This window comes from Canis aureus, chromosome 19 (assembly GCF_053574225.1).
Source record: "Canis aureus isolate CA01 chromosome 19, VMU_Caureus_v.1.0, whole genome shotgun sequence".
Taxonomy (NCBI): Eukaryota; Metazoa; Chordata; class Mammalia; order Carnivora; family Canidae; genus Canis; species Canis aureus.
Window position 1 is genome coordinate 1,577,939 of NC_135629.1, and position 122,605 is coordinate 1,700,543.

Below are 122,605 nucleotides of genomic sequence, written 5' to 3' on the forward strand. Positions count from 1 at the left end.
TGGCGTAAATAAGGAAATTCTGGTTGCACCGGCCTACATAACAAATACCCTAAAACTTAGTGACTTAAAACAATGACAACATTTATTTTGCTTACAAATCTTCAATTTGACTAGGCCTCAGTGGGGATAGGACACTTCTGCTCTGCTTGGCATCAGCTAGAGTGATTCAAAATCTGGGAGCTGAAATGATCCAAAAGATTGCTCATCATATTTCTGGGAATTGATGCAAATTCTCAGGTGGAGTCTTAGCTGGGGTTACCAGCCAGGACACCCACACCTGGCGTCTCCACGTGGCGAGGACTTCTCACCACACAGACACTGTTTCCAGGGCTAAGAGTCCTGAGAGGGCCAGGAAGAAACTCTTTCATCTTTTTTGATGGAACCTGGAAAGTCCTACAATCTTGCTTCTGCCACATTGTACTTGTCAAAGCAGTTGCAAAGATCCCTGGGGGCTCGAGGGGATAAGAAATAGTCTGTATCCTGATAGACAGTTGCCAGTGGGACTAGAAATATTGCTCTGACTATTTGGGAGAAATACTGTCACAAGGGGCTACAAAATGCCTTTGACATCCCAGAAGAAAAAAATCATCCCTACCTAGAATTCTGTACCCAGCAAAACCATCAATCAGGTGAATGTCTGGAAATGCAGTTCTCAAAAGTTTACATCCTGTGACTTTCTCTCAGAGAGCTACTAGGGAAAGCTCCACCAAAACAGGAAAGTAGAGCAAAGAAGCAGAAGCTGCCGCTTGCATGGATTCAGTACAAGGAGGAGGAGAAGGGAATTCTAAGACAACAACTGTACAGAAGCCTGGTGAAAGCAAGAGAGTGGATAGTTCCAGGAGGGATGTCTCTGGGAAACCATACACGTTTATGGCACTGATGGAGTATCCTTGTGTTTGTCCGTTAGAAAATGATCTTTCGAGTGGTTGTAAGGATTTGTGATCATGACATATAGAATGGAACAGATGACAGAAAGATCAATTGAATAAAATAGAGCCTGGAAACAGGCTTGTGTGTAAACAGATACTGTTACAGCCATGCTAACTGTGCAGATCAGATCGGCAAAACTTTAAAAACCTGATAATACAGAGTGTTGGCAAGGAAACAGATCAAAGGGAACTTCAATTCCCTGTTCATGGGGTATAAATTGGTGCAATCACTTTGGAAAACAATTTGGCATTACCCAGGAAAACAGAACAAATGCACAGCTTCTGACCCAGTAATTCTACTCCCCAGTGTGTACCCAAGAAAAACTCTGATATCTGTGCATCAGGAGACATGTACAAAATTGGTTTTAGGAGCATTGTTTGTAAAAGAAAAACACTGGACACAGCCCAATGTCAACAACAATAAAATAGATTAATTGCATTATATTCTTACAATGAAATGCTCCATATGACCATGAAAATGAACGGGCCACATGCACATGAGCTGAGGTAGATCAATCTCCCAATGCTGAGCAAAAAAGAACTCCTCAAAGAAGAAGGGTAAGTGTATCATTTCTTTTCTTTTTTTTTTTTTTTTTTTTTAGATCTTTATTTATTTATTCATGAGAGACACAGAGAGAGAGAGGCAGAGACACAGGCAGAGGAAGAAGCAGGCTCCCTGCAGGAAGCCCCACGTGGGACTCAATCCCAGGACTCCTGGATCACACGTGGGCCAAAGGCAGGCACTTAACCGCTGAGCCACCCAGGCGTCTCTGTATCCATTTCTATGTTCACCACCAGGTGAGATTAAACACGCTGTTGTCTAAGGACTCACATGTGGATGACAAAACGAAACAAACCAGGTGAAGCATATTGCAGAAGTCAGGATGAGGACCCCCAGGGATTTCTAAGAGGCTGGAAAAGTTCTAGTTCTTAGCCTGGATATTTGTTCTTTTAAAAAATAAAATAAAATTATTCTTGGGACACCTGGTGGCTCAGTCTGTTAGGCATCTCTGACTCTTGGTTTCTGCTCAGGTCATGATCTTGCGGTCTTGGAATCAGCCCACATCAGGCTCTTCACTCAGCAGGAAGTCTGCTTGAGATCCCCCCCTGCCCCTCCACTGCTCCCACCCCTGCTTTCTCTCTCAAAATATATACATCTTAAAAAATAAATAAAATTATTCTTGAACTTTACATTTTATACATTCTTCTGTATGATTTCTATATTTCATAATTTAAAAAATGGATAAAACTAAGAAGGTGGAAAACAGAGTGCTTAATTTCAGAGAGAATAGCAAACATTGTACAGGGAAGGGTCAAAAGGGAGCAACACCAATGTAGTCATAATAGGACAAGGAAACATGGGTTCTCGGGCAGCCCGGGTGGCTCAGCGGTTTAGCGCCGCCTTCAGCCCAGGGCGTGATCCTGGAGACCCAGGATGGAGTCCCACATGGGGCTCCCTGCATGGAGCCTGCTTCTCCCTCTGCCTGTGTCTCTGCCTCTCTCTCTCTGTGTGTATGTCTTTCATGAATAAATAAATAAAATCTTTTTTAAAAAGCACAAACATTAAAAAAAAAATGAAACATGGTTCTCAATCCCTGAGTCAACCACACTGGGAAGCTGATGCACAGAACCCAGGGTTGCATAGGGTGTTCAATCTTCACCTCCCATTCAATCAGACTGAGGTTTAAACATTATTTACAAACATGGAGAAATATATCAGAAGAAACAGCCAGAAGAGTTGAGAAGAGGGGAGGGGTGCCATGGGGCAGAGAAGTGCTGGCTTTTATCATACGGCTTGAATAAATGTCCATTAATATTTAATAAGTAGTTGCTGGGGAAGGTTGCAGTTAAGTCCTTGAGAAACGCAAATTGAAATGATACTTGAGATTTTTCTCCCCAACAAATTGGCAAAAGGAGAAAGAGTGATAATCTTGGCACTGGTAAATGTGAAGTAGCTAGGACTTTCCTACAGCACCACGTGAGTGGAAGTGCATTGGCACCCACGGTGTACTGTGCATTTGTCTATTTTTTCAGTGTTTTGAAGCACCTATGATCCATGGTTGGTTTTGGAGGTGATTCATACTAAGTTTTATTACTATTGGTTTCAGGGGTGCTCTGATGAGTCAGAAGACAGGAGTTTGGGATTAGGAATAGGGTTTGCCCTAAAGGGCCCCAGCAGAGTTGGTGTGAAGACTCCTTGGGTTAGTGTTGGGTGGGTGGGCGGGGCTCAGTTTCAAAATGTGAGCCTGAAACTGGATCTGAAATAAATCAAGGTTCTGATGGAGCTAAGGCTCGGATGAATGGCACTGGGTTGGGGTTTGCTAGGATACAGGTTTCCCACTAGGTCTGAAATCAGGTAGCTTAGGATGTAAGTGTGCTTGCACGTGGGCAAGAGGAACTGCTAGGCTTCGAGACACCCTGCCCCACACCCCGGCCAGCTTCCGCCCCCCTGCCAGCATCCCCACCCCCAGCACACACCCCCTTTCTGCAGCAATTCCAGGCTGGAGTCTTTGGATTCCCGCTGCAGCCCAGAAGGGGTGGCTGCATCTGCAAGCAGGACTCCCAGCCCAGCCCCACTGCACCGGGGACAGCTGGACACGGGCCTCAGGCGGGCGAGCCAAGGTCGTGGTGGCACTGTTTGCGCGGTCCCGCTTGACGTGAGCCCTCAGGGCAGCGTCTCCTCAGCTTGTTTACAAGCCTGCGTCACCCGGGAACCTTTCACCACTACCTAGGACAAAAGGTTCCTCTTTTGTAAGTCCCCTTTGGGCAGGAAGGGCATTCACCAAGTCTCGGGATGCAAAGTGGTACAGGGCGCCATCCTGTGGTAGAGGCGGACAGCGTGCACCACCCATCTGCCCGTCTCTACCTGCCTACAATCTACCCACCATACCCATCATCTATCCATCCACCTATCCATCCTCCCATTTGTCCACCTCTCTACTTGTCCACCCACCCATTGCATCTCCACCCATCAATTCACCACCCACCCACCCACCCAACTACATATGTATAACATATGCTCAGGAGCCATGCACACACTCTCTCCATCCACCCACCCACCCACTCATTCATCTCCAAGAATTTTCATTCATTCATGTAAATATTTATTTTTCCATTCATATCCATTCACCATCCACTACCCATTGACATTTGACAAAATGTTCATGGAATACCTTCTGTGTGCTAAGTACTATGCAAAGTACTGGGGCCAAGGGGTCACAGGACACTGTTCTTGTCCCCGTGGACCTCCAGGACAGCAGAAGAGATACACTCACAGAGGCCCTTGTGAAAATAGCCATTGGAGTACAGGGCACTGTGAGAATGTATCAGCCCAGACTTTGGGGGCCCAAATGTCTGGGATGAACAAATGACCCCTAGGCTGAGGTTTATAGAATAGCCAGGGATAAGCCAGATGAAGAGGACTCAGAAGCCAGAGGCTAGTGCCTATGGCACAGGATTCCATGGAAGCCGAGGCCTAGAGGCCAAGTGGGCTCTGAACAGAGGGGGTGGAAGATACCTTGGCATATGTGCAACATGTGGAGATCTCCCCATGCATTCACTATGCTCCTCAGTACCAGATGGTTGGGGTATCAACACATCGTCCATTCAAATCCCCCCATCTCCTTGCTGACACAACTGATGGGGCCCAGGCATGTGCCCTCTTCCTCTTCTGCCCCAGGACTGGAGTCTCCCACAGAGTTCCCACTTTCCATGCTAGGACTGGTTTAGGGATGTGTGAAAAGTCCTTTTTGCTCAGGAGATATGACAAGTGTTTTGAGGGGCTTCTCATTGTGTGGGATGATATCGCCTTCTTATTTAAGTCATTTTCTCATGGAGCTTTCTGTTTCTTGAAGCAAAATGCAACCTAAATGATGTCAGGAACTATTATTGAGAATCTCCTTATCCTTGGCTCCTGAAGCTAAATGACGCTCTCCTGTGGGGCACAGTCCAGGAAGTAACTAACACTCTGCTGCCTCAAATCTCCTGATCCCAAAAGAAAGAATGTCCTCCCCAACCTTAGCAGCACCCCCCTCACTCCTACCCCACCTCCTCAGCACCATGGTCCCTCCATCTTGTCCTCTTTCTCCTCTCCCTCCCTCTCTCTCAATCTTGCTTCCTCTGTGACCTCAAGCCTAGTCTGGTCTCAGCTCCTCTTCCTGGGTGACCACAATCCCCAAGACTGCCTGGGACCCGCACCTCACCCCACCCCACTCCAAACCTGTGATGACCAGGCAGTGGAGCACAACCTTTGATCCAGAATGATACCGTTGCAGCTTTCCCAGCCAATGCACAGAATCTCCCTAGCTTTGGGGGAGCCTAGGTGGTTCAGGTTGTTAAGCATCTCCCTTCGGCTCAGGTCATGATCCCAGGGTCCTGGGATACAGCCCCACACTGGGGCCCCTGCTCAGCCGGGAGTCTGCTTACCCCTCTCCGTCTACTACTCTCTCTCTCCCTCTCTGTCAAATAAATAAATAAAAATTTTTAAAAAAGAATCTCCCTAGCTTTAGCCATCTGACTCTGAGCTGTGGCACTGGGTCTGCCTCTGATGATCTAGGCTCCAGCAGAGCAGCAGGGAAGAACCTGGTCAGATCCCCTAGTTCCACTGTGGGTCAATGCCAGCCCTGCCCTCAAAAGGCAAGACAGGGCCTCAGCCAAGACCCTTGTGTCTCCTCCCTCCTTACCCATCAGATCATGCCCAGCACTTCCTGAAACTACTCTCACCCAGACCACTGAGAGTCTCCTATTTGATAAATCCAATGAGAACTTTTCAATCTCTTAGCCACTTGAGAGCATTTCTTTTTCTTCTTTTTAACATGTTTCTAGAGATATTCACATACCAAAGAATTCACCCACTTAAAATGCATTTAGTATATTGACAGAGTTGTGCAACTACCACCATAATATAATTGTAGACATTTTCATCTCCCACAAGAAAAAAACCTGTTCCCATTAGCAGTCACTGCCAGCTTCCCCCAACACCGTTCCTCCCCGAGCCCCTGGCAACCCCCATGGACTTTCCATCTCTGTGGTTTGCCTATTCAAGACATTGCAAATGGAATAAAACAGTATGTGGCTGTTTGGGATTGTCTCTCTGCACTTAGCATAATGTTTTCAAGGCTGGATGTTATAGGATTTATCAGTACTGTGTTTCTTTGTATTGCCAAATAATATTCCATATGAGTGTACCATATTTTGTTGATCCATTCATCAGTTGATGAAAATCCAGGTTGTTTTTCTTGGCCGTTATGAAGAATACTGCTACGAATATTCACGTATGAGTTTTCGTATGGACATGTTTTCATTTTGCTTGGGTCTATCCCTAGGAGTGGAATTGCTAGGTCATGTAGTAAGTCTAACGTAATTCTTTGAGGAGTTGCCAGGCTGTGATCTAAAGCAGCTGCACCATTTATATTCTCACCAGCAATGCATGAGGGCTCCAATTTCTCCACATCCTCACCAACACTTGTCATTATCCATCTTTTTGAGTAGAGCTATCGTAGTGGGTGTGAAATAATATCTTACCTTGGGTTTGATCTGCATTTTCCTGATGACTAGGTGTGCTGAACATCTTTTCATGTGCTTATTGGGTATCTGCTATCTTCTTTGGAGAACTATCTATCGAGATCTTTTGCCCATTTTTAAATGGGATTACTTGAGATACTTATGTATCTGAGATACTTATGTATCTCATTACATATTTGTGATACAAGTCTTTTATCAGATATATGCTTTGCAAACGTTCTCTCCCATTCTTTCCATTTTCTTGATGGTACCATTTACAGCACAAAAGTTTTTAACTTCGATGAAGTCCAATCTATCTCTTTTTTTCTTCTGTCACTTGTGCTTTTGGTGTCAGAGCTAAGGAAGAGCCCCCTAACTCAAGGTCACAAAGATTTACTCCCGTGTTTTTTCCTAAGAATTTTAGTACTTACATTTAGGTCTCTGGTTCCATTTAAGTTAATTTTGGTATGGGATGAGGTGGAGCCCAACCTCACTCTTTTGCATGTGGAAATCCAATTGTTCTAGCACCACTTGTTGAAAGGCCATCCCCCGACCCCTGCCCCTGCCTCATCAACGAATTGTCCTGGGACCCACTCTTTAAACTCTCTGTTCCTTTGACTTTCTGAAGAACACTTGCCTGGTTTTCTTCCCACTTTGGGTCCCCGCTTTCCCTTTCTCCTGCAGGGGGACTCTTCTTCCCCCTGGCTGTAGTGTCTTTGCGCTGACAGAGAGCCCCTCTCCTTGGCTCTCCACACCTACTCCAGGGATGTCCTGCAGGCACCCCGCAGCCATCTGCAACTCACCCTGTTCTCCCCATTGCCCCTACTCTGCATGTCAGTGCAGATCCTCTGGGAAGGAAATGCCCAGACAGAAATAGAGGTATAAGAGATCTTGGGAGAGAGGCCTGCTTGGATAAAGGGCAAGGGGAGCAGAGTCAGTGGAGAGAGCCTCATGCCCTGAGTCATGTCTGAGTCTGGGAAGAGAGCAAAGAAAGGAAGGGAAGTGGGGTCGGCAGAGCCCAGGCTGCAGCTCTGAGAAAGTCTTGTCCAGGCTGACAGGAAGCTCTGGTGCAAAGCTCACCCATTGGAGGAATCCTGCACGAGGCCAAAATGGCCTCTAAGGCTCCCACAGTGCTCGGGCAGGCACTGGCTGGGGGACCAGGGGGTGGTGGCCTGGGGAAAGCATGGGCCTCAGTATAAGCTGTGCTTCATCCCAGATGTGGAGCAGCTGGAACCTGTCAGTCAGCTAAATTCCTAGAAACTTTTCTCTGGAAAGGAGACCTGAGCACACACCCCTCCATCCCCATTTTCATCTCAGCCAACTTGTTCAGGCTGCCTGAGTCCAGTTACCTCTCCCACCCCCACAGCCAGCCTCTGACCTTGCATCCCACATGTAGCCTGATTCAGCCACTCTCTCCAGCCTAACTGCCTCCACCTTTATATAAGTCAACATCATCTCATGCTTGGAAACAACTTCCTAGGACCTCTTCCCAAACTATCTTCTCCATGAAGCTAAAGATGGAACAAAATAGCAAACCTGATGGTGGCTTTTCTTCTTCTTGCTCCCTGAGCAGGGATGGGAGATCCCCATCACCTCTGTGACCTGGCAGACACCTGCCTACCTTTTTCTGGCACCTCTCTCTGCCCCTCCCCACTGCCTTTGTCAACACACATCTGACACCCCAGCCTCACAAGGCTGCTTGTGCTCCCTGAACTCAAACTCGGTCTCCCTTGCTCCTCAAGTTCCCTCACTCGTGGCCCTATCTGCCTGTTTAGATGCTATGCATCCTTTAATCTGGTCCCAATGATGTCACATTCCTAAGGTGCCTTCCCTGAATGCTCAAGCCAACTGGATCTTAACTTGGGCTTCAAGACCTTCCTTATCATCCCACTTAGCACTGTAGTCAAATGTGGATACCAAAAGTCACTCTTGTTTTCTCTCCAGAAGCCCATGAAATCATCTGTCCATCTGAGCTGATGGGAAAGCAGTCTGATGACCGTGACATAAAAACCATGCCAGGCCAGGGCAGTAGGGTAGAAGGGGTCCCCAAAAGGGAAGTGGCATGGTGCTTCAGACTCCCTGCCAGGACTTGGCAGCTTCCCCTGATACCCAGCAGATGGAGATACTGCGGACCACAGCCTGAACTGGGGCTACAGCCATGGGCAGTGGGCAAAGTGGAAGCAGCACCGTGGTCAGTAATGCCCGTGGGAAGCTCTGACACATTGTGAGGTAGGGAAGACATGGCTTGGTCTCCTTCCACATCTTGCAACATCAGAGGCTGAAGGAAGAAACAAAAGGAAATCCAGATGCAAGGTACCCAGGCTAGTAAGGTATCTTACCAGTAAGGTGTCTACTCAGTCCTGGTTGGGAAGTCACTGAAATCCTGCCATGTCTCCACCTGCTGCAGGTTTATTCCCTTCTGCTCCACAGGAAGCCTCCAGACATCCAAGAGGTATCAGTGGCTGTGCTGCATGCTGTCCAGAGCCGTTGGCTGTGGTGGGTGGCACCACACCTGGGAAAGAGGCTCTAAAGTCAACTTGAGGTCTTTGGTCCCAGGCATCAAGCCCCCCAAGGTAGACAAGCGCAGGTGGGGCTTGGACAGGACGCTGCCCGGCTAAGCAACCAGCAGAGTATGGCCCCAGCCCCCACCCCCATGACCTGGCCCTCCTCAGCCAGCCAAGGAGCACCGCCTCTTTCCAGACCAGTGGGAGGAGCACACGGTGACCTCTCACAGCCTGGACCAGGGAGTCAGACTGCCTGGGTTTGAGTCCAGTTCTGCACTTATGGGCTGTGTAGTCTCGGGCAAATGGCTTCACATGTCCCACCTTCAGCTTCCTCACAGAGACCACAGCCACCTGGCGGGGATGCCCTGTGTGCAGACAGGACCAGGACTGCAGATGCACCTTCTTAGCCAGACATAGCCCTCAGATCCTACTGTAATATTGGGATATAGGCCAACCAGGTGCCAGGTTCTGTGCTAACCACACAACATCCTCCCACGTCATTAGTTTCATTCCTACTTTTTGGATAGGGAAACTGAGGCCCAGAGCACTAAGTAACTTGCCCAAAGCCACTGAGCCAGTGAGCAACTGAGCCAGGATCTGGAGCCCACCAGGACTGATGTCATAGCCCATCGTCTTGGCCACCGTGCTCTCTTGCCTCTGTCTAATGGCTTCAGTCCAGAAAATGAAAGCCGTTGAAGGCTTTCAGGGAGAGGGAATTTAATGCAGGGAATTGGTTACATACACGATGGAAGCAAATAGATGCCAAAATGGGAATAGAGAGGCCACTAGAAATGAGCAAGAGCAGGCCCCAGGCTCAGGAGGGAGGTGGTGTTTTGGGACCTGGGACCTGGGACCTGGGACCCAGGGCTCCTGACCGATGCTAAAACCACAACAGGCCTGCCCAAGGCAGCCGCAGCCTGAGGAACCACAGAGAGCAGAGGGAGGGGACAAATGCCCTGGCTCCCCCACATCTTCTGCCCTCCACTCTCCTACCCACCAGACCTGCCCAGCCCCCATGGACACAAAATGTCTGGGGATGGATCTAGAGGAGGCAGGCTGTGTCCTCACAAAGAGATGCTTCCCAGGAAGACAACCCCTGACCTGATCTTGAGAAATGAGTAGGAATTTGCTGGCAGAATAAAGGACAACTCCCCAGAAAGGGAAAAGGTAGGGGGGGAAGCATAGAGTTGGTGATGCTGGGACAAGCTGAGACTTGGTGCCATGGAGAACAGACACAGCTGCTTGTCCTGCTGGTAGGCCACCTGCACCTATAAACACCTCTTGGGTTGGGAGACCCCCCTTTTAGGAGCCCCCACCTCCCACCATAGAAGCTTTCTCTCCCGGTCTCCCTTTCAGCCAGGGTGGAGGCAGGGACTCTTGGGTTCTGCCTATGAGACAGAAGGTGCTGGCAGGTGACCCAGGTTCTGACAGACACCCACAACCACACCCTGAATCAAAGCCATTGTATCTCCACCAGGACACACCTGCAGCCTGCTCTGGCCTCTGCCCCTGGCCATAGCATCTCCTGGCCTGGTTTCCTGTCCCCCCACAGGATCCAGGAGCCACCCATCCCTGCCTTCCCTTTTCTCCTTCAACCCGTTTTTGTTTTTGTTTTTTTTAAGATTCTATTTATTTATTCTTGAGAGACAAAGAGAGAGAGGCAGAGACACAGGCAGAGGGAGAGGCAGGCTCCCTATGGGGAGCCCGATGTGGGACTCGATCCCAGGACCCTGGGATCATGACCTGAGCCAAAGGCAGATCTGGGACAGGGGGATCAAGACCGATGCTCAACCACTGAGCCACCCAGGCGTCCCTCCTTTAACCTGTTCTAACCGATGTCTGTTGGCTGTTACCAAGAACCCTGACTGGTACACTCCTTTGAGGAAGGGAAGTATGAAATCAGGAATACAGTTTCTCCCTTAAGAGGATCCTCAGCTTTTCCCCTAAATACTTTATTACAAAAATTTTCAAACTTGAATATACAGAAATACGGAGAGTTTTGTAATGAACACTCATGTACCCACCACCTGGATTCTTTTATTTTTAAAGATTTATTTACTTATTCATGAGAGAGAGAGAGAGAGAGAGAGAGAGAGGCAGAGACACAGGCAGAGGGAGAAGCAGGCTCCATGCAGGGAGCCCGACGTGGGACCCGATCCCAGGACTCCAGGATCATGCCCTGGGCCAAAGGCAGGCACTAAACTGCTGCGCCACCCAGGGATCCCCCACCACCTGGATTCTATAACTAACACACATCTATCCGTCTTCATCGCCCATCCATCCATCTATGTGTGTCTCCATCAATCCATCACATTTTTTAGATCAGCTTTTAATCTACAAATTGTGTCAATAGTTAGGGTTTATTTTTAAGAATTTATTTATTTATTTGTTTGTTTATTTATTTATTTATTTGAAAGAGAGAGCACAAGTTGAGGGAGAGAGAGAAGCAGACTCGCTGCCGAGCAGAGAGCCTGACGTGGGGCTCGATCCCAGGACCCAAAGATCATGGCCAGAGCCAAAGGCAGACACCCAACTGACTGAGCCACCGAGACACCCTATAGTTAGATTTTTAGGCTAAAATTATAAGTTTAAAAAGACCACATTTTCTAGACAGTTCTCTAATCTTCTAAATAACCAAGCCAAAGCAAAAACAGGAGCACACACATTAAGTAGAGAATGTGTCTTTACTGTGAAGTACACCTTTGAGCAGAGTCGCGCCCCCGAAGCGTGCAGGACCCATATTATGAAGCACACCTTTGGAGTTCTTGGGCTTTTTCAAGGTGTATGCACCATTTCTTTATATAATTCTATAGAATTATAAAACAATTCCTGGTGAGAGTCAGCATGTGTCTGGTTAAGAACAAAGATAAAACTCCACTGCCTGTGAACCCTGTCTCTGGGACTCCCTAGTTCTGCTGGGCAGGTTTCCTAACCTCCGGGTGATGCGATCTCCCTGCTGACAGCAGGTGTAACAACAGGACCTACTTCACCGCGGTCTGCATTAAATGGGCACAGAGAACAGGGCCAGGCCCTCAGAAACCTTCTGCAAAGGTTCACAGATGACTCATGATAGTTCATAGCCGTTCCTGTTATCACAATGAATTGATCGTATGCTCAGTAGCTTTTCCCTCTTTGGGTCACCTATTCCCAAGAGTCCTAAGTCTCATCAGAACACCTATTTGAGATAAACCATTTGGAAACTGCTGTCCTACCTCAGTCACTAATTAATAAAGTGCCTCGGGCGCTTGCTGAGAGCTGACTCCAGCAGGGCAGGGGCTAAATCATTTAGGACTTTTTTAAAATTATTTTTTTTTATTGGAGTTTGATTTGCCAACATATAGCAATAACACCCAGTACTTTAAATGACAGTGTAAGGAGCCTCTGTCCTGGAGCGGCTAAAGGGAAACCACTTATCTGTTCAGGTACAGTAGCCGCTGTAACAAGTAGTCCCCTCCACATGCATGTGGGCGCACACACACACTCACACACAAATCACCTATATGGCTTAACCTAGTAAAATCTCCTTCCTGCTTGTGCAAAGCCCGCTGTAGATACTGTCCACCATCATTGTCCTCCAGTGGTGATTCGGGGACCCCCACCACTCCTTCCATGGAAGGGAGCCCTTCCACATTCCGCGGCCCGGGTCTCCTTGCCCACTACACCTGCCTTGGGCAGAGCTGGGGGCTGCTGGGGGCCTCATCTGCACCTTACAGGCTTGCAGGCTGCTCCAGAGCAGAGTAGGGCTAGAGAGACAGGCCCTGACTGTGCCCCCAGCTCCGAGCTGCCTTTGTCAACCTGCAAATTCCCTAGACGTGTGGGACCATGCGGAGACCACCGTGAGCACTCAAGGAGGGGCTCTCCCGTCCTGGAGGACGGGGGACCTGAGCTGAGGAGGCAGAGGGCACACCCTAGAGCCCGTGGCCACCTCAGCTGATGGGTGATCCGGCCCTTTATCGCCCCGTCGTCCTCCCCATCTGCTGCTAGGCCCCGCCATTCCGTGTCTTACCCTAAGAGTCATTCACCCTCTGAGTAGTGATCCTCAAGCCTTGGCCAGCATCGTCTTCCCCGAGGCCGGCACCGCGCACCCCGCACCCCCCACCCCATCGGCTTTCGGCTCCAGGGGGTGCAGAACAGCGGCCCTCCTAGCGTCGGCGTTGTCGGCTGCTGCTGGCCCCAGGAGCAGCCCCTCGGGCAGGGGAGGGGTTTGTGTGTGCCCCCCCACCCCGGCAGAAAGGACAGTCGGTGCCTGCAGCACCTGCATCCCCAGGTGCACGCGGAAGAAACGAAGCGGGGAACGGAAGGAAGAGAGCAGGGGGTGCGGAGGAAGGAGGGCGGAGGAGAAGCCTCCCGCCCCAGGCCGCCCCGGGCGCGTCCCGCAGACCCTGGCGCTCTGACCGCGGGGCCCGGGCTCTCAGCGCCGGGACCGCCCGCCCGCCCCCCTCCGCTCCCCCGGGCGGCCGGGACCCCGGGGCTTTGTGACGTCAGCGCCCGGGCGGCCGGGGAGGTTGGTTGCCTTGGCGACGTAAACCGAAGGCCGGGAGCCCAGAGCCGGGAGCTGCGGCGGCGCGGAGGCTTCGGAGCTGGCCCGGGCGCGCGGGGCCGGTGAGTGCGTGGGACTGGGGGCGCGGGACGGGGGCGTGCGGGGCGGGGGCGCGCGGAGGAGGGGCGGGGGCGCGCGGAGGAGGGGCGGGGGGCGCGCGGAGGAGGGGCGGGGGCGCGCGGAGGACGGGCGGGGGCGCGCGGAGGACGGGCGGGGGCGCGCGGAGGAGGGGCGGGGGGCGCGCGGAGGAGGGGCGGGGCGCGCGGAGGAGGGGCGGGGGCGCGAGGAGGAGGGGCGGGGGACGCGCGGAGGAGGGGCGGGGGCGCGCGGAGGAGGGGCGGGGCGCGCGGAGGAGGGGCGGGGGCGCGCGGAGGAGGGGCGGGGGCGCGCGGAGGAGGGGCGGGGCGCGCGGAGGAGGGGCGGGGGCGCGCGGAGGAGGGGCGGGGCGCGCGGAGGAGGGGCGGGGGCGCGCGGAGGAGGGGCGGGGGCGCGCGGAGGAGGGGCGGGGGACGCGCGGAGGACGGGCGGGGGCGCGCGGAGGAGGGGCGGGGGCGCGCGGAGGAGGGGCGGGGGACGCGCGGAGGAGGGGCGGGGCGCGCGGAGGAGGGGCGGGGGCGCGCGGAGGAGGGGCGGGGCGCGCGGAGGAGGGGCGGGGGCGCGCGGAGGAGGGGCGGGGGACGCGCGGAGGACGGGCGGGGGCGCGCGGAGGAGGGGCGGGGGCGCGCGGAGGAGGGGCGGGGGCGCGCGGAGGAGCGGGGGACGCGCGGAGGAGGGGCGGGGCGCGCGAAGGAGGGGCGGGGGCGCGCGGAGGAGGGGCGGGGGACGCGCGGAGGAGGAGCGAGGGACGCGCGGAGGAGGGGCGGGGGCGCGCGGAGGAGGGGCGGGGCGCGCGGAGGAGGGGCGGGGGCGCGCGGAGGAGGGGCGGGGGCGCGCGGAGGAGGGGCGGGGGCGCGCGGAGGAGCGGGGGACGCGCGGAGGAGGGGCGGGGCGCGCGAAGGAGGGGCGGGGGCGCGCGGAGGAGGGGCGGGGGACGCGCGGAGGAGGAGCGAGGGACGCGCGGAGGAGGGGCGGGGGCGCGCGGAGGAGGGGCGGGGCGCGCGGAGGAGGGGCGGGGGCGCGCGGAGGAGGGGCGGGGGCGCGCGGAGGAGGGGCGGGGCGCGCGGAGGAGGGGCGGGGGCGCGCGGAGGAGGGGCGGGGGCGCGCGGAGGAGGGGCGGGGGCGCGCGGAGGAGGGGCGGGGGACGCGCGGAGGACGGGCGGGGGCGCGCGGAGGAGGGGCGGGGGCGCGCGGAGGAGGAGCGAGGGACGCGCGGAGGAGGGGCGGGGGCGCGCGGAGGAGGGGCGGGGGCGCGCGGAGGAGGAGCGGGGGACGCGCGGAGGAGGGGCGGGGGGCGCGGAGGACGGGCGGGGGCGCGAGGAGGAGGGGCGGGGACGCGCGGAGGAGGGGCGGGGGGCGCGGAGGAGGGGCGGGGCTCGCGGAGTAGGGGCGGGGACGCGCGGAGGAGGGGCGGGGGCGCGCGGAGGACGGGCGGGGGGCTCGCGGAGGAGGGGCGGGGCTCGCGGAGGAGGGGCGGGGGACGCGCGGAGGAGGGGCGGGGGGCGCGGAGGACGGGCGGGGGCGCGCGGACGACGGGCGGGGGACGCGCGGAGGAGGGGCGGGGGACGCGCGGAGGAGGGGCGGGGGCGCGCGGAGGACGGGCGGGGGGCTCGCGGAGGAGGGGCGGGGCTCGCGGAGGAGGGGCGGTGGACGCGCGGAGGAGGGGCGGGGGGCGCGCGGAGGAGGGGCGGGGCTCGCGGAGGAGGGGCGGTGGACGCGCGGAGGAGGGGCGGTGGACGCGCGGAGGAGGGGCGGGGGGCTCGCGGAGGAGGGGCGGGGCTAGCGGAGGAGGGGCGGTGGACGCGCGGAGGAGGGGCGGTGGAAGCGCGGAGGAGGGGCGGGGGGCGCGCGGAGGAGGGGCGGGGGCGCGCGGAGGAGGGGCGGGGGCGCGCGGAGGAGGGGCGGGGGCGCGCGGAGGACGGGCGGGGGCGCGAGGAGGAGGGGCGGGGGGCGCGCGGAGGAGGGGCGGGGGCGCGCGGAGGAGGGGCGGGGCTCGCGGAGGAGGGGCGGGGGACGCGCGGAGGACGGGCGGGGGCGCGCGGAGGACGGGCGGGGGCGCGAGGAGGAGGGGCGGGGGCGCGCGGAGGAGGGGCGCGCCCCGGGCACCCCGCAGGGCCTCTCTGCAGGCTTCCTCCCTCGGTGCTAGACGAGCGTCAGCACAGATGTAGCTCCCAGCCGCCCGCTCCAACCTGCCCTCCGCAGACCCGGCGCCCGTCGCGCAGCCCCGCCGACGCGGCCCGATTGCGCTCGGCCGCCCGAGTGCTAGCGGAATGGTGCTGGAAGGGCTCAGGCTTTGGAGCCAAGGAATTTCGGGCTGGAATCCCGGCTATGGCCCTTGCTTGCTGTGTAACTTTGGACACCTCGCCGCACCTCCGCTTTACTTCCCCCTCTGCACAATGAAAGATTCATTCAGTGAATAGTTAAGAAGCCGCAAGGCCACGCCAGGCGCTTGGATGAGTGCGTTGGCTACCAATGAGAAAAGACCCCTGTTCTCTTGGAGCTTACATTCGAGGGGTCGTACGCAATGCACCGATTTTTTTAAGTGATGAATCAGATACTGGTAATTGCAGAGAAGAAAGTAAAGAGGTCATATGGAGGGGTGGGGAGAAGGAAACCAGTTTGGATGGAGTGGCAAGAGAGGGTGTCTCTGAAGTGGTGACATGAGCTCAGAACTGAAGGGAAAGGACCTTCCTCCACAGCAGGTGTGGGTGAACAATTTTTGGCTTAGGAGATGTTATATGCAAAGGCCCTGAGGCAGACCAAGGCTGGCATGTTCTAGAAACAGAAAGATTAGTCAGGGCAGCTAGATCTACGTCAAGGAGGGAAGAGAGGATAGGCAGGGAGCTATAGGTGTTGGTCACCTGGTGAACCCTCAGTAAAAGACAACTGTTCTCAGCCACCCAGGGGAAAGGGGAGCTTAGGGCCTGGGGATCATCTGGCTCAAGCATTGTGTCACTCCTCAGGTTGGAATCGCCTTTAGCCAAAACCAAGTTTTGCAACAAGCCTTTATTCCTCTGCCCAGATGTCCAAGATAGTACCTACCATGGTCTCCAAGGACATGATTTACAACAGTAAGTATGGGGCTGGCATGGACTCAGAGGCAAAGACGGGCTCGGGAGCCTGGGACAATGACATCCAGACTTAATTGAGAGCTAAGGTGATTCAAAACCAGGCCATGAGGCGGAAATCATAGATGTGCCAGTTCTCTGGAAACTCCATGTTCTATTTCCTAGGGCTGCTGTAACAAAGTGCCACCACTTTGTTGACTTTAACAACAGAGATTTGTGGTCTCACAGTTTTGGGAGCTGAAGTCCAAGACATGGGTGTCGTTGGCATTGATGTTGATTCCTCCTGAGGGCTAGAGGAAGTGTCTGTTCTAAGCTCTCTCCTAGGAAATTTCTGGTGGTTTGCTAGCCATCCTTGGTGCTCCTTGGATTAGAGACGTGTCCTCCCTAGCTCTGCCTTCATCATCACATGGCATTCTGCCTGTGTGCATGCCTGTTGCCCATTTCCCCTTTTTATTAAGGCCGGGAGTCATATACGATGAAGTGCCCACGCTATACTCCAACATGACTTCATCTAAGTTATGTCTGCAGTGACCCTATTTCTTAACAGGGTCACCTTGTGAGGTGCTGGAAGTTAGGCTTTCAAGTATTCAAAAACGATAATTGGGTGGGTAGGGAACGCAGTTCACCCCAAAGCAGGCTCTGTGGAAGTGGGTCGCTTTCATCCTCTCTGCAGCTGTGGTCACTGGGCCGAGCCCAGAGGTAGTACCAGGTGGCCCCAGGCCCTTATGGGAGATGCCCTGCCTCCTCTGAACTCACACATCTGCTGCCAAGTGCTCCTGCTGGGAGGCATGGAGGGAAGCTACGGGCGGGGGAGGGGGGCGGAGGGGGGGGAACCTCTGGGGGCCCCTGGGGCTGAGGTGGGCAGAATGGGCAATGCTTCCTGCTGTCACCTGGCTCTTAACTGCTTTCGTCTTTTTTTTTTTCTTTTTTTTTTTTAGAATTCAGAGACCAACCTCTAAGGGCCAGTGGGTTCTCTCTATTTATTTATTTATTTAGTTAGTTAGTTAGTTAGTTAGTTATTCATGAGACACACAGAGAGAGGCAGAGACACAGGCAGAGGGAAAAGCAGGCTCCCTGCCAGGAGCCCCATGCATTACTCGATTCCCAGGACCCCGGGGTCACGCCCTGAGCACAAGGCACGTGCTGAACCACTGAGTCCCCAGGGCTCCCCCTGTCTTCAGCTTTTAATTCAATTTAACTTTGAATTAGGTAAAGGATTCCCATGGTTCAAAATTCAAACGTCTTCAAAGCCCCTTCTTTTGTGTGTGTTTTTTTTAAAGATTTATTTATTTATTTATGATAGAGATAGACACAGAGAGAGAGAGAGAGGCAGAGACACAGGAGGAGGGAGAAGCAGGCTCCGTGCTGGGAGCCCGATGTGGGAATCGATCCAGGGACTCCAGGCTCACGCCCTGGGCCAAAGGCAAGCGCTAAACCACTGAGCCACCCAGGGATCCCCAAAGCCCCTTCTTTTGAAAGGCGCCACCTGTCCCCAGATAGCCAGCACCCCCTCCTTGGAGATGGCCAGTGGCACTTGTCTCTCATCTCCTTCTACACCTGCTCCACGCACATGCTCTGTGCACACAGGCAAATACATACAGATTCGTTAGGTACAGTTTGTTCTTTTCTCACACAAACAGTCATAAGAAACAGGCTTCCTGTGCCTTGTTTCTTGCACTAACCCCATAACATTGTGGAGACTCTTCCTTATCAATACACCAAGAGTTCCCTTAGACTTCTGGTGTTGCGAGCAGAACAGTGATCCCATAATGTGAGTGTACCTTGATTTATTTAACCAATCCATATTAATGGGCATTTAGCTCATTTCAAAATGTGTTGTTTGTCATCACCTTTGCAGTTGTGTGCTCAGTCACTCTGCTCCAGAGCAAATTGAAAAATGAAGGAAGGCTGAAATGGAATTACCAAAAAAAAAAAAAAAAAGATAGCTTTGAAATGTTTGCAGATAACAAGTTTATTTTTTTTATTTTTTATTTATTTATTTTTTTTAGATAACAAGTTTAGACACACACATATACACACACAGCAATGCAACATAATTTCACTGTCTCAAGACTGCTGAAGGCCTTCTAGACTCTATTGCTTCATCCTGCAGTACCAAGAGGGTAGTTACATGGGGTGTACCCTGTAGCCCTGGAGAATGGGTATATCACTTCCCTTGGCAGTGACATGCAAACAGAGGGTATTCCCTGCCACGCCGAAGCTAAGTGCCAGGGTGTGGGTTGAGGGTCTCTGCACTTGGGAGGAAACCAGGCCAGGCAGGCACGGCCAAGTGGACAGACCCACAGCAAGCGCAGGCCAGGCCAGCCAGGGGCACCTCGTCAGGCAGGCAGGTGAAGTCACCCTGGATGAGGGTGTATCAGCCAGGAGCTCAGACTGGGAGCTTTGTTGAGCCTGACATCCTGGGTTCAGTTGCAGAAGCTGGGTACTACGGTAGGGGCCAGAAAGACTCTGAGCCCTTTGAGAGAAAGAGGGGCTTAGGGACTCTGGGCCCTGAGCCCAGGCCAGGTACAGAGAGGGTTTCTGGACCCCATCCAAGAACACCCCCACTGAGGTTTGGAGCACTGGAGTCTGACATACTCATTGGAGCACAGCACTTCTGTGAGTCTCAGCTGCCTCATCTGTGAAATGGGAGCAATCCTCAGGCTCTGTGAGCTGTAAGGAGAGACACAGGTTGAGGGCTCAGTTCCGTGATACTGCTATCATTAGTGTCTCCACTCCCACTATTATGACACCCACCATCCCACCTCTACAGCCTCGGCTAGCCTCCCAGTATGTGAAGTCTGAGCCGGAAGGAGATGCTCAGAGTCCACATGGAGGGGTGGTTAAGGGGTCAGGATGAAAGACTTAGCTGCAATTGGACATCAGAGAAGTGAGCTCTGGGTTTGTTCTTCATTCACAAATCCTTATTAAGTGCCAGCTGGATGCAGGCATGTGTTCTAAGCACTGGGGATTCAGGGGCAAATAAAACCCTCCCCCTTGTGAGACTTACATCATGACGAGGGAGACAGACATTGCAAAGCAAACAGCCAGTCTCTACTTACAACAGCCAAGAAGCAGTAGAAAGGAAACCTACTGGAAGCTTTGGGCAGGGAGTATAGGGTATAGAAATGGGAGAGGTAGTCAGGGAAGGCCTCTCAGAGGAGGTGACATTTGAAACCTATCAGTAACAATCCCGAAGGATGGAAGAGGGGGAAGGGCATTCTAGGCAGGGGGGTGGGCCAGCAAAGGCTGAGGCTGGTATAAGCTTGCAGTGTTAGAGGAAGAGACAGAGGCCAGTCTGAACAACTTGGGTAGGGCCATACAGACCATGGGGAGGACTGTCCAGTTCTGTTAAGATGCTGAGAGGGGTTGCACAGTTTCTGGGTTTTATGACTTCGATCAGTAAGGATACCATGGTCTGTGACACAGGCAGAGGGGCTGGTTCACCATAGCCTCCCTAGGGACCCCAGGCAAGGCCTTACCCCCAGTGCATAGGGTAGAGGACACATGATAGAGACCTGGCCAGGCAGAGGAGCCAGTGAAAGCCCAGACTAGACCCAAGGCTCCCTAGTCAGGGCTTGTGGGGCAACGTCTGCAGGACCATGCAGACAGTTGGAGAGAAAAGCAATAGACAGCTCCCCTTCCGAGCTGTCGATTCCTGCCACTCCTGCCACTCCACTGCCCATGTTCCCTGGCCCAGCCAGGTCACTACACTCCCCTCAGCGTCTTGGCCCTGCTGTCCCTCTGCCCAGAGTGCTCTCCCCCTAGGTCTCCCCATGGCTCCCTCCTCCACCTCCTTTAAGCATTTATTCACATGTCACCTTCTGCTTTATTGTTCTTGCTATCACCTTCCACCTCCCACCTGCATCCCCGTTCCTTGTTTCTCTCTCCCCAGTAGAATGTAAGGTCCGCCCAGGCAGAGGTGTTTGTCCTGCGTGTTGCTGTCTCCCCAGAGCCTGGCACATAACAGGTCCCCAGTAAAATTCTGTTAGCTGAAAGCTTTCCCCTGAAGTTCAGGAATAAGCCAGGATGTCTGTTTTCACTGCTATTCAATACTGTGGGCTGGAAGTTCTAGCCAGAGCATTTATTTATTTTTAAAAGATTTTATTTTTAAGTAATCTCTGTGTCCAGCCAACATGGGGCTCAAACTTAGAACTCTTCTGACCAAGCCAGCCAGATGCCCCGTAGCCAGGGCATTTAGACAAGGAAAAGAAATAAAAGGCATCCTTAGGACGCCTGGGTGGCTCAGTGGTTGAGCGTCTCTGCCTTTGGCTCAGGTCGTGATCCCCCGGAGTCCTGGGACCGAGTCCTGGGATAGAGCCTGCTTCTCCCTCTGCCTGCGTCTCTGTCTCTCCCTCTGTGTCTCTTGTGAATAAATAAATAAAATCTTAAAAACAAAAGGTAGGAAGGAAGGAAGGAAGGAAGGAAGGAAGGAAGGAAGGAAGGAAGGAAAGGAGGAAGGAAGGAAAGGAGGAAGGAAAGGCATCCAAATGGAAAGGAGGAAGTGAAACTATCTCATTCACAGATGACAGGATCCGACATAGAAAAAAATCCCCAGGAGCCCACAAGAAAGCCTCTAGTGCTCATGAATGAGTTCTCCCAGGTTGCGGGGTGCAAGATCAAAGTGCCAATGTCAGCTGTGTTTCCACACCCCAACATGGAAATTAAGAAGCAATTCCATTTACAATGGCATCTGAAAGAACGGGAGACCCACGTATGAGGGGACGTCATGGGAGATACTCATTAGGGTAGGAGCGATCCGGGAATCAGCCTCTCCAGCAAAACAGCTGCTGAGCTGGCAGGAACTGTTGGAATCCAAAATGGGAACTCTGGAGCCTAGAACACATGCAGTTTCCAGGCAGAACTTGGGGGGAGGCTGGGAGACTTAAGCCAGTTGTGGCATCCTGTGGAGCAGCCTCCAGCCTGGCAACAACAAGAGGGCAGCCCGCCTTCCTGGCGTGGCTTGCTGGTGCCACGGTGGATGATAAGGAGCTCTTCCGCCCAAACCCACTGTGTGTTTGGTGGCTGAGAAGCCAGGACTGAGGCTGGCCATTCTGTTCGTTCACCACCAGGAGCTCGAGTGACTTCCCTGCCAGTCTGTCCATAGGGACCTATCTCTAAAGAGACAGGACCTTCCCTCTCAGGCTTTCGGGACACAGACATTTAAAGAAATCTTTAACAAAAGATTAATATCCAGAATATATAGGGAATTCCTAAAACTCAACAACAACAGCCACAACCAAGAACCCCACTAAAAAATGGGCAAAGGAGTTGATAGACGTTTCTGTAAAGAAGATCTTCCAAAGAGCCAATGAGTCCAGGACATGGTGCTCACTATCATCAGTCATTAGGAAAATGAGCTATCACCTCACACCAGTAGGAAAGCTATGAAAAAAGAAACCCAAAGTAAAGGGTTTCTTTCTTTCTGTCCCTACGTATTTCTTTCTTTCTTTCCCGACTTTCTCAGTTGGGAAACTGGAATCCCCATGCACTGCTGGGGGGAATGTAAATAGGTGCACAGCTGTGGAGAATGGTAAGGTGCTCCCTCAAAGAAGTACAGCTAGAATTACATGATCCAGCCATCCATGTCTGGGTACATTCGCAAAATTATTGGAACCCCAACACTGTCTTATTTGTGTTTGTCACAAGTCTCCAATGTAGGCTCTGCTGCAGCACAAGTAAACATTGGCCAGCAGACACCAATGTGATGATCTCCCTTGGTCCCCCCTGCCCCACCCCCACCAGCTCGCGGAAAGGCCTCAACACCAGCCCAGACACTGCTCTAAAGACTCCTCTGCCCCCCGCCCCCACACTTCCCCCGCAGAGACCCAGCTGCCATTTTGACATCACCAATCTGGTGCTGGGAGCTGGGGATGGACAGGCATGGTTCCTGAGGTTTGAAAATGTGGATTTCACTTTTTCCTAGATAATTCTCTTGAGGCAAGGGGGGAAAAAGCAAAAATAAACGGTTGGGACTACATCGAGATTAAAAGTTTCCGCACAGCCAAGGAAATAGTCAACAAAAGTAAAGGCAACCTATGGAATGGGAGAGCATATTTGCAAATGGCATATCTCATAAAGGGTTAGTATCCATAGTATATAAAGAACTGGTAAAACTTAACACCCCAAAACCAAATAATCCAATTTAAAAATGGGCAGAAGACATGAACAGATATTTCTCCAAAAAAGATATGCAGATGACCAACAGACGTGAAAAGATGCTCGGATGGCCCTTGGCCTTGGCCAGGGCTGAGCTCGCCCAGAGCAGGTGTTCCCTGAGAGGCAGGGCGAGCCCAGACGTCTTCTGTGACCTCACCTCCGAAGTAACGTGCTGTCACTTCACAGTTGGCCGCACCAACCAAGCAGGATCCAGGGCTGGGGGCAGTGCTGATGGCTGAGTTCCGGAGCCCAAGGACCCTGGGGCCATTTCCGGCAAGGGCGCCACTACCCTGTAAACACAGGTCGGGTTTGTGAATCGTGTTGGAAGATGTCCTGCCCCGGGGGCACCTGCGGGGCTCAGTCCAGTGGAGTCGACTCTTAATTTCGGCTCAGGGTTCGGGGCCACATCTCTCCTCGGCCTCCTCAGACAGGGTGTGCGCAGGGCTCCTGCTGTTAAGAGCACCAGTTGGCCTCCTTGCTTCCCCTCGGATCAGTCCTCCTGTGGACCCTCTGTGTCCTGCGGGTCCCAGGGTGGCCCCTCCTGAGCACCGTGCACCTTCGTCCCCAGGCAGCCCGTGAGGGCGGCCCGGGGCCAGGCTGCGCTGCCAGCGGCTTCCTCGGGCTGCCCTGGCCACCCTCCGTCTCCATCCACAGGGCCCGTTCCATCTGCTGGCTGGGGATACATTTCCGTCCTCACTCTGCCAATTCCCAGGCCTTCATCCGCAGTGGCCTCTTCAGAGGCCCCGTTTGGCGTGTCCCACGGGCCCCTGAACCCAGGCCTCTTGCTCCATCCAAGCCCCTGCCTCCCTTCTCTGGCACCTCAGCAGACGGCACTGGTACCCAGGTGTTCGTACCTAACAGGTGGGGTTCTCCCCATGCTCCCTTCTCCCAGAGCTCACATCCCATCAGGCACCTAGCCCCTGGGCTCTCCGGAAAAGCACTGCATCCACCCTTCCTCCAGCCCCCGCTCCCACCCTTGTCTAAGCACCAGCCCTCTCCTGTGGGCAGCGGGGAGGACAGGCTTGCCAGGGTGTAGGGGAGGTGCCCGTAAGTCCCAGAGTGAAGGCTGAGATGGTGGAGACCGGGGGCCCACGGTGGGGCCCATCCCTCTCTCACGCAGGTGGAGAGCAGAGAAGTGGCTCCCCTGGCTGCTGCAGTGGGAGCAGGTCAGCAGGTGGCTTCCCTGGAGCTGCAGGAAGCAGCGGGCAGGAGGATCTTTGTGTGCCCTGAGCCTGCACCTCTGCTCCCATGGCTGGGGGGATGGGGTGCTAAAATTTTACCACTTTTTATGAGGACACTGCACCCAGCTCACCTCCCCCTGTTTCTCCCAGAGAATTTTTCTACAAGGAGGCTTACATTTTTAAGACTTTTTAATTTAAAATTTGCAAGAAAGAAACAGGATATTTTTTTTTTAAGAAACAGGAATTTTTAAAATGTATTTAACCTTCATACGCAGAATTCCTTTCTAAGCAAGACACAACTCCAAAGCATTTCACTAAAGCAAAGATGAGGATGTCCTGTAAGGAAAATACATGACAGACAATCCGAAGGGAGCTGTCATCTGAGCTGGAGCAAATATATCTTCGCAGCTCTGACAAAAGAGCTAGCGTCCTCTAATAAAGGTTCTCCAGATCATTTAAGAACTAGGACATGCCAGGCAGAGAAAAATGCTCCCGGGATACTGACAGATTGAAGTGAGGGGATAATTAACATCTGCAAAGCCATAATAGTTTCCGTAATGAAGACAAATTATGAAGTGCAAATTAAAACTGAGATGCATTTATCACCTATCAGACTGACAAAATTCCAGGTGTGTGGGAAACAGTGCAACTCAACGCAGTGATAGACAGTAACCATCGACCAGTTTGGAAATCGCATTGGGCTGGAAATAGCCTCAGGACCCACCAGGGGAACCTGGCTAAGGAGCAGCGACACTTGTATATAGGCATATAGGTCTTTTTTTTTTTTTAAAAAAAAAAAAAACTTTTAAAAAAATTGTGGTCACCTATATGTACATAACAAAATGTACTCTTTTGAGCATCTTCAAATATACAGCTCAGTGGTGTGGGAAGTACATTCACCTTGGTGTGCAACTGTCCCCACCGTCCATCTCCAGAACTTTTTCACCTCATAAAAGTGAAACTCTGTCTCCATTAAATACTCCCCATCCCCTTCCCCAGTGCCTGGTGCCCACCATCCTACGTTCTGTGGGTAGGAATTTACGGACTCCAGGGCCTCATAGAAGTTGTCCTTTTGTAAAGAAGATGTGGTTTATATATACAATGGAATATTCATTCCTCAGCCATGAGAAACGACAAATACCCACCATTTGCTTCAACGTGGATGGAACTGGAGGGTATTATGCTGAGTGAAATAAGTCAAGCGGAGAAGGACAAACATTATATGGTCTCATTCATTTGGGGAATATAAAAAATAGTGAAAGGGAATAGAAGGGAAGGGAGAAGAAATGTGCGGGAAATATCAGGGAGGGAGACAGAACATGAGAGACTCCTAACTCTGGGAAACGAACTAGGGGTGGTGGAAGGGGAGGAGGGCGGGGGATGGGGGTGAATGGGTGACGGGCACTGAGGGAGCCACTTGATGGGATGAGCACTGGGTGTTGTTCTATATGTTGGCAAATGGAACACCAATAAAAACTAAATTTATAAAAATAAAAAAAAATTTTTTTAAATTTTTAAAAAGAAGTTGTCCTTTTGTGACTGGCTGATTTCCCTGAGCACCATGTCCTGGATGTTTGTCCATATTGTAGCGTGAAAGCAGATGTGTTTTTCAGTGAAAAGCAAAGGGGCATCTGAGAATGTGCATGCATAATCCCTCCAGGCAGGTGAATAAAGATCCATTTGGTAGTGAAGGCTTCAGGTGAGGACTGCTCATCCTATCAACATGTCATATCAGTGTTCATCATAACACATTAAACAACATCGTTAAAAATCTCTGCTGTATATGTGCTTTGCTTTCTCAATTAAGAAAAAAGCTGGGGACGCCTGGGAGGCTCAGTGGTTGGGCGTCTGCCTTCGGCTCAGGGCGTGATCTTGGAGTCCTGGGATGGAGTCCTGCATCGGGCGCCCTGCATGGAGCCTTCTTCTCCCTCTGCCTGTGTCTCTGCCTCTCTCTCTCTGTGTCTCTCATGAATAAATACAATCTTTTTTTTTTTTTTTTTAAGGCTGAATTTTATTAGAATTTGGGTTTGGTTTGGGTTTGGGTCTATTTAAATATCTATGGTATCTTCTGATCTTTATGATGTGATTAGTTAAATGTTGCTACCTGGAAATTGAACCACAGAGTCACTAAAATGGAAAGTACTGACTGAGCAAGCAGCCTGTGCTCCTGAATGCTCTGCAGGTCTCCCTTCTCCCTACCACCTCCCCTCTCCTTCCATTACATATGCAGCTTGATCTGCAGGCACCTGAGTTTCCAGCCTAGGCCCTTGACCTTCCCTGCCCGCCACGGGACAGCTCCCCTCCTCACTCTCCCCACACCTGGTCACCCAGCTGCTCAGGGGCCACCCCTAAGCATCCTACCCCCCACCTTTCAAGCCCTGCCTAGCCTTCATCACCCCAGGCCTCCTCCTCCAAGCTGGTCCAAATGGACCGGCTTCTTGAACTCCCCACCAGAGCACATCCCAGGCTCTCCAGCAGCCCCCACCCTCCACAGCTGCATAGACTGTAATTTCCAAGTTACAATAATTTCTGGGTTAGGGTAGGAGGAAGTATCAGGCCAAATGCTTCCTTCTGTGTGGGTATCAGTTGAAGGACAAGGAAATGGGTGTTTCTCTGGATCTTCTGTTGCAGTCTTGAGGGAAGCCCTGGGAGGCTCACAGCAAAAGTATGGGCAGTGCCACAAGACAGAGGGCTTGGGTCTGTGACCTTCCTATAAGACAGACTTGCGTTCTTTTTTTTTTTTTCTTAAGATTTTATTTACCTATTTGAGAGAGAGCAGAGCAAGAGAGAGCACAAGCTGGGAGGAGGGGCAGAGAGAGAGGGAGAAGCAGGCTCCCTGAGCAGGGAGCCTGATGTGGGGTCCCATCCCAGGACCCCAAGATTATGACCTGAGCTGAAGGTAGACGCTTAACCCACTGAGCCACCCAGGTGCCCTTCCTGCACTCTTCTTAAGGAGCAAATGGAAGGATGCAAAAGGGAAGGCACAAAATATGTCCCGTGTGCCAGGCACATGTACAGGTGGGCCCTTTTCTTGCACGGTTATCACAACTTGCCCAGCAAAGTCAGCATGATGGTCTTAGATTTGTAAACAAGCTCAGAGAAGCTGAGTGACTTGCCAGGGCCACTCAACAGGCAGGCAAGGATGCTGGAGCCAGGGCCTCTCCCCAGCCTCATGCTATGCTCACAGCTTCACTTTTCTCTCTCCTCAGATAACAGCCTAGAGTCCACAGAAAACAGTTCTTCTTCAATCACTGAAGAAGAAAAAAAGGAGAAACATGGGAAAAAAGGTAAACATAGCCCTCAAGCTGGGAGCTGAAGTCTAAGTTGGTGGGAGTCAAACATCTCCCCTGGTCAACATAGTCTCCAGGGCCAGTGGCAAAAGGAAATGCTTCCATTTGCATTAAGAATTGGGTTACTGAAAAAAAAAAAAAAAGAGTTGGGTTACTGAGACCTGAAATAATAGTACATAAACAAAGTAGGATTCATTTTTCCTCTAGTAATGGTAAATACAGGAGGCAGTCCAGAGGTCCATGAGGCTCTATGAAAAGCAGTTCTAAGAAATCAGATGACCAGGTCCCAAGTCTTTCTGCTCCGCCAATTTTAGCTTTAGGGTTCTCAACTGCAAAGTGATCATGTGATCACAAAATGGCTGCTGCGGCTCCAGCCATCACATCTGATTTCAGACAGGGAGAAGAGGTGAAGGGAAGAGCAAAACTGCCCACCCCTCAGCCAACTCAGCCATCCCTGGAAAAAGAGTCTTCCCAGAGGCCCTGCCTGACAATTTCTGCCTACATTCCATTGTCTAGAAATTTGTCGTGTGGCCATCAGTATCTGTAAGAGAGGCTGAGAAGTATAGCTTTTCAACAAGGCACAGGGCTGCCACCTGTTAAGAGGAAGAAGGGTGGGCAGCTAGCTGCTTGTATTGCTTCCTCTGTGCCCCTGCACTGCTGTTCCACCTCTTGGCTCTCCCCCCTGCCCCCAGGCTTGCAGGCCAGTCTAATCCTCCTACAGAGGGGTGCAGATGTGAGTGTGTTCCTGACCTGCATCTCCCAGGCTGAGCTCCCACCCCTCAAGCCCCCACCCCCTTTTCCTCTTTCGGTTAACGTTGACAGTCCAAACCTGCCCAGAAACAGAGACTAAGACAAAGTGAACTCAGATGCCCATCACTAGACTGGACAGTAGAGAGGATTTGCCCACATTTGTTGCATGTATCCTTTTGCTTTTTTTCTTTTCTTGTCTTGCCATAATTTTTATTTTAATTTTTAAAATTAAAATTTTTTATTCTAGTATAGTTAACATCCAGTGTTATGTAAGTCTCAGGTGTACAATACAGAGATGCAACACTTCCCACATCACCGGGTGCTCATCCTGATAGGTGTCTTCCTTAATCCCCACCACCTGTTACACTCGTCTCCCCCCCTCCACCTCCGCTCATAATCATCAGTTTGTTCTTCATAATGAAGAGCCTGTTTCTTGGTTTGCCTCTTTTTTCCCCTTTGTTCATCTGTTTAGTTTCTTAAATTCCACTTGTGAGTGAGATCATATGGCATTTATCTTTCTCTACTGACTGATTTTGTTTAGCATAATACCCGCTAGGTGTCCTTATTCTTATCCATTTATCTATCAACGCACAGTTGGGTTGCTTCCATATTTTGCCAGAATATTTTAAAGTAAAATTCAGGGGTGTCATTTCATTGTTTTATCCCTCAATATGCATTTTTAAAAAATAGGGATGTCTCCCTGCAGGGCCACAAGGAAATTTCCCAAGTATCTCAGAAACGTCTTCCTATAGAAGGTTCATTCTAATCAGAAATCAAATGAAATCAGATGGTCTTCACTATCTTTAAATCTAGCAGAGCCCCTCCCCAACATCCTTTCATTTTCTGACTTACTGAGGAATAGTGTTACCTTCTGGACATTCTGTAGAATGTCCCCTGTTCTGATGTGTCTGTTTGCTTCCTGGTTATTGTCATTTATTGAAACTGTTTCTTGGGTCCTCATATTTCCTTTAATTGGACATCACCCTACATGCTTGACATTCTATTTTGTCTGCAAGAATCCTTCCCACCATATAAAAAATAGTGAAAGGGAATAAAACGGAAAGGAGAAAAAATGAGTGGGAAATATCAGAAAGGGAGACAGAACATGAAAGACTCCTAACTCTGGGAAACGAACTAGGGGTGGTAGAAAGGGAGGTGGGCGGGGGGTGGGGGTGACTGGGTGACAGGCACTGAGGGGGGCACTTGACGGGATGAGCACTGGGTGTTATTCTATGTGTTGGCAAATTGAACACCAATAAAAAATAAATTTATAAAAAAATAAAATAATAAAATAAAATAAAATAAAATAAAATTGGAGGGTGGAGTAGGATATCTAAAGCCCTTACACTTCTAAACTCTAAAAAAAAAAAAAAGAAGAATCCTTCCCACCACCTTTCACAAGCAGCCCATACATCCAGCTGCCTTGATGTGGCCATGTCATGCTCAGTGGGTTCAGATTCCCACCAGCCTTTCACCTAACAGCTTCCTCTACCCATGGATGCCTGTGTCTGAACTGACCCCTACATTAGGGGTTGAGGGATCTGGATTTTGGTTTGGTTTCTTCACTAAGGTATAATTCACATAAGGTGATTTCACACGTCTTAGGTGTACAGTTTGATAAGTCTCAATAAATGTATACAACTTTTAGCTTCCACCCCATTCACCGTCTAGAACACGTCTATCTGCCCAAAAATTCCCTTACCCCCAGAGACAGCACTGTCCTGCTATCACCAAAAAATCACTTCAAAAATTTTTTTAAAAATTTTGTTTATTTGTGAGAGAATGAACGAGAGAGAGAGAGAGAGAGCACGAGCAGGGGGGAGGGGCAGAAGGAGAAGCAGACTCCCCTCTGGGAAGGGAGCTCACCATGGGGCTCGATCCCAGGACCCCGGGATCATGACCTGAGCTGAAAGCAGACGCTTCACCCACTGAGCCACCCAGGCGTCCCACCAAAAAATCACTTCATGATTTTTCTTTTGTTCTCAAACCTCTCATATAAATAGGGTCACATTCTGTGCTCTTGGGGTCCTGGCTGCTTTCACTCAACATCGCATCTGTAAATACCAGGCACAGGAGTCCCTTCTTTGTTGTTTGTGTGTTCTATTGTGTGCATATGTAGACAGTGTATTATTCTTTCTGGAATTGAATATTTGGGTTGTTTCTGGTTTTTCGATATTACAAATATCCTCCAATGAACATTCTTGTGCATGCCATTTAGGGAAAGAAGCACTCCTTTCTCCTGGGTATATGTGAAAGAGTGGAATTGCCGATAGTGTGTCTACCCTGAGTAGATACCGCTGAGCAGTTTTCCAGAACAGTTGTACCAGCTGACAGGCCCACCAACAGCTATGAGTGCTCCAGATGCCTTATGTCCTCCCCAGCAGTTGGCACACTGTTGATGCTTTTACTAACCTGGCCCTTTGGATATGTATTAGCATCTCATATTCCCTGTGACCAATGAGGGTGATTACCTTTCCATATATAGTTCACTGGTGACTTTGTTATAAAGTGCCTGTCCCTGCCTCTGCTCACTATTCTATTGGGTTGTCCTTTTATTTTAATGACTTCTAGAAGCTCTTTACATATTCTGGAAACAAATCATTCACCAGTTCTAAGTGTGCAAATAGCTTCCCTCACTTGGGAGATTGCTTTTTCCTTTCTTGGGGGTGCCATTTAATACACAAGAGTTCCTAATTTTAGTGGAGTTCACTTTATCAATCATTTTCTTATGGTTGGAACTTTTTATGTCCTGTTTTAAAGTTCCTTGCTGACCCAAGTCATGAAGATACTGTATCTCATACAAGTTTTGTGTTTGGGATGCCTGAGTGGCTCAGTGGTTGAGCATCTGCCTTCAGCCCAGGGTATGATTCTGGGATCCCGGGATCGAGTCCCACATCAGGCTCCCTGCATGGAGCCTGCTTCTCCCTCTGCCTGTGTCTCTGCCTCTCTCTCTCTCTCTCTCTCTCTCTCTCTGTCTCTCATGAATAAATAAAAGTATAAAAAAATTTGTGTTCACTTTCTAATCAGACCTACAAATCATTTGTAGTCTAATCGTAACCATAATTTGTTTGTAGATTCTTTGGATTTTCTCATCTACAGTCACATCACCTTGAAAGGACATTATTTGCCTTTCCTTTCCAATCCTATACTTTTAATTTCTTTTTCTTGCCTACATACAACATTAAATAGAAGTACAAAGCCAAGTGTCCATGCCTTGTTCCTGACCTTGGGAAGAGGGGTGGGGGACCATGCAATATTTCCCCTCGAGGTTTCTCTATATAGATGCCTATATTCCTTTCCTGTGGCTGCTGTGCCACAGGCTCAGTGGCTTAAAGCAACACAAATATGCTATCCTACGATTGTGGAGGTCAGAAGTCTGACGTGAATCTTACAGCACTAGAAGCAAGGTATCCACAGCAAGGTGTCCACAAGCTGTGTTCCCTCCAGGAGCTCCAGGGGAGACTATGCTCCCTTGCCTTTCCCAGCTCATAGGCACCGCACACTCCACTCCTGGTCCCTTCCTTGTCTCCAAAGCCAGGAACACAGCATGCTCCAGTTTTCCATGCTGTCACTCCCACCTCTGCTTCTGTTGTCATGCCTACTCTTCTGCACACCTAGGCCCTCCTACCTCCATCTTAGAAGGACTCCTATCATTCCATCAGGCCCCTCTGTCTAGTCCAGGACTGTCTCCCATCTCGAGGTCCTTAACTTCATCCCATCTACCAAGTCCCCTTTACCATATAAAGGAAACTAGTCTTTTAGGGCTTGGGGTTTAGGGTGTGGACATCACTCAGCTCATCATACTTCCCCCTATCAGATTGGGGAGTCTCCTTCTTTTCCTAGGTTGCTAAGACTAGTTATTAAAATCAGGTTTGAATTGTATCAAATACTTTCACTACATCCCTTAAAAAGATCATATTATTTTCTCCCTCATCCTGGGACGCCTGAGTGGCTCAGTGGTTGAGCGTCTGCCTTTGGCTTAGGGTGTGATGCTAGGGTCCTGGGATCCAGTCCCACGTCGGGCTCCCCGCAGGGAGTCTGCTTCTCCCTCTGCCTGTGTCTCTGCCTCGCTCTCCGTGTCTCTCATGAATGACTAAGTAAAATTAAAAAAAATTTTCTCCCCATTCTGTTAATGGGGTATATTGCATCGATTGGTTTCTAAATGTTAAACCAGCTTTGCATCTCTGGAATGATCTGCTTCGATTGCTGCCACCTTCATTAACATGTTCCCATTCGGAAACATTGCCTACTCACCAGACTGCAAATGCAGTTTGCTTTCGGAAGCCAGTCTCCACATAGCTACTACAGTGTGGGCTGCTTACTTATGTCTTTCTGCCTCTCTTACTCGTCACCAGGAGTAACAGTAATTCCCACCTCGGGGTTGTTAGGAAGATTAAGTCAGGTGAAGTCCTTGGTCCAGCCACAATAGATGCTCAGTGCTTGCTAAGGATCATAATTAATCTTTTCGATGGGGACGTGGGACGGGCAGCCCATCATCTACAGGCCATGTGGGGCCATCAGGACTCTGACTCGTCCCTGCCTCTCTCACTCAAGCTCAGTGCTCATTATTCTGAATTTCAGGCAATGCCCCTGCCCAGAGTGGCCAGGCATGCACAGAGGGTGCAGGGAAGTGGGCTGAGGACGTGAGGGGGCAGCTCACTGTGGCAGTTCTGTGGGGGCCCCCACGCCCCCGTTTCTGCAACCAAAGCTGTCACTTCCTGCATACCTTCCTCCGGCAGGGCAGCCTGGCCTGGCCGGGCCACCCTCCCTCGTCCAGCACTCCCCAACAGCTCCCGCCTTGCCAGTCACCCCCTCTTGTCCAGAGCTGGGTGCAGTTTCTAAATTTATGTTACATCATTTCTGGGGGATGAGGTTGGCCTAGTTGGCAAGGCAAGCCTTGAGCCCATTGCACCATCTTCACCTGCCTCTCCAGCCTCCTGAGCAGACAGAGGCCCTTTGGCAGTATCTTCTGGAACCTCTGTGTCAGAATCAAAGTCGGTGTAAAAGAAAGTCATAATTAGGCATAGGATGAGAGTCCACGCTGCAAACCAAAGCCACACAAGCCCCGTCCCATCTCTGTCCCTCCTACCCGGCAGTCCCTGATGGCCCTGGGGGCCAGCACCACCCCTGTGACCTCTCTCTGTCTCGGACACCTCCTCCCACATGCTACCCTCTCCAGAAGCCAGGCTTCCCACATGCTTCCCACATGCTTCCTCTCCAGAGAGCCGACTGGAGGCCCTGCTGGCTTCCTCCTCTCTGCTGAGCCCAGGAGTAGATAATATTTCTTTATTCTTCTCACTCAAATACTAAAAATGTCTACTTTTTAAAATTATTTTATTGTTTTAAAGATTTATTTATTAATTTGAGACACAGAAAGAGAGAGAGGGAGAGAGCACAAGTAGGGGCAGAGGGAGAGGGAGAACCAGGCTCCCAGCTGAGCAGGGGCCCCGGAATCATGACCTGAGCCAAAGACAGATGCGTAACCGATGGAGCCACCCAGGCACCCCTAGAAGTGTCTATTTTGACAGGATTTAATTCTTAGAGAGAAGCTGAAAGACTAGCACGCAGAAGTTGTAGACTTGGAGCTTTCCCAACCCCTCCACACAGCGGGGGCAGGAGAAGCATCACGGGCAGGCACTGCCAGAGAGCACTGGCAGGAGCAGGCCCAGCCCTCTGGCCTCCGCCCTGGTTCCCTCTGATGGCCTGAGCAGAACGCAGTGGGCAAGCCAGCTGCTCTACTCTTGGTCATCAATCAGGATGATCTTGTGCAGAGGTATTTTGAGACTCTCAGTGTGTAACTTCAATCCTCTTCACAGCTCCCCTTTTCACGGGGGATGGTGTCAAACGGGGCAGACCTCCAGAAATGCAGGCCGGATAGGACTCTGAAGCTTGGAAATGCTCACAGCCGCTGCCCTCTGGCCTCCCTTCAGGAAATCAATTGCCAGGAGCCAGCCGGCAATGGCACCCGGGTATCCGGGGCAGTGCTGGGGCTGCTGTGGGTGTCCCTATCCAGGCCCGATTGGGTCATGCCTTCCTACAGCCTTTGATCACTGCGTACAGGGCTTGCAAAGAATTCGTAATTTTGCAGGCATTTACTGATGATGGTCTTTCTTAAAGATGTGAAATTATTAAAAATAGGTGTTGGAAAGCACTAGCAGAAAATACCCCTAGAATGTTACCAGCAGTTGTTTCAAAGTGGAGAAGTTATTTGGTTATCATACTCTTTTACTTCCAAGAATGGTTTGTTTTGTTTTGTTTTACAATGAACTCTGTTTCTTCTAAATCGAGGATGGGGGAGAAAGCATCCATATTTTAGCCCTTAGTCTGGTGGCTTCTGGGTCCTGTCCCTGCAGAGCTGAGATAGTACATCTTACCCACAGGGGTAGGGAGAGCAGCAGAATTGGAGTCCGTGGCACCGCCCCCCCATCTTCCAGATGCCTGCCCTGCCCCCAACCTGGGCCTCAGGTGCTGTGCCATCACTTCCCACAAATTCAGCCTCCCCCTGGGAGGCTCTTAGGGAACCCTGCAGACAAGGCCTGTTCACCCCGAGTGCTCACTGCCCACTGCCCTCTGCCCTCTGCAGGCAGGTGCCCCGGCCCTGGAGTTGGCCAGCCTCCTGCCAGCTGGCTCCATCACTCCCCCCATCCTGCTTCTCTCCTCTATGCAACAGGGGTTCCTGAGACTTTAAACAAGAGGGGACAGGGGGCCAGATGCCCGAGACATAGGTGAGGCTGTGTTCACCAGGTCTCTTTCAGATGCCAGGGACAGAAGCCCAAGTCCAACTAGGTTATACCAGACAGGTGAGTTCATGGAGCTGGAAGGTTGGACTTCAGGCACAGCTGGATCCAAGAGAATGTGCACCGCTTGCTCGTGCCTTCAAGGAAGCTCCTCGTGCTGTACTGGGAGGGCACCGGGGCTCCTGAGGCACAGGCCACCACTTGGAGGAGCTGGCTCATCTCTCCAATGACGTATCTCCCTCCCCAGTGTCCATGATTGTTCCTGACCGTTCAGCGAATCCTTTCCACATATCTGGAGATGTGGATTTCTTCTTGCTCAGAGATCAGGAGCGGAATAAGTCTCGCACAGTGAGTACCTAGGACTGAAGTCTGCCCGCAACTCTCCCCTCCCTCACACACGTGGAGCCAGACTGCCCTTCTCAGAAGAGTATTTCTTCAGGGTACTCTCTCACTCTAGAATAGTCAATAACTCACTATTTTTTTGTTAAGCATTTTATTTATTTAGAGTTCAAGCGGGCTGAGGGCAGAGGGAGAGAGAGAGAAAGAATCTCAAGCAGACCCCAAGTTGAGCACAGAGCCTGATGGGGGCTCGACCGCATGACCCCAAGATCATGACCTGAGCTAAAATCAAGAGCAGAACCCTTAACCGACTAAGCCACCCAAGTGCCCAATGGCTCACCATTTTTAAAAAATCAATTCAAAAGCCTGACTAGCTTTCCAGTCTCTGGCCTGTTGCACTGTCTTACAGGGTTCCTCGGTCTTGTTAGAGTGAGCTGTTTGAAGCCGCGGTACCTAGCTCTGTCACCAGGCTTTGCTTTTGCTGTCCCTTGTATGAGATGCCATCTGCTCCAGAGACTTTCCCTGTCCTTCAAGGCCCATCTCAGACCTCAGGGACCTTCCTACCTCCCCCAAGAGACCACCCCCAACTGCTCCAGCCTTGCATGATCCCCCTTGTTGGAGTTCTTGGAGGCCAAATACATACACAAACATGCACACATGCGCACACACGCACGGAGACACGCGTGCCCTTCAGCAGTACCTGGGAGTCCCACAGCCAGCCCCAACCCCCAGCCCATGCCTTGTCTGCACTCCAGCATAGTCTCCCTTCCCTCCCCATCCAAGGTCCCATTTGCCCATTCCCACTGCCTGTAGCATGGCTGGAGCAAGCAAGCATCACCACAGCCAGGCTTGGGAGGACACACCCGTGGGCATCTTCCCTGAGAAGCAGTCAGCATGGGCCATGTTTCCGGGACACGCTCTCCGGGGCACCGGCTTGGCAGTGTTTCAGGCTCCCTCCAGGGCTGACTCTGTCTGCCCTGACCCAGGGCTCAGTTTGGTGAGGTGGCTTCCACTGACACCCCAACAATGACCAAAGACACATAAGGACATGCATGTTCTCCAGCCACACCCCAGACCTCCTCATAGAAGCTCTGGGCGGCCACCAACAATGTGCTCCCTGCCCTCCAGCCACACTGTGTGCCCACTAGGGCACTCACGCAAAGCCATCCCTGGCAGTACACACTTCTCGGAGGCCTCCAAGTGGGGAACACAGCGGGCACATGCACAACTTTCCCTGATGTTGACTTAGAAACCTTTCTCTTTCTCCGGTGCACAACTGGATTTTCTTCTCCCAGCCTGGCCCTGCTTCCAGGTCGCCTCTACCTTCATAAATCCTCCAGTCTCGACACCCCTCCCCCTGCCCCAGCTGAGCCCCCAATCTCACATGGACCCCAAGCAGCTGCCCAGTTTCTTCTAAGCGCAGAGGTCTGCCATTGGGATTCTTTTTTTTTTTCTTTTTAATTTTTTATTGGTGTTCAATTTACTAACATACAGAATAACCCCCAGTGCCCGTCACCCATTCACTCCCACCCCCCGCCCTCCTCCCCTTCTACCACCCCTAGTTCGTTTCCCAGAGTTAGGAGTCTTTACGTTCTGTCTCCCTTTCTGATATTTCCCACACATTTCTTCTCCCTTCCCTTATATTCCCTTTCACTATTATTTATATTCCCCAAATGAATGAGAACATATAATGTTTGTCCTTCTCCGACTTACTTCACTCAGCATAATACCCTCCAGTTCCATCCACGTTGAAGCAAATGGTGGGTATTTGTCATTTCTAATGGCTGCCATTGGGATTCTAACAGGTGACATGTCACCACTTTGTTATTCTGCATGGACAGGCAAGCTAGTGGCCTCAGGCTGAATCCCTTCACAGATGAGGTTTCCCTGAACAGCCACCTTTAGGGGCTGAATGGGCTGTTCCACCTTGCAGGGCCCGCAGGGAATAGAAATGCCCTGGGGGGCGGGGGGACAAAGGAAGAGGACTTGTGAAGGCCTGCCTGACCCTGCAGGCTAGGATGCTGAGCCAGTGAGCCCTGCAGGGACTCCCAGGGCTTGGGCAGCAGGAGGGGCCGGGCACCCTGCAGCCAAAGACCTGGGGGAAGGAGAGCCCCCCCCCCCCCCATCCCAGGATCCTCCAAGTGAAGGCCTGGGAAGGGAAGCAGCCCTGAGACAGGCGGGAGGCAGGCAGGGTGGACAGGAGCTGCAGAGGGGCATAGCCCCCGCGCCCCGGAGCCCCCTTACCCCGGTGCACACTCACGGCTGAGCTTGCAGATCAAACTGCGGATTTCGGGTTTTCTTTTGGAAACTCAGAGAACCTGGACCCCGGAGTGTCAGGTCTAGCAAATCACAGCGAGAGACACCAAGTGTGAATTTCAGATATGGGAGGAATCATCCTAGTGACTTTGTCACTGCACTCACTTCCAAATGGGCACCTTGTCCTTCACCTGGCGACCCCTGCCTTCACCCCGCTCCCTGGAGGCGCTTTCTGCCCACCTCTCCCTCAGCCCGGGAGCTGTGCTCTGCTGCGGGCGCTCCCCTAGACACACAGCTCGCAGCCGCCTCCGAGCTCAGTGGGTGTGCATGGCCTGGTGCCCCCGCACCCCGACCAGGTGCGCACCTCCGCCCCCCCCTCCCCCCGCATGTGCGCATCCCCGCCGACCCGAGGGGCGCAGGCGGGGCGCAGGCTGGGGCGGAGGGCGCAGAAACCGACGTCGGCCCACGGCCACCAGGACCGCGAGCAGAAGACTGTCCAGCGGGTGCACCAAAAGATGACCTACTCCTCCAAGGTGTCGGCCAAGCACACCAGCCTGCGTCGCGAGCTGCAGCTGGAGGACCAGATGCAGGACAAGGAGGCGCGCGCCGAGGCGGAGCGGCTGCGTGCCTTCCAGGACAACACGGCGTGGAAGCTCTCCATGACCAAAGGTGCCCCCGCCATCGGGCCTTGCCTTCCGTGCGTGGGCAGTGCTTACAAATTGCTTGGAGAGGCAGGGCTACGATGCAGTGGGGACGAGGGGTGGGGTGGTCTTTCTGTGTACGACACTCCCCCACCCCACCCCCCGCCCCCGCCTGCACACAGCTCTATTCCAGACAGACTGCAGATCTGAAAGCCTTTGAATCCCAATACGCGTGCATTCGGAATGTTACCGTGCACGTGAATGCAGATTGCACACGAGTAAGATAGAGCTGCTTCCCTTGGTGGTAGTGTTGGTCTGGAACTGGGCCCTGCAGTTCAGATGGCAGCTTCAGCATCGAATGACCCCGCGGTCCTGGGCCAGCTCTGCACAGCAGGTTCCTCTCCTGGCCTAGGACAGTGCCAACCTGTGGGTTGTGGGATTCAACGTCTTTAGATGCTGCACATAGTGAGAAGGAAGTTGTGTGTGTGAGCTGTTGTTAATTTTATGACCCAGGAGGACATCTTAAGTACTGAATATTCTACGAGCCCAGATGATAAAGTCCCAGAACCCAACTGGACTGCCTGTGTACTGAATGTGAATGTTAAAGAGACCCCCAGCCTCCACCCCTGACCCAATGACTTGCTTTTTTGGGTGGGGAGCCCTAAGCTCACCCCCCTAAGCTCAAACCCCTAAGCTTTGTGTGCCCAGCTCTGCAGGAGGGAGAACAGCACTGCACATTGCTGCATTCTGTCTCCTAAGACCTGGGAGAGGCAGGTAGTGTCTGGATGGGGAAGACTGGACCCAAGGGGTTCAGGCACAATACATGTCCTTGTTCCAGATTTGATTTGCAGTGAGGAGCTGGGTCTCCTTGAGGGAAGGGCCTGCCCACAGGTGGCCCAGGGAGGCTGCAGCCAAGCTGGGTCTCTGCCAGGCTTCTAGACTTAAGACTCCCATGTCACATCAGGGTCTTTGGGAAAGGAGAGGGATTGAGAGACAACACAGAGAGCCACTTTCCTCAGCCCTTTCCTCGGTTCCCTGCCTCTCCAATGTCTGGGTGCATCTAGGCCTTCTTCCCCAGAAAGATGAGGGAGAAAGGCTCCCCTGGCCTTCAGCCCCAAATGTGTTGGCTCTCTGCTGGCTCTCCAGATGCCTGCCTTAATTTCCTCCCACCTGGCTTAAACCCTGGTGTCTAGACTTAGCTACTAACTAAATTGGATCCTGGGGGCTTAGAGCACCCCAAATAGAGATCATGCTGCCCCATGTTTGTCTCAACACCCTGATGCAGGTCCTGGCCTAATTAGGTCCAGCTGGGTGAAACGTTCAGCGCAGGGGTGTCCAGAGTCTCACTCCAGATGAGAAGAGTACTACAGCAAGAGAGGCTTGAGTTAGGCATAGGAAAGGACTTCCCACCTGGCCCAGTCTCCCACCATGCAGAGTGCAACACATAAACAGAGTCCCTGGGATGACTTGGGCCTCTCAGCAGAGCACCTGCCAGGAGCGGCATCCTAGCCCAGCTGAGGTCTCCCTCGCACTACCCCCGCCGCCCCCCACCTAGAGGCATCCTTCCCCTCTTTGCAGAAAAGAAGATGGAATCTGAGAACATGAGCAACTACATCAACCAGAAGCGACAGATGTTCCTCATCCAGGTAAGCCCAGCTGCAGGGCAGGGGATGGGGCCGTCCCTGCAAGGAGTCCGTCTCCCACGCTGCTGGCCCTCAGTACGCCCTGGACATGAAGCGGAATGAGATCCAGCGGCTGGAGATGCTGGCAACCAAGGAGGAGGCGGAGCTGGAGCGGGCCGAGAAGTCCCTGGAGAAGGACGCTGCCCTGTTCGACGAATTTCTCCGGGAGAACGACCGCAGCTCCGTGCAGGCCCTGAGAGCGTGAGCCAGTGCAGAGGGGCGGCCCGCGCCCCCGGCGCCCCCTGCACCCCCGGCCCCCGGTGCCCCCTCCCCGGGGCTGTGCACCTACGCCCCACCTGCCTGCACCTCGCAGCCCGCCCCACCCTTTACCCTGCCCACTGGCCCCTAGCAGCTCCTTGGCCCCCACCCCCCAGGGCAGTGTGCATGCCCTCCTTAACAGTCTGCGATTGGCTCCCGCCCCTACCCCCACCCCACCCTCAGGGCTGAGAAGGAGACCAAAGCAAAGATGGAGAAGATCCTTGAGATCCACGACCTGACCACCCAGATCATGAACATCAAAAGGCGAGCTCAGAGGGGAGCCTGGGGAGCTGGCTCTGCCACCATTTCCCCGCACACCTCTCCTATAGGCAAAAAAGGGCCCCTGCACTGCACAAACCTCACAGCCTCACCTCTCAAACCTAAATAGCTCAGGGACTCAGCTGCCCATTTTACAAATGAGGTGACAGAGGTCAAGAAAAGATTCAGTGACTTTCCCAGGCCACACCAGCGGGAGGCAGGGCTCACTTGGCAGAGTCCCCAGGGTAGCCGCCACTCCAAGGTCACAGAGGGCTGTAACTGGACATCTGGCCCCCACTGGTCCTCGGCAGGGTGGTGTCCTCTCCCCGGCACAACAGTGCTGCTGCCAGGCTTGACCAGGCTTCAGAGGTGGTCCCCTGTGGAGGGGGTCCCAGCAGGCAGAAGCTGACCTCACCACCCCCTCCCCGGGTCTAGTGAAATCTCCAAATTTGAAGACACTTTGCAGCGTTACAAGATCTACAAGGACTTCCTCTACAAGCTGTCGCCCAAAGAGTGGTTGGAAGAAAAGGAGAAGAAGCACCTAGCTCTCAAAAAGGCCAAGGAGGCCACCGAGCCCCCCAAAGAGAACCTCTTATTCTCCTCAGTTGGAGACAAAGGTAGCGGAAAAGAGAGAGAGGGTCCCTGGGTCCATCTAGACCCTGTGACCTGCTGGCGGTGGCCTTGGAGGTGTCCAGGCCCCAGGCCGGGGCCCCTTGGGGACCTCGCAAAGCCCCACCAGAGGCAGCAGCTGCCCCTTAAGGCCTTGTGGCTCTGCCCACACATTCACTCAAGCAAGATAGGGCCTGTGCTAACTCAGACCAAGGGGCTTCCCTCCTTCCCTCCCATGCTTGCTTTCTGAAGCTCAGGGAAAGAAGGTTGGGGGCATCTTGGGGAAGCCTCTGCCCTCAGGCAGTGTTGCTGAAGGCCTGACTCCGGTGGGAGCCATCTGGAATCCTCCTCTGCTTCCTGTAGGACCAGGGATCAAGAGCAAAGCAAGCTCCAGAGGTACGTGGCTGCCCCAAGCTGGAGGTGTCCCGCCCTGGGCTGGGGTGCATGGAAACCATTCCTCTGCTTCCTCCAGATGGGCAGGGCCCAAAGAAGCCCTGGAAGTTCCTGCAGGTGGCCCGGCTGGGGCGGATCCTGTCCAGTGCCATGAGCCTCCAGCATAGCCGCCAGCCCAGCGTGAGTAGCGGGCTGGACCCTAAAGGGTGAGTGGGCCTAGTGTAGGGTAAGAAAGTGGCTGGGCCCGGGGGGGGGGGGGCGGTGCTCCCTAGGGGCTCCAGGCCAGGGGTGCCCAGGATGAGTCCAGCCTATCCGGGAAGAGTGTGACCATGAGGAGGGGCTGTTCCCAACATGCAGAGTGTCTAGTCTGACTTAAGCACCAAATCAAGATGTTTTCTGAACAGTTTTATTTCTGTCCAATTTGATAAACTTATGCCTAGGGTGACCCACTTGGATGCTAATGGGACAGTCAAGTATATACAGGTGTGAGCAGAAGGGTACAGGCTCTGCCAGCCCTCGGTGCCCAAGGAGTGCTGGCCAATGAGGCCAGCGCTCCAGAGCTTTTCAAGAGAAGCCAGAGTCTGGATTTTTAATTTTTTTTTTTAAGATTTTATTTATTTATTCATGAGAGACAGAGAGAGAGGCAAAGACACAGGCAGAGGGAGAAGCAGGTTCCCTGTGGGGAGCTTGATGCGGGACTCGATCCCAGGATCACAGGGTCATGCCCTGAGCCGAAGGCAGACGCTCAATCACTGAGCCACCCAGGCATCCCCAGATCTGGATTTTTATTTATTTATTTATTTATTTTTTATTTTTTCAGATCTGGATTTTTTAAAAAAATTACCCAGATTTAGTGTGACTGACTTTCAAATCTTTTTTAAAAACATGAGAGGGACAAATAGAAACCCCAAACAGATCCGTGAGCCAATGAAAACCTGTCCCCATATAAAACTGCTCTTGCCTACAAGGCCAGAGCCAAACCCTCCACCTCCCCCTGCTGCTGGGTCACCCCCAGTTACTCCTCCTCCCTCACTGAAAATGTGTTTAGTTTTAGGGGTTTTCTAAGTAAGACATTCAGAAAAATCACAGCTATATAGAAAGATACAAGCTGAGAAGGCTCACCCTGTGCCTCCGCCCCCCAGCACCCGTGCACCTCCTTCCAGCCCCCTTCCACCCAGACTGTTGGGCCAGGAAGCCGCAGGTGGCACTGCAGTGGGAATTGTTATCTACTGCATATCCTTCCAGCCCTTTTTTTTTTTAAGATTTATTTACTTGATAGAGTGAGCACACGCGAGTAGGCGCAGGGGCAGAGGGAGAGGGAGAGAGAGAATCCTAAGCAGATTCCCTGCTAAGCCTGCGATCGTGACCGGAGAGGAAGTGACAAGGCCTGGGCGCCCCTTGGCGGCCATTTTTATGTTAACGGTTCCTTGAACCGTATGACGTTGCTTGCTGTTGGGCAGCTCAATAGAACGCTGGCATTTCCGCCCATTCAACCTAAGTACGAGCAAAGGTGCTTTTCTTACCCCATCCTCCCTTTCACTAGGGAGCTGGCCCTGTGCTGCTCGTTGTCTGTGCACAGCATAGGTGGGGGCACGTGTGGAGGCCGACTGTAGCCTCCCCCGGCCATCTAGCCCCTGGTCTCCCGTACAGTTGGGGCCTTATTCATGATGTGTGACTGTGGGGTGGGGGGGCTCGCATGGCTGTGAGGCGCTTGCCTTCATAGTGCCAGGGCCACTGCCAGGGTGCTTACCTGTCGAATGCAATCTGGAGCCCCCTTGGGCCAGAGTGGCAAAACTGGAGAGCCAAGGCAGGTGGCTGGCAGACTGGAGACCCAGGGAGGAAGAGTTGCTGCAACGTGAGTCTGAAGGCAGTGAGCTGGGACAATTCCCTGTTCTTTCTGGGAGGTCAGTCTTTTTCTCTTGGGGCCTTCAACTGATTGGACAAGGCCCACCATGAAGCGTCATCTGCTTTACTCAAAGTCCACTGATTTGCTCATCTCATCTGATAAGTATCTTCACCGAACCTTGTAGGATAATGTTGGACCTAGCCAAGTGAACAAAATCTACTGTCCCAGGGGGCACTGGGGCAGGGGTGGGTCTGCTGGTCTTGCAGAGTCGTTTCAATGTCTAACAGCTGTCAGTGATCCTGGATGCTCCAGCTGAAGGCCAGCCCTCCTCCTGGACAGGTCCCAACTCCAGTGACTCTTGCCTCTTAACCCCTACAGCACCCACTATGGGAACACCAGATGCCTCTTAAACACCTCCCAGATATCTCCCTGCCAGTCCCCAACACCCCCACACACAGCCACCAGTGTTCTCCAGCTGCAGCAAGTGACCACAAGACAGACTTCCTCCTGCCTCTTCCCCAGCCAGCCACCCCAAGCCCCAGTGCCACCTGGAGGGTGGTGAGAAAACCGGGGTACCAGCACCCAGGGGGAGCTGGCACCTCAGGTCAGAGCCTCCAGAGGCTGGGAAGTGTCTGACATGGTCAGTCTTCCTTTACTTTTTCCCTCTTATATTGATGCTATTGCCAGATAACAAAACGAACAAATCTTAAGGGAATCCTTGAATTTTCACACATGTAGGCACCTGTGTAATCACACCCAGACCCGGCCATAGAACATTCCCGGTGCCCAGAACTCCCTCAGGCCCTCCTTGGTCAGACCTCACCCAGGAAGTTGGCACTGTTTGGATCTGTTGCCCTGGGGCTCTTCCCTGTGCTGACGCTCGGTGCCGTGAGAAGGGCCCCAGCATGCTCTTGGCCGGCTTCTCCCGCTGCATGTCTGCGCGGTTGTGCGCAAAAGCTGGCTGGTGCTGCTTTCACACGCCGGCTCCCAAGAGGCCCCAGTCTGGGTCCTGTCTCCACGTGGCGAGTGGGGCCTTTGGAGCTGTTCCCCAGAGCTGCGTATTTTGGTTAAAGCTGCGGCATGCCCCCTGGACTTTTATGTGTGAGCACGAGCCCTCTGTGTGTTGGAAATGAGAGTGGGATTGCTGGGTGGAGGTGAGCAGCGGTTGTGCCCAGGCCTCCAAACAGACTCGTGCTCCGGCCAGCAGGCAGGAGAGCTCCAGTGGCCCCACGTCTCGCCTGGCAAGCTCAGACCCTGGGGTTGGGCTGTTGTAGGTCCCCTCAGTCTCTATTCTGGCGGCGGCGTTTGCAAATCGAGTGTCTTGGTAGAAAATGTGACGTTCAGTGAGACCAACACATCAGGAGATGATGTCATTGAAAAGATGGCCTTCACTCAGTTCCCATGAGGAGGGGGGCATTGGGAAGGCAAGAGGCTGGGTCTGGGGGCACAGGGAGCTGGGGAACAGGGGACAGAAGCCCCCTCTTGCAGTTTCTGCAGGAAAGAATGAGTGAGGCAGAGGACGTGGATTTAGGATTGGCGGGCTTGAAGGATTTCGGGGCTCTGGGACAGACGGGTGTCCTCAGGTATCTGGCAAATAGGGCAGGGGGCTAGTGGCTCTGGCTGTGAGAGCTTGGGATCTGAGCTCTGGACTGGTGGGTCTGCACTTGGAGGGTATGTCCTTTACTTTGTCTGGAATTGGCCAGCCCTGGCAGGGACGGTCTATCCAGTCCAGGGTCAGCTCAGCCCCATGGGTGAAAATGGAATATTCATAACAGAATATGGAAAAGAGAAGACAGGATTAATACTGGGTAGAGTGGTATTTCATTATGGTCTTCATGACATTTTCATGATGACAAATATGATGGCCACTCAGATCCTCCTTTGTAAAGTGTTCAATTTTTGTACATTTAAAAATATATAGATATTTCATTCAGGGTTTCTTTTTTTAAGATTTTATTTATTTATTCATGAGATATACAGAGAGAGAGAGAGAGAGAGAGGCAGAGACACAGGCAGAGGGAGAAGCAGGCTCCATTCAGGGAGCCTGACGTGGGATTCGATCCTGGGTCTCTAGGATCATGCCCTGGGCCGAAGGCGGTGCTAGATCACTGAGCCACCCGGGCTGCCCCAATTTTTGTACATTTTTATTGGACTATTGGTCTTTTTCTTCTGGGTTTCTATTAGTTCTTTATCTATCTGGATGCCACCTCTCCATGTAAGAGTATAGTATGAATATCTTTGCCCAGCCTGTGACTTGTCTTATTACTCTCTCATTGTGATCATTTTGAATCCAATTAGCCAATCTTTGCTTTGATGGTTGGTGCATTTTGTGCCCTCTTTAAGAAATCTTTTCCAATCCCAAAGTCACTGAAATAGTCTCCTGTGCTCTCTTCTGGAAGCTTTCTAGTCTGTCGGCTTAGATAAGGGTCGCAGTACCTGGGCTGCAAGAACAGTTGGTCCAGGCGCTCAGGAGCCTCCCCGCCACCCTCCTTCGCGGGTCTGTATCTTCTGCTCACCCCTTACGTGCACCATCCCCTGTCCTTCCTTCTCTCCAACGGCCTCTCCCGTGGTCTGTCACCCACCTGCTCCTGAGCTCCACGCCTCTGTGAGTGCATCCCCCCCCCCCCCCCTTGATGTTCTCATTCCACCGTGTCCCGAACTGATGCATCTTGGGCTGGGAGGGGGGGACCTGAGTGCTACCAGTTTCCAGGCTCACTTTCATCCTTGTGCATCATGTGGTGCCTTTTGGAGACCAGCCACCCCTGGGGGGCCGGGCACATGCCTTCGGTTAACCTTGATCCCTGCAAGCCTGGCCAGTGGGAACTGTTTCTTCCACTTCAGTGTTGAACAGAGGCTCCAAGAGGGTAGCTATGCATGCTTCCTCTGCCTGGATTGTCCTCAGCCTGGAGCTCCCGCCATCAAAGCCCCATGTTGGGCCCATCCCTTGGAAGAGAGGTCTATGGATCACACTATCCAGGTCTCTCCATCTGTTAGCCATGCAACCAGGGCCACTGAGTACAGTCGAGCAGGTGGCGGGCTGCACAAGGCATTCAGTTGAGAGGACAAGTGGGAGCTAAAGTCCAGCCTGCCCCCCAGACTACGTTCATCCAGAGGGCAGATTCTCAGGTGCCAATTAGGCCAGCAGTACCCTGCTGGTGACCTTGGGTGGGTGGCCAGTTCTCTAAGCTGCATGCTCATTTGCCAAATGGACATCAAGTGTTCAGTATGAGGCACCGGCCTGGTGAGTGCTTTGGTTGTTACTGTGACCCTTCCTCTGGGAAATCCTCCAGGGCTCCCCCTCTGGGCTCCCACAGAGCCCTGCACTTAGCACCTCTCCTGTGTCAGGTCAGGGCTGGAGTCAGGCAGTTCTCAGCCAGGTTCCTGGGGGCAGAGCCCAAATGCCTCTGGCTATGAGCCTGCCCCACCTGCTTCTCAGCTAGCAGAAGCTGCACATCCAGGGCCAGGGCCTGGGCTGAAGGAGGCCAGGAGGGGCGATGGAAGCAGGTTTGGAAGTCAGTGGCAGCCAGGTCCCATCCAGCGGGGGCTTCCAGGACCCCATACTGAGTGCAACCCTGAGGCCAGTGCAGGATGGTCCCCGCCCATGTAGGGTGCTCAGGATCAGTCGAGGTGGTTGCGGTATCAAAGGAGAGCTCTGAGTAGTCTGTCAAGGACAAGTGCCAAGGGCAAACCTAGATAGGGGAGGTGGGCAGGAAAGAAATGGTAGAAATAGAATGACAAATGGAGCCAGCAACTCTAGCAGTGGCAGCTGTGGATGCAAAGGTCCTGTGGTAGGGTCAGCCCCCAGAGAAACCTCAAGAGAGCTGGTAGGGCAGGAGCAGAGCAACTTCGAGGGTAGCAGAGGGAGGTGAGGGCACAGTAGGGGCCCTACAGGCTCCCGGGGAGGCTGAGTTTTATTCTAACTGAAATGCTATCAACTAATCGAATTTTGAAACTGTCCCCTGACTGCTGTACGACAGCTATGGGGAGGAAAGGGGAACTGGTGCCCTTGCCTGCTCAGCTGCTGGGACGGAGAGGAGGAGGGCACAAGGGGCAGGAAGGTACCCTGGTGATGCCAGGAGGCTTCAGCACCGGGGATGGGGTAAGACAACCAGCAGACCTCTGGCTCCCCTGCCTCCCCAGGCAGGGTAGCAGTGCCCTGACCCCACATCTCTCTGCAGGTCAAACTCCATCTCCACAGTGTACGAGGATCCAGACAGTGAAGGGGAGGTCAGTGGCCCCACTCTGGGTGGGGCTGCAGAAGCTCGTCCCCCCGCATTGCCCAGCCGGCCTGCACACATGGCTCTGGTTGCAGGAGCTGGAGCTGTACTTCACAGAGCCCCAGCAGCTCCTGGACGTCTTCATGAATCTAGAGGAGCAGAACCTCTCCCTCATCCAGAACACACAGGAGATGGAGGAGGCCCTGGATGATCTGAGCTTAACCCTGAAAAACACCCAGATCCGCATGTAGGTCTCCTGACAGGGCTGGCTGGGTGCGGGGAGGAGAGGGTTCCATCACTGGCTGTCATCCTGGGACCCCCGTAGCCACTGGGAACTGAGCTATGCAGCCACCCATCCTCCCATCCAAAGTTCTGCCCCTGCTCTAGCTTCAGCTTTCTGGAAAGCTCCACTGGAAGCCTGACTCTGGGGAGAAGGCATGTCATTTTGGGCAGGAGAGCTGGGGAGGAGGTGGGAAGAGGTCAGGTAGGTGGATCCACATGGGGCTAGTCCTCTCCCCACCCCAGAGCAGCCTGCAACCTGGGAGGTATCAAGGGGCTCCCACCCAGGTGCATTCTGCTGGGCCGTGTCAGACTGGGGCAATAGGTGAGGCTCATCAGGAGCAAGGAATCATCCCTTCACACCCAAAGAGTGAACTCCTATTCTGGGGCAAGCCCAGGGCTAGGCTCTCTAAGGACAAGCAAGGCCCTGCCTCGTGCAGCTGATTTTTGATGGAGGCAGACAGGGGTGACTTGTAGGTACTGACATGTGACAAAAGAAGAGAGACAGTGATAGGGAAGGCCATAGTGGAGGGCCAGGGCAGGCTTCTAGGGGAAAGCATCATTTGAACCAGGCACTTCCTGAGCAATGGGAAGCCACATATATCTGGTGGAAGAGGGTTCCAGGCAGAGAGAAAGCAAGTGCAAAGATGTAAGGTGGAAGCCATCCCAGGGCTTTGAGGCTCCATAGGGAGTCATATTCTTGAGTCTTGTTGGCCTGTGTCCTGCCATGGAGAATCTCCTGCCCAGAGTCTCTTTTGGGTGATATGAAACCACTAGCTCTCAGGCAAGATTGTGTCTCCTAGAAAGCTGAGAGTAGCAGAGACAGAGAAAGGGAGATGAGCTGGGGAAATGCAGGCAGCCTCCCAGATTCCAGAAACCTGGCCAGAGGACACACACGTACACACTTGCATTAGCAGAATCCTGGAGATGCACTCCAGTCACTGGTCTTTAGCCAGCTGAGCCATCCTTGAGCACCAACACTTTATTTCCAGGAGAGTCATGGCCTGTATGCATTAACTTCCGTGAACTCAACCACCCTATCTCAGCAAGAGATACACATATACTTTTAAAAATATATGCAGCAAGTAACCTGAATAGGTCTGTATTTATTAAGGAAATTGATTCAATAATTAATAACTTTCAAAAGAGAAAGCACCCGACCCAGATGGGGTTAGTAGCAAATTCTACTAAATATTTAAGGAAGAAATTTTACCAATCTCTACAGTGTCTTCCAGAAGATAGAGAGGGAATACTTTCTAACTCATTCTGTAAGACCAACACTAACCTAATTCCAAAACCAGGGAAAGACATTACAAGAAAAGTAAACTACAGGCCAGTATTTCTCATGAACATACATGTAAAAAATCTTCAACAAAATATTAGCAAATTGAATCGAACAATGTATAAAAGAATTGTACACTGTGTTCAGGTGGGATTTTTCCCAGATATGCAAGGCTGTTTCAGTGTTTGAAAACCAATTAAAGCACATCACTATATCAATAGATACAGAAAAAAAGCATTTGATAAAATCTAACACCGATTCATAATAAAAGCTCTCCGTTAACTAGGAATAGAGAACTTCCTGAACTTGGTAAAAGCTATCTACAAAAACCCTACCACTAACATCATGCTTAAAGCTTTCCCACTAGGATCAGGAACAAAGCAAGGATGTCTTCTCTCACCTCTCCTTTTCAGCATCTTACTGGGAGTCCTCACTAAGCCAATAAGACAAGAAAAGGAAATAAACATACAGGTTTCCTCAATATCAAAGTAGAACATTCCTATAAAACCTTTTGTAAACCAAAATGGTATAAAGCAAAGGAGCAAGTAGCATAAATTGATAAGGAAAATTTTCTCAGTGTTCCCAGACTCAAAAAATAACCTCTCTTAGGCTTTTCTGAAACCTTCGGACTCATCTTGCTAACATGCATAAAGAAGAGATAGAGCATTGATGTGCAAAGACACAGTGCAGAGCTCTAGAGCCTTGGTACTGAGATGCTGGGTGTAGTTCTTGGGGCAGGAGCTTGGCGGTGCCAGTCTTGTTGCTGGAGGCAGGTAAGTGAGGCCTCCATAATGGCTTACTGCACAGCAGACACTGAACACTATTTTCACCTTTTGCCTTTTTTCATAAACGTGAAAATCCTCTTCAGTTTTCTTTCAGTTAGTGAAAACATACCAATGTAGATCTTTCATAAAAGGAAAGTGGCCTAATAGGGAATTTAGAAAAGCAGGAATACCTGTATACAGATGGGGAAGAAAGAAATAACTTTTTTGTTGGCAGATGACAAGATCATCTTACAGAAAATCTCAGAGAATCAACAAAAAACTCCTGGATTAGTAAACCATTATAGCAAGGTTACAGAATACAGGGTTACAGTACAAAACTTCATTTCCTATGTGCCAGCAATGAACAAGTGGAATTTGGAATTGAAAACACAATACTATTTTCATTAGAACTCTCAAAAAAGAAATACTTACATATAAAACTAACAATGGGCACCTGGGTGGCTCAGCTGGTTGAGCATCCAAGTCTTGATTTCAGCCGAGGTCATGATCTCAGTGTCATGAGATCAAGCCCCGAGTTGGGCTCCACATTGAGCATGGAGCCTGCTTAAGATTCTTTCTCCCTCTCCTCCTGCCCCTCCCCCCACCTCATGCACACTCTCTCTCCCTCTAAAAAATAAAAAATAAAACTAACAATATATGTACAAGATTTATATGAGGAAAAATATAAAATTCTGATGATGGACCAAAGAGTTAGAGCTAGTTCATGTATATAGGTGAGAAGATTCAATATTGTCAGGATATCAGTTCCTCCCAACTTGATCTATAGATTTAATGCAATCCCAATCAGCATCCCAGAAAGTTATCTTGTGGATACCAACGAACTGATTCTAAAGTTTATACAGAGAGGCAAAAGACCCAGAAGAGCCAACATGTTGTTAAAGAACAACAAAGTTGGAGGATTTACACTATCCAACTTCAAGACTTATGATGAAGCCACAGTAATCAAGTGATGTGTTACTGGCAAATAAATCAGTGGAACAGAATAGAGAGCTCAGGAACAGACTCACACAAATACAGTCAACTGATCTCTGACAGAGGAGCAAAGTCTATGCAATAGAGCAAAGAGAGACTTTTCAACAAATGGTGCTGGGAGAACTGGACATCCACATGCAAAAAATGAATTTAGACACAGACTTTACACCTTTCATAAAAAACTAACTCAAAAGGGATCATAGACCGAAGTACAAAATGCAAAACCATAAAACTCCTGGAAGATAACGTAGGATGCCCTTGGGTCTGGTGAATTTTAGATGCAATCCCAAAGTGACAATCCATGAAGAAAGAATTGGTAAGCTAGACTCCATGAACATTAATGATTCTGCTTTATGAAAGGTAAGAGAATGACAAGACAAGTCACAGGCTGGAAGAAAATATTTGTGAAACACGTATCTGATAAAGAACCATTATCCAAAATATACAAAGAACTCTTAAATTTTAACCATAAAGGATGCCTGGGTGGCTCAGCGGTTGAGCATCTGTCTTCAGCTCAGGGTGTGACTCCAGGGTCCTGGGATCAAGTCCCACCTCGGGCTCCCTGCAGGGAGCCTGCTTCTCCTTCTGCCTGTGTCTCTGCCTCTCTTTCTGTGTGTCTGTCATGAATAAATAAATAAAATCTTCAAAAAAAAGTGAACAATCTGACTTAAAAGTGGGCCAAAGACCTGAACAGGGCCAAAGACACATCATCAAATAATATATACAGATGGCAAATAAACATATGAAAAGATGTTCAACATCAGATGTCATTAAGGAATTGCAGCTCAAAACTATACTACTATGTACACCTATTAGAATGGCCCAAATCCAAAAGATTGGATTGCCAGGGTTTGGGGGGAGGCAAGGTAAGTAGGTGGAGCGCAGAGGATATTTAGGGCAGTGAAATGACTCTGCATGATACCCCTAATGATGGAAACCTGTCATACAGGTCATACATTTGTCCAAACCTATGGAAGGAACAGCACTAAGTGTGGACCCTCATGGAAACTATGGACTTTGGGTGATAATTATGTGCTGCTGTAGGTTCACTGATTGTAACAAATATATGTTGATGGTGGAGGAGGGAGGTGGGAGGAGTGGATATGGGAATTCTCTGTACCTTCTCGATTTTGCTGTGAACCTAAAACTGCTGTTAAAGATGAAATCTCTATCCAAAAACCTATACAACAGCAAATGAGAAATCTATTCCAACACTGGAAGAAAGAGTGGCTGTATTGGAGACCACACAGACATACACACACACAAAGCCCAGAATTCTTCACAGCAAAGTTATTCATAATAGGGCAAGAACTAGAAACAGCCCACATGCTGGGGGCACCTGGGTGGCTCAGTTGGTTAAGTGTCTGATTCTTGATTTAGGCTCAGGTCATGTTCTCAGGGCTTTGAGGTTGAGCCCACATCAGGCTCTGTGCTCCTTGCAGAGTCTGCCTAAAATTTTCTTTCTCCCCCCCCCGCCCCTCCCTGTGCTCATCTTGTTTGCTCAGTCACTCTCTCTCTCTCTAAAACAAATAAAATCCCTAAAAAACAGCAACAAGGGGATCCCTGGGTGGCTCAGCGGTTTAGCGCCTGCCTTTGGCCCAGGGTGCGATCCTGGAGTCCCGGGATCGAGTCCCACGTCAGGCTCCCAGCATGGAGCCTGCTTCTCCCTCCTCCTGTGTAGGAGTTGAGCTCTCTCTATGTCTATCATAAATAAATAAATAAATCTTTAAAAAAAATAAACAGCAACAAAAAAAGAAAAATCCCATATGTCCACAGCAAGGGAGTGGACAAGCTGTGTGCATTAAATGTCTGTTGCTGCTATAACAAATGACTGCAGAGTGCCTTATTTTTTTTTTTTAAAGATTATTTATTTATTTATTTATTTATTCATAGAGACACAGAGAGAGAGAGAGAGAGAGGCAGAGACACAGGCAGAGGGAGAAGCAGGCACCATGCAGGGAGCCTGACGTGGGACTCAATCCAGGGTCTCCAGGATCACACCCTAGGCTGCAGCACCACCGGGGCTGCCCTGCAGAGTGCTGTAGAACAAATTTATTCCCTTATAGGTCTGGAGCCCAGAATTCCAAAATAGGTATCACTGGGCTGAAATCAAGGCATCAGCAGGGGGTCTTTCTGGAGAGATCTTTTTGTTACCTTGTCCAGCTTCCAGAGGCCACCATGGCCCCTCTATTTTCAAACCAGCAATGCCAGCTGAGTCTTTCTCACACCCTGTCACCCTTGACTCTCTTTCTTGCCTCCCTCTTCCATTTATAAGGACCCTTGTGATGACACTGGGCCCACCAGGCAATCCAGGATCATCTCCCCATCTCCAGGTCAGCTGGTTTGCAACCTTAAGTGCAGCTACCACCTTGGTCTCCCTTGCAAAGTAATATACTGTATCCACAGGGTCTTGAGATTAGGGTGTGGACTTGTAAGGAAGCCATTAAACACCATAGAAATCTACTCAGCAATAAAAAAAAAAAAAAGGAGAAAACTATTAACACAGGCAACAATGTGGCTGAACCCCACACACATTATGCTGAGGGAAAGAAGCCAGGCACCAAAGATGACCTACTATGTCATTCATTTGCAGTGCTAGAACCAGCCATATTGGTTATCAGTTGCGTAACAAATCATCCCAAAGCTTGGTGGCTTAATATAACACGTATTTATTATTTCACCCTTTCTGCGGATCAGGGATCTGGGCCCAGCTGGGCTGGCTCCTCTGCAGTGGGACCTTTCATGGATTGCTGTCCAGGTGGCAGGTGGGCTGTGGTCATCCCAAAACTGCACTTGAGGAAGGAGCCACTTCCAAGCTCATTCATGTGGCTGATTTGATTCCTTGCTGGCTGTAAGCCAGAGGCCACCCTCAGTCTCTTGCCACATGAGCTCTGATAATAGCAGCTTGTTCCTTCAAAGCATGCAAGCCAAAAAGCCAAGAGAATGAGTCTGCTAGCAAGACGGAGGTCATGGTCTCATGTACCCTAAGCGCAGAGGTGACACCCCATCCCACATTCCACTGGCTAGAAGCAAGCTGCTGGGCTCAGCCCACATTCCAGTAACACCTTTGAGGAAGCAGGTGTCTCCAGAGGCCACCTTAGAGGTTTGCTCATAAGGGAAAATGAATGGAGACATCAGCCCATTGGGTACCTGTGGCTGTGACAGGAGAGGGAGTTGATACAAAGGGGCATGAGGAAACTTTTGGGGTGATGAAAATGTTCTGTCCTGATAATGCTGGTCCTTACACAGGTGTGTAAATCTGTCAAATCTCATCAAATGTCACACAAAATGGATGTATTTTATTATAGGTAAATTAAATCTCAATATTTCCTGGCAAGTTGAGGACTTTTGAAGGCTGACTTTGTCACTTACTTCTCTACATTGACTGGGTGCATAAGGGTTGTAGGATGAGTCATGTCCTGCCTCCTTGGATGAGAGAACAGCATCATTCATTCTTGGCCAGGGAGGACTGGGGTGAGGTGCATGAGGTAGCCAGGGCACAACGTTTAGAGAGGTGCACGTGTGACCCCAAGGGTGAGCACTTCCTTGGATTTTGTGTGCTGCGTCCTAGCCTCATTCTCTGCCCACCTTGCTGTGATTTGAGATGCTCACTGCACAGTCCCTCCAGTGAGGGCCAAGGAAGCCCAGCCCAGGAAGATGGATCCCTGGATACAGAAGGGAGCACAAGGACCCCAGAACAGCCCAAGGGAAGCTGCAGAGCCCAAACACCAGCATTGGCTCAATACTTCCAGCAGCCAGAGGTGATGGGAGCCAGAAGAAAGAGCAGAGCTGCTCAAGTGAGATAAAGCCCAACCCAATCCCTCCCAGATTCTGACACATTGGCTAAAAGAACAGAAAAGAGAAATTAAGCCTAAGTCCGTTCCTGGAAACCATCCAAACCTTCCTCCAGGAAAACCCAGCCCAGCCAGTAAGTCGGAAAATGCACAGGAAGGAACACAGACACCCCCTCACCGCAATGAGCCAGAGGTGGAGATGAAGATCAGTCTTGCAGCAGCAGGGGCCCCCAGGGCAAAGCCCACCACATGCCAGCTGCAGAAGGCACATGCCAGTGCTGACCTCTGGCTGAGGTGAGATCTTGTGTGGGCTGAGTCTTGGCAGTCGTGTGATGCACCTGCAACTATGGCTGCCACTCAGACCTGAGTCCCCAAGGCTCAGGGGAAACCAGCCTGCACATCCGCCTCCAGCCCAGGCTCCATCTGGACACACCATCAAAATGGCACAACTCCTTTCAAATCCCTGGTATTAGACTTGCACTGACTTGAAGCACAAAGGACAAGTAAGCAGGAAAATGTCACCGGAAACATGAGAAAATACATTCATTAAGGGAGGAGTGTGAGAAATCCAAGTAAAAGTGGATCCTGAAGAATCAGGACAAACCTCTTAAATTCTCCCAGTAAGCTGCAGCCCTGCTGCCACAGAGCAGACTGGGTGCAGACCACCCATGGGCATCAAGGCCACAAGGAGGACTGGACACAGCCGGCAGTCGAGTAGGCAAGGGAGACAATGTTAAGCTGGGAACAGCTCCCAGAACTCTGAGGGAGAGGACAAGGAGATGAAGCGATAGGATCCCAGGGAGACCGTGGACAGGGGGCACATGGGAGGAATTCCAGGAGGTGGCCACACACGGAGGAGCAAAAGCCAGTGTAGTGATGGATGTACACTTCCCTGTGCTGAAACAAAGGCCAGGCCTGCGGGCAGGGAGCCCGTCCTGTGGGGCTTAAGAGTCAGCCAAAAAAGCCACGATCCCGAGGCAGATGAGGAAAACAAGCAAAAAGACAGGTACCCACAGGGCACCTGAGTGGCTCAGCCAGTTAAGCATCCAGCTCTTGATTTTGGCTCAGGTCATGGTATCAGTGTTGTGAGATCCAGCCCCGACTCTGGGCATGGAGCTTGCTTAAGATTCTCTCTCCCAATCTCTCTCCCCCTCTGCCCCTCCTCACTTAAAAAAAAAAAAAAAAAAAAAAAAAAAAAAAAAGCCAGGTACCCATAAAGGAACCAGAACTAAGCATGTGTCACCTGTTTCCTCCAGGAACCTAAATGCCAGCTGGGGTCTAGCAGAGCATCACTCTTGTATTTGAGGGTGAAAGGGGTCTCTATTTCATTTTCTTTCCTTTTTTGGTGTGATAAAAGGCACATAACATGAAATTTGCCATCTTAACCACTTGTGTTGGTTCAGTGGTACTAAGTACGTTGATGTTGCTGTGCCCCCATCCTCACTGTACAACGCCCCAGCTCTTCCTGTCTCGTAAAACTGAAGCTCTACCCTTGTTAACTAGGAGGTCTCCGTCCTCCTGCCCCTCGGTCCCTGCAAAGCCACTGTGCTTTCTGTCATAAAGGTTTTGACTACTCCAAATACCTCACTGAAGTGGGATCATACAATATTTGACTTTTAGTAGCTGGCTTCTTTCACTCAATGCCTTCAAGGTTCGTTCATGTGTGGTGGCATGTGTCAGAGTTTCCCTCCTTTCTACAGTTAGGTATATTCCATTTATGTCTTGACCACATCTTGTTCATCCATTCGTCCACCATGCACACTTGGGTTGCTTCCACACTGTAGCCCCTGTGAATACTGCTGCTGCAATCATGAGTACACAAATGCTTCTTCAAGACTCTGCTTTCAATTCCTCTGGGTATTATTTCCAAAAGTGTAATTGCTGGAGCACACGGTATTTCTGTTTTTAACTTTAGGATGCTATTGCAAGTGGAGTTGTTTGGATGCTATTGTAAATGGGACTGTTTTCATTTTTCCTTCCAGAGTGCTCATTATTAGTGTATAGAACGATAGCTGATTTTGCTGACTTTGTATCCTGCTACTTCGCTAAATTTATTTAATTCCAACAGCTTTGTGGTAGAGTCTTTAGGGTTTTCTACATAGAAGATTATATCATTTGCAAACAGATGATTTTACTTCTTCTTTCCCAACTTGGATGTCTTTTCTTTCTTTTCCTTACTTAATCACTCTGGTAGAACTTCCAGTACTATGTTGAATAGAAGTGGTGAATGCAAGCATCCTTACCATCCGATCTTAGAGGAAAATCTTTCTGTCTTTGGCCACTGAGTATGATGTTGCTGTGGGCTTTTCGTATATGGCTTTTATAATATGGAGGTAGTTTCCTCCCATCCCTATTTTGCTATTTTGTGTTTGTCAAATCCCTTTTCTGTATCAATTGAGATGATCATATGGTATTTCTCCTTTATTCGGTTAATGTGGTGTATTACCTTGATTGATAATACATCCTTGCATTCCAGAATAAGTCCCACTTGCTTCTAATCCTTCTAATATAAGTACAGTATAATCATTCTAATATTTGGCTGAATTCTGTGTGTTCACAGGTCTGTCACCTGTTTCCTCCAGAATCCTAAATGCCAGCCAGGATCTAGCAGAGCATGTGTTGACTTTTTTGCATGAATGTTCATCAGAGACGTTGGTCTGTAGTTTTTTTTTGTTTTTTTTTTATAAGTGTCTTTTGACTGGCTTTGGTATCATGGTTATGCTCTTCTCATAGAATGAATTAGGAGGTGTTCCCTCCTCTTTAATTTTTTTGGAAAAGTTTAAAAAGGATTGGTATTAGATTTTTGATTACTGATTCAATCTCCTTACTAGGTATAGATAGGACTATTCAGATTTTCTATTTCTACTTGGTGGCTTTTGTGTTTCTAGGAATTTGTCAATTGTCCAGTTTGGAGGCACACAGTTGTTGAAAGTACTCTCTCCTAATCCTTCTCATTTCTGTAGGATCAGTAGTGATGTTCCCACTTTCATTCTTATTTTAGTAACTTCAGTCTTCCTTTCCTTAGTCTATCAAGCTAAGGGTTTGTCAATTATATCGATCTTACTGAAAAACTGATTCTCTATTCTCTACTTTGTTTTTCTCCTCCAATTTTTGTAAAAATCCCTTCCTTTCATTAGCTAGTTTCAGGTTGAATTTCTTCTTTTTCTAGAAGTTCCTTAAGTTGTAAAGTCAGGTTGTTGGTTTGAGATCTTTCTCTTTCTTTATAGTCGTAAATTCTCCCCTAGCACTGTAAGTTTTGCTATGTGCCCTGTAAGTATTGCTCTGTTGTATTCTTCATCTATGTTTTTTTTAAAGATTTTATTTATTTATTCATGAGAAACACAGAAAGAGAGGCAGAGACACAGGCAGAGGGAGAAGCAGGCTCCATGCAGGGAGCCTGATGTGGGACTTGATCCTGGGTCTCCAGGATCACACCCTAGGCCGAAGGCAGGTGCTAAACTGCTGAGCTACCCAGGGATCCCTGTTTGTTGGTTTCTTTCTAATTTCCCTTATGATTTCTTCTTTGGTCCATTGGTTGCTGAAAAATATGTTCTTTAGTTTCTACAACTTTGTGAAATCTTCCAGTTTTGCTTTTGTTAACAATTCCTAACTTTGTCCAGTTGTTGGCAGAGAAGATACTTTGTATAATGCCTATCTTTTTAAAATCTATTGAAACTTAGTTTGAGGCCCTAATGTTTGGGACATCCTAAAAATGCCCCATCCACACTTGAGAGTGTATACCTCTGTTGTCGGGTAGAGTTTTCTGTGTATGCCTGTTACATCCAGATGGTGTATATGATGCTTCAGTCCTGTTTCCTTATCTCGTCTGCTTGTTCTTCTACTATTGCAAGGGGGATATTGAGGCCTCTGTCATTGTAGAATTAATTCTCTCTTCCATCTGTCAGTTTTTGCTTCGTATATTTTGGTATTCTGTTATTAGGTACATAAATGCTTATAATTATTATACTTTCTTATTGTATTGGATATTAATATATAATGTTCTTCTTTGTCTCCTGTAAATTTTTCTGTCTAATCCTAATATTGCTACCCTTGCTCTCTCTTCTGGTTTGCTATTTGCATGAATATCTTTCCCCATCCTTTCACTCTTGACCTGTTTGTGTCTTTGGATCTCAAGTGAGTCTCTTGTAGACAGCATACAGTTGAATCATGTGTTATCCATTCTGCCAGTCTCAGTCTTTTGATTGGAGAGTTTAGCCCTTCATAAAAAAAGAGAGAGAGAGAGAGAGAGTGAGAGAGAGAGCGCACTTAGCCCATTTATAGTAAAGTAATTAATAATATGGTGGGACTTCTGTCATTGTAATTTTGTTTTCTATATGCCTTATAGTTTTTGTTCCTCATGCCCTGCAATACTGTTTTCTTTGTGGTTAGTTGATTGTAGTGAAATGTTTGAATTCCTTTCTCTTTTCCTTTTGTGGATATTCTATAGCTATTTTCTTTGTGGTTACCACACTCAAATTTGAATCTATACCACCTTAACTTCAATAACATACAAAAACTCTGCTCCCTTACAGTTCCATCTTCATCCTTTTGTTGCTGATGTCACAAGCTCGTATTTCCATACATTGTGTGCTCTAAAACATTAAAAATTCTTTTAAGTGTATTAGTCTCTTAAATCATGTAGAAAACAGAGAGTACAGTTACAAAACCTACAGAGTTACACTTTTACTAGCTTTTCAAATTGCCCACATTATACCTTTATTGAGATTTTTAATGTCATATGGCTTTACTGTCTGATTTCCTTTCACTTCACTGCAGGACTCCCCTGAGTATTTCTCGGAGGGCAGGTCTAGTGGCAATGAACTCCTTCACATTTGTTCATTGGGGAGAGTCTTAGCTTCTCCCTTTTATTTTTTTTTTAAAGATTTTATTTATTTACTCATGAGAGACACACAGAGAGAGGCAGGCAGAGACACAGGCAGAGGGAGAAGCAGGCTCCATGCACGGAGCCTGACGTGGGACTTGATCCGGGGTCTCCAGGATCATGCCCTGGGCTGAAGGCAGACGCCCAACCACTAAGCCACCCAGGCGTCCCAGTCCCTCACATTTAAAGGACAGTTATGCCAGATATAGAATGCTTAGTTAAGTTTTTTCTCTGAGCACTTTGACTATGTCAGTCCACTATCTTCTGACCTCCAAAGTTTCTTTTAAAAAAATTTTAAGACCTTATTTATTTATTTATTTATTTATTTATTTATTCATTCATGAGAGAGAGACAGACAGACAGACAGAGGGAAGTAGAGACACAGGCAGAGGGAGAAGCAGGCTCCACACAGGGAGCCTGACGTGGGACTCAATCCCAGGTCTCCAGGATTGCGCCCTGGGCTGAAGGCAGTGCTAAATCTCTGAGCCACCAGGGCTGCCCCTGACCTCCAAAGTTTCTAAGGAAAAATCTGCTGATGATCTTCTTGAAGATCTTCTGTATACAATGATTTGCTCCTCTCTTGCAACTTTCAAACTTCTCAGCTTTGGCTTTTCATTATCCTGTGATAGTTTGATTATAATAATGTCTCAGTGTGGGGCTCTTTGGTTTCCTCTTACTTGGGAGTTTCTTGAGCTTCTTGGATGTTTATATTCATGTCTTTCATCAAATTTTCGAATTTTCATCCATTAGTCTTCAAATCTTTCTGCCCCCTTTTCTCTTCTTCTGGGACTCCCATGATACATGTATTTGTGCTCTTGATGATGTCCCACTAATTCCTTACGGTCTGTTTGCTTCCTTTTTTCAATGTTTTTCTTCCTGTTTCTCAGCCTTGATAGTTTCCAGTGTCCTATCTTCAAGATCACTGATTCCGTCTTCTCCCTACTCAGATAAGCCTTTGAATCCTAGAGAATTTTTCATTTTCCTACTCCATGTGTATTGTTTCCCTTTGAAACCTGTGGGCTGTCTCTGTCTTGAGAACCATCCTGTGGTATACACTTAGGTCTTTTCTGAGACTTTCCCTGGGCATGCATGGTCACTTTCTAATTTTTCCCATATATGCTGTTGTTTTGTATGTCTTTGGTCTTTAAAGTCTGGCTCTCCAAAGGGAAAAAAGCCAAAATGAAGGGAGGAAAAAGGACACTAGCCTTTTAAATCCCCTGGAAGTCAAGTGGGGCTAGGGGTGGCTTGAAACAATGAAGGGAAATGAAACAACAGCTGCCGGCCTATTTGTACCTCTGTGGTCGAAAGCACCAATCAGGGATCAGAGCAGAGATCCCCAACATTTGGACAAGGTCCTTTTTTGCCCACCCTAGCTCCAGTAGGCTGTGTCCTAGCTGCTCCAGAAAACCTGAACAGCTTGCCTGCCACATGGCTGGGAGTAGTGGCTAGGTAAGTGTTACTATGCTTAGGGCTGAAATGGCTCTAACCACCATTACTGTCCAAGACTTCCCATGAAGTTACAAGCTTTCAATAGGCTCTAGAGTTCCAAAATGGCTATATCAGATTCTGCAAGTGCAATCATTGTCTAGTGGGGAGACAGATTCATGGTGCTCCTACTCTGCTTTCTCCATTTCAAATTTGTTTGTTTGTTTTTGGGTTTTTTTGTTTGTTTGTTTGTTTTGTTTTGCTTTTTGTTTTTGTTTTTGGGTTTTTTTTTTTTGCTGCTATTTCTGCAGGAATGTGGTAACTCTTTTCTTTGCTTGGTCTTTATTCATATTTGGTGGTGTCTGCTTTTTTTGTTTTTCTTTTTTTAATACAAGTATACTAAGCTTTCTGACTATATATTCTTAGGTATTTATGAAGAGATCATCTTTCTTGTTAGCTTTCAAAAACTTGTTATAACTTCTGTAATTCATCCCAACAGCTCTAAGAAAATTTCATACATACAAATGTACAAAAGTAGAGAGAATAGTATCATGAATCCCCAGGATCCCATCACCAGCTTCAGTAGTGATCAACTCAAAGCCCATCTCCCTTTACCTAGACCCACCAACTTCTTCATCTCCCATAGTATTTCTTAGCAAATTCCAGGCATGTATCATTTCATCTGTAAATATTCCAGTAGATACCTCTAAAAAGATATGGACTCTATTATATAATCACAATACCATCATCACATTAAAAAAAACAGTAATCCTTAATATTAAATATCTATAATCCATAAATGGAGTTTCTAGACTTAGTCTGAATTAGAATCCAAATATATCATGCTCTGCAATTAGTTGCGTTGTTAAATTCCTTTCAATCTATAGGTTTCCTCTCTAACTTGTCCTCCTGCAGTCTGGCTGTTAAAGAAGCCAGGTCACTTCTCCAGTAATGAAGTGCTCCTTAGACTCCGTGTGCACTGGAATCCCTCCTAGAATCTGCATTTCTGACAAACATGCAGGTGATATGCATGGTAGTCTGAGGATCAATGCTGAGCAGTATGTCCCTTAGGTCTTTGCATTCCTGTAAATTGGTGAGATCTAGTTGAGGAGAAAAGATTGTGACCCAACAATTTTTATATCTAAAGAGAACTAGTAGGGAAAAGGTATCTTTTTATCCCAGTTACCCTGATAAGAAATAGAACAATGATGAAAACCCCTCCACCACCACTACCACATCCATATAGCAAAGGAGGGCAAAAGCAAAGTAGTACCGCGCCAGCTGTAGGATCACTTACCAGTTAAGGCACTGAAAGTGAAGGATTTAAAAAAAAAAAAAAAAAAAAAAAGGTTAAAACTGAATGCATCATGTATCCTTGGGGAGGACTACCACTCCTACAAGGGGCACTTTGGTTGGAGGAAAGTTGGTCCTGACACCCAGGACATGCTCTCTGCTGTTGTCCCAGGTGCATGAGGACCTGCATGAGCCCCCCAGCACCTGGGTGGGTGGGCTGTGTGTGTGCTGCTTGTGGGCTCTCTGGCCATCCACCTCTGGGCATGAGCCCAGGAGAGCTGGCCAGACCAGTTCACAAGTTTCTGGTCTCAGCCCTCAACCCCACAGCCAGGGGAGTGTGGCCTGGAGAGTTCCTGTGGTGGGGGTGCCCTGCACCCCTGTGCTGATGCACGTGATAGGCCATGGGACCCACAGTGGGCAAAGGAGCAGCTTAGGGTTGGGAAAATGGCAGTGGGTTCTATCAACAAATGGGGGAAGAGCCACAGAATCACCATGGGGGTGGCAGGGTCCCTCTGGGCCTCCCAGGCACTACTGGTGGACTGGCCAGATGCAGCTGCCCACACTGGGTGGTCCCACATCAGCCCTATGAGCAGAGATTCCTGCTTGGGAGACCCCAACATACATGGTCAGTGTCTGCCATGATTGTGGCAGATTTTTATTTAGTATTATTCTTTAAGTTTATTATTTCACTTAAAAATTGATTGTTGGAATTTTATTTCTAAATATATGCCCAAAGGTACTGGGTGGCTCGGTTGTTTAAGCATCTGCCTTCGGTTCAGGTCATGATCCCAGGGTCCTGGGATAGAGTCCTGCATCAGGCTTTCTGCTTAGTGGGGAGTCTGCTTCTTCCTCTCCCTTTGCCCCTCTCCATACTCATGCTCTCTGTCCCTCAAATAAAGTCTTAAAAAATTATATACACACACACACACACACGAGAACTGAAAACATGTCCTCACAGAAATCTGTCTATGAATGTTCATAGTAGAACATTCACAAGAGTCAAAAGGTAGGACCACTCAAATGTCCGTTTCGACAAAATGTGGTTCATCCACACAGGGGACTGTCACACAGTCCTAAAAAAGAATGGTTCTGACACATGTCATAGCATGGATGGACCCTGAACACATTCAGCTGAATGAAGGAGCCAGACACAAAGGCCACACTACTCATGGGGACTGGGTTCCTCTGGGTGAGGAAAATATTCTAAAATGAGATGATGGCAATGTTTGTGCAATTGTGTAAATATCCTGACCACTATTGAATTGTACATTTTTAAAAAGAATTTATTTTAGAAGAGTGCATGAGCAGGGGGAGGGGGAGGGGAGAGGCAGAGGGAGAGAATCTACAAGCAGACCCCTTGCTGCGTGTGGAGCCCAACATGGGGCTCAATCTCACAACCCTGAGATCATGACCTGAGCTGAAATCAAGAGTCCAGTGCTTAACAGACTGAGCCTCCCAGGCCCCCCTGAATTGTACATTTTAAGAGAATTTTATAGGTATGTGAATTAGACCTTAATAAAGCTGTTACTTACTTTTTTGTAGTGTTGATTGTTAGAGATCTTAAACTTTAGCTCCGTATGTCAGCAGCATCTCTGGCCCTGGGCACGCAGACGCCTGGTGGTCACGACCCCTCAAGCCCTCAGGACAGGGGCAGGGTAGTCAGGCTCAGACAGGTGAAGTGCCCAGAGCTGCGCTGAGTGGGCAGGGCCCTGCCGTTCCCCCATCCAGGGACAGGGAGGTCAGCCAGTTGAAGCACTGGGTCACCACGCTGATGATGTCCATCAACAAGGAGGAGGAGATGGCCGCCGAGCTGGAGCTCAAAGCCCGCGTCTTCCACTTCGGCGAGTACAAGGGTGCACAGGAGGTAGGCCCCCGGTCAGCAGCCAGCAGGCAGTGGGTGTGGAGGGTGTGCGGGTGACCACAGCCCAGGGCCCCATCCATTCAGGAGCACCTCTGGGGCAGCCCCGCCTCGCCACCTTCCAGGCTCTTAGACCTGGCCTTACACACTGGCTGGAAGAGGTCCTTGGTCCCCCAACCAGAGCCACTCTTGTGTATTTATGCCCCTGGGCTGTTCAGCTGACCAGCACATCTCCCTCCATTCCTGCCTTCTTTCATTCAACACAAGTGTCCAGAAGGTGACCCTGTCAGGAAGAAGGAGGCATGTCCCCAAGCCTGAAAGAGAATGCTGAGGGTTCAGAGGGCCAGGAATGTTCCAGGGAGTGGCACATCCCTCCTGACAATGCACCCGGGCTGGCACCATTGGCACAGTCCCAGCTTCCTAATTCACATTACTGTTGACTTTACCTACCGTGTGCCAGAACCAGGCACACAGGATGTCACAGCCAGCAGGCCGGGGCCTCCCACCTTCTGCCAGACAGACTCACTCCTGGTGGAGGGAGGCCGAGGAACAGGGGCAAGCCTCAGCGGCGGCTGGAACCCTGCTGCATCCAGCTGACAGTGGGGGACAAGGGCCGCTCTGGCCAGGAAAACTCCAAGCAACCAAGTTGTTTCTCCCACATTTCCTGAGTGTGCTGGGCAGGGCTCAGGCAACGCCGCCATGTCACGGCGAGGGCCCTGGGTGCAGCAGGCTGCAGAGTGGGGAGGACAGGGGTGCATGCAGCCCCTCTGCAGGCCCCCCTGCCTTGCAGGACAAGCTGCTGGAGAGTCTGAACCGCAAAGTGCTAGACGTGTACCACCACTGCATCGGTACCCAGCAGGAGTCCAACCTGGGCACCGTGCAGATGCTGACCATCATCGAGCAGCACCTGGATGAGCTCCTCGAAAACCTGGAGCGTGTACCGCAGATCAAGATTGAGCAGGCTGAGAAGGCCAAGGAGAAGGAGCGGCGCATGAGGTGAGAGCCCAGGCCCCGCCCCACCTGGTGTGGTCTACAGGGGTGCCTCTCATGGCAGAGAGGGCCCTGAGCAGGGAGATGCCCTCTACACCCCTGCTCCTGCTCCAGGCTGGCACTGAGGACAGAGGCCAGGTACAGACCTGTCTTCAAAGAGCTCCCAAACCAGGGGAGACAGCACCCTGGTGCTCCAGGCTGAGGCAAGGCCAGGGGGTCCTCCAGAGAGGGCACCAAACTTAGCCCCAGTTAGGGAAGCTCCTGTTCTGAAGTGGGAGATGATGGGGATCCAGGGAGCCCAGGAGCCAAAGTGAGGGTGTGGACAGCATGGCCTCACCCCAAGGCCAAGGGACAGCAATGGCCATTTTCCCTGCTGGATTGGAGAGGGACAGATTGGCATCGCCAGAGCCCAGGGGAGCAAAGCTGCAGATGCAAGCCAAAGCTGAGAAAGCCCAGTTTAGTGGCAGTGTCAGGCGGACACAGGCAGCATGGGGCCATCCTCCAAGGGAGGCCCAGGGAGTTCCTCACAGACCCACCAGCTCCTCTGACTGGGGGTGTGGGGGGGGGGTGTGCCCGTGAGGGGGTGCCCTCAACCACGCTCACCCACTCCTGCAGGGCCCTAACACATCTGCAAAAGGCCACTCGTCTCTCCCACAAGCACAGGGGCTCTTCCTCGGTGTCCCTCGTCCTGTACCCTGGTGGGAGCAGGCACTGGGCAAAGGTCTGATGACCAGATGCACACACAGGCTGACCAGTGACCAGGGGAGGGGACCAGGGAACGTGGGCCTCCAGGGCATATGAGCTGATGCTCCGGAGCCAGGAACCCGAAGAAACAGGAGCAGAAGCCAACCTGGCCTGGCAGGGAAAGGGGGGAAGTGGGGGCACTTTTCTCCAGAGGCAGGGCCATGGCCTGACTGCGGGCTGCACACAAGGAGCCAGGAAGGGGTCTGGGAGCCTCCCCAGGTGCCTCCAGTCCTCAATCCGTCTCGTGCTGTCATGGACACCCAGACTCCGGGAAGAGAAGGTCATGATGCAGAAGCAGCTGCAGGAGGAGCGGCTGCAGCGGGCCCAGGCCCGGGCCCAGGCTGAGATCAAGAGGAAGGTGGGCAGGGTGGCCCCAGGGAGTCGCTGCTGGGGAAGGGCCCTGCGACCAGGCACAGTGGGGCTAGGAGGGGCCGGGGGCCTGCGGCCAAGCCTGGCTCACCCCCTCTGCAGGCGCTACTGCTGAGGTGCTGGGGGCAAGGCAGGGCCCCCAGAGTAAGGCCAGGCTAGAGTGGGGTCTCTGGCTCCCCGGCCCCCACCAGCCCCTGTCCCATAGGGCTGCCCTCCACATCTCGGGCCCTGCCTCCCCTGCACGTCCTCCAGTGGGGCTACCTGCCCTATCCTGGTCAGCCACTGTACTGGCTGGTGCCCTCACGGCCCTACCCTGGTGCAGCCCTCGGCTCAGGAGCTGGCAGGAACAGCTCAGCCCCTCAGGGGCCCACCATACCACCAACGCTTGGGCCAGACCCCGCCCCTCCAGCTCATCACCCATACCCAGGGGGTCCCCAACCTGACTGCCCTGCCAGGAACTTCCTTTTGGCCCTGGAAGCAGGAGGCGCACTCCCCAGTGCAGGCCCAAGCCTGGATACAGCCCCCGGCCCCCAGCAGACACGAGGCCGAGGGGCTGCTCTCTGCATACAGCAGCACCCCACATGCCATCACGTGGGGACAACACACACTGTGGGGTCTCCCCGCAAGTCCCCCAAAGGAAGCGGGTTCCCTCTGTTTAGCCGGATACTTCCCCGTGTGCTTCCTGGTGTGCCCCTGCAACACTCACCCATCTTGGGGCCGGCAGCCCAGGAACAGGCTCTGGGGGTACTCAGGCCTGAGTAGTTTGAGGGCAGCTCCAGCCCTGAGCCTGCGGGCAGACTGCAGACGCCGGGACATCCCAGGCCCCACCGCCTGGGCCCACCAGCCTCCAGGCACGCTCAGGACACCAGCACCTGACGCCTCAGGGCCTAGGTGGCGCCTGCTGGGGGTTGTGGGGCCTGGGGCCGTGGGGTACCTGCTCACGGAGTCGGCTTGCCCTGCAGAGAGGCAGGAGACTGGTGTGTCGCTCCCGGCCCCCTGCTCTCAAAGCAAAGGAGGAGCCCGAGCACGTGCTGATGGACCAGAACAAGGAGGAACAGCTGCTGTTCTTCACCTAGCCACCAGCTGGCCCGCAGCAGCTGTCCCCGCGTCCACATGCCCCCCACCTGGCCTCCCTCGGTACGCTTCCTCATGCGTGTGAAATAAACTCCCCATCGTGGTAGTCTGATGCCCTGTTTAAGGAGGCAGGTTGGTTCCAACACCCGCACCCAGCCCTCTGATCCCTGGAGCCCAAGCCCCAGCTTGGGAGGAGGAGCTCAGCCTGGCCCGCACGTCTGAGACACACGGGCCAAGCCCACGCTGAGGTCTGATGTGCAAAGACCAGAAAAGGAGGCAGTAAGCTGGGTGGACGAGAGGGTTACACTATCGACAGAAGACGAAACACCATGTCAACACTACACACACACTCCAGTGAAGTAAGCCAAGCGACACCACTAGTACGTGACTATACAAAAACTTTTATTCGTTTGTACTAGAAGTTGGGCCCTTGGCCACCAAGGAACCCAGAGCCCAGAAAACTGCCAGTCAGCACCAATCACTCCATAGGGGGAGATGTCCCGGGGGAAGGTCTAGTGACACACTCCGAAGCGAGTGTTCCCATGGCCTGGCCCCACTCCCACCAGGACAATGGTGGCCACCAGCCCCCAAGGCCACCCTGGCAGGCAGGCTGGCTCTCAAGCAGGGAGAGGGCTGCTGGGTGACTGGGAGGCTGAGGGGCCAAGCGGACACAAAACCTTAGTCTGTGACATGGCACAGGGCTCTGCGGGTAAAGACTGTTTATAAATGGGGCCCGAGTTCCTGTGGGTAGAAAAGCACCCAAACAGACAGCACCTCAGAGCAGGATACAGGGAGGACTCACACCTGAGTGCTGGGGTCATTGTCAAAGGCTGACAACTCCAGACATGAAGAAACACAAAACAGGCAGAGTCTGGACAATTCCACGTCCAAGAACCAAACAGCTTCTCAAAAGACATGTGCCTTGATAGGCACAAGGTGGAAAACAGCACTTCTGAGTGACCCGCGGCCAGTCCTGCTAGCAAACAAATAAATATGTGCAAGGTTATCAGATCATCTCCTTTGCAAGACAGATTGTACTCTGGAAACAACGGGGATGCAGTCTATGCACACATGCACCATGACAAGCACACAGGCCACTGTCACCATCCTACATGTCAGCAGTAATCAGGCCACGACTTTAGAAACTGGACAAATTACTAAACATGAACACCCAAAAACAGAATTTAGAAGAATTTAGTGTTAACGCTACCATCCATCCCCGAATTATAAGGTCTAAGTCTGGTCTGTGAGGAGGCCTTGCTAACAGGGCCTCAGTGCACCCCACGTCACCCCACACGCCAGCTGTCCGCGGGCTCTGCCGACATGGGGATTCCAAGGTGGCTTCACGGTGACAACATGCCCGCTTCTGCCCTAGAGGGAGACAGAATCAGCCCAACTGCAAACACCACCCAGGGGGCTGGGAAACAGCTCTCAGAAAGGGAAAACTGTTTCCAGATCTCCCTCAGGCCAAACACTAAAACACAAGAAGCTGAAAGATCCCACTGGCTTTTACTACAAATACCTGGTACTTGACTAGGGACTCTGTACTCTACCCCAATCCTGCGTAAGTCTGTTTTTCTAACGCAGCAGGTGCTCCATGGTGCAGATGGAATGGGACAGGAGATATCCCTGCATGGCCGAGTATGGGAAAGCCATGTGCTCTGCCCTGAAGGCAGTCCCTTGCCTCAGCGAAGCACTTTGCTCGTATAAGGCAATTTCAACAAATACAGCCCCCAAATGGTTCCTGATACAACATAAGAAAAACATTTTTGAGAAATGTGCCCATAGGTTTCCAAGGAGCTCGGCTAGCCTTCTGAGCAGGAACCCTATGGGGACTGCACGACCACGTAATGGAGTCTCATGGGACATAGACCAGAGGTGTCACCCCCGGGGCAGAGGGCTGCCGTCACTGCAGGTCTCGCAGATTGATGGTGCTCCCTGCACACTGCACATCCTCGGGCCTGGCAGCCCCTCCAGCTGCAGGAAGCACCTCCTGAAAAACCAAGCAGAGTAGTGAGGGGCAGAGTAGGGGCTGGGGCGGCGCACAGCCACCTGCAGAAGGTGGCCCGGCAACCCCACACAACCAGCAGCATAACCTGCAAAGCCAGCCAGTAAGGCACCCCTTACTTTATCAAAAAGAACTTGCTTTCCCCTCATTTTAGCACATATTTCTTGAAGAAAGAAATTTTAGTGTAAACAGGCACTAAAGAAGACAAAATGAACTTAATACTACTATGTTACAGGTGTTCTGGGCAACGTGACTGTCCCAGGTTACTTTATGACCCTTTATGGCACCTCTCCCAGCTCCTAGCTGCCCGTGGGCAGCAATAGCGGCTGCACCACCACCCACCTACCCACCCCCTCCTCCTGCTACAACTCTCCCACTGCATTAGATCCAAGGCAAGGGTAAATATCTTTCGGCCAATTATTAGTACACTACCAGATTTAAGAATGATCTCATGAGTGGGAATACCACACAGAATGGAGTCAACACCTGTGAGGTCTTCTGAATACACATTCCCCAACTGCATTTGAAGGGACCACACTCCAGCTGTCTGGGAGCCCCACCAGCCCCCTCTGTGTACCAGCACTTCACTCAATATCTGTTTTAGACGTTAAAGAAAATGCTGAATAACTGCTGGGGATTTACCCCAAAGATACAGATGCAGTGAAACGCCAGGACACCTGCACCCCGATGTTTCTAGCAGCAATGTCCACAATAGCCAAACTGTGGAAGGAGCCTCGGTGTCCATCAAAAGATGATGGATAAAGAAGATGTGGTTTATGTATACAATGGAATATTCCTCAGCCATTAGAAATGACAAATACCATTTGCTTCAACGTGGATGGAACTGGAGGGTATTATGCTGAGTGAAATAAATCAATCGGAGAAGGACAAACATTATATGGTCTCATTCATTTGGGGAATATAAAAATAGTGAAAGGGAACAAAGGGGAAAGGAGAAAAAATGAATGGGAAATATCCAAAAGGGAGACAGAACATGAGAGACTCCTAACTCTGGGAAACAAACAAGGGGTGGTAGAAAGGGAGGAGGGCGGGGGGATGGGGTGACTGGGTGATGGGCACTGAGGGGGGCACTTGATGGGCTGAGCACTGGGTGTTATGTTGGCAAATTGAACACCAATAAAAAATAAATTAAAAAAAAAAAGAAAAATGCTGAATAGCCCAATTTGAATACAAGAAAAAATTACCACATGTATGGATTTTAGAAATAAGTAATCTAAGGCTGAATTATTAGAAATTTGATAAGCTACTTATTTTATTTTATTTATTTTATTTTATCTTATCTATTTTATTTATTTTATACTTATTTTATTTATTTTATTTTATTTATATCTTATTTATTTATTGCCAAATCTACATTACCCACTGCCGCCTACACTTGGTTCATCCACTTACTTAAGCAAACCTTCCTGGGTCTGTTTTCCCATAGGTTAAACTGTGGCTGATCTGGGAGCACCTGGCTGGCCAGTCGGTTAAGCATCCAACTCTTGGTTTGGGCTCAGGGTCGTGAGACTGAGCCCCATGTCAGGCTCCAAGCTCAGAACAAAGCCTTCTTGGGTTTCTCTGCCTTTTCCTCTGCCCCGTCCCCTCAAATAAATAAATCCCTTTTTTAAAAAAAAAACCCCCAAACTGGACAGCCTTTCTCCTAGGAGAAACTTGACTAGAATTTCTAAATATGAAATATTTAAAGAATATATTAAACTTGACCTTATTTACAAGTAGGGGCTACAATGGTGAGCAAACCTGAGCCTCAGTTTTATTGAGGCTTTATTCTCAGTCTTTCATTTCTTGGTCACTTACCTACGTCTTCTAGAAACCAGCAAGACATCCTGGCAACCAACCCAGTGAGTTTCCACTAGAGCCCTACCTCAGTGACAAGTCTCAGAAAGCCAGACGCTTCATGACAATCTTACTAACAAACCCAAAGAGTTGTTAACAAACCCAAAGAGTTGTAAGGCGTCCAAACCTGGAGGACGTAGATGGGCAAATCCACAGCATACAGGGGGTGGAAGGCAGAAGGCTGTGGGCTGAGGACCAACGGCGAGGCTGCTTCACTGGAGGGGTCATCCTAGGGAGGCAATGGCATGTCTCATTTACCAAGCACAGCACCATTCCTCACCTTGGCCTGAGGATTCCCGTTGCTCAGATACATATCCACCGGATCCCAGGAGAGGCCACAGCAGGCGCCAGCTGAGGCCTGAGGACCGAATAACTGAAATAGGGGGCTGGGGGCTGCTTGCCCCTCCTCCTGGTGCTCAGTCTCTCCCCTGTTTCCAGCCTGCAGCCCATCCCTCCTGCCATGTGGCTACTCCGCACTCCCAGGCCTTTCTCTGGAACTCCCCGATGCCCAGAACCTCCCGCCAGCCTAGGCCCTGATTTCCCTCCTGTGGGCTGTTCCTGAACACTGGCAGAGATTCCCATTGCCCTCCCTGCACGCCCCCCGGCTCACCAGCGGCTGCCCCACACTGCAAGAGAAGGCCCATCTCTGCCCCGATCCATAGTCAAGCTGGTCTCCCGAGAGGGGAGGCTCCTAGGCCCCTAATCAGGCAAGCAGGAAAAGTTACACCATCTAACATTTCAGTGTTCACGTGCAGGCCCAGCCCATGGTGGCCCACCGCCCAGCCACTCAAGCTGGTGCCACTGCCACCATCAGCATCGCCCAACCTTCTCCCAGCCTCACGAACCTCCTGTGCTGAGCATGACCACTCGTACTTCACAGACAATAAAACTGAGGCTCAGAGAACTTAGGTAACTTGCCCCAGACAATACTGGCTGGAAAGGGAAAGGTAGAGGATTAAAAGTGAGATTTCTCTGCCTCAAGGCTCACATCTTCAACTGGGTGTCTCAAACAGCGCTTCTCCCTTTCCAATGAGTGCCTTTGCTGCAATGGCACCAGCTTCCTTGAAGTCGCAGAGTCAGAGCCTCCGGTCTTGCCTTCCCCAGGTCTCACCTGCCAGCCGTGACCACGTTCAGAAGGGCTCTGCTGGTTCTCCCCCCGCCCCACAGCCCCCATCTGGGGAGAGCCCTGACCGGTCTACTGCTCTAATGCCCTGGCCCCACAGCAGGCAAGAAGAGACCTGTTTTCCTGCTCACCCTAAGCCTAAGCTTCCTAGGTCCCACTGCCACCACGTTAGCTTCTTGTTTTCTGTAAGAGCAAGGCTGTTCCCTGGCCCCGTCTCCCAAGCCCTCTCCGCCCCTCTTAGACTCTTCACAAGCGGCACAGTCCTATCTCCTCGACAAGCCTCTCCCAGAACTAGAGACCCCATGGATCTGGCCTTCTCCCCATTCGGAGCCAGCTCAGCCCTCAGAAGTCTCGGATACCTCTGTGCCTCCTCTAGCTGCCCCAGGGTGCAGAGAACACAGGCACTGCTCAGGGAAGAGGTGGCACGTGATCAGGGCAGGGCTCTTCTCTCCCCTAAACAGCCCCAATTTATTGTTCCTCTTCCAGTTCCTCCAAAATGAGACTGGAAACCAAGGTGTACCCATTGTGTCCAGTGGGTGTTCAGGGAGTGAGTGGCTGTCAGCTGCAGGTGCCCGTGGGGCCCCCGGCACAGTCCAAGAGGTGGCTGGCCTGCCTGTGAGGGGCTCATTTTGTAGGGAAGACAGGCGGGGAGCGGGGGAAAGCTGGTATCTTGAACACATAAAGGCTCCATCCTCGGCTGCACTGCGAGCCCTCCCCAGAGGGCAGCTACGAGTCGGCCTGAGGCCGGAGCAGGGCTGCACCTCCACTTCACAGCCCCAGCGGAGAGGTGTGGCACACAGACTTCATGGGCCGCAGACACGGGAGGTGTGGGGACAGTGAGGCGTCAGTTCTGGTGACCATGAGAGCTCAAACACCGCGGGACAGGATGGGAGGGAGGGAGCTGGGGTGACAGTCATCACCCAGGACTAGGGATGCTTTGAAGCAGGGTGGGGGCAGCTCCTGAGAGGGAGGAGCTCCAGAGGGGTAGAAACTCAGGAAACCAACCCGAAGACAGGCTTCCCCCAGTCCCACCCGGCCGGCAGCTTGGCAGCTTCCCGGCGACTGGCACCCCTTGGGCTCACTGGCTCTTACCTGCAGCAACTGGACCTGAACGCACTGCACACCGGCTGCTGGAGCTGGTCCTGGCACACCTCCACTGGGCACCACTAAGTTCCCGTACAACCAACCAGTTGGGCTTGTGTGGCAGTGAGCAGGACTAGCCATGCCACCTTTCATTTTCCTCTGAGCGGGACCTGAGGCTCCTACAATGAAACAAACCAACACATGCAGTGTGGGTGGCTGCTCAAGCCCTGCCCTAGCCGAGGCCACACTCTGGGGGCACAGCCTCCCCGTCATCACTGTGCACAGCCCTGCATACTCCAAACCAGTTCATAGAGAGTCATGGTGAAAAAAACCAAGATTTTGATTAGAAAACGTAGCAAACTCACACCCATGTCTTCTGGACACTCGGCAATCAGACCCGCGGTGTTCATTCCACGGGGGCAGAGGCCCCTCCTTACCCTGCAACCCCAAGAACAAGAGCTCCCCCAGACCATGGCGTGCAACTACCACACAGAGCCGCAGAGCCGCAGGTGCTCAATAAGCTGCCAAATCCTTCAGGCGTTTTCTGCCCAAGGTCCCTTTCAAGAGTCATCACTTCATTGAATGAATAAGAACATGCTTTTCAAAATAATTAAGTACAAAGAAGAAAGGAACAATCCGAGCACCCAGAAACGGTCAGCGCATGGTTTGTGAGCAGCAGGAAAGCCCAGACCAGTGGCCACTGACTCCACAGTCTGACCTGGGACAACAGCCTAAGCTCTGGCCTCCTTGTGAAATGGGAACAACACTCCTTACCTCAAAGTTCTGGGAGGATTAAGGAAATATGTGATACAAGTTCAGAACAGTGCCTGGGTCCTAGTAAGTGCCACGGAGTTTCAGGTGCGGTGACGGCTGTGTGCAGGCAGCCCAGGACAGGTGAACACGAATGACTTCATACAGTTTTACAGTGACCCTCACACAGGCTGATAATAATAAAAGCATTTAGTTTTTGTTGGATTTAATAAAATGAAAAGGAACAGGTGAAACTGAAGAATGTCCTGAACTTCCAGAAAACACATCTTCGTGAAAATTTCTCATGATTTTTCAGGACATTAACAGGGAAAAGAGGAAAAACATGAGAGGCTGTGTTCTTTGTGTAGGTCTCTGTACTCCAAGTTTCCATTTTATTATTCTTTTTTTATTTATTTATTTTTTCAAGTTTCCATTTTAAACAGGAACGGTCGACTCTGGCACACAGGATGCACCGCCTCCATTACGGCAAGTTCTCCTGTAGTCTCAGGGCCAGCACCGGCCTACAGGTCCGAGCTCTGCAGCTGCGCCATGTGCTACGGGGGCGCCCCACGCTGATGCCCGCCTGCTCCTGCCCATTGCCCCAGCAGGGTTTCCCACAAGCTCGGGACTGCTCCCACCCAGGGCTGTCTGCGGCCTCCGCACCCACGGGACAACCTGGCTGCCAGGAAACTCTGGGATCACTCTCCCTAAGCCTTGCACTTGACAGACACAGCTCTTGGCGGGGGGCCTGTTATTTCCTTCCTGGATGCTGAGGGATTCTTCACCTTGGTGGCAAGTCTCGGTTCTCAGGGAGCATGTGTGGCGCCCCCTTCACTGCAGGGAAACGCAGACCCAGCACAGCTGAGCACCTGCTTCCCCTTCCATCCGTCAGCGCCTGGGCCTCAGGGAATCCAGTCCCCTTGTGAGCACAGCTCTGGCCTCCTCCGTGCTCCTAACTGCCCTGTGGGCGGCCCAACCGCAGACCAGCACTGGCACCTGGGTGAGCCAGCAAGGTGCGGTGCTGGGGCCCGGGATCCGCTTGCTCTTCTCTAACAGCGAGAAACTCTACATCACTTCCTATTCTCCCTGAACCGCGTGTTACTCCTCTCAACTTCCGGAACGTGCCGTTAGGCTCTGAGGTCCTGCACCACCCGAGCGCGCATCACATGCACACACGCACATAGAGTTCGTTTGAAGACTTACTTATACTTTCTAGAGCTGAAATCTTCATCTGAAAAACCCAGTTACCACTGCAATTATTAGAGATGCAAATGCAACCAAAATAACAAAACCTATTAGAAACTCTGATAATGATGAAATATCAAAAGCAACATTGTACTATAAAAGCACTGAGAACTGTGACTTTTTCCAGGAGGCTCAGGCGGCTGCGTCTAAGTACTTCTCTCGAGGTACTTCTCGTTGCTAGCCTCAGACTTGGTCAGCACAACTTCTGCCAATTAAGAAACATTTTAAATAAAATACTCCTGTGCTTTAGATGTAATTTCATCACAATGACAGCACTCCGGTGCAGCTCGCGGGGATCTGTGCACGCAGCGCTGGCAGCAGCAGTCTGGACCATCAGGACACTGCTCCTGCCTCACAAAAGGTCCGATTTCACTTTTCAGTTCAAATAAACACCAAAGCATGGTTTAAGGGGTATTATGAAAACCACTGTGAAATCGCTTAAGGAAAGCATCAAGTAATGTAGCTCTTTTAAAATTTAAACTCAATTAATTAACATACAATGTATTATTGGTCAGAGGTCAGTGGTTTATCAGTCTCATACAACACCCAGTGCTCATCCCATCACCCAGTTACCCCATCCCCTACCCACTTCCCATCCAGTAGCCCTCAGTTTGTTTCCTATGATTAAGAGTCTCTTACAGTTTGTCTCCCTCTGATTTTGTCTTGATTTTTCCTATCTTTCCCTATGATCCTGTTTAGTTTCTTAAATTTCACATATGAGATCATAAGTTTCTCTGATTGACGTTATTTCGCTTAGCATAATATCCTCTAGTTCCATCCATGTTGTTGCAAATGGTAAGATTTCATTTTTTTAATGGGCTGAGTAGTATTCCAGTGTGTGTGTGTGTGTATGTGTGTGTGCGTGTGTGTGTGTGTGTGTATCCTCTATCCATTCATCTGTTCAGGGACATTCTGGCTCTTCCCATAGTTTGTCTACACTGGACATTGCTGGTATAAACACTGGGATGCAGGTATCCCATCATTACACTACATTTGTATCCTTTGCATAAATACCTAGTAGTAGTGTAATTGCTGGGTCACACAGTAGCTCTATTTTCAACTTTTTAAGGAACTTCCATACTGTCTTCCAGAGTGGCTGCACCAGTTCACATTCCCACCAACAGTGTAAGAGGGTTTCCCTTTCTCCACATCCTCTCCAACATTTGTGGTTTCCTGCCCTGTTAATTTTCCCCATTCTCACTGGTATAAGGTGGTATCTCACTGTGGTTTTGATTTGTATTTCCCTGATGCCAAGTAATGTGGAGCACTATGTGCCTGTAGGCCATTTTTACGTTCGTTAGAGAGATATCCATTCATGTCTTCTGCCCATTTCTTGATTGGATGATTTGTTCACTGGGTGTTGACTTTGAGAAGTTCTTTAGATTTTAGATACTAGCCCTTTATCTGATACGTCATTTGCAAATCTTGTCCCATTCTGTAGGTTGTCTTTTCATTGTGTCAACTGTTTCCTTTGCTGTACATAAGTTTTTTATCCTGATGGAGTCCCAATAGTTCATTTTTGCTTTCATTTCCCTTGCCTTTGGAGACGTGCCTAGTAAGAAGTTGCTGTGGCCAAGATCACAAAGGATGTTTCCTGCATTTTCCTCTAGGATTTTGGTGGATTCCTTTCTCACATTTAGGTCTTTCATCCATTTTGAGTCTATTTTTGTGCATGGTGTGAAAAAATGGTCCAGTTTTCCCAATACCATTTGTTGAGGAGACTGTCCTTTTTTTCCCCATTGGATAGTCTTCCCTGCTTCGTTGAAGATGAACTGACCATAGAGTTGAGGGCCCATTTCTGGGTTCTCTCTTCTATTCCATTGATCTATGTGTCTGTGTTTGTGCCAGTACCATATTGTCTCAAGGATCACAGCTTTGTAATACAGCTTGAAGTCAGGCATTATGATGCCCCCGGCTCTGGTTTTCTTTTTCAACATTTCTTTGGCTATTCGGGGGTCTTTTCTAATTCTATACAAATTTTAGGATTATTTTTCCAGCTCTGTGAAATAAGTTGATGGTATTTTGATAGGGATTGTACTGAATATATAGATTGCTCTAGGTAGTATAGACATTTTAACAATGTTTGTTCTTCCAATCCATGAGCATGGAACATTTTTCCATTTCTTCATGTTTTCCTCAATTTCTTTCTTGAGTGTTCTATAGTTTTCTGAGTATAGATCCTCTGCCTCTTTGGTTAAGTTTACTCTTAGGTATCTTATGGTCTGGGTACAACTGTAAATGGGATTGACTCCTTAATCCTTTCTTCAGTCTCATTGTTAGTGTATAGAAATGCCACTGATTTCTGTGCACTGATTTTATATCCTGCCATGTTGCTGAATTCCTGTATGTGTTCTAGCAATTTTGGGTTGGAGTCTTGGGTTTTCCATATAGAGTATCATGTCATCTGCAAAAAGTGAGAGTTTGACTTCTTTGCCAATTTGGATGCCTTTTTCTTTCTTTTTGTTGTCTGACTGCTGAGGCTAGGACTTCCAGTACTATGTTGAACAGCAGTGGTGACAGTGGACATGCCTGCCATGTTCCTGACCTTAGGGGAAAAGTTCTTAGTTTTTCCCCACTGAGAATGTTATTTCCTGGGGGCTTTTCGAAGATTGCTTTTATGATATTGAGGAATGTTCCCTGTATCCCTACACTGGAGAGTTCTAATCAAGAAAGTATGCTGTATTTTGTCAAATGCTTCTCCTGCATCTCTTGAGAGGATCATATGGTTCTTGTCCTTTCTTTAATGTGGTGTAACCACACTGATTTGCAGATGCTGAACCACTCTTGCTTCCCAGGAATAAAACCCACTTGGTTGTGATGAATAATCCTTTTAATGACTGTTGGATCTTATTTTGGTGAGAATTTTGGCATCTATGTTCATCAGGGATATAGGTCTGTAATTCTCCTTTTTGGTGGGGTCTTTTCTGGTTTAGGGATCAAGGTAATGCTGGCCTCATAGAAAAAGTCTAGAAGTTTTACTTCCATTTCTGTTTTTGGGAACACCTTCAGAAGAATATATATTAATTCTTCTTTAAATGTTTGGTAGAATTCCTCTGGGAAGCCATTTGGTCCTAGACTCTTCTTGTTTCTTGGGAAATTTTTGATGACTGCTTCAATTTTCTTCTTGGTTATGGGTCTATTCAGGTTTTCTATTTCTTCCTGTTTCAATTTTGGCAGTTTATACATCTCTAGGAATGCCTCCATTCCTTCCAGATTGCTAATCTGCTGGCATATAGTTGCTCATATGTTCTTAAAATTGTATTTCTTCGGTGTTGGTTGTGATCACTCCTCTTTCATCATGATTATATTTATTTGGGTCCTTTCTCTTTTCTTTTTGATAAGTCTGGCCACGAGTTTTATCAATTTAATTCTTTCAAAGAACCAGCTCTTAGTTTCGTTGCTGTGTTCTACTGTTCTTTTGGTTTCTACTTCATTGATTTCTGCTCTAATGTTTATTATTTCTCTTCTCCTGCTAGGCTTAGGCTTTATTTGCTGTTCTTTCTCCAGCTCTTTCAGGTATAGGGTAGGTTGCATATTTGCGACCTTTCTTGTTTCTTGGGAAAAGCTTGTATTGTTATACACTTCCCTCCTGAGCACCTCTGCTGCATTCTGTTCCATGGTTTCGAACAGTTGTGTTTTCATTTTCATTTGTTTCCATTAATTTTATTCTTCTTTAATTTCTTGGGTTGACCCATTCATTCTTTAGTATGATGCTTTTTAGTCCCCATGTATTTGAGTTCTTTCCAAATTTCCTCTTGTGATTGAATTCCAGTTTCAAAGCAGTTTCGAAGTCTGAAAATATGCAGGGAATGAGCCAATCTTTTGGTACCAGTTGAGACCTGATTTGTGACCCTATATGTAATCTATTCTGGAGAATGTTCAATGTGCACTCGAGAAGAATATGTATTCTGCTGTTTTAGGATGGAATGTTCTGAATAGATCTGTTAAGTCCATCTGGCCCAGTGTGTCATTCAAAGCTCTTGATTCTTTGTTGATCTTCTGCTTAGATTATTGTCCATTGCAGTGAATGGGGTATTAAAGTCTTCTACTATTACTGTGTTATTATTGATGTGTTTCTTTACTTTTGTTATTAATTGGCTTATATAATTGGCTGCTCCCATGTAAGGGACATAAATATTTAAATTTTTAGATCTTCTTGTTGGATAGACCCTTTAATGATGATATAGTGACCCTCCTTATCTCTTATTACACTCTTTGGTTTAAAAATCTAATTCATCTGATGTAAAGACTGCCACCTCAGCTTTCTTTTCATGTCCATTAGTAGGATAAATGCTTTCTACCCCCTCGCTTTATTATTTTTTAAAGATTTTATTTATTTGAAAGAGAGAGCAAGCACAGAAGCAGGGGGAGCAGTAGGCAGAGGGAGAGAAAGAAGCAGGCACCCCACTGAGCAAAGAGCCCAATGCGGGGCTCAAGCCCAGGACCCTGGGATCATGACCAGACCTGAAGACAGATGCTTAACACACTGAGCCACCCAAGTGCTCCCACCCCCTCACTTTAAATCTAGAGGTATCTTTGGGTCTAAAGTCTCTTACGAAAAAAATTAAATAAATAAAGTCTCTTACAGACAGCATTTACATACTGGGTCTTTTTTTAATCCAATCTGATACCCTGTGTTTTTTTCATTGGGGCATTTAGCCCATTTATATTCAGAGTAACTATTGAAAGATATGAATTTAGTGCCATCATATTACCTATAAGGTCACTGTTTCTGTATATCGTCTCTGTTCCTTTCTGGTCTATATTATTTTTGGGCTTTCTCTTCACTTAAAGGATCCCTTTCAATATTTCTTGTAGGGCTGGTTTGGCGATCACAAATACCTTTTGTTTCTGTTTGTCCTGGAAGCTTTTTCTCTCTCCTTCTATTCTGAATGAGAGCCTTGCTGGATAAAGTATTCTTGGCTGCATGTTCTTCTTATTTAGGACCTCGAATAATACCCTGCCAGTCCTGTCTGCCCTGCCAGGTCTCTGTGGAGAGATCTGCTGCCAATCTAATGTTTCTTTCCTTGTAGGCTATGGACCTCTTGCCCAGAGCTGCTTTCAGGATTTTCTCCTTGTCTCTGAGATTTGCAAGTTTCACTATTATATGTCAGGTGTTAACCTCTTTTTATTGACTTTGAGGGGGGTTTTCTGTGCCTCCTGGACTTGGATGCCTGTTTCCTTCCCCAGATTAGGGAAGTTCTCCACTATAATTTGCTCCAATATACCTTCTGCCTCCCTCTCTCTCTTTCCTCTTCTTCTGGGATTCCAATTATTCTAATATTGTTTTGCTTTATGGTATCAATTATCTCTCAGATTCTCCTCCTGTGATTCTAGTTACCTTTTTCTCAGCTTCTTTGTTCTCTATCATTTTGTCTTCTATACCACTAATTCTCTATTCTACCTCATTTATCCTAGCAGTTAGGGCTTCCATTTTTTATTGCATCTCATTAAATAGCTTTTTTTTTTTGACTTGTTATAGTTCTTTTATTTCTCCAAAAACAGATCTAGTGTCTTCTATGCTTTTTTCAAGCCCAGCTAGTATCTTTATGATTGTTACTCTGAACTCCAGTTCCAACATCTTACTTAAGTCCATATTGATTAGGTCCCTGGTAGTCAGTAACTGCCTCTTGTTCTCTTTTTTGAGGCGAGTTTTTCCATTTTGTCATTCTTGGCAGAAAGTAGTCACTTGTCTATTTGTAGAGTTGCAGCTATTCTTTTCTTAGATCTCTGGCTGAGTTCACAGGTGTTCAGAATGATTTAACAGCCATCTAGCAGAATTCCTGGGGCCAGACAAAACTAAGGTCTCCTACTCCACCATCTTGGACTCCACTTTTTTTTTTTTTTAAGATTTTATTTATTTATTCATAGAGACAGAGAGAGAGAGAGGCAGAGACACAGGCAGAGGGAGAAGCAGGCATCATACAGAGAGCCTGATGTGGGACTCGATCCAGGGTCTCCAGGATCATGCCCTGGGCTGCAGGCGGCGCTAAACCGCTGCGCCACCGGGGCTGCCCGGACTCCACTTTTTAAGCTACTTTTAAAAGCAAGCAATATTTAAATATGTATATCCACTATTTATTATCTAGCTTTATAAGACAAAAACAAGATCACGTTGAGCCATTTCTCATGTATCTTGTAATGATTCAATGAAAGCTGTGTAGATCATATTCTATATGTTACCTATGAAGCAAGAAGTATGATCAAAGCCTTGTGTCCCTTCACCAGACGTGTACTACCATGTATGCTATGCAAACAATGGGAAATTTAAGTAAAAATCATGTGGTCAAAATTGGAAATGGATGCCATTTAATTTTGCCAGACATCAGCATTACAAGTTTCCATAAAAATCAGTATACACTGCTGGAAAAACTAGTCAGCAATCAAAATTTGGTTGTATTTTTATTAAAACGATGCAAGAGGCATTAATTTTATAACAGAAAATAAGGTGGACTAAAACTAGAATACCTGGTGACACATTATAAGCTAAACTGGTTTTAACGGCCGTATTAGCATACACCATCACATTCTCTTTTCAATCTATTCCTTCAATCCAGTACCTGACAATCTGGTAGTTCTACCAACACCACAGTGGCACTAAGAAGAATCGCTGCCTCTAACTGGAAGTGCTCTAGCACCTTCTCTGGTTAATGACTTGTTCTAGGGATGAAATGTCAATAGTTAAAAAAACTGCTCAGGTTTATATACACGAACACTGCTGCTTTTGTGGGATTCTCCTTAAAAGCAGTTCCTGCTAGGACAAGAGCAGAAGGGTGAGAAAGTTGAGAGCTCACACACCCAGGGCCCGAGGCAGTATACTGTATATACTGTATACTGTATATCAGTTCAGAACATCTCAACATACCCTCCTAAAACCTGTGCATGAGGAAGGCCCAGCTGGCCACAGTGGCCCGAGGCAGTCTTGATGCCTGTATGAGTGAATCCATACAAGATGCCTCCCTGAAGCCAGCACTCTGAAGTGTCCTGGATCTGGGGCTCTGGAAGACTGTTTCTATACACACCCTGGAGTGCTTCACCATAGGGAGCTTGGTGGTGGGGTAGGACTCAAAGGCGAACAAGAGAGCCTGCAGAAGTCCTGGACCCAAACGCAGTCTCAAAGATTACTAATGGAAGATGACAATGTGAAAGCAGATCCCCTTCAAACTAGCCATGCTCCCCTCCCCTTCAAAGTCTTCTCATCCACCCCAGGTCCTAGAAGACAGGCTGAACACTTCCCATAGGCACCCTGAGAAAGCTGCAAGGGAAGAAGGCAGGACTAGGAGAGGGGAACCTGGGCTGGCACGCTGAACGCCCCACACCCAGCCTCTTGACTCCCTGCTCAGAAGAAAAAATGCCTTCACCAGCTGGATTCATGGGAGCAGGGTGCTGGGTTACATGACTCCAGACAATCTACTCTGCCATCTGGTAGTGTGCTGTCAACATGTAAATCAGCTGAAACCTACACCCTTCCTGAGTCAGGATGCTGGAGGCTTAAAGCCAACAAATAGTCTCTACATAGAACCCCACAATGGCCATGCAGCCATCCTCACAAGTAAAAGATGCCATGGCATTAAATGTAATGTGACTAACTTAACTCATAAACTGATGTCAAGAAACAAAAAATTCCTCATAGTGGAAATCTAGAAAACTTCAGGGGGCAAGTCATCTTCATAATGAACTGAATTTTGCTTCAATAATCTCAACATTTATCTGAAACACTGGATTGTGCAGATAACCTGAAAGAGCAGACAGAAGAGAAAGATAAAGCTAGTCAGCAAGTTGACATCTAGGTAGAGAGACCTAAAAGACAACCCTATTTGGGGATGAAATAGTCAAGTGATCAAGAGTACACCGATGCATAGTCCTGAGTCCCTACTGACTCATCCGTGACCCACACTGCAGCATGATCCCCTCAGAGAGTCACTATCAGAATAGGTGAGGCCTGTAGCATACAGCCTGGCTCTGGCAAAGCACTCTGCCCACACACCTCCTGACGATGCCCCTATACTGACAGCTACACAACGCAGTGCCAACTCAAGCTCGTGGCATCCTCAGCCTGGGAGGGATCTGCACTGAAGATGGTCAGCTCTCCATCCTGCATACCACTGGCTCCGATGTCTTGCTTCCCCGCACCAGGGGTGTGTGTGGAGGGATAGGACTTTGGTCTCGTGCAAGCTTTCTCTGCTGGAGATCCTCACTGAACCACAGAACACAGTGAAGTATGTGAGTACCTATTCCCCAATTCTCCTGAGGATGGGAGGCTGGACTCATTACATATCCTGGATGGTGCCGGGGCTTAATGCTCTTATAGTTCCGGATGTGTTCAGTCCTACACGGCTATTAAAGGATATACCACAAAACAGATTTATTCACAAGAAAAAATATTCATGTTCAACAGCAAAGAACAGATAAAAGTATACGTGTATCATTGAAATAAGTAACAAGCATAGTTTATACACTAAACGTTTAACATCAAAAGGCTGAAGTGGTTGGTGGTGGGACTGCAGGGGAAAGTGCCTAAGAAATCCACCATTCTTCTTCCCAAAGACTGAACCAACATTACCAAACCAGTGAAGGAATGTGAATCTTAAGCTTATGCCAGCCTGCATGCCCAAGCTCCGGCCGCCCCACCTGTCTCTGTCACAGCACCGGCCGAGTCTCAGCACCAACACTCCTCCACAGGCCTGGGTCCCCAGCACAGTGGTCTCCCTGCCCCATTATTACTCTTTTTCGAATCTTGCATGGAGATTTTAACTAAGTTATTCTTCCAGATGAACTTAAAACTGGCAGGTGTTTTTTTTTTCTTTTAGAAAGTTCCTTTGGGATTTTTAAGGAACTAAATAAAAGATGTAAACTTTGAATTGAATGTTCCATCCCAAGTACATAGTAAGCTGTAAACAGGACCTTATCCAGGCTCAGGCATATGCGTCACTGGGAATCCTAGATATTTTATTACTTTTATTGCCTTTATGAGTGAGATTTATTATTGTTTTTCATTATTGTTTTTCTGATTATTCTAATAGAAAAGCTCTTCATGGGATATATCATAACGTGTTTTGTGCAATTAGTTATCTTTATTTGTAATTATTTGAGTCTATTCCCTTGGGTCTTCTAAGCCCAATAATCATCATCAATAGGTAGTCACATCTTCCTATTTGATTATCTATTTTTCTCTAAAGCTTCCATAAAAATGTCCAATGTTATTGCAGTGTTGGCTTGGTTGGTTCTTCCGATTATAATAGGAACACATCTCCTCATTGAAAACAACGTTGACTGCTATTCTAACTTGCTCTCTATTATTAGGGAAATCTTTTTAGTTCCTAGTTAAGGTTTATGATTTTTAAAAATCAGCAACGATGAGTTTTTTCAACTGCCTTGTTTGGCATTAGTGAAGATAACGTGGTTTTCCTTTGGTTTTCTAATGTGGCAAGTTATACAGACAGCTGCCTAACCCTGGACAAGCCCAGATCATCCAGAACTCAGGTGCTAGTATTCTACTCAGGAGTTCCACGTCCACCTCACTCATCAAGGGTGAGCCATGCGGCTCTTGTGTGCTGTAGAGCTGGCAGGCTGACTGAAGGTTCTGGAGCCAGTCAGCCTGGGATTCCACCCCTAGGGCAGTCACCCATCACCTGTGCAGCCCCCACCAACCTCATCTCTGTGCCTCAGGTTCCTTACCCAGAAAATGGGACTGTATAGAGCTGCACGGCATAGGGCTGCTCTGAGAACTACCTCAGAACAACGCTGGGCATACAATCAGCTTGAATTAACTGTTCTACCTCTGTCCAGTGTAGTGTTGGAGTATGCTAACTGGATGGCTCTTACTTGAAAGGTGTCCAGTGATTAGCTATCAATTCGTGCCTTATCATTCTTTAAACAAATATTGACTGTATCTTTACTCCATTGGGTACTGGGCCATAGTGGTGATCCTTACCATGAAGTTTATGATGGCTGCCCGTGTTCTAAGTACAGATGTTTCTCAGGGACATACAGATGGACCTACATTCAAAATGCAGTGATGAAACAGTACAGGGCACCGTAGAAACACTGAGGGGGCCAGTAGTGCCAAGAGGCCTTGGGAAAGGTTTGGGATAACCTGGCAGCCATAATGTAGTCACAGTCCTGGGGAAACTGTTTACAGGGCATTAGGGTCCCATCAGGGCCCCAGGAACACTCTAGGTATTGCACCAGAGGGATTCCATGCCGCCAGTGAGTATACCAGTGATGGCGCACTAAGGAGCAAACACCCCAGTCAGCACAGAATCCAGAACAACGTCTGGGTCCAGGGCTGCCCATCAAGAACTGGGACCATGGGGGAAACAGCCATTGTCATAAAACTACCAAAGTGAAATGAGAACAAGGTCCTGGTTCCTCCTTCCTCCCTCCACCTAATCTCCTGCCAATACTTCCATTGGCCAACCCTGCCTGGGAGCCTAGGAAGGACAGTTCCTGAGGCTGTGAACGTCAAATCTGCATGCTGGGCAGGGTGACTTATAGTTCACATAAAAAGGCTATGCAGGGGATCCCTGGGTGGCACAGCGGTTTAGCGCCTGCCTTTGGCCCAAGGCGCGATCCTGGAGACCCGGGATCGAATCCCACGTCAGATTCCCAGTGCATGGAGCCTGCTTCTCCCTCTGCCTGTGTCTCTGCCTCTCTCTCTCTCTCTCTCTCTCTCTCTGTGACTATCATAAATAAGTAAATAAATAAACAAATAAATAAAAAGAAACATTAAAAAAAAAAAAGGCTATGCAGCAGCTCCCAGGGTAACAGAGAAATGGGGGCTGGCTATGGGACAGAGTGCATCCCAGCACCATCCATAGTTCACCCATGCCAGAGCACATACTTTTGGCCAAGGATGGCAGGCTTAGGCTCCCACGGCATGGTCCCACCTCTGTCAGCTGAGCTCTAAGAGCCAGGGGTCTGAAACCACGTATACACAAAGCCCTGCCACTGTTTTCCTTATTGTGCCCCAGCAAAACTACCTAGAAGGACAGGTCCTATCTCCCATAACAGAGAGGATGCTGGAGCCAGAGAGTTTAGGCACTTGCCCACAGCCACCACAAGCAGAGGAGCAGGCCTCAACAATGTTCCTGACTACTGAGCTGGTGCTCTGACCCTCAGACTCTGACACTGTCACCATGAATCACGTCATGTGGCAGCATGGATAGCACAACTCCAGAAACGTGAGGCACAGCCATCACAACTTTTATGTTCAATAAAGGCCTCCTCCTCACAAGGGTTAGACACCTGCCAGAGTCAGACTTCCATGCTCACCTGACAGCAAGGTGGGAGGACCTGCAGGGGAACAGGTGACTACCAAGGAGATAGAAAGGAAGCAAGACATGCACTCCAGCAGGAACAGCACAGGGCAGGCATAAAGCTAACAGAAACAAAGTAAGTGACAGCTGCTGGTCAATAAAGGGCAGGCCTCCATGGGCAGGACCGACAAAATCCTTATCGCCTGCTCACTGTCCAGGTGCAAGACACTTCAACTCACAGCCCATTCAGGGACAGGAGGCTTACATTTCTCCACCACCCACCACAACAGGAAATGTGTGGCCACCAAGCCCCTTTACCCTGCTTCAGATATCTGGCTATGCCAGCCCTCAACACCACAGCTCTGGTCCAGGAACCAAATGGAACCTCGGCCCCAAGGGAGCAATGAGCAGAGATGGGCCACAAGCGTACTGGCAGGAGGCTCACTCTCTGGAGAGCTGCTCAAGGCAAACATGCTGTGCTTACCCCAACCTGCAGGCCCTAACCCTGGTATGTGAAGGTCCGCAGTGCAGAGGGAACTACCATGGACAGCTAGAGCAAAATCATCCAGACCCTAAAAGCAAAGACAAGACCAGACAGCCTCCCCACAGCCTACCATCCACTTTGCTCCATCACAGGCCCCATCTGCCATCCAGAGTGCCTAAATGGAGCCTACAGGGCACGGGGGGGGAGAGGGGGCAAGGGGTGAAAAAGCCCGGAGTGCTTCTGACACACGTTTTCCCACAGCACCAGGGAGGGTTTTCTCCAGCTGCAATCCAGACTATCCCCATCCACCTCACTGGGAAGCTTCATGACACTCAAGTTCACAATCCACTCTTTCAGGCCCAGTGCCTGTGTGAATGTTCCCAGATTTCTCTTGTAAAAAAAGTTACAACTGCTGCAGCGTTCCAGTTAACAGACAGCCTGCACTGGGACCTTCCTCCTGTCCTCCCTCCCTCAGTGTGGCTCTTCTGCTCTCAGCATGGCAGCAAGAGGAAGAAATGGGAGGAGCCTAGTGATAAATGCCCAAAGATTTTTTTTTTTGCTTCAATGTGAGGAAAAAAATTTTAAAAATTTTAATATGTGTACACATACTATAAAAAATTGATCACTGACTTAATTTCGTGGCTCAATCCAACCCTGTTATTCAAACATTCCAGTGGCACCACGTACGTACATTACCTGGCCCTCCATCTGCATGCCCATCACTAGACAAGCTGGTGATGCTAAAGGAGCCACAGGGGCTGCCCGCGCTGCCTGACCCCTGTCTGTGTTCCCTGCGGCTCTCTCATCACCCCCTTCTGGGAAGGAAACCAATTCCAGACTACATGTCTCAGTTTCCAGGTGAAGCAGCTGAAGAGCCCACCCAAGAGCCCCAGGTATGCTCCATCCTGGGAAGGGAGGGGGATGACAGCTGTTTTGGCTCCACTTCTTAAATGGGGGGTTAATATTTATTAATTACAAGGTTAATGTATTTTCAAATACAGAAAATAAAAATGATGAAAAATGATTTAAAAATTCATAATCTTAACATTCAGAAAAAAACACTAACTACACAAGGGTATGTGTTCTATCATTTTCGTTTCTATACAAATACATAACACAAATGTGTCTACCAACAACATGTCAGCTTTTCTTACAAGCAGGGACTTACCAAAAATATGCAGGAAGTGTGCAGCTTTACTGGCAGACATGAGCTATAAATATTTAGTAACACACAGTTCCACACCTGGCAGCAGCTAGCACATGTATCTTTATGTAGATGCCAGGATATTTTTTCGAGAGAAGTTACAAGTAGTCATTTCATGATTGAACATTACCCATATCTTCTAGCTCTTGAAAACAGCATCAAGTGGCCATCCAGAAATGTCACACTGTATCCCCGTGTTCCATGCACACCCTGACTCTGAGCACCAAGCACACCCCTCTGCCCACAGAGGAGATGCTTCTTTCTTGGTCAACAGCCTTCTGCACAGCGCCTACTCATGCCTCATCTCCATTTTTCCCCCCCATGGGGGGATTCACCTCTCTTAGCATTTCATGCTATGTTAACAAAAACCTTTCAGTGTCCACTGATCTCCAAGGCCTGTGCCTCTGCTCTGCTCTGGGCATCCATACCCTCTGAGCAGTGAGTGCATAAGGGAAAGTGGCTTTGGTGACCCAGCTGTAGAGCATGCTGGTGGTAAGTCTCTACCTTAGGGAGCTACTATGAAGACAAAACACGAGCTAAATCATGTAAAGCACACAGATGAGGACAAAGCAAGAGCTGGCTATCCACACAGCTTTCCATGCCTTTAAAAAAGCCCTAAACTTCTCACCTTCATTCTTTATCCTATGGAATTTTAGTAGCTTTTCTCCCAAAAGGCCATCACTCATTTGCCAACAATGAGAAGAGCCACCTTGACGCATAAAACAGTGTAGGCCTCAGGCCTGTGTATCAATGTATGTCCCTTTGTCTTGGCTTAAGGGGCACAGGACCACCACAGGTTCAACGGTTGTCACTTGTGAGATGTCCCTGCAAATGCAGGGCAACCAGGCTAGTTTCCTGTGGGTCCTCAGGAATCCCTGCCTGTAGTTTCCTACACCAAGTACTCTGAAATCTCCTCGGAATTTCAAATGGAATTGCTTCAAATACTGTGGGAAGAGTTAGCATGTCGGCAATAATGACTTCTTTCTCTTCCGAACTCCACAGCTGTCAGCAAATCTTGTCGTCTCCATCTTTTAAGACAGATCCAGGATTTACCCACCTCTTCCTACTGGCAGCCCATGTGCCTGCAGCCACAGTCATTTCCTACTGGGGCCTGCAAAGAACCCCAATCTGCTCTCTTTGCCCCTTATGGTTTATTTTCAGAACAGCTGGAATGATCCTTTAAAAAGATCATGTCACTTTTCTAATTATGCCTCTATGTCTTCTGATCTGACTCCAAGTGAGAGCCAAAGTTCCAACAATGACCTAAGGCTCTAAACAGCCTGGGCTCTCACCAGCTCTCAGATTATTTCCGAAAAGGTCCCCCCTTCTCCCCCCTCCATGGGCCTCCTCCCTCTGACAACAAAGGCCTTTCTTTGAGAACACCCTCCAGCCTCAGGCTCACAGGGACTTTGCTTAGATCTGTCCACATGGCATCCTTCCTCACTTCCCTCCATCAAGGATCTCCTCCTCTGTTGAGGACTCTCTCTACCCTATTAAAAACTGCAAATCATCACAGACCCATTTCCTTGTTTTATTCACATTTATCATTTACTGTTTTTGTTTATCTGATGTCCTCCCCACCCCCATCCCCAATCCCCCCGCCGCAGCTCAGTTCCCCCCGCCCAGCTCCCCCCGGAGAACATGAACAATGGTGTCCCCGCATGGCACTTAGCAGGCACAGGTACCAAAAGGAAGGAGGCATGACATCTGGAACTCTCTTTTCTTAGTGAAGTTTTGTCTCCTCTTCCTCCTTTATGTCCTCCCACTTATGAAGTTTCCTCCTTATTCTGGGATTTGTGTTGCTGCTGTGAATGAGGTATTTTCTCCACTGCATTTCCTAACTAGCCATTGCTGCACACAGTACACTCCTGATGGCTATACATTTATGTTACAAGCAGTCACTTAAACGTCTCTTAAGTGCTAACCATTTTCAACTGATTCTTTAGGGCTCTCCAGTAAGTGGTCAAATCATCTCTTAAGTTACTATCTCCTCCCTACAAGTTCTTATTTTTCTTGATTTCAATGACAAGAACCTCCAGAGCGACATTAACACCAATGGTAACAAAAGCAATTCTTGCGTGCATATAGAAGAATGCCTTTGGTAACTCACCGGTCAGTGTGATGTTGGCTCTTAGTTTGGGCTACGAAATCTTTATTACATTCTTATTTCTACCAATAATGGATACCAATTTTTTCAATAAATACAAAATCCATTGGGAAAAATAATATAACCCAACTACCAGACTTCCTAACATTCATCATTCTCAAGCTGTAGGATTAAAACTCACTTGGTCAGAATATTAAAATATTTTGCCAAACTGTACAGATATTTTATTTAGAACATTCGCCATGTATTTTTCCAAGTCATTAATCAATAGCTCTCCTTTTGAGAGGTATCCTTGTCAGGCTTTGGGTTCCAGATCATAAGGAGTTTCCCCTTTTCCACAGAGCCCTGAATACCGTTTAATGTAGGTATTCCACGGAAGAGTAGAAATGATCTGTATAACTATCAGGTAAGCATGAGCCTCTGAAATACCTCAGCCAGCAGTTGTTGAACTGTTTATACTCTTATTTTTGAAAAATGGTGATTTGTTTTTCTGCAAAATTATGCATTCTCCTGCAAGTACTCCAATTTATCACCATATACTTTACATGATTATTTACTCTCCACTGAATATGTGCAATTCACTTATGCTTTATTTTTTCTCTTGATAAAACCACTCAGATGGAGGTAGAAACTAACAGGTTAGTTAACATCCACTGCAGGATGTTTTGTTCAGCCCACACAGAACAATTTTAACTACGAATAGGCTGCACACTCAGGCATCCAAATCTGGATCTGACTCTCCTTAGGCTTGTTCTTTTTCCATCTTGAAATAATAGCTATTCCACTTAGATTCCTCTGCACATGTAACAAGCAGGCAATCTGGGCATAAACCTGAATCTGGCTCTGGCCACACCTCCTGCTTGCACACACAACAGCAACAAGAAGCTGACCCTGAGTGCTTTTCAGCACCTCACCTGTATTACTTCATTTAATCCCCACAAGAATCCTAAGTAGGTGCTGTTATTACCATTTTACAAGGGAGAAAATAAGCAGAGAAGATGCTGGCTCGATTCACACTCATAAGTGGATGGCAATCCAGTTTTTCTGTAACTATTCTTAATCAGCTTTTATTTCTTCTACCAGAATTTAGTAAGTTCTTGTTTTCCAAGTAATTTTTACTTTCTATTTTACCACAGTATAGTTAAAAACATGTAAAGACAAGTTGGGTTTTATACCCCCTAAAGCCTTTGTTATGGTTTTCCTAAGGGCCTAATTTGTTTGGTTTAATTTTGATTAATAATCCCATGGTTATGGAGTAGGATCTATTAAATCAACTTTATTAATCCCATTGTAAACATCTTTCCTGTGTTTTTTTGTGCTTGATCTGCAAATGACTTCAATTACCCACTTCCAATATTGGTAGGTTTTCATTTATTCAATTCTCCTAGATTTCCACCAGTTTTTACTTCATCTTGTTTGATATTATAAGTTTTCATATAAATACATGCATGGTTACAAATCTTAGTCTTGCAGTTGATTACATGTGAACAGCAACCAAAAATAGGAAAAATCTTCTCTGCCCCAACTGTTTCGACTTCCACACTGACATTAGTAGTCTAACATTAGTATTAACCCCTTGTGATTTTTGTTTTATCTGGTCTTAATTTAAAATATTTCCATTCAGGGTGTGCCTGTGTCTCTTCTAGATCACGCAGAATTGGAATTTCGCTATTTGACTCAGTCAAGAAAAAAGGCAGTCACACATTTACACTTTCACTGTCACACAGACACACAGTTTTGCTGTTTACTGCATCTTCGCCTAAGTCCTTTGTTCTTTCCTTTGCCCAGCTCTTAAGAGACCAGAAAGGTATACGTCTATTCACAGTCCTGCAGTTGATGAAAAAATTTTAAAAAGTTTCACTATCAGCTTCAAGAATGAAAGTTTCTCTTTACTTTTTATGTTGACAAAATATTCTTGGTTTATTTTGAGGAGGGGAGCCACAGTACTAAAGGTAGAGAAACTGGCACAATTTTATTTTCTATATGCAAAAGCAACCCAAAGGGAATAGCCTTGAATTTCAGACCCAATACCTTATTTTTCAAATCATTCAGATTGCACATTTTCTAAGAATCAATATGTGCACTCTGCATTTAACCATATTTAACAATGAAATCTCAACTGTGCTTAAATGACTTAATTCCACAAAGTCCTGTTTCCCTGCAACTTCTCTGTTCTTAGACTTCTAACACAACAATCCTTTAATCCCCAAATCCAAAAACCTCCCAAACCTACATTTCCCTCCCTAAATTTGGTACCAAAGATAATTACGAGGCAACATCTGACCTGAACTCGTATTAAATGAATATATTTAACTGAAAAGTGCTGATGTAGGAACTAGGCGTGTTAAGAAACATAGAATGTATGGCCTTATCACTATTCTAAAATATAAAATATTCTAAATTCAAAACAAGGCCAGCATGGGTTAATGTACATGAAGATACTGCCTGCTGGGAGGGCCTAGACACAATGACAGGTAGTGAAGAGCAACAACCACATGGAGGGCCCAGACCTTGGTTTGTTTTTGTTTTTTTAATTTAAATTCAATTTGCCAACATATAGTATAACATCCAGTCCTCATCCCGCCAAGTGCGCTCACCCAGTTACCCCGTCCCCCCGCCCACCTCCCCTTCCACTACCTCTTGTTTGTTTCCCAGAGTTAGGAGTCTCTCATGGTTTGCCTCCCTCTCTAATTTTTCCCACTCAATTCCCCTCCTTTCCCTTATAATCCCTTTCACTATTTCTTATGTTCCACATATGAGCGAAACTATATGATGATTGTCCTTCTCCGATGGACTTATTTCACTCATCATACCTTGGTTTCTAATAAATTTTTCTAATAAAAAGAACAGTACTCCTTAGGGAAATGGCTGGATCCTGTTCTGGGGTAATGAGAACACAAGATGGTGCCAGAAGGTAGGGAATGCCCCCTCAGAAAAAACCAGGGCACACTGAAAGGGGCACAAGAGTCCAACCGAAAGAGCTCCCAGTGGCCAAAGCTGGAACAGTCTAAGCAGTAAAATAAATACTGAAATACTGATTATAGTCCAATACTTCTCATAATAGCCTAAAGTAGTTGTGACAATGAAATGCAACCTGGGATCCAGACAGGATCCTGGAACAGGAGAGGGACCCCAGGGGGTGGCAAATTCAGATAAAGCCTGCAGCCCACTCCCTAGGACTCAGGTAAACACACCAGGACTATGGGACATGGTCCTATGAGGGGAGGCTGGGAGAAGGGTTCTACAGCTGGAAAACACAAGTGAATGACAATATTCACAGAGTATGGCCAACTAGGGAATCATATTTTCTGCAAGCCCGAAATTCTAGCAAAATAGAACAGGCGGGGAAACAGAGCTGGCCCCAAGATTTTGTAAAAGGGATCATTCCTCTATTTCCTGGCTGATTACAAGACTTCATGAGGGCTTTTCAAGGAAGACACATGAGGAGCAAAGGTGTAAGCCTTCACAAATACAAGAAGATTCTTGTACCATGTACATATTTGAAGGCTAGATATGTGGCAGGCTCCAGATTTCTATTTCCCCTTAACAGTCTATAAAATGTTTAAATCAATGACTGTATAAAAAATACTCCGACCACCACTGGAGGATGCAAAGAAAACAGTTCATCATTTTGAAAACTGATGAAAAAAGAGATTCAGACATTTATCCTGACATTACATTAGGACTGTACTTCAAGGTAAAGAATGGATGAGAAGGTACTCTTTACAGAAATATTCCAGCTAGTAACAAGAAAGGAATGAGAAATACCTTTTGCAAACCCTCATGAATTATTAAATCCAGTCACTGGTCATCAGTGGCTGCCAACCTGTGCCGCAGGACAAACCGACCACCAGATGTCAGGGACCTCTGGAAGAGCACCCCACCACTTGCAAAGGTGTTGTGTCAACTCCCAACAGCTGACCCACCAGATCAAAGTTCAATCAGGTGTGTAACTACTGACATATAGGGAACAGAGAAGACACAGGAACCTGTCAAACTACCGCAATCAGCCTAATCTAGACTCACCAACTTGAAAGACCAACCATCCAGTTTCTTCTACAAATACACAGGAGAGAAATGAAGGGAGAAACCTACAGATGTTAAAGAAACTTAAGAAACATATCCACCAATAGTAATATGAGACTTACTTGGCTTCTGATTTAAGCAAATAGTTATAATAAAAACCATTTACAGCATCCAAGAAAACTGAAAAGGTGAACACTTGCTAGATAGATGTTAATGAAATACTCTTATTTTTAAAGTGATAATAGCATGCAACTATGTTTTTTGTGTCCTTCTGATTAAATGCTGAAATATTTATAAAAACAATTAAAAATAAATAAAACCATCTCTGCAGATGTCATCCCAAAAGCAAAGCACTGAAATCAGTGTAACATGTACCAGATACCTGAATGCCCAGTGTTCTTTTTCCTTCAAACGGAGATCTATCAAGTTAAAGGCAACTGGCTCCTTTTGCTTAGTCCATGCTGAATTCTTTCACTCTACAGACCTCTTCCCCGCACCGCCCCCCGCCACACACCTTCTTTATTATCTGTACAAGTGCCATCTGGACACTTCAGCCTTCTCAAGTCACAGCGAATACAGACATGAACAACATCCATTATAGGGCTGTATCTGCTTTTATGAAAACTGATTAACACAAATCAGGGAGTTAAAGAAGCCATGACATTAAGAACAGAATATAAACCTGTATTGCTAATACTACATACCTTTTGATATTGTTTTTAAAGATTTATTTCAGAGAGAGTATGTGCACATGCATGTGGGAGGAGGGGCAGAGGGAGAGAATCTCCAGCAGACTCCCCTCTGAGCACAGAGCCCAACACAAGGCTTGATCCCACAACCCATGAGATCAGGACCCGAGCACAAACCAAGAGCTGGATGCTTAACTGAGTCACCCAGGCGCCCCTACCCTTTAGTATTCTAAAAAACAAATTCTAGATAAAGAGACATAGAAAATCTGCAGATAATGTTATTACAAGAAATCAGTTACCTTTACAAAAGGATTTACCAGTTTAAGAACTGCATCCCACTATTCCACTTTCTGGATGGACGGACAGATGGATGGATAGATGCATGAGGTCACAGAAACTAGCAGGTCTGGTTTGGTCCAGAGTGTTTTTTAAAAATTCAAAAATATCACTGACATTTTAAAATGACAAGATTTCAACGTATGTCTGAACTGGGTATCCATCACACTACGTGCCACCCAAGGGCTGGCTCCATGGAACCCTTCGCTCCTGGGACAGCAGCAGCCCTGTCCCCAGGCTCTCCCCAGGGCTAACCAAGGTCAGGGGCCAATGACCAGTTAGCATCGGGTTCGCACCTCTGCTCTTCTGACACCTGGCCTGTTCTTTACCTCAGCACCCTGCTAGGCAGCAGACACTGGCATCTGCGACCACTAACTGCACAGCTTCTTTGAGATAAATTAAACATGTCCATACTGAGGCTGGAACTTCTGCTGGTAATTTTTTCTTAAAGTTCACATAAAACTAAAGAGTTGATAAAGGACACTGTGAACATAAAGGTAACACAATGAACCAGAAACACCTATTCTGTGTGTTTCTCCTGTCTTTAATGAAGGCCTTGGGTGATCCAGACCCCTCAGTCCCCCAGCACACACAGCCTCACCTGCATTGCTCCCAGTTCCTCTCTGCTTTTTTTTCTTGGCTAGTTGAATGGCTCGGGAATCAGTTCTTGCTGAGCCCCCACTTTCCTGAGACCAAAGAAAAGGGTGTCAGTCACTCATGCCACATGGTAAAGGAGGGGTAGCAAGGGAACTACGGAAATGCACTAAGTCTGCCTCCAGAACAGAGTAGAGTCCAATAATCTCTGAGGATCTCCAGCAGGTTCACGGAGAATCAAATGCTACATCCAATTATAGTAACAACTGAACAGAATGAGAGTTGGAACAATATACATAATTTTATTATCCAGAGAAGCAAAGTTTATTCCTCCAAAATCTAAACATATTAAAATACTTTACACAGAAACTGTTATAAAAGGAGTTACACACTTCTCTGCTGTCTGAAACAACCAGCCTTCCCTTGGTGGTTCAGGGCTAATTAACTGTAGCACTTCTCAACATTTTCCAGAACATGCCACACAACACTTGTACGGGAGGTACTACTTCAAATACCCACTATAGAGGCCGCTCTGGTGGCAGGTGCTGGACTCAAAAAATTTTATATACACCAAAACAATAACTACATTACTGAATTCAGGACAGTTACTGAGGGAGCCAAACAGTATTCAAATGGAACTTCACGTCTGTAAATTTGTGAATGTTTGGTAAGAAAAGCAGTTTAACCCTCATCACTACAAAAAGAAAAAGAATAGCCCTCAACAGCTTGTGGCATACCTGTAACCCATTCACCACACACCATCTGTGCTCAGAGAATCGAGGCAGCCCAACGTCACACAGCTAGCGAGAAAATGAACAAGGGGTCAGGATCAAGGTCATGGTGGCTCCTCCTGCCTCCACCCACAGTTACGGCTCTGGAGATGCAGTGGCACCAAGAACCACGGTCTCCCGAGGTACCAAGGCCCTCCACACAGGCCCTTCCTCCCCACTGACCTCGGAGCCTCGTCATCTCCCATCCTGGCCCAGTCTCCTGGGTGGCTTAGCAACTGCTCTGGCCACCTAAGCAAAGGCTGGTGAGGACAGCTCTGCCACAAACAAGGGAGAGCCGTCAGAAAAGGTGCTTCTCTCAGACTGAAAGGCTCATGGTAGATGGGTTACCACATCCCTCACAATTGATTCTAATTCAAAGGATTTAACTTTTTTTAAAAAACTGTGGTAAGATTTAACATTTTAAACAATATAAATATCACCATCAAATTTAACCTATGCCACAAAGAAAAAACTTATTTGATCATTCCCATCTGAGACTAAGAAAATAGACTCTCCCCAAAAAATCTTTAATTAAATTACTTTAAATTAAATTATATTAAATGTATTAATTGACATAAATATAAAGTATTTAACTGTAGAGCCTCAAAATTGGAGTACTCTTATAGCCCTCCAGAAAAAAAAGCTCACAACCACTCCCTTTTTTTATTCTAATTTTTTTAAAGAACTTTTTGCATGGTTTTAAAGTTTCTATTAAACCTGATGTCATGAATCCTCTTCCTCTGGCCATTAGTAAGTCTAAGGACCTGTTATTCCGGAAAAAGCACAAAGGCAGAACATTTCAACATAATGAAATACCCCCCTTTCTTTTTCCAAGGGAAAAAAAAAAAAACATCATCACAGAATCATAGAAGGACCTTAGAAATCATCTAGCCCAAACCCCTCATTTTAGAAATAAATGAGAATTTTAGGCTCAGACAGGGTAAGTGATTTCCTCAAGGTCGTAAAACCTAGTCAGTTCCAGACTCAAGATCAGAATTCCAGACTTGGATTTCCAGACTTGTAGTCCAGGGCTCCGTCTTTTCGCAAACCATTAAGAAATGTCTGCAAATGAACGATTAATCCAGAACATCCTCAAAACTGAGTGTGAGAGAAGCGAGTTATGCGGTGGTGACTGAATAGAGCACTTCATACCAAATAGATGTTGCCGGTCCCCGCACTGAGCCCCGTGTCTTTCTGAGGACTGTGCTTTTCTGCAGGGCTGCAGAACACCGACCGGGGTGTCCCTCGGCTCCGTTCTTGCTGCCTGACAGTGTCGGGGCCAGGAGGCGAGTCCAATTCCACTTTGATTGGAGTCAGCAGTTCCGGGCTGTTGGTCTTTCCAGGCGGAGGGCTTGGAGAGGTCAGTGCGCTGGTGCTGTCTGCTAAATGACCACCTGAGGTCAAAGCCTGTGGGTCCGGACTCAGGTTCTTCACAGGCAGAGCCACCAGGCAGCCTAATGCCCCTGCACTTACAGTCTGCACGTCATCCATACTGAAGCTGCTCTGCTGAAGAACCGTAGCTGCCGTCCCCAGAACGAGAGGGCTATCCAGGCTTGGAGGAATATCACTGTGCGCCACCAACACCAGAGGGTCCATGGGCCCCAAGGAACTACTGTTAGCAGGAAGGTTCCCTCCAAGCGAGGTGCTCACAGACGTAACATCAATAGTCAAGATGCCAGAGTTCAGCGCCTCGTCGGAGGCCCCGGCCGCAACACCACCATCACCTGGTGCATCGGAGAAGAGCGCTGCCAGGTCTATGTTGTTGAGCTCACTTTGGCCTGGGCTGCCAAGATCGCTGCTGTGCTTGAGAGAGCTCGGAACTCCAAGCTGAGGGAAGAGATCTGAAAGAGAAATGAACACTAGGTGTTTTATGTCCTTCAGCAGACCTGGAAGTTTCATTTGTGCTTGAGATGTTATGCTAGCAAGCAACCCATCAAGGTAACATCTACCCCTCCCATACCTGCTGCATCCAAAATGGCCACATGCTGAAGAAAAGCACTGCCTTATAACCTATCTGGCATTTTATATACATTGTCTCAAATCCCTGAGCTGACAGGGATTTCTCCAGACAGGAAATGACCTAAGAGTCTAAATAACATTTCCTAAAGTCACATCAACTGTAACAGGAAGAGCAAGACTTGAATCCATGTCTTTCTGGCTCCAAAGCCTATGCTCTTTCTGCTACATGACAAGAACAGCCCTCGGAAGCCTGTAAAACCTGCCACAGAACACAAATCTTCAGAAGCCAGACACAAGCTAAACTCTGACTCTGGGATATTTTTGGAATCAGCTTGATCAGCTCACATCTCATCAAAAATCTGTGATTCACTCCACAACTATCATTCCAAAACAAATTTGAGTCATCTGGGGGTGACCAGTGGCGAAAAAAAACTGTCCTGCTGTTGCGCTCTGGGATCAAGGCCCTACCTCAAGGTCCCAACCCTAGGGATTACAGAGAACTAAGACATCAGCCCCCCAGGCACTCTGGAGCTATGTCCTCTCCATGGAACTTCTTCTGAGGGGCTCCCCTTCACCCCCTACCACTGTATTTCCAACCTCTAACACTCCTTCCTCCCCCTAGGCCACAATCATCCTGAGGATAGGGAGTCTATCTGATCCATACTGTCCCTTCAGCACCAGGCACTGGCAACTGGTCTCTAAGCAGTATTTAATGATTACAGCAAAAAATAATTCTAGTAAATACCTCTTTAGTCTTATTTGTTCATTCAGCTTCAGTTGTTGATCAATTCACTCTACAAGTATTTGTTATTCAATTAAGTAACTTAAACAGTCAGACTACCCTTAGAGAAATAATGAGCATTGGCATACTTTCGCAAAATTTAATTGAGGGGCGCCAGGCTGGCTCAGTCGGTGGAGCCTGTGACTCTTGATTTCGGTCAGGGTTGTGAGTTCAAGCCCACGTTGGGTGTAGAAACTACTTAAAAATAAAATCTAAAAACTTCCAGTGAATATTCAAATCAGGGATTTATACACCAGTACACCCAATCAATCATCCCATATCCTAGGACTCTTCAAGCACCAAGCAAAGAGGAAAATGGGAGGACAAAGTATTTGGGTAAAGGAACCAAACAGGGCCCTGAAGTTAACCCTTCCCAAGAAATTTCTACCTGAAGCTTCTAGAACATGCCAGTGCCTGGCCAGAGGGAAAAGGTTCTCTCAGTGCTCCAGCTGTATTCCTCCTACACCAACTGTTAGCTGATCCCAAACTCCTACTTGCCAGCTGTGGATACCAGCTCAGAGTGCCTATTAGAGTTCTAATGCAAACCTATGAAAGAAATACAGACCCTCCCAAAATAAATTAATAACCAAATCCCAAATATACCTTCTTAACTTGTCATACTACTTCAAAGTTTAAGAATAGTACTGATAAATGTATATTGCTTCTTTACTAAGTATCTCAGTACCAATAAAGCTTTAAAACAATGGCAGACATTCTTTAGAGAATTAAAAATGGAAAACTCTTTTTCAAAACTTTCCAAAAATTCCCATCTTCAGAATTTCATAAGGACGAAAAAATAATCATCTCAGTGTAAAGAGACACTAATTTGTTCAAAAATTTCCTATTTAGCACTGAAATCCAGATATTTACTAGACATCTGCTATCACAAGGCCCCAATATTTAGAAATTAGTAAACGTTAATTCTTACAGATCATCTAGACCAAGGTTACAATGGTCCAGACTCGCTCCAGCACTTCTCAGTCTATGTGACCCCAGACAAGTCCCTCTCCTTTCCAGCTCATCAGGGACAGAGCAGTGAAGATGCCCCTGCCCTGGGACTGCCATGAAGGGGGACTGCAGCAGCCCATCCAGCGCTTGGCAAGGCCCCTGGCAGCATCCACAACAGCGGGTGTTCCCAAGCACACGCTTCTCACCAGGCTGGCCCCGGGACACCAGCTCGTTATCTCCCCTGACCATGGCAAGGAAGAACGACACACAAGTCAGTCGATGGCACATTATGAATTCACAGCCTGGGCAACACAGGCACTACAGAGCCCCTAAGAGGTTCTCATGTGGACACAGAGCCTAAGGAAGCTCATGTGGGATAAGTCATGCTGTCGCTGACTGCACAAGTCCAGGAGCAGAGAGACCGGGTATCCCATAGTGCCAGCTCAGAGCCAGCAGCGACAACCCGACCGCTGAGGGCCTCTCAACGCCAACCTTAGGCTCTTGAGGATTCTGTGAGTGAGGTGACAGCCTCTGACAGGAGTCCTCCCAACACCTAGAGTTTAGAAGGGCAGCTTCTTTAAATCCCAAGCAGAATGGCAATTACTATTAAAGCCAAAGGAATGAAGTGACCACAACTAAACAGGATGGGAAGAAGCCAGAGGAAGGACATTTCCTTTGGAGAACTAGGCAAATTCTCTTCTGTTTTATAGACGAGGGGACTGAGGCTTGAGGGCCTGTGCCCTGGCTTGGATCACACGGCTAGGAAGTGGCTATGCCCTAAGGCTGGTGCTGCCTGTCACACAGGTGGCAGGGAGGCAGCAGGCTCAAGTAACTGTAAGGCCAGCCAGCACCTTCCCTGCCAGGAACAGCAACCCTACTGCGCCCCAGGGGGCAAGATAGTTGGAGCTCCGGGGCAGAGGCAGCGCACAGCTGCCCAGACCCCTCAGAGTCCTGCTCAAGGGGTTGTGTGTGCAGTCTCAAGAGGCAGACTGTCAGTCCCACTCAGCATGTGGCCAGATGACTAGGCCTTCAGGGGCGCCCAGAATCCCCTGACTACTGCTGTGGTTCCCTCTCTGCCCTCTCCTCCCCAGGCGCTCAAGCTCGGCCCCCTGCTCACAAGGTGCACCACCACTCTGTCTGGCCTTCCAGAATTTTTCCTCACCATGGTGGAGAGGAGACGGAAGTGTTCAGAGAGCATAGTAGGACAGGGAGAAAGGAGTGAAGAGAAACAGGAGGGGAAGGCTCAGAATTCAGGCTCAAAACTCACAGAGGGAGACAGTTTTAGAAGACATGCTAGGAAAAACAAACCAAGTAAAACACTGAAAATAAAAATACATATACATAAATATTTCCCCCATAAATAAATAGATAGATAGATAGATACACACCCACAAGTAGAAGACTGAATGCTCCTCAAGGGAAGCACTTCAGAAACAAGGGAGGGATTAAGGGTCAGCGGCAAGTGGCAGGAGAGACCCCAAAAGATGCCAATGCCACTAGGCTTCACAGCCATGGTCCATGGACTAGTTCAGATTTCACTGCGCTCAATTACTTTAACCTCCAACCACGCAACTTCTGGAAGGGGCGAAGGACGGAAGGACAAGCTTTGGCTCCACTGACATATGTCAAACATACACATCTTTGCAGAGCCCAAAGGGGGAAGTAAACCGAGCAGACCTGGGCGCTGGCTATGCTGTCGGACAACGTGTGCCTTCATGCTGTGCTTGGAGGTGAAGAGTCTGTTACAGCTGGAGACTGGGCAACGGCTTTTTGGAGCACCCACGTCCTGCAGGTGTTTCTTAGAGTGAATGTAGAGGCTGCTACGGGCAGAGAACCTGGCACAGCACCCTGGAACAAAAAGAACGATGAGTGGTAAAAGTGAAGATTCCTAAGGAACTGGTGTTGACATTTCCTCCCAACACAGTCCTAAGACAATGGTATGTCCAAGCTCTGGCCACTGGCCAGGGAAAGACACACAATACCCCTTGGGGCAGCATCACGAACATAAGGGCCAAGGCAGGCTGCCCCAAGCTGGGCCTCCCTGGCATGCAGATTATGCCAGCTGGGAACAACCAAGGCCCAAAAGACTCAGAAATACATTTTGACATCTCTCTGCCTACTGCCTAAAAGCATTTAGATGGAGAACTTGCTCCAGCTACCACCACAGAGAACTACATTATGACACCAACTAGGTGGACAGGGAGGACCCAACAAGGCCCATTTGATAAAGGCTTCTCTGCGTCCCACTGTTTCTGTGGGCCCAGCAAGCACTTGTTCACCAAAAATTTACTAGTTTTCATTTTCCTGTGAAATGCTTACCTTCCCTTTTAAAGTCCCAGATCCCTACCCACCCTTCTCTTTAGCTCAGGATGACATATATACTTCATTTTGCCTGTCTTTGGAATCTCATGTCTGTGTGGGTTTTCCATACACATGAAATTAAATTTTATTTTCGGTTAATCGCTCATATTGGTTTAATTTACTCCACCTAGAACAACTTTGAATAGCAGAAGAAAATTCTTCCTCCCTGACACAAGGAATTAAATTTGAAAGCAAACTGTATTTAAAAGGAAATAGGAGTCCCCCATCAGTTGTGTAGAAGACACATAACCTTGACAAGCCAACTCTAGACCTGTTTCTTCACCCATGACGTAGGCTGCTGGGGAAAGTCAGTCAAATTACATGTCAAACAACCACTTAAACGTTCAACTGCTAAAAATTTGTATCAATCATCTGTATTTAGCTACTACTGTAAAAACTGGAACCCTATTTAGAGCTGGAAACCATCTCACAACAGATCACCAAAGCCACTTCCTCTTATTTTACCACTGAAAAACTGATGCCCAAAGGGATGAAGCAAATGACCCTAAATCAGGGGCACAAGTGGAGCCTGGAGGGGGAACTGCCTTCCTGACTACTCAACAGCTTAGCCAGAGTCAGGAAGACCACAGACCGGCGCCTGTGTCAGAAGGAAAACAAGACAAATTAAAAACAACACCTTCCCCTTACCTTACCTCCCACTGCTGGAGCTCTGTACGAGTACACACAGAGTTGGGAAGCACAGTTCTTGGTAGCTACAAGCCTGTGGCCTGGAATGGACATATAAACACCCAGCTGTCCTAACAAAAGGCAAAATAAAACCAGTGCTCGTGCCATAAAGTGTTCTAGCATCAGAAGAAACAGCATACCTCTTGAGAGAAAAAAAGGTTTGAAGAAGTAGGCAGCATTTGAGGTGACTGGATCTTGACAAATGTAAGGGGACACACAGCAGAGCAGGAGGGTGTGTGGGCCAAGGGAGCTGCTATCTGAGGTGTGGAGGCCACAAAGTAGGGTGGGTAGAGCTTGGATTCTGGAGCCCAACTCTAGCTCGGTCCCTACTGGCCATGTGGCCTTATTTACTCTTCCTGGATCTTTTTGTTTTCTGTAAAGCAGGAATGGCACTTGCCTCACAAGGGCTATAAAGACTACATGTAAACAATGCCAACCTACGGAGTGCTCGCACAGTGTCCAAGAAAACGGAACAAGCATCACAGCACTTGTAGCACCTTCCTGGGATGGCGAGGTGGAGCTGCTGGAGTCTAGGGCCTGGGAGAGGCTTATTTTAGGAAAAGAAGCTATGAAGATAGAATACAGCCAGATGACTAAAGATTTTGGCTGCCTCTGAAAGGAGTTTTGAACTTACTTCATTTTCAAAGGCAACCTCCAGCTTGTTTCCAGGTCAGGCTCATGAGAGAACATTTGGAAAACACACAAGAGAGAGCAGACGCCTCCAGTCTCACCCTGAGGTAGAGTCGGCAATGTGTACTTTGCTCCACACAGTCCCCAGGAATACTCTGTACAGTGTCCCTCGCCCCCCTTGTCCAGCTGGGACTCCTCAACACGGGCTTAAGGAGGCACATCACAGAGCAAGGGCACCAAAAACACTCGCTACCAATCTACTTTGCCAAGGACAGGGATCAACCACAACAAGGAGGTGTGCCTGTCGTTTCCATTTTTAAAAATATTTGCTAACTCAATAGGAAACAAAATATACTTCATTTTCACTTGTATATCCTTTGGTGGCCAGGAATGTGACCATTTCTCCCTGTGTGTTAATGGCTGTCTTTTCCTAACTGCAACATTATCTACCAAGATTTTTATCTATTCTTAATAAATCAAAGCTATTAATACCCAGTACCCCACACTTACACCAAGTTATCCCCACCCCAAGGAGGGGCAGAAATGGCCCATCAATGACAAATGCCATGGGAATCTCCTCAACTCACACCTCCCAACCTTGACTCTATACGCAGCACCACACATACTAGAGAGGCCGCTGCCACCGCCCCCACGCACGCTTGCGCCATCCTCAGTCAACCATCCTGCCTTCCCTCATCATACACACTCCCTGCTGTGTAACCCTACCCTCTGTCTCCTATGTTACTATGAAAAATGGGTGGTGGTGGTTTTTTGACTTTTTATTGTTCTTAAACTTCTATTATGAAACATTTCAAACATTTCAAAAACAGAAAGAATAGTCTAGTCATCCAGGTTCAAGAACTCTCAGCCGATCCAAGAAAGGGTTCTAGGATCCTTTCCCAGGACTCCTGTCCTCACCTTGAGGAGAGCACTCTTCAATCAAGCACCACTGGTCACCCCCTCTGCACCTGCCTCCACCTGCTCAAAGCTCTCCAGGACACAGCTACTGAAAGGCAGAAGCCACCCCTTCTTCTGTAGCCAGCTAGCACCCTTCCTCTTTCCCTCCGTCACAGACTACCTCCTGCTTTACCCTACTCCACCGCTCAGGGCACTGGAGCAGGGTTCTGTGTAAGCTTCTCCACTGAACCTTGAACCTCAACCCTCACCCTGCAAGACCCCACGGACTCTGCCAAAGGAGCCCAGGGTCCTCACCAAGCTGTCGCACCTCAGCACTCAGGACTGACTCCTCCCCTTTCCCAAACATCCTCCTCTCTTGGCTTCAATGCTGCTAATGCTACCACTCTTCCCATTTGTTCTTAGGCCCCTCCCGTGGTTCCCTTCTTCTTTTCCACCTGAATTTATGGCGGTCCCCAGAGTTTTTGTCCTAGGCCTTTTTTATTGAATAGCAGTGGTAACAATGACAATAGGTGACATTTGCTGTTTTCTATATGCCTTGATTAAACCTGTGACCTAGCAGGGCCCTCTCACGACACCCTGTGTGGTTTTGTGATCACTTCAAAGATGAAGAAAAGAGGCAGAGAGCGCTAGAGCTGCTTGTCAGAGGTCACAGAACACCCTAAGTAGCAGGCCTGGTATTGGAGTCCGGGAAGCCTCAGACCCTCAATCACCACACCACACTGCCTCTCTTCAGCCTACAGCGATCCTTGAGCACTGCATCCACTTCTGTGGCTTAAATCATCACTACGTGCTGCCTGCCGCACTCCCAGCCCACCTCCTCACCAAGTTCAGCAAGCAGTGTATCCCTGCCTCCTGAGTATGTGAAGCTGAAAAGCCTGTGGGCACCTAAAATGCATGCAGCACATTGTGCTCCTCCAACCATGGGCCCTGTGTGTCCACCTCCAGTGAGATGCTGGCCCCAACTACTGCCTCACCCTCAAGTCCTCCTCCCAAATCCATTACCAGGTACTACTGGTACACTGCCTAACTCCCGTCTCTCCCGCCTGTGCCTGCTCTACCTTCCCACTGCCAAGCTCCATGGCGGGCACCGGCCATCTCCTCAGGAAACCAGATGGAGCCTGAGCTCAAACATGGTCCCATCACACCCCTGCCCCGAGCACCCAGCCTGCTGCTCTCACCACTCTGGGAGACACCCTACACTGGTCTCTCCTGCCTCCTCTATCCCTAGCTAGCTCTGCCTCCTTTTGCAGCTGACTGGGAGACCATTCCCATGCCCCCACACTAGGAACCTTTGTGGCCCCACAGCACCCTATAACTACTGGCCTACCTGGTGTGCCCCAACTGGAGCTCCGATACAAGGGAAACTGTGTCTTTATTAAACTACCTGTATTATCTTCATGATATTCTAGGAACTGGTCTTAGCTTCAAATTGGTCTTTTCCAGATAAGGAAAATAGAAGCTAGCCTGGTATCATCAACTTAGGGCAGGAGGAGCCAGGAATCAGATTCACAACCATACACTGACCTGCTCTGCCCCTCTAGCACATCTGCAGCACTTACACTAGGGCCAGCACACACAAGCCAAGCCACAGAGCTGACTTCTGGCCAATGAATCGTGCCTTCCATGTTTCAGAGAAAAAAAAAAGAAATCCTAATGCTTTTCTTAAAAGCTAGACTAACATGACTGCCGTCCAATCACATAGCTAACACTTACTGAATCTGTGATAGGTGCCAGATGCCAAAACAGCCATTTTTCACATGTTATTTCACCTAATCCTCACAACCACCAAGTTAAACAGGTAATAAACTAGAGCCACAGATCTAGTGAGAGCACCTCAGAACCAAGAGTCAAACCAGACTGGATTCTAAAGTCTGTTCTTTTCAACACACGGTTCCCAAGAGAGAGCAATTAAATAAAAACTGGTCACTTAAATCGAATGCTGCAACTTATACTCACCTTGTCTAAAACTTACCTTTAAACAACTTAAACTTACAAAAACAAGGACATGTACTAGTTTATAGCTCAAACTAATATATTAAAATGTACCTTCCACGGGACACTCAAATGGCTTTGTACCCAGGTGGGTGATGCTATGGCCTTTCAGGTGCTCTGCTCTGGTGAAAGACTTCCCACAGCCTTCAACGGGGCAGGTAAACCTCCGGTCATCATCATGTTTCCTGCCAGAAAAGAAAAACAGGGAATGGTGATTACAACATAACATGGAAACACCAGACCTCAGAGGTGATTCTTTGTTTAAAATTCTGCAAATTAAAAATTCTTAGCATTTAAAGAAAATGATCCATACATTTCAGAAAATCTTAATTCTATATAGCCCATGTGGGAAGCTTTGCAATTTAGCTAATCCTGTAATCAGAAATTTGACTTTAATGACAAGGCTGATGGGAAAGTCAAACACAACAATTAGTGCTGCTCCATCTAGGAGCAGCTGGGTCCCAAATGTATTGCTGAGCTACTTCTAATGTTTAGAAATTCTGATAACAAACGTGGTTTCCAAGCTACAGAGGGCAAAGAGAAGGATGCACAGAAAACAACTGCAATGTTAAAAGGACCCCCTCAAGTCCATGCATAAACACTGTCCTTTCCTAAGTAATCTTTTTGTACTTAAACCCCTCAAATCCGCCACAGCTGTGCAAGCACAGACAACCCAATCTCTGTCCCAAAGCAAACCAGGGAGAATAAGAACATCGAAGGTAGAGTTTTTGTGAAGGTTAAAGGAAACACATCTGTAAAGTGCTGAACATCACCTGCAAGCAGGGAAAGCCCCCCAAGAGCATCGTTACCAGCACAGAAAGTTTGTAATGACATCAGAAAAGTTTCTTCCACAATGTTAACTTGTTTTAAACATCGAATGAGATATAAAGCACATAAACTACATTTAAAAAGCAGCATATGTAGAAAAACTGACATTTAGGTGATCAGATTCTGAGCGGTTCTCTTTTCATAGCTTTCTGAACTTTCTAAACTATCTACAATGGGCTCCATTTCTTATAACTTAAAAGAAAAAAAAAAAAGACAGATATTTAATCCATAGGCTTCTACTACTAACAACTTATTTGTTGTTACTACTGGTACTTAAACCAAAACATAAAGATTACCTTTTGTGCCGTAGGAGTTTAGACATGCTGGTGAAGGTCCAGCCACAACTGTCAGAATCACAAATAAAAGGTCTTTCACCTTAGAAAAGAAAAAGTTACACCACATAAGCATAAATGCAAGCTACCACAAAGACAAATCTTAGGTGCAAATAATGTATTCTCTAGCTCATTACCTGTATGACTTCTCAGGTGAATTTTCAGGCGACAGGCTTTGTCATATTGTTTGCTGCACCCAGGAAAAGAACAAGAAAAGAGTTCTTGTTCCCTGAAGTGGGCTCGGTTATGGGAAAACAGAGCACTCACTGTGATGAATGTCTTCTCACAGCCTAAACGAAGAAAACACAAACCCTGCTCACTGGTGTGACAAAAATCACATAACACAGCTAAACCAGTTACCGCTCCAGGACACAATTCACACTGAAGCAGATGAGAGAAAACGAGTCAGAAGCACTTCCAGAAAGTTACAATCACTGTTACAACCACTGACATCTGGCTTTGTAATAGTGACTAAGGGTAGCCAATAAGCACACGCAGGCCACCTGTTGTGATGTGACTTGGATATGAAGCAAGCGATCAAAGTAAAGTCCTCCAATCACAGCCACGTGCTCCCATTTCCATAGCATGGATCTTTCTCACATTTTGTGAACTCAAATGTCAACGCTGTCTGTGTGAGGCCAAAGAAAAGCCAAGGAGAGAAATTAGATACTAAGGAACAAGGAAACTATCTGGGAGGGTTAAACCATTGTTCTGAGACTCGTCTGCCTCCACAGGTGAGCCTGTGTCCTCTACAATTACAAATGTGCTCCCTGACATCCTGTGTACACGACAGCAGCTCCTGCTGTCACCTGGCTTCTCCTTTTGCCTATTTCACCAGGATTCCCTGACATCAAAGGAGGCTACCAGGGTCATCTTCATTCATAATGACCTTTTCTTTCACTCCCTTCTGCAACCCCAGCTGAGCCACCAGAAAGGAGCCTACCTCAGCAATCCCCAGACTTCCCCCATCAATTGGCTCTCCTTTGACAAAAAGGTTCAGTGCTTAAATAGAGTAGAAAATACCAAGTTGCAAGATGCTGACCAGGTAGCTTTGTGGCAGCTCTTTCCAGAGCCTTTAACATGCTACCACTGTGCCAAGCAGATATATGCTGCACATCACTGCCTCAAAGCACTAGTCCCAGGAACCCTACTTTCCCTGCCAACATTTCACTGGGAAATGCTTAACTTCCTAAATGCCCTAAAATCCTCCTCTTCCTCAGCATAAATCTGCCCTCCCTCCCTACTCTATTTGGGCTTTGGTGTACTCACATTCTCCCAAGAAGTAAATTTCTCTGCCTTAGCAAGAACCGCCCTCCCTGCAATCAACAGTCAAGTACTTTGATCCTGCCCCTGCAATCCTTCCTACATGGAACCCCCCCCTCCCCACCATTCCCACTGCCTCAGTGAACTCTGGTCTAGAACACTGAATGGGGCTTCACTGGTCCCTCCCCTGAACCCACCCATGTTGAACACCATTGATCATCCAATCCAAAACTCTCAGGGGGACTTCTCACCCTAAAGCAAGCTAGATCCCTAATCTTCCTAGCATTATACTTGGAATGATGCTCTTTGTGCATTTTATTAGGGAGCACAGTATAAGCCATTGACATTCAGCGTATAAATGAGAAAGGCTCCGAAACAGTGCTCCAAATCTATATTCTCCATGAAGAGGGATGAACAAGACCAACCAAAAGTATGTGAGAAAAAAAATATTAGGACCCATTGATACGTGTTTTTCATTTCTTTTCAAAATCCTTATATTTAAATGTATTTTATAACGTACGCATTACTGTAAGAGCACTGTACATATTTAATACATCAATACACACGCAGGGTGCATGCTAGACACATAGGTGAGGTTTTGTTTTAATGAAGCGGATGTGGAAGGTCCCTCCCACACCCTTCCAACTTTAATCCCCACCTCACACCACTATGGTGGCCCACATTCCCTGCCTTGGCTTTGCAGTGTCACCCACCAGCACTGCCTTCCACCCCAGGGGCCACAAGACAACTCCTTCCCAGGCAGGAATCTTCTCTTCCTCCTGGGGAGGCACACTCTCCCTCTTAGACCAGCTGAACCTCTCTATCTTGGTGGAGTTCATGCTTTCCGAGCCTGCAGGTGCAGACAAGGACAGAGAGGAAAGCACCCTCCACTGGATTTTATCCACATTGTGGGGCCTCACACTGCTCATTTATAAAACGAGGATAATTTTTTTTAATTTTTTATTTATTTATGATAGTCACAGAGAGAGAGAGAGGTAGAGACACAGGCAGAGGGAGAAGCAGGCTCCATGCACCGGGAGCCCGATGTGGGGACTTGATCCCGGGTCTCCAGGATCGCGCCCTGGGCCAAAGGCAGGCGCCAAACCGTTGCACCACCCAGGGATCCCAAAACCAGGATAATTTTTAAAACTTCCCAAGACCGTGAAGTCCAAAGGAAATAAAAGCATAAAGTGCCAGAAAACTGCACTGCACCACACACCTTGACTATTCCCTTAGGGTGTTGCATCTGGCCAGAGTCATCTGTGTTCCTCCCACACTGGAGCGTGTGCCACGTTACTACCTGCTAACTGAACTCCACTGGTGAAAGATCCCAGAACACAGACACCTGACTCATAAGGCAAATCTCTAGGAAGATGCTTTATCGCCCTCATTAACCTGAAGCACCTTAGGAGGGGCCTGCTGCCTCCACTGAGGGGAAGGCAGGCTGTAATTACTGGCGCTCCCTCGCTCCTGAATCCCCATGGTAATGCGGGGTGGAAGCGTCAAACCGAAATCACCTGGAGAGAACTGGGACACAAACACCACAGGGCTCCGCTCCCGCCCCTCACTCTGGGCCCACGGAAGGTAAATCCTGCCCCACCGAGCAGCCGGAGGCGGGCGGACGCCGCACCCGCACCCGCACCCGCCCTGCGCGGCCGAGTCTGCAGCTGGGGCCCTGGGAGCCCCCCGAAGCCCGCGGCGCGCAGTTACCGGGAAAGTCACACTTGTAGGGCCTCTCAGGTTCGAAGTGGCTGCGCTGATGGGAGCTGAGTTTGGCGTGCGTGGGAAAGCGCTCGGAGCACACCTCGCACTTGAACAAGTTCTCCTGCTCGTGCCCTTTCATGTGCGCCTTGAGGTTGTACACGGTGGTGAACTTCTTGCCGCAGCCGCCCACCGGGCAGCCGAAGGGCCGCAGCTTGTCGTGCGACTGCAGGTGCCGCTTGAGCTTGTAGGAGGTAGTGAAGGCCCAGCCGCAGCCGTCCAGGGGGCACTTGAAGGGCCGCCGGCCCTGGCTGCTGCCGTGCGTCAGCAGGTGCACCTTGAGCTGGTGCTTCTTGGCGAAGGAGAGCGCGCACTGCGGCTCGGGGCAGCGGTATCCCGGGGCGCCGAGGCCGGGTCCCTGGGGGCCGCGGCGGCCCTCGGCCGGGCTCGCGGCCTCCTCTCCCGGCGGCGCCGACGGGCCCCGGGGCGGCGGGCCGGGCTGCGGCGGCGCGGCGGCCAGCGTGAACACGCCGTGATCCAAGCGCACCAGCAGGTCCTGGCTGTGGATGGTGACGGTGCCCGCGAGGCCCGCGCCGGACCCGGGGGCGGCGGCGGCGGCCGCGCCGCCGGGGCCCTGCTGAGGGCAGCCGGGGGGACTCGCGCCAGCGCCGGGCCCGACCGCCCGCCCCCCGGGGGCCTCGGCCGCCGCCCCGCGCGCCACCTCCAGCAGCACCACGAAGGAGTCGCCGCCGTCCTCGAGGGGCGGGGGGCTCGGCCCCGGGCCCGCCGCCGCCGCCGCCGCCGCCGCCGCCCCCGCCTCCCCGCGCAGCGGCCCCGGCCCGCCATCTTCCGGGCCCCGCAGCAGGAGCAGGCGGCGGCGCGCGGGGCCCGCGCCGGGCGGGGGCCCCGGGCCGCGGCGGAGTCTACCGGGGCCGCCGCCGCCGCCATGTTGGGCCCCGCGCGCGGCCGGCGCGGCGAGCAGCTTCGGGAGGTCCATCTTGGGCCCAGCCGCGGCGCCCAGCCGCCGCCTCGGAGGAAGCGCGGTCCGCCCCGCCCCGCCCCGCCCCACCGTGCGCGACGCCGCGACGGGGCGACGCCAAAGCCGGGTGCGGAGCACGGCGGGAGTCGGGGCCCGAGCTGCGCGTGCGCGTAAGGCGCGGGGCGCCGCGCGAGGCCTGCCGGGCTGGGAAGGGTCTGCGCCGCGCAGGCGCGTCGGCGGCTCCTGCCGGGCGGGGGCGGGGGCGGGGACGCGGGCGCTTCTGCCAACCCGGGTCCCGCGGGCTGCGCTCTGGCTCCCTCCGCGGGGCGGGGCGGGGCGGGGCGGGCCGCGACGCTCGCTCGCCGCCACCAGCGTGTCCGCCACCTGGTAATGGGTTAGTCCTAGCAGCCGACTGCCTTCACTCTCACGGGTGCGGGGAAACTGAGGCGCAGGCAGCTGGAGTCTCGCGCCCGAGGTCACACAGCCAGGAGCCGGGGAGTCCGCCTCGGCCACCAGGCCCGGCGCCGCTGGCCGCGGCTCGCAGAGCTGGTGCGCGGCGCCCCGCCCCCGCCCCCGCCCCCGCCCGCGCTCCTGCCCCGCATCCCCCGCTGCAGCCCGCACCACCCCAGCCTCATTCACCGTTGCCTGAGCCCCCCGCCCCCCCAGCCCGGGCTCCGTCCGCAGCCCCTCAGAGCCAAGCCCGTCTCGCGGCTCTCTTGGGGGGACACCGCCGCGGTCCCCCGCCCGCGTCACCCTTCGGCCCAACCTAGCCTCTTTGGTGATGCTCCATAAGCGCAGGTCCGTTGTGCCCCCCTGTGTGCGCGCCACGGCCCTCCCCGCCCGGCTGGCCGCCCCACGTCCCCCCGCCTCGCCCTGCCGTCAAGGCCGCCCCATCGTTTTCCATTTCCTCCGACAAGCCAAGCTTCTCTGATTCCTCCGGATCAGGGACGGCCTCCCCCAGCGCCCTCTTCCCCACCTCCCCTCTGATGGGTTACCTCTTCTAGCTCTGTGACTATCGTTTTCTTTGCCCCTTTCCTGGAGAATTCATTGTCCGTGTCCCCCTCCAGAGTGTAGACTCGTTTAGGACAGGAACTGTGCCCATCTCATTCACAGCTGTACACCCAGAAGCTAGCAGCAAAGACTCTCAGTAAATATTTATTGATGGATGCTTTACTATTACAAGTGCTTTAAATACAAGATAGATGTATGAATCTATGTCCCAAAATATACACCATTCAATAATAATTCGTCCATTCAATATCGGATGGTCCTAGGACAAGTGGATATCCACAGGTGAAAGAATGAGTTTGGACCCCTACCTTCCACCAGACACAAAAAGTAACTCAAAATGGATCAAGGACCTAAATGTAAGAGAGAAAACTAGAAACTATTAGAAGAAAACAGTATGTGTGACCTAGGATTACGGGATGATAGCCTAGATATGAAACTAAAAGCACACGCAATGAAGGAAATAAAGTGGGCTTTGTCAATACTGAAAACTCCTTTAATTCAAAGAACAGCAGAAAGAAAATGAAAAGCAACCCACAGAATAGGAGAAAACTGCAAATCATATATCTGATAAGCAACTACTGCATAGAGTATATTTTTAAAAACCCATGATTCAACAGCAAAAAGACCACCCAATTTAAAAACAAAGGATTGGAATAGACATCTCTCAAATGTCTATTCAAATAGACATGTACAAAGGGCCAATAAGTACATGAGAAGATGCTCAACAGCATTACTCATTAGGGAAATGCATATCAAAACCACAAGGAGATGACATTCCTTATCCTGTAAGAACAATTTTTTTTTTAATGAAAGAGAAGTGTGAAAATGAAAAGTTGGAACTCTCATACATTTCTGCTGGAAGTTTAAAACATGAAGCCAGTGTGCAAGGAAGCTTGGCAGTTCCTCAAAAAGTTAAATATAGAATTTTCATGTGACCCAGCAATTCCACTCCTAGGCATATACCCAAGAGGAATGAAAAGACATTCACACAACAACTTGTTTGTGAATGGTCATAGTGGCATTATTCGTAATGCTGCATAATAGAAAGTGGAAACAACCAAGTGGGAGCTGAGGGAACAGGTGGCAGCGTGGGGGGAGGCAGGGGCACATGTAGGAGTGGCCGGGAAAGTGTCCATCAACAGACAAATGGGTAGACGGAATGCACACAATGGAATATTATTCAGCCATAAATAGGAATGAAGTACTGATACAGGCTACAACAGGAGTGAACCTTTAAAACATGCAAAGGGGAAAAAGCCAGACACAAAACACTATGTACTATAGGCTTCCATTGGTATGCCCAGAAAAGGTAAATCCATAGAGCCAGAAAGTAGATTAGTAGTTTCCAGGGGACAGAAAGGGAGGGGAAACTGGAAATCATGGCAATGCACTATAGTGTTTCTTTTTGGCATGATGGAAATGCCCTGGAATCAGACAATGGTGATGGGTATGTAAGACAGTTGAATATACTAAAAACCACTGACTTGTACACTTTAAAATAGTTCTGATTATGTTCTGATGGACTCTGCTAAAAATGTATTGTTGGGAAAAATCATTGTCAAACATTGTTTAGAAGGATCCCATTTGTATAAGGAGAGAAAACTATACCTATGTTCACATGCTTGCATATCCTTAGAAAGTTTCTACAAATATACACAAGGCACTGCTAGTACTTGTGACTACTTCTAAAGTGAGGTGGGGAAAAGCACCTTCACTTAATACTTCTTTTCTGTTGGCACTATTTGCTTTTTTTTTTTTTTAAGATTTTTGTTTATTCACAAGAGACACACAGAGAGAGGCAGAGGAAGAAAAGCAGGCTGCATGCAGGAGCCCAATGTGGGACTCGATGCTGGAACTCCAGGACCACACCCTGAGCTGAAGGCAGACGCTCAACCACTGAGCCACCCAGGCATCCCCTATTTGCTTTTGTTTTATTTTTTTTAATTTTTATTTATTTATTCATGATAGTCACAGAGAGAGAGAGAGGCAGAGACACAGGCAGAGGGAGAAGCAGGCTCCATGCACCGGGAGCCCAATGTGGGACTCGATCCCGGGTCTCCAGGATCGCGCCCTGGGCCAAAGGCAGGCGCTAAACCGCTGTGCCACCCAGGGATCCCTGCTTTTGTTTTAGATCATGAGTGGGATTTGTTTTTGTTTTTGTTGTTTTATTTTAATTCCAGTGTAATTAACATACAGTATTATATTAGTTTCCAGTGCACAATATAGTGAGTGATTCAACAATTCTAAACATTAGTCAGTGCTCATCAAAATAAGTGTACTCTTAATTGCTTTCACCTATTTCACCCATCCCTTCCCTCTCATAACCACTAATTTGTTCTCTGTATTTAAGAGTCCAGTCTCTTGTTCATCTCTTTTTTTCTGTTTCTTAAATTCCACATGAGTGAAATCATATGGTATTTATCTTTCTCTGGCTTACTTAGTATAATACCCTCTAATTCCACCCATGTCATTGCAAATGGCAAGATGTCATTTTTTTTATGGCCAAGTAATATCTCGTTTTGTGTGTGTGTGTGTGTGTGTGTGTGTGTGTGTGTGATATCTTCTTTATCCATTCAACTGTCGATGAATATTTGGGCTGCTTCCTTAACTTGATTATTGTAAATAATGCTGCTATAAACATAGGAATGCATATATCCCCTTAGATTAGTGTTTTTGTATTATTTGGGTAAATACTCAGTAGTCCGATTACTGGATCATAGGGTAGTTCTATTTTTAACTTTTTGAGGAACCTCCATACTGTTTTCCACAGTGGCTATACTGGTTTGGATTCCCACCAACAGGGTGAGAGGGTTCCCCTTTCTCCACATCCTCGCCAACACTTGCTGTTTCTTGTGTTGCTGATTTTAGCCATTCTGACAGTTGTGAGGTGATATTTTATTGTAGTTTTGATTTGCATTTCCATGACAAAGATTGGTGGTGAGCATCTTTTCATGTGTCTGTTAACCATCTGTATGTCTTCCTTGGAGAAATGTCTGTTCACATCTTCTGCCCATTTTTAAATTGGATTATTTGGGGTTTTTTGGGCGTTGAGCTATATAAGTTCTTTATATACTGTGGATATGAACCCTTTATTAGATATGTCATTTGCAAATACTTTCTCCCATTCCATAGATTGCCATTTAGTTTTGTTGATTGATTCCTTGGCTGTGCAGAAGCTTTTTATTTTGATGTAGTCCCAATAGTTTAATTTTGCTTTTGTTCCCCTTGTCTCAGGAGACATATCTAGAAAAATGTTGCTATGGTCGGTGTCAGAGAAATTACTGTCTATATTCTCTTCTAGGATTTTTATGGTTTCAGGTCTAATATTTAAGTCTTTCATCCATTTTGAATTTATTTTTGTGTATGGTGAAGAAAGTGGTCCAGCTTCATTCTTTTGCTTGTAGTTGTTCAGTTTTCCCAACACCATTTGTTGAAGAGACTGTCCTTTTCCCATTGGATATTCTTGCCTCCTTTGTCAAAGTTAATTGACCATTTAATCATGGGTGTCTTTCTGGGTTCTCTAGTCTGTTCCATTGAGCTACGTATCTATTTTAGTGCTAGTATCATACTGTTTGATGACTACAGCTTTGTAGTGTATCTTGAAATTTGGGATTGTGATACCTCCAGTTTTGTTCTTTTTCAATTTTGCTTTGGCTATTTGGGATTTTTTTTTTTTTGTGGTTCTATACAAATTTTAGGATCATTTGTTCTAGTTCTGTGAAAAATGCTGTTCATAATTTTGATAGCGATTGCATTAAATCTGTAGATTGCTCTGGGTAATATAGATATTTAAAAAATATTTATCCTCCCAATCCATGAGCATGGAATTCTTTCCATTTCTTTGTACCATCTTCAGTTTGTTTCATCAATATTTATAGTTTTCAGAATACAGGTCTTTCTCTTCCTTGGTTAAACTTATTTCTAGGTATTTCATTATTTTTGGTGCAATTGTAAATGGGATTGTTGTCTTAATTTCTCTTTCTGCTACTTAGTCATTAGTGTATAGAAATGCAATGGATTTCTGTATACTGACTTTGTATCCTGCAACTTTACTGAATCCATTTATCAGTTCTAATAGCTTTTCTAGAAATCCTTCAGGTTTTCTACATATAGTATCCTTTCATCTATAAATAGTGACAGTTTTACTTCTTCCTTACTAATTTGGATACCTTTTATTTCTCAATGCTGTGGCTAGAACTTCCAGGACTATGTTGAATAAAAGTGGTGAGAGTAGACATCCTGGTCTTGTTCCAGACCTTAGGGGAAAAGCTCTTTGTTTTTCCCCATTGACTATGATGTTTTTCATATGTTGAGGTATGTTCCCTCTAGAGGGAAAGGTTAAAGGTTTTCATCATAAGTAGACATTGTACTTTATCAAGTGAATTCTCTGCATTTATTGAAATGATCACATGGTTTTTATCCTTTCTTTTATTCATGTGTTGTATCATGTTGATTGATTTGCAAATCCTGAACTACCCTTGCATCTCAGGAATACATCCCACTTGATTCTGGTGAATGATTCTTTTAATGTATTGTTGGATTCAGTTTGCTAATATTTTGTTGAGACTTTTTCTTTGTTCATGAGAGATATTTGGTAACTATAGAATTCTTAAGATCATGAGTGTTTTTAAAGTAATTTTTATAATTAAATAATTTTTTTCCACTATGGGAAACAGTATGTGGTTCTTCAAAAACTCAACATAGAATTACCATGTGATCCAGCAATTCCATTCCTGGGTAAATACTGAAAAGAACTGAAAGCAGAGACTCAGGTATTCATACAGCCATGTACATAGCAATATTATTCATAGTAGCCAAAAGGTAGAATCAATCCAAGTCTGCATTGATGGATAAATAGCTAAACAGAACATGGTGGTTTATGGTTACAATGTACTATTATTTAGTCCTCAAAAGGAAGGAAATCCTGACACGTGTGATAACATAGATGAAGCTTGAGGACATTGTGCTATATGAAATAAACCAATCATAAAAAGGATAAACCCTGTATGATTCCATTTATGTGAGGTCCCTAGAGTTATCAAATTCATAGAGACAGACAGTAGGATGGTGCTTACAGGGGTTGGGATGGACGGAGGGTGAGTTAGGGCTTAATAGATATGGAGTTTTTCTATTTGGGAAGGTGAAAAAGTCCTGAACATGTATTGTGGAGATGGGTGCACAATCTGAGTGTACTTAACGCCACTGAACTGCACTCTTAGAAGTGGTTAAAATGGTAAATTTTATCACAATAAAAGAAATTTTGGTGGGACTATGGATGAGTTGCATCTTTTCAATTTTTCAGCTTTTAAAAGATACTTCTAGGGGTGCTGGGGTGTGGCTCGGTGGGTTAAGCACCTGCCTTCTGCTTAGGTCATGACCTCAGGGTCCTGGGATAGAGCCCAGGGTCAGGCTCCCTGCTCATCAGGGAGTCTGCTTCTCCTCCCTCTGCCCCTTCTCCCACCCACTCTTGCTCACTCTCTCAAATAAATCTTTTTTTTTTTTTAAAGATACTTCTGATATTTTTCACAACTTTTTTAAATGGGTGAAATCAGCCTAAGCATTTGGCAAGGACTCATTTCACCCTTCCTACTGCCAGAGGTACTCCATCACTGCAAATAATAGGGCTTATAGTGAGGAGGAGATGTGCGAACTCATATGCTGGGCTGTTCGGTAGTGTCTCCATCAGAGAGAGGAACCCTGCAAGCATTTGTGTATAGGAAGTGGTTTGGGGCAGCTAGAGACAGACTCTGGTTTGGGGCAGACCAGCTGACATACAGGTGCTTGTCACATTTGTTTGCATTTGGGGAAAAATCTCACCGGCCCAGATGTTCCTGGGTGCCCCACACTTTAGTGGGGCACAAGGTTACAAGAATACCTAGTTCCAGGGGTCCCAAAACAGACCAAGTTTGGCCACTCAAGCTGTCAAAACCCAAAGACAGAGAAATGAGCAGTGGCGAAACAAGAAAGGAATTAGTTTAGCAAGGCCACCATCGGGAAGACAGCAGACTAGTGTCCCAAAGACTGTCTCCAAAGTGCCGAAAATAGTTCCTGGTTTATAGCAGGAAAATGTGGATAGGTGTGTGCAGGTGGGCAGTGAAGGTTTTATCCTGGGCAGGGTCTTGCTGGCTCAGGGTGGTCCTTACTGCTTCAGGGGGCAGTTTCATTCCCACTAGGGGATGCTTTCCCACAAGGGTCTTTTGCTTGAATTAAGAGACAAACTGAAAAGAAGAATTTAATGAATTACAAAGTACAGATTGAGGTCAAAACCAAGGATGCTGAAGTCCACTTTGAGCACTCTGATGGCATCCCTGTGGCCTTTGAATTGCCAATGTCCATGTGCAGGGCATCACAAGTTCGGGCAGGAGTAGGGATGGACTGCAGTTGGGAGTTCCAAAGTGTATGTTTTTTCCAACACCACTGAGACAGGGAAACTAAAGGGACCCAGTAAAAACTGTTTGGTTTTTTTTGTTTTTTGTTTTTGGACTCTTTTCCTGCTTCCATTCTTGCTAGGACCTGTTCCTCAGGCTTACACATGCCTCATGGAACAGATATGTGTGTCCTCCTTGTAAAGGTCAAGGAATTAATGGTTTCTTTGGATGCTTCCAGCACAATAAGGCAGTATCTAAGGAGTGGCCGGTGGTGTCATAAATACTTTCCAAGACCACTGACTCACCAAGACCCCTGGCTCCAGGACGTAAGTGACTTATGGAGGACACCTAAACATTTGTCTGTATTCCTGGATGCCCAAGAAGACATCAGCACTGAACCACAATCCTCAGTAAAAACCACAGACTCTAAGCAAAGTTGAGATTCAGTCATTTTCCTTTCCAAGTCTCCCAGATGTTCTGTCTATATGTGCTCTCTCTCTGTCTGCAATAAACTCTGCTCTCACTTCCTCTCAGTGCATTTGATTTCTATACTGCACAAAGCCAAGGATCTTCTTGGCTGTCCTGTGGGTCCTCAGACCTGGCCAGCCTGCGTCAACACCAACCAATTAGCCCAATTCTGACTATCTACCTGCAGATAGCACCAGATTGCCTAGGTTGTGAGCTCAATCCTCCAAGACTATACCCGCCTGCCGCCCACACACACACCAGTTGCAAGTCCAGGTTGCTTCTGATTGACCAGCGATAGATTGGAGGTTCCCATGACCCCTTCCTTGGCTTTGATTCCTATGCTAGAGCGGCTTGCAGAGATCAGAGAGACGTTTTACCCAGCTTACCAGTTTATTATAAAAGGACAGAACTCGGGAACACTAGGGAGAAGAGATGCATAGGGCAAGGTACGGGGAAGGGGCTCAGAGCTTCCATGCCCTCTCAGCATGTCATTCTCCCCAATTTTCCAGGTGTTCCCCAACCCAGAAGCTCTCCTAGCCCTGTCCTTTTTGGGTTCTTATGAAGGCTTCAGTACTCAGGCATGATTGATCAAACCATTGACCATTGATGATTGGTTCAACCTCTAGCTCCTCTTCCCTCTCCAGAGGTCAAGATATAGGACTGGAAGTTCCAACCCTCCCATCACTCCTTGGTTCTGCTGGCAACCAGTCCTCATCCTTAGGTATTATCCAAAAGTCATCTCATTAACTAATAAACTCAGATGTACTTGAAAGAAGTTTGTTATGAATATCAAAACACCTTGATCACTCTTGCCAGTTAAGTTAGGAAATTCCAAGGGTTTTTGGAGCTCTGTGCCAGAAATGGGGATGAAGACCAAATATATACTTTTTATTATAAATCAAAATACCTCCATTGGGGATTTCCGTGATGGTTAACTTTACCCATCAATTTCAGTGGGCCATTTTAAACATTGTTTCTGGGTGTGTTTCTGAGGGTGATTCCAGACAGGATTCCCATTTAAATGGATGGCTCTTCTGCAAGTAGGTGGGCATCTGCAATCTCTTGAGATCTCAATCTGTTGAGGTCTAAAAAGACCAAAGGCAGAGGAATAGGAGTTCCCTGTTTCATAGCTCACTGAGCTGGGACACCTCATTTTATCTTTTCCTGCTCTGGAATGGGGATTTACACCACTGTGAGCCTGGTTCTCAGGTCTTCAGACTTGAACTGAATTATGCCTCTGGCTTTTCCAGGCCTCTAACTTAGGGATCCATGAGCCTGCCATAATATATACAGCAACAACATCTATATGTAGACATCTATAGCATTCTCTCTCTCTCTCTCTCTCTCTCTCTCTCTCTATATATATATATATATATATATATATATACACATATATGTACAGATACATCTTCTATTGGTTCTGTTCATTGAGAATGATAAAACACAGAGACTGACATCCCAGCAGAGATCCTGCTGGTGACGCACAGTGGGAAGCAGTGTAAGAAACCAGCATCTCAAGCCCAAGAAGGAACAACAAGCACACTTGGCTTCACCATTGGCGGGCAGAAAGGACTGGTAGGGGCTGTGGCAAACTGGAAAAAACAAGCCCAGCCCCAAGGAGCCTCCAGCTGATTGCTGACACAGAGGTGGTGAGGGCACAGTCACCTGATCTCTTGGTTTCTTTAAGGAAACTGAAAATCTTGATATTTAAATGAAATCTTCCAACTTGTAAAATTTGGTGACAAAGCCAAACATATTTAAAGAGGGCAACTCAAATCTGCACCCCCCACCCCACATGCTCCTTGGAGGAAGCTACTGGAAAGCCTGGGGCAAGAGAGCTCATCATTCAGCTGAGCACTCCAGAACTGGCTTGTGCTAGCCAGGAAGGAAGTCATCTGATTCCCAGGGAGTTCCCAGGGACTACCCAGGGAGAGGCCGTGACTACATTCACAATCTTGAATTTTTAGGGCAACTGAAGCCTGTGCCCATCATGGCCAACTGGTTTCTATTTTAATCATTTTGATGAAAACATCTCACTGTAGACTACACATCTCTGCTTTCTTAAAAAAAAAAAAAAAAAAAAAAGACTGAACTGGACACAGAAGCCCTTTAAAACATCCAGTTCCTGTGTCTGCCTGAGACATGACCAAAAGGGCCATACTGCTCCATTCATTCCACAGACACCAAGGCTGCCCAACTCCCTGCTGAGCCCCGTGATGGCCCCATTCTGGATGTCAGTTGTCCCTTCTGGCAGGTGGCAGCAGGCTGTGACCCAGGGCAGCTGCCTACTTGCTGGCATGGCTTGGAATGGAACCAAGAGGGGGTCTGAGGCCCATGCACATGGCTGGCCGCCACCTGAGCCATGGCCTGAAGCTGGCCATTGAGCCCTGCCTGGCTGTCCTTAAGGGAAGGTGCTGGATGGGAAAAGAAAGATTGTCCTGGTCTTAACGTTGAACATATCCTCTTTGTTTCTCCATAGGAACAGGGAATGTTCACACAGATACATGTCCCAGGGTGCTTTCATGGAGACTTGTTGACAGTCAATGTAGAGATTTAGTACTGAGCTTGCTGCATATGACAGAAGCCCTCCTGGGATGGCTTTAACAGGTGAGGATGACAGAGTCTGGAGTGGAGCCAGCGAGGCTGGTACAGCAGCTCCATACGCTGCCCAGAGGCAGGGCAGCTCTGCCTTCCCATGGGCATCCTCCATGTGCTTCTGTGGCCCTTGTGGTCACAGCAAGCTTGCTTTGCTTCCAGGCAGCACACCCAAGGTTCTGGCAGAGGGAAGGACCTAGGGCAAAAAGCAATCCAGCCTCACCTGCCCACTTTTGTTAAAGAATATC

At 48.8% G+C, this 122,605-nt stretch overlaps 2 protein-coding genes and 1 long non-coding RNA gene across 10 annotated transcripts; 1 reads left to right on the top strand and 2 right to left on the bottom strand.

Moving 5' to 3' along the window:
• Positions 1 to 11,600: 11,600 nt before the first annotated feature.
• On the bottom strand, positions 11,601 to 13,457 carry LOC144289414 (uncharacterized). The gene is made up of 2 exons (XR_013357297.1): positions 12,942 to 13,457; positions 11,601 to 11,742 (listed from the first exon to the last, which is right to left on the bottom strand). It is a non-coding gene; the product is annotated as an uncharacterized LOC144289414 (long non-coding RNA).
• Positions 13,383 to 69,907, top strand: CFAP100 (cilia and flagella associated protein 100). 6 transcript variants are annotated; one of them, XM_077857564.1, is made up of 17 exons: positions 13,383 to 13,537; positions 16,535 to 16,642; positions 27,189 to 27,266; positions 35,004 to 35,104; positions 37,828 to 38,020; positions 39,571 to 39,638; positions 39,712 to 39,875; positions 40,116 to 40,196; positions 40,626 to 40,807; positions 41,163 to 41,195; positions 41,272 to 41,398; positions 47,217 to 47,265; positions 47,351 to 47,502; positions 63,696 to 63,831; positions 64,616 to 64,821; positions 65,824 to 65,917; positions 66,891 to 69,907. In XM_077857564.1, the coding sequence occupies exons 2-17, from the start codon at positions 16,594 to 16,596 to the stop codon at positions 67,002 to 67,004; spliced, it is 1,827 nt and encodes a 608-aa protein (XP_077713690.1). In that variant the 5' UTR covers positions 13,383 to 13,537; positions 16,535 to 16,593; the 3' UTR covers positions 67,005 to 69,907. The 6 variants fall into 6 exon arrangements, with proteins under 6 accessions (XP_077713690.1, XP_077713692.1, XP_077713693.1 ...); XM_077857566.1 differs by having other exon boundaries at positions 37,885 to 38,020; XM_077857565.1 differs by lacking the exon at positions 13,383 to 13,537 and adding an exon at positions 15,796 to 16,131.
• ZXDC (ZXD family zinc finger C) lies at positions 67,384 to 111,948 on the bottom strand. 3 transcript variants are annotated; one of them, XM_077857562.1, is made up of 11 exons: positions 110,946 to 111,948; positions 108,110 to 108,262; positions 107,937 to 108,015; positions 106,867 to 106,997; positions 101,902 to 102,072; positions 97,689 to 98,377; positions 96,504 to 96,566; positions 95,774 to 95,858; positions 73,083 to 73,252; positions 70,995 to 71,096; positions 67,384 to 68,995 (listed from the first exon to the last, which is right to left on the bottom strand). In XM_077857562.1, exons 1-11 carry the CDS (start codon positions 111,931 to 111,933, stop codon positions 68,909 to 68,911), a joined length of 2,718 nt encoding a protein of 905 aa, XP_077713688.1. In that variant the 5' UTR covers positions 111,934 to 111,948; the 3' UTR covers positions 67,384 to 68,908. The 3 variants fall into 3 exon arrangements, 2 of the variants coding, with proteins under 2 accessions (XP_077713688.1, XP_077713689.1); XM_077857563.1 differs by lacking the exon at positions 96,504 to 96,566; XR_013357295.1 differs by lacking the exons at positions 67,384 to 68,995; positions 70,995 to 71,096; positions 73,083 to 73,252 and having other exon boundaries at positions 96,504 to 98,377.
• Positions 111,949 to 122,605: the final 10,657 nt, after the last annotated feature.

Excerpts from the sequence above, each read along its gene's own strand:
- CFAP100 (XM_077857564.1), top strand. The coding sequence starts at position 16,594 with ATGTCCAAGATAGTACCTACCATGGTCTCCAAGGACATGATTTACAAC. Across the intron at positions 35,105-37,827 it reads AGCGGAATAAGTCTCGCACA|GACCGCGAGCAGAAGACTGT; the intron begins GTGAGTACCTAG and ends CACGGCCACCAG. Across the intron at positions 38,021-39,570 it reads GAAGCTCTCCATGACCAAAG|AAAAGAAGATGGAATCTGAG; the intron begins GTGCCCCCGCCA and ends CCCTCTTTGCAG.
- ZXDC (XM_077857562.1), bottom strand. The coding sequence starts at position 111,933 with ATGGACCTCCCGAAGCTGCTCGCCGCGCCGGCCGCGCGCGGGGCCCAA. Across the intron at positions 95,859-96,503 it reads GTGTGGTGAATGGGTTACAG|GAAAGTGGGGGCTCAGCAAG; the intron begins GTATGCCACAAG and ends CTTTGGTCTCAG. Across the intron at positions 68,996-70,994 it reads TGCCCATCTACGTCCTCCAG|GAGGTGCTTCCTGCAGCTGG; the intron begins GTTTGGACGCCT and ends TTGGTTTTTCAG.